At 40.7% G+C, this 144,179-nt stretch overlaps 1 protein-coding gene across 1 annotated transcript; it reads right to left on the bottom strand.

Annotated features, from left to right (window-relative positions):
• Positions 1-29,198: 29,198 nt before the first annotated feature.
• ERG (ETS transcription factor ERG) lies at positions 29,199-94,044 on the bottom strand. Its single transcript, XM_054389192.1, has 10 exons — positions 93,957-94,044; positions 63,165-63,382; positions 48,523-48,674; positions 45,237-45,440; positions 44,180-44,260; positions 41,991-42,062; positions 36,627-36,695; positions 36,206-36,262; positions 34,324-34,371; positions 29,199-31,538 (listed from the first exon to the last, which is right to left on the bottom strand). The coding sequence occupies exons 1-10, from the start codon at positions 93,972-93,974 to the stop codon at positions 31,018-31,020; spliced, it is 1,440 nt and encodes a 479-aa protein (XP_054245167.1). The 5' UTR covers positions 93,975-94,044; the 3' UTR covers positions 29,199-31,017.
• Between the last annotated feature and the right edge of the window lie 50,135 nt (positions 94,045-144,179).

Raw genomic sequence — 144,179 nt, forward strand, 5'->3', positions numbered from 1 at the left:
TTACTGAGTGATTTGAGTGGGTGATGGAATAACACACTAGAAGGAATTAAACTGCAAAAAACCTGAGGGGCTGGGCACTAAGTGGAAATATTCTAAATGTGAAGAGACCAAGCTCTAAATGTGGGCTTGGGTTACAGAAATAGAAGATTTGCTGCTAGGGATGCATTTCCAGTCCCACTCCCCAGTCAGTATGTGTCATGACACCAAACGTATGCACATAGTGATCTACAGTATAACTAATTCAGTTGCTGGCAAAACACATGGTACCCCAGATATGATTCAAAGTCCCTTGAAGTCACAAGCCCTTTCTATCGACTTCAAAGGACTCTGAATCCATGCTACTAGGGTGGCAAGTCAAGCTCACTGCTGGAACAAATGATAACAACTCCATGGAAGCCAATCTATCTCTGTTTGCCTGTGCCAACAGTGAATCTGGCCTATAAACACTGTTCTGCAGCGATGAGAGGCTGTGTAATTCGTTCAGTGTTTCACTAGGTAATTAAATCTGCATGGCCATCAGCACATCAGCCATGCTACATACCCAATTACATTTTGACTATATGAAATAGCTCTTTTCCACAATCATTTATTTAAATGATCCCTCTTTGTTGTTGTGGAAGCAGTCAGGGTGTGCTCACTTTACTTGTATAAAATGTGACAATCTTCAAAGCTTTCCTTTTCAAACAGTGGCAATGTAATAGAAATGATTATGAGTCTGGTTTTCATTTACTAGGGTGTTGGTAGAGGAGAAATGAAATCACACAACTTGTAAAAGAGAAGAGTGGAAACAGCTCTGGACGTTACTAGCTCTAGTAAATGTGGCACTAATGCTAAGCTGGCTCAAAGTTGGCCATTTTTAGTTCAGGCCTTTGAACTTGGAGGAGACTTTCAAAGCATTGCATTTCGCCTTCTCTTTACTAGAAGGTCTTGGTGATAAATTCCTTGCTCAGTGATTCATGCAATAAAGTCATGTAAAGACAACATTTATGATCGCAAGACCACATTGACAAAAACAATAAATAGGAGAGCACTATATAGGAACACCTGGTGTTTCTTTTCCATTCTGTTGTTTTATTTAAGACCACAGGCTGACTATTTGTTTTATTAGATTTGTTCATATTAGCAACCTGATCAATTACTATCATCTGTGGACTGTGGCAAATGAAACGCTGCACAGATTTCCATCCACTTTTGGCCAGTTGAATGAATAGCCCTAATCTAAGGGCCAGATGTCAAGTGGGGCATAGCTTTTTATGAACACTTAAAACATACTTGAAAAAAAAATATACATTACATGTTGGCAAGGGAAGGTAGTGAGTGTAATCAGGGCCCCGAAGCACTTACAAGACTCACGTTAATATTAGTCTGGGCAGGAGGAATTTTGTGGTAGTACTGAAAAACAGTACTTCCAGGGAAGAAAAGGAGCATAGCACCATTTCATTCTTGTTCATTTGCCCTTGCAAGCAGCACCAGTGACCAATGAGGATGAAAAATCCTATTAAAAACGCTAATTGCACTTACCTCCTTCTTCAGCTTGAAGATTTCTTCCCCTTTAGGCAGAGAGTAGTCCCATAAATAGTTAATCTGGCATTTGGCACATCTAAGGGATCTGTGGTGGAGGAAGGAACAAGTTTGTGATGTGTGGAAATCTCTGATAGCATAAATAAAAAGGTAGCCCAATTACTTTTCATAAACATCATCATCATCAGCTGCTAACAATTAAACAGCTGTAAAGACCTAAGCTAGCGTAATTAGGTTTAATTAATACAGAGCCGTTTATCAGAAAGAAATGATTCAGCCTGGCAATTTCTCACTCATGCCTTCATAAAGGGGAAGGTGCACACTCCAGCACGGCTTTGCATCACTTCCTCTGCTTCCCGTTGTTTGTGCAGGAGCAAGGCCTCAGTAGTATCCTGGGTATTGTACTGCTGGAACATGAGAATAATAAATGCTTATCTTTCAAAAGTGAAAACGCTTTCACAACTATTAAGAGTCTTCACACTTGCATTTGTAGCAATATCAGTCTATCCAGGAAAGGTTTTAGTTCTGGGAGGTTTATAATTCAATATAAAATCTGTTTCACATTTCGCTATGCATATTTCATCATGCAGGGAACCGTGCTGTCAGCATTTCTGTAGGCACCGATATGGACAATCTAGCATGAGGTAGGTTTTGTGTGCCAGTCACTTCTTCAGGGGTGGAAGTGTGGGAACAAATGGGCTAGGACAGTTCAAAAATTGTACCAAATGTGAAATTTAATTCAAATCATGCTCTTGAAGGTGGACATTTAATCTCCTGGAGTATTAGAATCATAGAATGATATGGGGTTGTAAGGGACCTCTGGAGATCATCAAGTCCAACCCCCCTGGTAATACAGGTACACCTAGATCAGTTTGCACAGGAATGCATCCAGACAGGTTTTGAAAGTCTCCAGAGAAGGAGACTCCACAACCTTTCTGGGCAGCCTGTTCCAGTGCTCTGTCACACTCGAAGTAAAGAAGTTTCTCTTTAAGTTCAAGTGAAACATCCTGTTTGTACCTATTGCCCCTTGTCTATCCCTGGCCACCACTGAAAAGAGCTCAGCACCATTCCCATGGCCTCAATCATTTAGATACTTATATGCATTTATAAGATCCCTTTTCAGTCTTCTTTTTTTCCAGGCTAAGCAATCCTAGGTCACAGAATCACAGAGTCACAGAATGTTAGAGGTTGGAAGGGACCTCCAGAGGCCATTGAGTCCAACCCCCCTGAGTTTTCACATGAGGATGGTATGAGAGACAGTATCAAAAGTCAAGGTCTCTCAGCCTTTTCTCATAAGACAGATATTCCAGTCTCTTAATCATCTTTATAGCCTCTGTTGTACCATTGTGCTCTCTCCAGTAGTTCCCTGTCCTTCTTGACTTGGGGAATCCAGAATTGGACAAAACAATCCAGATGCAGCCTCATGAGGGCAGAGTAAAGGGGAAGGAGAACCTCCCTCAACCTGCTCACCAGTCTTCTTAATGTACCCCAGAATACTGCTGGTCTTCTTGGCCTTGAAGGCATATTGCTGGCTCATGGTGAACTTGCCCACCAGCACTCTCAGGTCCTTCTTTGCAGAGCTCTCTTCTATCGGGTCAATCTTTAACCTATACTTGGATAGAAGTAGTAACATAATCCTGCCTGCAGTCTTCTGCTGGCTGATGTCACATGTGTGATGTAAGACCTACAAGGACATTTTGGTGGCACATATGTGCTCTTGCTGCTGGTCCCTCTATTTCATAACATAGTAATGGCATTAAACAGCCAGGCTGAGCCTTTGCTTTTTCATCCAAAATCAGTTTTCCACGAGTCTTATTATTTTACTCCAAGGGCAAGCATTACATCACACTGGCTTTGACAACAGCAGTAATCAGTTTTGGGGGTGAATGCAGCTCTCAGAAGCCTTTCTAACAGCAGTTTGATGAGACTGGCAAAGTCTCATTTGCTTAAGAAAAGCCCCCCAAGCACAGAGCAGCATTAGGAAATATTTTTCATGCCACTGACAAGTCAGTTGGAATTTCTAATCTGCAGCTTCCCCGCAGCTGCAGGCAACCCTCCAAAATGGGTCTGTCTTGAGGTATTTATAACGTGTCTGTCACCAGGGTAGCCAAGCACCACATGAAAACGCAGCAGCCAGGTTTGCAGCTGATGCAGCTTGTCATCATTTTGTCTCTCTCCCAGGTTCCCCACCCTGGCATGCTTCCCATGGCATTCACTCCAAAATACCTTGCTACAAACATTTTCTTCTCCAGCAGCTCTCTCATAGGAATGGTGGGCAAGGCTGGCACCTGCTGCCCTGCAGGATGGCATACCCCTCCACAAACAAAAGGTTTTAGATAGGGCTTTGATTTTTCTATTCAAGAGTTTGGAGTAGCATGCAACAAACTTCAGATGCTACAGCAAACAACCACATTTTGCTGAATAGTAGTTTCTCTAGCTCTATAAACTATTCCTGAATTAACTTGCAGTGTCTAAATCTACTGAACCTGCCAGGTGAATACTTTGCAAGATTAACAAGCCAGTGTAGAACACCGCATTTGGTCCTGCAAAGCCCTGAACTATTTTCCCCTCTAACATCTTTTCTGACTGTTTCTGAGGGTATTTAAACCTGAACTATCTAATAGTCCGATCAGCCATTTCCTTTTCATTTTGTTTGCAGTTTTCATCCCTTCCTTATGTTCTGTCCAATATTTACTTGTTGGAGAGTAATCTTATCTGCAAGATGAAGTTTCTGCTCTTCAAAGTAAATACGCAACTTGTACTGCTAGTAAATTCTCTGTAAAGTAGCTGATAAAGGAAAATGACTCCCAGGAAGTTCTGGTCTGATCCAGATCTACAGCCAAGGTAAAGACCTGGGGCTCTAGAAATCAACCAAGGAATTCAAACATTTGTGCTAACTGAAATATGTCTTAAACAGTTGCTAGGCAAACTCACCCAGGGCTTCCCAAACCACCACTGTATTTTGCACATGCTTGCATGACTTAAGTTTGACAGTTTTACAAAATATATTAGTAAAAACCCAAAAAAAAAAAAACCAGCACTTTAAGAGGCATTTAGGTTACAAACAGCTAAGAATTCACAGGGTAACAGGCATTCCTGGGCAGTGAAACAGCCCTGTGCCACCCAACCAGTCACTTAGCTCACCTAGTATGTGGCTCAGGAATAGGGACTTGCTGATCTTCCATGGCTGGGTAAGGTCTTGTGTGAGCCCCCAGAACAGGACAGTTTTTTGCCTACTTTGAAAAGTTTGCACCACCTCGGTAGGTGTTCACAGGTCAAATTCTCCTGGAGGCAGACAATCCAAAGGATGGGAGCATCACACATTTCTAACACTCCCTTTCTTTTCTCCTCCCTGTGGTTTCAAACCTGGAGAAAACAGGGCTGCTGTGGCCTAGCAGAAACCACTCTAGTGCTCCCTGCTAGTTCTGCTTCTTGCACATTTGCTGAACCCTGTAGTTAGAGAAGATTGCAGACATAGAGCCAGATTCTGCCATTGATTTCCCATGTTTTCCCTAGAGGGCAGTGTCTTTAACTTCCAAGGTACTACCCACAAAGCAAACAACTGCTTTCACTCATCTGCTCCTCAATAGCCATGTTTCCTGCTTGCTTTGCCCACACACCGCTCCACAGAGACTATCATAAACCATGGAAAATTCCAAAATTTGCCTTTGAAATTCCTGTGTGTTTTGAATGGGGAAGAGCCTGGGTCTGAATCCAGATTAAGTTTAGATTTTATTTGTGGCTCGTAGCTGACCCAGGACTAGAGTTCATATTCATAATTGAGGAGTGGAAAATTCATGGATTCATCTGATGGGTATTCTTACCAAAACAGCTGCTGTCATGGGATTTGGGACACACATGAAGCAGAACAGGACACAGAGCATCCCCTGATTTCCAGGGTATGCCCAGAAGATCTTGCAGTCAAGCCCTAAAACCAGACTACATGAGCTTTATGATTTCCTAATTCCTATGCTGAACAGTATCCACTGAAGCAGGTTTCCTTGTAGGGATCCTGGATATCTGAAAGATATTGTGACTTCTAGCCTCCACGTAGCACCCAGATAGTGGCTCGGACTGAGCTTTGTCCTTAGTGTAGCTGTGGAGGACTGCATTTCCACAGCAATGGCTTACAGAGGTGAGCAGGCTTGCTGCACTGTCCGGGGCACTGAGACTGAGCTAAGTGCCTGTGTCAGGTGGCAAATTTCTACCATAAATATACATCGCTGCTTACCATTTGACCCTGATCCTGGGCTTAATAGAGAATGCTCATGGTCTGTTTTTTATTCACTCCTGGGAGACCTCCTTCCCTAGCATCTTATACTATGTCTGAAAAGCACTCAAAAGAAAGATGGAGTCTCCAAACTACTGAGGGTGGCATCTCTCTTAGCGTGTAAAATAAACAAACTTTTTGGCAAGATCAACACAACCTGCCCACAGACCAGTACAGTGAGACGAAATATGCATCAGATTCTCCTAGCTGATAGGCTCCACCATCACTACAAACAAGTCTGCCTGCTCTTTTGTCAGGGCAGCACACAGCACCAGTTTCCTATTCATTCTATTGCTGATCCAAAAAAGGAAAAAAGCCAAACCTTTCACTTTTCCGCTGTTAAAGCATAAGCATTTTATTTGGAGACTCTGAGAACATAATTGTTTAAAGTCTTAAATGAGATTCCTGTGCTGCCAAAGATACCCATTCAGAAACCATGCATCAGGCCACTAGAGATCTTAAGACTGGTATAAACATCATGAGACCTTAAAACCCAAGAAAGCAGAGATTCTTTCTCTCTTGCTTTCTTGCTTTCTCTTGCTTTCCTGCTTTCTTGTTTTCTGTTTACCTCTTTCTCTCTTTCCTTCTCTCTTCTCTCTCCTTCTCTCCCCCTCCTATTTCTCTCACTCTCCACTTCTCTTTTCCTCCAGGATTAATACTTTACAGCTTTTCTCTGGACTATTGGGATTAGAGAAACTTGTTTTTCAGTGATATCACCACCTGACCCTAAACCAAGAATTTTTCAGAAAAACTCAAATACCAGGCCACTTTTAGTACCTGCTTGCACTGACCTGCCAGAGGAGCTCCACACAACTGGAAGAACTAGCAGTTTCCATTGGCACAGGATCTTAGCTGCATGCCATTTATTTAACTTCTTTTCGGTTCATATCTGGTGACAGCAATTCCATGTCTACTTTTATTACTGTTTATTGTCTGTATTAGAGTAAAACATAAAGGCCTGGGCCAAACTCGTGATATTTGTACATGTAATGAGAAACGGCCGTCAACCTCAGAAGCTGCAGTCTTAAAGGATAAGATGAACAAAGGGAGGAAGAAATGAGAGATTATCTTTCCCTCCCCCCTTCACAGACAGACACTGTGCAGCATGGTGAGATGGCATGACCTTCCCACACTATCTCAGGAAGTCCACAGCAGACCTCAACACTGAATCTAGACATTGATTTCCAGGAGATCATCTTACTCGCAAAGCCTTCCTTTCAACCAAAAGTCAAAAGAAATGAGAGCAATAACACTCAGACAGCAACATGTGGTGTCCCACCACCAGATAAGCTGTCATCAGGGTCCACTCTGCCTCACTCCACCCACTGCTGCCTGTCAAGTGGAGGCACTCTGGGCAGTCAGGGTTCCTCTCGGGTCAAGGGGTCCCTGCTTGGGTGGCACCAGGTGCCAAAGGGCATATTTCTGCAGCACAGACCCTAGCACATGAGCTGTGACCTGAGGGTGACTTCAGAACTTGTCCTGACACACAGCACAGGGAGGCACTGCTGGTGCTCATGTGCAGTGTGAACTGCGGTGCTTGGTCACCCCCACCCTCCCAAGGGCTCCGTCTGAGGCAATGACTGGCTGCTGGCTCTGAGGTGGCTCACTTGGCTCCAAGAGGAAAGACAAACATGAACAGCTTCACTTACTGTAGCATGACAGGAACAAAGGAACAAAGTACACTGTTCTTGAAAGTCAACACATTACAGAGAAATATCTCAGAGCTGGCAGGAATACTACTTTGATTAAAAAAAAAAAAAAAAAAAAAGGTGGTTTGCTGCTAAACTTCCTGTGTTTTAAAGAATCTGTCTGACCTTATCAGAACACAGACTGGGGATACTGAATTACCTTCCACATACCTGGAAAATTATCTAGTGTAAATACATTTTATGACTCCCAACTATATATTATTAGGTAATAAACCTAATGGCTTTATGAAGGTTATTAAAAGAACCCACATAAACTGTATCAGCATCCAAGGAATACTTATTGTATGTTTTGATATAAAAGATTCTGTGGAAAACAGACAGGGAAGTAACCAACTGTTTTTCTGGATAGGGGGATTTAAGGTTATATCAGAAGGTAGTAAGCAAGGCTGTTAGGTTCCGAGGTCTTTTCACCAGTGTATTGAAAATTAGAAACTGATAGGACCTGGAATCAAAAGGAGATTACAGAACTAAAACCTCTTTTCTAGTGGGAGGTAAGAGGATGCATAAGAACAAGCTATCAACAGGTTGGCTTTTGCAAAGGAAGAGGATAAAAGGGTCTCCCCAGGATCAGGAAAGGGTCAAGCCTTAGGAAGGAGCTACAATCAGGTTTTCTATTTTTTTCTTTCCTCCGAAGTGGATTTGATTTAAGTAAAAGTCATTGGTTCTGCAGATTGTGCCTGCTACTGAAGAGCATCATCACTGCCCTGGTGGGACTAAAATCAGAGCAACTGGCAGAAGTCCAACTGGCCACAGTGATGTGGGCAATGAAGAAAGTGCCCTGAACTGCAGATGACTGTGCCTGGGACACCTGGGACACCTGGTGGGACCTGGATGAACCCGGGGGCTGCCTTCTCGAGCACAAGGAAGGCTGGCAGTCAGGGAGTGGAAGAGGAGTTCAGAGAGCATGTGGATCACTCTGGGTCAGAGAGGCTGCTCGTTTGCTAACTCTGGCAGCAATGGGGCTGTACTGAAAAATGTTTCCTCTTCTGGGTGCATCCCATGGCCAAAGTGCACTCTCTGTCACCCTGTGCCCCAGCATGGACCAGCATCTGCCATGGCAGCTCTGGGGGCTGTGTCAACACCCATGGCTGTGCCTTGGCAGCTGCATGACTTCCTGGCCTTTTCTTCTCACCACCATCCCAGGCACAATCTGCTGCCATCATTGGTCCCATAGATCTGTGTCTTGAAAGAAGAGATGTTTGCTGTTTATTTTGGAAGGTTTTTAAGGTATTTACAACCACTTTTGTTATTGCAGATCCCACACAAAAGACAATCTGCCAGTTTTACTGTAATCCCTACTCAGGTATCTTTCCAGGACCAGTACTGATCTTGTAGGCTGCAAATGCAGGTTCCCTTCTTTCCCACTCTGCTCTCTCCCAAGTAAAATAAATTATTTACAACAGAATTTGTCTTTGTAGCATTGTTCAATTTAGTAAGAGGGCTCCTGTTTAAAGGCCAGATTATGCTGCTCTATGAATGTACTCCCTGGACTTTGATAATGTAATCTGTTTTTCCAGGGTAAACTGGCAGATACATGAAAAGCCTGTTTTGATTCTTCTAGAAAGGCTCCATAGAACTGGGTGTAGGCCAGCTGGTGGAGGACAACACATTTAGCATGCAGACAGGAAGAAAAGGCTCTCTAATCCAGAGCACTCTGTGCTTGCCTGCACACAGCTCCTGAATGAGCTGCCCACTGACTGTGCCAGCCAGTGGTTCAGCCTTATAACAGGGGTGTGAACACACAGGCTGCTCTTGTGAGCGCTTTTTCCTTTACTGAAGGTGGAAATTCTCAGATGGACAAGCTTCACAGGTGGTGCAGATCACACACCTTCCCAGGCTGAGCTCTGTGGGCACCACCACTGTGTCGTTTCACAGGTTTCAAGAGTAGGATGGTCCAGGAAAAAAATAAAAAATTAGTGCATCTGCATCAATTTTATGATGTCTCCTTGACAGAGGCTTTGTCATTCTAGTTCCCCATTCAGCAGGAGGGTAATTACATCCTACACACTCACTCTTTCACTTTTTTGTCTTCACAGAGCACTGTCATTTTCCAGAGGACCATTAGGTCAAATAAAGGTCCAGACTGCTGCCTGTCTTTTCATCAACATTTGCATTTTATTTAACAGATCTTTGAGGTGTCCCAATGCCAGATAAGCTTTGTTGTTCTTCAGACCAGATGGGAAGCTATAGGGAAGGAAAAGCACAATTTCTGACCCAATAGCAAAGCGGAGGGCAAAGGCAGGGCTGGTTGGCCAAGGGCAGCAGTTGGAAGAGTTTGCATCTCAACTGAAGCCCCTTGGGGCCTAATCTCCAGAACTATAGCACATTCATTTAGCCCACAGCTTCAGGGAGCTCCCAGATCCTCTGTCTGTTAAGTAATGCATGATGGTACCACTAATCAACACTTCTGTTCAACTCTCATTGTCTAGCAACTGCCATTCTTTTCTGACGTAACATTTGCACTTCCTTAGCTTTTGGCTTCCTCACTTACCATGAAGACCACAGCAAAACCTTAAAGCCATCAGCCCCTGAGAACACTGACTGCAAGAGAAAGCTGAGACAGCTCTGCTTTGCAATACCAGCTGCCACATACATGTCACAGGCATGAGACCAATATTTCTCATGTGCCTCAAGTTTTTAGGTGAAAGACTTTTCTACTGCAAGTAACTTCCCCTTATAAATTTAATTTTCTTTAATGTTCAGGAGGAAAGGTTGCTTTGGAAGCTGAGCCTGGATCATGACATCATATGCACATGGAAACTGTGGGCTACCTCAGCCCTTGTCACCCTCTACTACACACACACAGAGCAATGAGAACTTTTTCTTGAGTACATTCTAAAACCCCTGAAAGTACTAAATCAAAACACAACATTGCACAAGTAATTTCCCCTCAGGTAAAGAAATATCAAACAACATCCACCATATCTTAATAAGGTGATATAATGTTCTTCTGGAATCATGTACTTATCCTGAAAAGAAAAAAGGAGTAAGATAAAATAAACTCTAAACTGTGAATAATAGAATAGCCTGAACAGCACTGTTCACTAAACTCACAAAGCCTTTTCCATTAAACTGAGGTAGAGGATGGGTGACATGCACAGAGATGCACTTCTGGTGTGTAGTTTGTTTTTGGGTTTGTTTTTTTCCAGAGGGAAATCAAACCTTCAGTCAACAGGAAAAGCTAAGTAAGAGGGCTGCAGAGGGCATGGATGGGAAGCAAGTCACACACACACACACACAGAAAAACATGTAGTCTTTGAAGCAGAGGTTAAAATAAAAAAAACATCTCATGAGGCTTGTGACCCCCCTGAGACTCAGAGGAGTATGGGCACTGGCAGGACAGAGGGCTTGGGGATGATAGCTTCCTGCTCCGCCAAGGCAACAGGATGAGAGTCCCAGCACGGCCTCGTGCATGCCCTGTGCTCTGATAATGTCACTGCTCTAGCCTCTGAGCCCTCCCATTTCCTTCAGTGAATAAACACCTCTGCTTCCTCTTGATTCTCCCAACAGATATTTGGCCACCAATCTTCTCGATTTCCTCATGAGAGGTGAAGAAAATCTGGATTTTTCCCAGTTGCGCAAATCCTCCTGATTATAACCTTGGCATGCATCAAGAAATTATTTCCTCTTTCATCAGTAAAACCTTTGCACAAGTGTACCCTCATCAGTGACTAAATATAAGTCATTGGAGGACATTATTGCCATTTACCCCATTCACACTCTTGATGGCAATTCATTTTGGTTCACCTTGACTCCCCTTTTCCTTTCTTCTCCAAAAGATTTGGACATCAGAGATGTTATCAAGGCCTTTGCCATACCAAACCTTAAGTGCTACACCAGCAAAGCTGCTTTCACAGCAAAGGACAATTGTGATTATTTTTTGGAAGGTAAGCAAGGAAATAGTGGCAATCTGCTATTAGTAATCACTATAACTCATCAGCACCTCTCTTGTCTTCAGCTTAGCAGATCATGTAGTCCTTGTGTAAGGAAGTAGCTCATCATCTCGTTTTCCTCTCTTCCCAGGCAGTGACAGACATCTCAGCTAACTGTTGCTCTGTTTTCAGTGTCCTCACCTTTGGTATAGCACTCAGCCTTCAGGGATGTGACTTTACTATGACAACAGTGTAACCGGGTTAGGCACCTGCAGTTTTCTTTTTTGACCCCCCATCATGTTGCAGAGAGAGAAGGACTCCACTTTATGAATAGCAAGAACAGGATGCTGTGCAGTTTTTAGCCTTTTGTGTATTGAATCCATGCTCTGACAATGGCATGCTTCAGACCTAGAAGTCCCTCAGGAGGAAAACACACTGGAGGAAGCATTTCCTGCTGTGGGCAGTTGACAGCTGGTGTTGAAAAAGAGCTTCTCAAGTGATAGAGAGGAGGTTATTTTGAGGAAGTTTTGGTAACATTATTTTACTCTTCTTGTCAACAGCATTGATGGTTACCATAACGTAAATACAAACCGATCAAAGGGAAAAGATGATAGTAAGTTAAGGACCTCAGGTCAGTACGTGTGTTTCTCCATGCAAACACAGATATTTTCATTCAACTCTTTCATCCTCAGATAGGGCCAGCTGTCCCTCACCTGATAATCATGTATTCTGGGCAAGGATGAAGATGATGAGCACAGAGATACCCAAATAAATACTCATGCATATAATACCACACAACTGCTATGTCTCTGAAGAGCTGTGATAGTGGAGAGGTTACAGTAACAATGCAGAAGGAAGAGAACGGGGTGAAGTCAAACTATTTCAGTGATTCAGTCTCAACAGAGCAGAGATTTCATGGGCTACATGTTCTGCAAAGAGATAAGGACAAGTGGGAATGTAAGGGTCAAGATTCAGATGTTTCTGATATTCTGAAAAAAAAAAAAACAACAGGACCTTTTCAGTATGTGGTGGGAGTCTGAGAGGAAGAAACAAATAAGGAGTCAAAGAAACGCACCCGGTGAGCTCTGAGGCCAGCAGAATTGCAACAGCCAGGGTTCCAGAGGCCAGTCAGCTGGGAAACCTGACAGAGGTAGAAATACTTCTGCACAACGGTAACAAAATGTTTCACTAAGCTGAGCAAACCAAAAGGGCATGCATCTAGTGCAGTTACATATCCCTACCAGTCAGTAACTCTGCAAAGCCCCTGAACAGCTTAGACTGGCAGTAACATCACTTGGTTTTGGGGTAAGAAATTTGAAACAAAGTTGGTATAAATATGAAAAAAAAACCCTACTAAAACAAAACAAAACAACAATGAAAAAACCCCCAACCAACAACAACAACAACAACAAAAAAAAAAACACCCCAAACCAAACCAAACAAACAAAAAAAAAACAAACTCCAAAAAGAAGTTTGGACAATCATATAGTTTCCATAAGTGTAAGTAGATGAAACCATTCATTGAAAAGGTTTAAATCAGAAAAACACCTATTTTAATTGACCAAATGTTTTGATGAATTCCCATCAAATTCATTGAACTACTTCAACCCGCAAGGGCTGAGAAGAGGCTGGTTAATCAACAAAATATTTAACTTCTAGATTCTCAAACAGAAACACTTAGTTTTCCACTGAAATTGAGTGTCTTTATCCCAAATACATCTCTGTATAAAAGTATCTTTAAGACTAAAGGTAGGAAAGTCATTTAGGGCAGCTATAGTGTCTGGCATGTCACAGACCACATATTACAGAACAGCTGCAAAGTCTTCTTTTGTCTGTTCATCCCCTGGCATCGTGACTGTCATCACTTCTCATAGCTTCAGCTGACAGAATGAACTTGGTAACACAGATGAACTTGTCCTTTGTGTTGCTGCTTGGTCTCATCCATTACTAGTCCAGCATGTCCTTCATGTCAGACTACCATTCCTTATGTATATAATTTCTCCATATTGCTACTGCTGAAGCAAAGCTGGTTGCCTTTTCCCCTTTTCTTCATAACATTTCCTTTATTATAAAAGGTCTGTGCAGCCTTAGGGAGAAAGGGAAAACAAAACAAAAACAAACAAACAAGGCAGCAAGCTGAATGCTGAATGTTTACTTAACTATTGGTCAAGAGTTCCATGGGAATGCTGGCTGAAAGGAACGCTGTAAAGCATAATCCCTTCGACAAGAGTGCCAGAAAACCAAAGGGCAGGTGGCAGTTCTTGAACAATAGTCAATTACACTTTTTAGGCAAATATTTGCTCATGTGTTCAGACAATAATGTCTTGTGGAAATGTGTTTGCACAATGTCCTTGACAAAGGCTCGTCTATTAATCTGGACACAATCGTGTACAGCTCTGGAACAGTGTTTAACAGATGAACTTCTCTGTTCAAGCAACAACAAACATCCAACTCCGAACAAACAGTCACCCCAAATCACCTTCACATAGGGGGGAAAAAAATAGCCTCTTGAAGAGTATTTACTTTTAACCTATAAAAGTATCCAAAGCCTATACTGGCATCTGTGGCTCAGTTCCTACAGTTTCAGTGTGTTGCTAGTATAGCCTTGGTCTGGCCACTCAAGAATGGAGTTTCTTGCACTGTACCATGTCATGCCATCTCAAGTGGGCTTTGCCTAGGCTCAGTGCTGCTGAGATAGCAGTGATGCTGCATCTAAGCACACCTGTTGAGACCTTGGTAGGTATATGGTTTTGCTTGCTACCACAATGATCATTGATCATGCACACATGACTTACACCTGCCTCTTGCCTATGCTAGGGATTACTTTGAGAGGAACTGAGGATCATCCTTATTCCTCCTCAACATGAATGTGGCTAATAACTGAAGGAGGCGGCCCACCCATACTTCAGCAACTTCTTCTGAGGAGCCAGTGCTACTGATTCCAGCTCTCTCCTGGGGACATTAGAGACAGCAGAGTCCCATTTTCAGTCTGAAAAGGGGGCTTTGGGAGTTATATGATGTATGAGATTGTATCACTCTATTGCTAGTGCTTGTAGTCCTAAGCAAATAATAGTGATGCCAAATAGAGCCCAGACTTGGAAGTGTGGACTGCTTGAGGAGCGGTTGTGGGCTAGACCTACACAAAGATCAGTTAATTTTCTATATTTCTCTCTGGTTTTGGGGTGACAGCCAGAAGCATTTGGGAACTGTTTAGTCCTTTGGACTGTAAATACTCATTCACAGGTTGCTACTTTTCCCCTTTCCTGGTGAATTCCTTAACCCATACCAGTATTTTCTGAATGTTTTGGCTGAAAATGTTCCAGCCTCCACTTTGCACACCTCATCTTAATGGTGATTCAATATCCACGAGGTGTGTGAGTCACCTCAGGGATGTGGGATTGTTTTTCATTCTCTGGCTAATGTGTGGGCATTTATATAGGGGAGAACATAATATTTGCTGTAGACAGTAAAAGATCAACAAACACAGTATGGTAGAAATACACATTTGTGGTAAAGCTGATGAAAGTGACATTACTGTAGTTCTGCCTGAATGTTAATGAAAAATTAAGAACTTGTTCCCCTAGTGTCAAGTTCATTACAGGAGCAGCTAGATGAAATTGTGCAGCTTCTGCTAATGAAGGAGGTCAACCAAGATAAGCAAACAATCCCTTTTGACCTCAGAACTGAATTCAGGAGTCAGCAATCTAAACTTGCCATGTTTTTTCATGAGAAATATCCCTGAGGCAATTGTTTAGGCTTTGACCTTCTTGTTGAGTGATAAAAATTGTATTGCAGCATTCCTGACAGTGAAATCATGTTCATAACCATTTTATAGTGATCATTATCTGATACCTCTTTCCCTCCCAAAGCATATTATTTTCCTGCATCATTTTAACGTTTAATTTTCTAAAACAAAACAAAACAATCCCAAAACACACACACAAACCCTCTTTCATGTGCTAAAATAACTTTTTTTTCTCTGGGAAGCTAAGCTCAGGTTTACATCATGAGGACCACAGTAAGAGACATTTAAGGAACAACAGTTATGATGGATTATGCCAAAAGCCTTACTCAGTTTTTATAATGTGTCATGTTTTCTTCTTTTTCAGTTCTTCATGAGTTATAAAGGCACCTTTAGCACTATCATGATGTCCCAGTCTTGACCACTAATGCATATAATTGAAGAAGGGTATAATAAGTAAGTAATGAACACTGAGACAGACTTAAATTGCAGTCAGACTATTTCTTGGGCTAGTGGGGGAGTGACCAAAACTGCTGAAGATCCTCAAAACCACAGAGTTCAGCACAGGTCACTGGGATTTCATGTGTCTAATCCATGGTGTCATGATGGAAATCCTCCCAGAAGTCATTGTCCTGACCCTCAGTACACTGCCAGCATGTGTGCCAATGAAAAGAAAATCATATATTCAGAAGAGGGAAAAAAAAAAAAAAATCACACCCTGAAGAACCACACTCAATGGTTTCTGAAGAAGTAACTAAAACATATCCTCTGTTAATTACTCCTCTCCAGAAGACATACTTAACAACACGATTACAAAAATCAGGGCATATAGAAAGGCAAAAAAAGAATTCATTCCCCTGGGCCAAAAGCTGCTTTCAGTTACACCCAGGAAACCACATTAAAGCCTCCTGCCTGCGATGTGCCAAGCCATCCTGAAAGCAGCAGATCTCATTTGCTGCCATTGGCATCAGCGAGTGCAGCAGGCAGCCACGGCTCCCCATGGCAGCTTAGCACTTGCCGGATGAAATGCCGATGCCTTGTGATGGCAACACACCCTCATACGTGCCGATTTCTGCACTCCCAGCCAACCCTGCCAGGGTCAGCACGACCTGGACTCATGCTCATGGGCTGTAGGGAAACAGTCCCTGCAACAGGGCAGGGCACTAGTGGTTAGCCTCTGTCCTCTTGGGGATGATTAATTTTGGTAATTAGCTTTGCTTTTTCTGTAATTTCTGGGCAATGACGCTGCTAATGAAAGCAGGCGAAGGTGAAGCGGAACTGGAGTCAGGGTGAGCTGGCTGGCACAGCTGCAAAGAGCTGAGCACCTCTCTGCGTCCTGACCTGAAGCCACACGACCCCTTCAGAACCTGGCGCCTCTGCAGCAGAAGCTGGCAAACATTCACCGTCCTGACAAACTCCAGTACTGGCCTGAAGTGTGCGTCAACCAGGATTTCCGGCACAGAGGGGATTACTCTAACCCACTGCACCATCTAGTGTCAGGACATTTAAAAACACTGGGTTCCCCGTGCACACGCATTTTGTTCTGAAGGATGCTAAATACGTGCTCTTCACACAGTGCATTTCCACAATAAGGGTCTACTCTGTAGAGTCTTTTGTGTTGTTGGTGGTCTTTTCTTTGTTGTTGGTTGGTTGTGTTTGTTTTGTTCGGGGTCTTCTCAATTGACAAAAGGCAGCAAGCTGCTGCCCTCTAAAAGGACTTGGGCTGAATGTACTAACATGGAGCAGTCCTCTCCTTTGAGGCTGTGTTAACACTTTAACATTTCATTAGTACTCATTCTGTGATGGGTGCATGGCAATCTGTAGATGTCAGGACAGACTGGCTTCCTAGCTAAAGACATGAGTAGCAGAAGTGTACTACTAAGCACAAAAAAGGGGTTCAGCAATGAAATAAAAGAGACACATAAGAGGGACACAGATCATACTTTGAACTGGTAAAATATAGTGATGCTCAGGGACAGTATCATGCTCAATAGACACATTGAAGCTTATGTAGTTAGAAGAATATCTGCATTTCAAGGACCTTACTTTCCCCAGGTCTATCACGTGGGCTTTCCTGCTCAGGAGTAAGTACATTCTTCAAATTGATTTTCACACTTTTGTTTTTATTCATGCTTTAGATGCAGTAACATGTAGATGAAAAAAAAACCCAAATCTTTCTGTTTGCTAGCAGTGTAAATGATTGTATGCTAATCTCTGGTCCAATAGAAAATGGAAGCACGTGGGAATCAGACATCTAACTTTTGGAAGACACCAGCACATGCAAAGAAAAAGACCTTCTTGCAAGGTCACTGCTGAACTTGCTATTGCTAATGAACAGTATTTGCTTGGACTTTTGTGTGACCCCACTAGTCCTTGGAGGCTGCTGAACTGCCCTGGAACATGAGACACTTTGACAAGGCACTTGTCTTCATTTTTAAATGTACTGAAGCAGCACTTTCAGCCTTGGAGTTCTGCTGTTCTGTTTAGGAACTCATCATATGCAGGCTTTAAGATCTTTACGTTTACAGAGCTATGATTCTACAATTTTCTTTAGTGAAAAGAAAAATCTCAGCTATTCAGGTGATAGCTCTATTAGAAACATTAATGAATACAAAAAGTCTATTATCTGGAGATAAGGATTGTTTTTCAGGGAAAAAAAACTAAATCTATTGCTTCACTGACAAACAAAAAGCTTTCATCCATATATTATAAAAATTGCAAGGAAAGATAATCTCACCAGAAGTTATTTTCATTAGTTTTATTAATTCAATAATGAAGATATTTTTATAATTATCATTATGTAACAACATTTGTATTCAAAAAACCTTAGAACTGGTCCAAGTTACCAGATAGACTCTATCTTGTTTATGGGCTGTGTTGCTCAAATGAGAGAATAATTAACTTCTCAGTAAAAATCCTAATGAAGTCAATTTTGCTACAGCAAATAATGTCAGCATACAAGAAGATGCATCCCAGTATTGCAGATCTGTTTCTCTCATTGCCTTAAAAATAAGCCACAGGCGGTAGGGAAAGGGGAGGTGTTTCTGTCCTTCCAAAAGACATCCTCTCCTGCTACATAGTCTCAGCACTTGGCAACTCGTTTTTCACTCGGCTGTTCTTCCCAATAACCTAGAGCCCTGTTAGGGTCTGCCCTGGAGAGGTAGTGGAAGGGCCATTGCTTGGGTGTGGGGGGCAGCGAGGCACCGGCACCACTGTGGCATTCTTCACAGACGTAAATCTATCCAAGGTGCCGAATGGTTCACTTTTGGTGACGCCTACTGCCATCTTTTGGGGGAAGCAGGAATATGCCTTGATCGACAAAGATACCCTGATGCATTTGAGGAGAGCAGCTCTGGTTGCTCTGCTAACAGCACCTAGCTCCCAAGGGAGCAGGACGTCACTGGGGCTGATGTACCTACAGGGCAGGGCTGGAGGTGTAAGGTCTCTTGGGTTCATTAGTGCAGCAGCTTAAGGAAGCAAACTAGGTCTAGCTTTCATGAGCAGGACAGCATCCTGGCATGGGCAGGACAGCATCCTAGGATGGGCAGGACATTCATTCAACAGGGGCTGCAGGGGGCCCTGGCCAGAACTGCAGCAGAGAACTGTGCTGGGGGGCCACTTGTCCCTGGGGTGAGCACACTGTCACCCACACCCCAGGGACCTGACAAGAGGACAGGAAATGTGCAGGCTTTCCCCAGAAGAAGCAGTAAGATTGAATGTGTGGTGGAGACATACCAAATCCACCTGAACATGTTCCTGTGTGACCTCTGAGTCAATCTGCCTTGGCAGGGGTGAGAGGGAGGCAGTTGGACTCAATGACTGCCAGAGGTCCCTTCCAGCCTCTACCATTCTGTGATTCTGTGAGGCACGGCAGCAGTGTCAGTCAGGCTGAGGCAGCAGAGCAGGGATAGGAGTCTGTAGTACCTATCCAGCCTGCTCTGCTTTCATCTCCCACTCTCACACACCTCTGTCTCTCCTTCAGCTGACCTGGGGAGACCAGGCTCATGCTTACAGCCTAGTCCAGGATGGGGAAAGGAGCACAGCCCAGACTTTCAAACAGAAACTTCAGGGAGCATCTGAAATACAGAGAGCATCCAAAAATATCCTATGCCTTCAGTTCTTGCTGGCCACCCAGCTTTATCCCAGGAGGAAAGAGCAGGAAGAGGGCAGAGTGACTGCATATAACCTGTGTCACAAAACATGACCCTCAAAAAGTTGGCAAAACCCTGCAGAGCACTGGTGTGGGAATGATAAGATTATGGAGAGATTACTGGGGAGCACAGGGGGCATGGTAACTACACACACGTGTGCCCACATGCACATGCACGTACTCATGGCATCTGAGGGAAGTCCTGACCCATGCCTGAGGGTGCCCAGCACTTCCACAATTCAGGGGGAGTGGGGAACAGGGACAGTTGGGGTCACACAGGTCTGTTCAGCAGATCACTGCTTGCAAAGCCCCAGTGTCACAGACAGGTGCCCCAAGATGAGCAGAGAGATGATGAATTCTGGGGCTGCCAGCATGGTGATGGCAGTGGGTTTGGTCCCAGCCTGGCAGATTACCTTGTATACTGCTCTGCAGGAGCAAACCCAGAGGAGTCCTGGCTCAGTGGTCCAGCCTGGGCACACTGCCACAAGCAGCACACGGGTTTCAAATTCACTTACCAGTTCCTGTATTTATTTTTTTTAAAGGAGGTTTACTTTTTTTGCAGAAGAGAAAAAGAATGCCTGGTGCCTTACACACCCACAGTTCTGTGATCAACCTTGCCTGTAAGAAATTATCAGTGTCCAGCTGCCACTGGTCCCATGGTTTCTGGATCTCAAAGCCTGATCTAAGTGACAAGAGGAATTGCAGGAGTTGACTTAGGTAGTCACTGTAATATCAGGGAGGGTCAGCATGGAGACATGAAGTATTTCACAGTATCACAGTATCACAGCATATCAGAGGTTGGAAGGGACTTCAAGAAATCATCAGGTCCAACCCCCCTGCCAGAGCAGGATCACTTAGGGTAGTCCGCACAGGAATGCATTCAGGTGGGTTTTGAAAGTCTCTGGAGAAGGAGACTCCACAACCCCCCTGGGGAGCCTGTTCCAGTGCTCTGTCACCCTCACTGTAAAGAAATTTCTCCTCATGTTGAGGTGAGATCTTCTATGTTCTACTTTGAACCCATTGTTCCTTGTCTTATCACTGTGAACCACCCAAAAGAGCCTGGCCCCCTCCGCTTGACCCCCACCCCTCACATATTTATCGACATTGATCAGATCCCCTCTCAGTCTTCTCTCCAGACTAAATAGCCCCAGGGATCTCAGTCTCTCTTCACAGGGGAGATGCTCAAGTCCCCTAATCATCCTCGTGGATCTCCCTTGGATTCTCTCCAGCAGGTCTCTGTCTCTCTTGAACTGGGGAGCCCAAAACTGGACACGGTATTCCAGGTGTGGTCTCACCAGGGCAGAGTAGAGAGGTAGAAGAACTTCCCTCGACCTGCTGGACACACCTTTCTTGATACATCCCAGGATCCCATTGGCTCTCTTGGCCACAGAGCACATTGTTGTTCCATGGAGAACTTGCTGTCCACCAGCACTCCAAGGTCTCTATTTGCAGGCTAAGGCTTGTGTACATTCCTATACTTCAAAAGTCAGGAAAATTGTATCACTTCTAGAAAATATTCAGGCCACTTCTTTCTAGAGGAGGTGCAAAGGACTAAGCCTGAGTGTATCTAGGAACCTAATTATAAGTGTAATTGTACAAACCATGCAAAACCCAGCAGATATATAGAATCTCCTTCCTTAGAGGCATGTGAATTCTCCATATGGTTCACAGTGAACCACAACCCTGCTCAGATCACTTGGTCATCAGACAACATCACAAGCACCCAGACCTTCCTCTGCATCTCACATTATCATTCAGGGAACTCATTAGCACCTTCATAGTCTGCAAGAGTGCTTCTCCCAACAAACTCTGAGTAGCCTTGAAATTGATGCCTGCCCAGACACCTGTTGGACACTACCACCCTGAAGGCCATAAAAGGCTCAAGTAGCCCCAAAGAATGGGTTAGAAGATATATGGGCATTTTTTGTTGAGGGCAAGGAGACATAAGGCTGTGTTTCTGTCTGTGTGGCAGAGCTTGCTTGGGGAGAGGTCACATTTACATATCAACATGCAGGTGTCAGACAAAGACTGTAGACTTCATAGTCAAGGGTACTCAAACAAAACACCAAATTTACATCATTGTCCAGCTTCTTTTCTTTTCTTTTCAAAACCACCCCTAGCCCCATCACTGGGACATAAGGCTTTCAATCACAGTTTTGAAAATTGCTTTGTTGAACTATTTTTTAACAGTGACCATCTTGTATGGTGGCATTTTAGCCCCTGAGGGCTGCCTTTGCTGGAGGATGGTTCACTGGAGTTGCACTCAGCTTCAATTCCTTCCAAACAAGTGTGGCTTTCTTAAGCAAAGCACCAGGGAAGGATTTTTGGAACATCTGAGGGACACATATCCCATTGCAAATCTACCAGATTTGAGAGCCTAAGCTACTCTGGGTCTCTTGGAAACCCTATAATCAGTCAACTAACTTCACTTTGCCAGGTATTTTTACTAAATAAAGCTGCTCTACCTCTTCTCATTTCTCTACCTTTATGTTGTATTGTGCCAAAAGTTAAGAAAAAGGGCACCTTAGGCTCAAATGACTCTCTATAACATAATTATAATTACAGTTGATCCCAACAGACATTTTTGAGAAATAGATGACTTAGCCACAAACCAAACATCTCAGCTTTTAGCCAAAGTAGAAGTATGGAAAAGTAACTAGGAGCACCTACCCCGTCTTGGCTCAAGAGCTATTCTAGTAGTTACAGTGGAACATCAAAAATGTTGAAGTAGTGCTGGGTTTCCCTCCATACAGACTGCTGTGCCAAAACCTTTCACTGTGATCTGCATCTAGAAGGAAAAGGAGAGCATATTGGATTTGGCACTTAGCAGGAAACACACACTATATGCAGGAAACTTTACTGTACTTTCACATACAATTAAAATAACAAGAGTGAACAAAGCCATTTACAGAGTCCTAAGCCAGCATTTTATATGGCTTATGACAAAACAACAAAGATATATTGTCTGAGGCTTTCATACAGTCTGGAATGATTTATTTTATACTATCCATTTAGTATTGCAATGCATTTAATTGTTGAGGTAAGCGGTTAAAGAAATGAAAAATGCTGATTAGCTCATTTCGCATAGCACTCATCAGTGATTGGAACTGGGTATTACATTCCCAGTGCAAATTCCCAGCATTGGCAAGGCTATTTTACAGCTGTTCAGTGTGCAGGCTGCACTGCAATGAAGCTGTGACATGAAATGTTTGTGAAAATTGTAAAGAAATGTTAGCTGAAAATATACTGAAGTGCTAAGTGCAGAAAGATAAATCAAATACAGCATTTACAAACTCTACTGTCTCCTCAAATCAGGCAGTTTCAGCTGTTACTTTATCCCAGATGTGCTAACCTGCCTCCTCTTACCAAACTGTACATCACAGTTGCTCTTCAGCAATCTCCTTTGGCTCAAGTACTTTTTAATGAAACCTGTCCTTATCTTATTTTTAAGACTTTTTTTGGTTTTCTGGAACCTCTGAGTTCCCTAGGTTACATGGCTTCTTTTTCTCCTACTTTCACCTCTCTTCCTGTTAACTTCTTGATATCCAGTTGGCATTTCCTTCCCCATGTCCCTCAGATCAATTTTTCCACTTTTCATGACTATACAGGAAATAACCTCTTTAGGTATCTGCATGCACTCCCAGCCTCCCTGGCACCCCCTGACCAAATATGATATTCTTTTCCATAAGAGGGAGAGGAGATTGTCAACCTTCTTTATTGCTGCCTTCACACTGTCAGCCCATTTTGATGTTCTGGTTGGCTCTCTGTAGATGACTCAGATATGATGTCATGTCAACATCATCAAATCAAGTGCAACACTGAGCACCAAGTAATCCTTACAAGAATGTCTTAAAGGCCCACTTATATCCCCTTCCATACATTGCTAGTAAGGGGGCCCAGGTCATGACACTTTGCTACCCCCTCTGACAGCACTTCATTGCTCTTTCGCCTTCTTTGCCTCTTGATTTTGGCCTCCTTCTCCTGTTTTTCCTTCCCCTTTCCAAGCCCAGCTGACAACAGCTCTGTTATTTCCATGCACCCTTGGTTTTATGCCCCCTTTTCTGCCAACTCATCCACTTTAATCTTCCAGGAATAGCCAAGGTAGCAACCTTTATTTTCACACTTGTTTTGAGAATCGAGCCCTTGCTCTCCTCCAAAGACTGTGCACCACTTGCTTTAGTCCTAATTTTCTGTCTTTTGCTTGGAAACTCATGGTGAGAGGTTTAGAATTCAGAGGTACCTACAAATTTTCCATAGTTTTAACCAGCAGTCATTCAGGGTAGCAGCAGACACTTCAGTCCCTTGGGGACCCAGACTGTGAGCTATCTCTGTCAGAATATGAACCCATAGCAATGTCCTAGTACCTTCTATGTGTTTCACAGATTTAATCTCAGAGCATGTTAGAAGAAAACAACAATCCCACCCTCTCTCCTTGAGGAAAGCTGAAATGGAAAACGTTAAGTTAGTCTAGATAGAAAATACAGCCTCTTGCAGCATTTATTAGTCTTGTGCCTTTAAAGACAAAAGCACTTCAAAGCAACATCTGTTAGTCATGGCCTCTATTTACCATATCCAGCACCATATGATCCAAATTGTGACTGGGTCATCTGAATGCCATTCTCATCCCAGGAAACTGAAATATATTGATGCACCAGACTCCTTTTTCCAGGAATTAGACATCATGTGGTAATTTTTCAACCATAAGCCAGATTAATATTTTGACTTTCTCCTTTTTTCTCTTCCTTTGTATTTTAACTACAGAAATGCAGGTGAACAAAACCTCCTTTTTAATTTTCCTTTGTATTTTGATTACAGAAATTCAGGTGAACAAAACCTCCTTTTTAGTTTTCCTTCGTATTTTGACTACAGAAATGCAGGTTAACAAATTCTTCCTCAATCCACAATGGAAAAGGGACATTATTTAAAAATTTACTATTCCTGTGGTCAGTGCTGTTGCAGATGTACTGGAGAGCTTCACAAGCCCTTTAGTTCTTCTCTGGGAAGGTGCTCATTGAAGCCCTATATCATTCCTGGCAGTCTTGTGCTAGTATCTTCGGTGGCCAGGGGTCTGTGTGGCTGCTTTGCTGAAACAAAGTAGTAATTTTGCAAAAATACAGGCAAGAGTTGAGAAAAGGATGCAGCAAAATCTTAAAACTTGTTTTTCATATACTCTCAGGACTGCTCTGAAGCCTAAAAGGATGATGGAAATCATCTAGCCCAAGGGCCTGTGCCTTTTTTAAGAACCCTGTATTCATCTTCTGCAGAGCAGCTTTCAAGTCTCCAGTGGAGGAGAATGATGCCTTCATTATGAAGAAAATTGGAAATTTATAGGCACTTCATTTGGCAATATTACTCATGATTATCTAATATTAAGTGGCAACATGCTGCTGGGTGCTCTTTGGATGCACATTTTCTGCCTGAAGCAGCTTTGAGGCTGGCTGGCACACAAACGGAACAGAGCCAAAATAAACACTGTGCAGTTGGGTGAGATGAACTGGTGGAATTAGTGCTGCAAGCTCACAGCAACAGCTTAGAAAAACCCTTCTAGTTGGTGGAGAGACTTGAGGAAGGGATGTTTTTCAATTAGTGAGAAAAACCCCCAAACTGCTCCAAACAAAGAACATGGAAGTCCATTCAAAGCTGAAGAGGTGAAGGGTTTTTTAGCAGCCCAAGGGTGACTCTGCAGCCAAGCAAAGCTACAAGGACATTAGCTTCTTGACTGGGGAGTGTGGTGTGGTCTCCAGAGGGAAAGAGGTGGTAGTCAGAGGAGTCATAAATGGAAATGGTTTAGACAGCAGGAGACATCAGGTCTCCCATGTGCAGAGATGAAAAATAAAAAGGAAAAAAAAGGTCTATTAACGATTATCAGAGAAGAAGAGGGATGGATTTGTGAAGTGGAATATGTCTAAGCTTGGCTAACATCCAGTCAAAGTCAGTGTGATAACAAACTACAAATATTTAGAAAATCATAAACATTGAGGCAGGCTAGGAACTTTGGAGTGTGATGCACAGGGAGTATAATCACAAGAAATTGCAAAATACAGAAATAGCAGGAAAACAAAAAAAAAAAAAATCCCCTTTGACGATGAGATGTATTAGCCTCTGTGTTAAGGGAATGAGTGGTAATACCCTGGAGCTGAAACCTTTCCAAATGAGAAGGTGGATAAGGAAACATCAGTAAGTATACAATAGAAAATAATCCTGTAATAGTGAGGGGGGTTGGATGGGGTTTTCCAAGTAGACTTTCTTACTGCTTCTTCTAGAATTAAGCACAAAAAATAATCTGGTCTTAATTATCATACAGAATATATGTGGTCCAATATTCTGGTACATAACCTGAGAAACTTTCTGAGCTTTGATTCAAGAAGTCTTCACTGATTTAAAAGTGCACCTCCAGTCAATTGCTATCTAACCAGATTGGCTGTATTATTAAATATGTGCCTGTTTCAACTATGATGGCCATTACATTTTGAAACAATTTCCCACATTCCAGTTGGCCTAATATCACCATTAACCAGCTCACCAAGTAGTTCTCCTTTTCCAAGTAAGGCAATCACTGGGTCCTGCATATGATGTAGTCTTAGCTGTCAGTGCCCTGAGGGAGCAGCCACACAGGGGCAGCTGTAGAGCCAAAACACTTTGGAGGTTGCAGCTGAAGCAAAGAAAGAAGTAGTAAGCCAGGATAGCCTTCTGAGCAGCCTCACATGCTTCCTAAAAGTGGTGTGGCTTGCCCAGTATTCTTTTCCATGTCTTCTCTTGTGGAAATCCTAGTGTGACCCACTCTGTGTGGTCTGCACAGAGGTAAAGACATAACCAGAAAGTGAGAGGAAGGAGGGAGTGCATAGCCAAGAGCTTCATGCCTTGACCAGATGTGTGTATGTGCACTGCTCATTATGGAGGGACTGTCAGAGCTAACTATCCAAGGCAGAGGCTTTATGGGTTCCTTAGTCCTTACCTCCCTCAAGTGGTGGAGAGTGGCCTCTTCTGAACCCTAAGGGCTGTGAGCTCTTAGCTAAACTCTCATGAAGAAGGGCTTTCCAAACAGTCCAACACAGCAAGGGATGTGTCATCTCCAGTGAGGGAATCAAAAAAGAGGAAATACCTTTACCAAGAAAGCACAAGGAGTTCTGTTTTTTTCCACCAAGTGTTGCTGCCACATAACTGGGTTGCCTAATCCTCATGTAAAGGTTTGTCTTGCTGATGAGCACCAAAGCCTCAGCCAAATCCAAGGAACAGCCACACTCCACTGTAAGACTCTGTGTCAACACTTAATCTCCTTAGCATAGGTCCCAAAGGCAGGCAGGATCTACTGTGAAGATATTGGAAGACTCCTTCCACTGACCAGATAGGCAACTAACATTTGTGTGGCATCAGAATTGCCTCAGGAGTCATTTAAAATTCAGGTATGAGTTAACTGAATGGATGGATGAGGTGCCATTCTGACTTACCAGCCATATTCTCAGGGCCATTCCCCTGACATGACCAAAACTTGACAAGATGACACAGGAAAAGATCATGGGATCATTAAACATATAGTATGAGTAGTGGTATTTTTAATATGTTTTTTTAAATTGCATCTATAGTTAAACATTTATTTTAAAATGAGATCTTAGTTGGTGTAAGAAACAGCCTGTGCAAGAAGAATTTGCAAGAAAAAGTCTAAATCACTGATGATCCCTGTGTCTCTGTGGGCAGTTTCAAAAGCAATTGGCATTTGAGGGATTCTACATGGACTCTTCTGAACATGGAGAGCATGGGGAATGAAGAACTTCAGTACAGTTGGTTCTGTGTTGGCCTAACCTTAGTTAATTTTCCCTTAAGACTCACAATTCAAGTGTTGTAAAATGTATCCTTCAAAGGCAATTTTTACATACTCACTAAAACCTATTTAGTATCAGAGGAAATATCTTGACTGAGAACAGTGAAATTTGAACTCCCTGGTTTTACTTTCCAAAGTTTTCTCACCATTGCTTCCCATCTTATAGTGTAGTTTCTCAGAGAGAAGTGTATTTCTTGGTGAAAGATGAGCACACATGTCTATCTCTTAATCTTAGGAAAATATAAAGCTTCTGCTTACCAAGCAGTCCTCAGAGTGCTGGAATAAGGTATGAGACAATTGAGGTTAAAAGTTACTAACATGATGGACTTGTACAAATGTGGACTCATCAGTGCCACGCTGTCCGTGCATCTGGACACTTAAACAACAGAGATAGCACATTCAGCCAAGGTCTTAGGGTCTGGCTGAGCTTCACAGGAATGTCCCTTACAGTATGGATGCAGAGTGGCTCAGCTTCCCCAATAATTTTGGCTGTATTGGCCCCATCCCTTTTGTTATGGTCTGAAATGGGAACTAGCCCCTAAAACTCTGACCTTACTCCAGTCTTCACAGCTCCCAGCAGTAGGGTCAGATTCGGTAGCAGGCAGTAAGCAGCAAAGACACCACTGTGAGTCCACTGCCTGCTTTACCTCTGTCAGTGCCCTGGGACACTGGGCTGGTCCTCACCACTCATGAGGAAGACCCTGTGGTGCAGCTGCTGCCCCTGGGGTAGGAAAGCCCTACAAGAAGCAGAGCTACCTGTCCTAATGCAGTAACAGTAGGGTGTCTCCATCCTTCAGTTTCCTCTTCATCCTCAGGTTTTCTAAGGCTCCTGGAAAGCTGTGAGATGGTCCTGGAGAAAGGTGTAGCTCTAAGATGGTTATCCTGGACTGGTTCACCCACAGTTCACTCCCTATGGCCTACTGTAGGATTTTGCTCTTCATCTGCTTTGACTATATCCCTGTCCCAGGATTTGGACCCTTACTTTTAATACGAGGATATTGTTTACATTGTACATGATAGCAGCCAGGCAACAAAATCTGGAAATCCTGCAGGCAAATCTGTGAGCACTGGGGATGTTTCGAAGGCCTCAAGGCATGTCTTTGCCAATCTAAACAAGGACAGTTGTTTTAGCTGGACTTCTAAGTGTTTAATTAAAAGGTGGTTCAACTATACTCTTACCATTTTTTTTTAGCTGGAAGTACACATGAAGTAGATAGCAAGCATCTGTAGATATATTTCCACTGAAAGGCAAACTATTATTCTTACAGCCAGTATGTAGGTGTGCCTGCCCTAGCTTTCTAAAATAGCAAGTGACTAACCTTTTCCAAGAGTTCAGTTTTCCTAACCTTTCCATGAGTTTTTATTTTTTAAGAGATATAGATTTACAGTGCTTATTTCCCAAACCATCACAAGGCTCATGATGCCACTGCTCAGGTCTCCAACGTTAGTAATATAATCCTCTGCTTATAAACTGCCACCAAGACACCCAGTAACATGAACCTGGCAAGCAGACTCCCATTGCACAGCACCAATTAACACTCCACAAACAGATACGCAGAAGGTTTGCTATAAAACCTGAAACCACACCCATTTTGTCTGAAAAGGGGACAAAAGAACGGCAAAAAAAAGGGAGGTCTGAGCTGTCTGGGCCCTCTGCAGTAAATGCTGCCTGCTGTGGAGAGCCACTCAGAAATGTCAGTGCCAATTTTCCAGACCAGTTCTTCGTCTGGCGTTGCAAACAAATGGAGTCATGCCATTAGATACCAGATGCAGTTCTGGGGCCCAGGGTACAGTATGGGAAGCCTCTAAATCTAGGAGAGAAAGAAAACATCCTGCCCTTTGTAAAAAGCCAGGATGAACTGCAGTGACAAATTAACAGGCTACTGTACACTCCATCCTAAAGTGAGGAATAATGGAAGTTATTCATTATTCACTTTATTTACTAATAATGATACAGTATGTATTAATAGCGAGGGGGCACGGTAATTCAACATATGATTCGGTATGAAAATACATCTCAGGATGAGATTATGCTGCATGATCTGATGGTAACAAAAGATAATTTCAGGGTCTCAGAGGCCTCATTTAGAATTAATTTTCAGTCTTGGCCATCAAGCTGTCAACAAACTGGGTGTATTGCAATCTCTGGGCAAAAGAAGCTCAGGACAGGAATGGCAAGGCACTGTTTGAGAAGGGCTGCAAACATTTTAGCAGAACTGTCTGGGAAAGAAGATACACAGCACCTGTCCACTTTGAACTTTGGCTAAGCATTGTTATTTGGTCCTACACTTTTCTGCTTGCCAGATTTCACAAACCAAAGGTTTAAAAACAAAGTGCCTAGCATGTTTTAACGTGGTGAGGAGGAGAACCGATAGGCGTGTCAGGTACTAAAAACGCAAATGCGAATGCAAACTACAGTGTCAATCTGAACTGCCATGCTAGGCCAAGCTTATTTTTATTACATACATTCTGCATTCTAAGTACTAATATGTTCATAATGTAAACATTAAGCATACAGAGTTAAAATTCAAGGCCACAATATTTTGATTGTCCCTTTTTTTTGTGAGTGTGTGTGTGTGTGTGTGTGTCTCTTTGGTTGGCCGAGATCAACTCGTAGTGTATAAATGCATAAGTTATATAATAATTATATAAAAAGGAAAAAAAAATAACATTGACTTGCATACTTAATTCTGACAAACGCACAGCGTTCGCGACTCAATAAAGAAAAATTGGCGCCCACCTAACAAAAATACTTAGATGATTTCTGATTTTGGCAGTCAGGGGTTGTCTCTTGCTTTAACCAATAGAAAACAAACTCCCTTCACAATGATGAGGTTCTAACTGGTAACTTTTAAATATCAAACACAATTCCAGTTTTACGTTTTTCCTTTTTTTTTTTCTTTTTTTCTAAAGAGATGCATATTCCGATTTCTGAATTCTTCAGCTTTTCCCTTTTTGACTTTTTTCCACTACTATAAAAACAAGTCCTTTCTTCCTGTAATACTGGGAATGGTATGATACTGAGCAATATGTTTCACATGTCCTTTAAAGTGTTTCTTCATAGTCCCAACGCTATTAAGTGTTCAGTCTTTTCAGTCTCTACTGGTAAAGAAGTCCCTTTTTTTTCCCATTCTCATCACCTTCATCCTTCTCTTCCTCCTTTCTGCTTCCTCTGCCAGGTGCAGGTCTCTGATCTACAGTCATACACTTGCCATTCAGCACATTCTCATTTCCAATGTTTGGCTCAGGGTTCCTTTAATACTGTCAAGCAATCTGAAAGTCTGGGTTGTCTTCACAGTTTGAGTAGCTGATAACACTCTGATGAATGGAACACATTTGATTTTAACTAGAACAATGCTGTTATATTCCAAATCAGCTTCCATACTAAACCAGTCTCTTTTGTTGATATGCTTCTATTTTTAAAGTACAGGTAAGTTTATTCCTTTTTCTCCCCTTTTCCCCCCTCTTTTGTAATGATTCATATATTGTATGTTAGGTCACTATAGACTTATATTGCTGTTGTATAGTCCCAGTTTTGCACTAGCAAGGTATCAAACTTTACACATAAGCTTATCAACTTTTTAAGACCATTAGCTTTCATAGGTTTTCCTTATCATTTCATGCTTTCACCTACAATAGTCTATTGTTGTTTGGTCCACAGAGTCGATGCCCATATACATTACATTTCAGTATTCTGACACTTCTTGAATATCTCCTCTAAATCTCTACTACGAAGAGTCTTTCTGACATCCATGTTTTTATGTGTTTGTTTTGTTTGTGTGATTTTTTTTTTCTCCCAGCCAAACCTTCACTTGTCTCTTTAGGCACTTTTAATTCATGTACTCCAATAGAGTTCATTGCAATGCATCAGGGACTGTATCCCAGCGAGAAATGTCTTTGTTTGCTTTTCTCTGGTGTTTCTTTTTTTCCCCACTTAGTAGTAGGTGCCAAGATGAGAAGGCATATGAGCAGCTGGCAGCCTGGTATTGGGGTAGATTCCTCCAGTTGGTGAATTCCAGTATGGATTAGGGGCAGCGAAAAAGCTGGACGATGTTACGGGCAAAGCAGGAGGGTGAGGAGCTACAAAGTTCATCTTCTGAGGATGCGCATGGTAGGAGCTCATGTAGGGGAGGTCTGATGGGTATTTGTACATGGATGACTCTGGGGGGTGAGGCTGGAGAGCCTGAGCAATTCCGTGGAAATCAAATTTGTAGGCATAGCGCTTACCATGAACCTTAGTCATAATATTTTTATCATAGTAGTAGCGAAGCGCACGGCTGAGTTTGTCATAGTTCATGTTAGGCTTGCTTTTCCGCTCCCCCCAGCGCCGAGCCACTTCGTCGGGGTCAGTCATCTTGAACTCCCCATTGGTGCCCTCCCAGGTGATGCAGTTGGAGTTGGAGCTGTCTGAGAGGAGCTCCAGCAGGAATTGCCATAGCTGTATCTGACCACTCCCTGTGGAGGGAAATGAAATAAGAATGTGAGGACTAGTGACAACGTTCAGACATCAGTTCTTCCATGCTCTCACATAGGACCCTATTAGGAAATATTGCAATGTCGATTTGTACTTCTTACTCTTAACAAGTTTCCTTTCTCCCATTCCTGTCTCATGAATGAAATCCTAAAGAGCAGAGATAATGGTTAATGTGTCACATTTTCCCTCCTCTGGGTGGCAGAATGCCATTACATGGAGATTTACTAGTTACCTAATGCCTTTCAGTGTAGACAATTGATGGGGAAATAATACAGTGCTCATTTAGGAAACTAATCTCTAAAGTTCAGGACAAACAGCTTTCACTTGCGTAACATTTTGCTTGTTCTCACAGCATTATGTTGCAACTATATGTTCTCTGCTATGGAATAGGCCTGCACAAAATAGAGAAGTTTAGAGAAAGCTGGGCTCGTGCCAAACCATATCATCCATTTGCAGCATTTGGGGAAATGCAGAACGGAATCTTATTAGCTTGCTGTTGCACTGCATACAACCACAGGGCAAAACATTTGCAAGAACAGTGAAAAGGTCCATAATGTGCATTCTAGTCATGGTTCTGTGTCAAGTAAGTTTAAATGATTATTTAAGTTAAGACTTAAAATGTTTTTTTTGTTCTCACTTCACCGCCAATTTACTCTTTAAAATAAAACAGTCAGCTTTCAGTGTTGCAGAACTGTGCTGCACAGAGTTATAGGAACAAAATTTGACCATTTTAGGTGACTGTAAGTAGATTTCAAAGGGCCTTGCCACTGATACTTGTGTTAAAAGCTTAGCATTTCTTAATAAAGCAGCACTGAAATGGTGCAAAACACAGCTGAAGCAGCTTGCAAGGCAATCTCTTTCACAAGCACAATGTCAGCAGAATTTGCCAACCAGCTTATATGTGCTAACTTCTACATACATCTCTGACCAGGAATCAGTTTGGTTTCTTCCTCCCCCAACCCCGACCTCCCCCCCAAATATGTGGGTAGAATAAACAAGCTTTTCTTCAGAAAGTTATAGTAGCAAATTACAGTATCAGACTGGAGTAGCATGTGAAAGCTATTAGCAGTTTATACTTCAGTACAACTGAAACCCATACTCCTTTAAATTATATTTATCCAAGCTGCCCTTAATGAATTTCTTCTGTTCCATTAACATGCATTAAATAAACAAACAAACAAAAAAAATCCATGGTATGAGCAAAGGCATGCAAGTTTTAATACACGAAACATAACAAGAGGATTAGCCTTTGAAAATCAATAAACAGTTCAGCACTGGAGAAAACACAAATTTTTGAATAAGCAATCCAACATATGTTCCAATGTAAACACTTGCCTTCCAAATGTAATATATAGCCCTATGAAAATAAATGGTTGCTGTCAATTTCCTTTTAATGAGTGAGTAATTTCATCAATTTATAAACACACAAAACACGTTAAAGCACAGAGATGATGATGTGTAGGAATTCTATATCCAAACGTTAAAAAAAAGTATCCCAGTTCAGATCATGTTAGTGTCTTCCACAGTCATAAAGTCTGCCAAATGGATGCTTGGCCAAATTGTAAAATCCAGCCTTTCTGAACAAATTAAAGACAGGTATGCCCCTACTCCCTGTTAAGATCTATGTCACCTGGAAACCCGCTGCGCCTTAGGCCACTTGGAAAACCATATTCTTAATACTTATTTGCTTTCCTATGACACACAAAACTGTTTAGAAAGTAAGCTAATCTAGAACTGTGCTCAATGTCACTGGGGATAAAGTGAAGGGAAATGGAAATGTTGGCAATTTCATGCCTTGAAAAGCCATACAATAGTTGTAAGAAGCACAGGCGGTTGAGGAGGCTTGAACCTCCTCAACCCTTGTGGAACAAGGAACACTGTGCTCTGTGGCTGTTAAAGCAAAGGAAATAGGAAGTGGCACCTTCAGTGTCAATCCTTTGTGGCAGATTATGATGTTGATTATGGTGATGTATGGCCACAGTGTGTCCTGTGGACTCAGAGAAGCAACAGTGAAATCTGCACAGTTCACAATCAGTGTTATTAACTCACCAAGAAGGTTCCTTGTCTTTAGCTAAAATGTGCTACAAGCCCCTGTCCTCATTGTCACCTTCTTAAAGTGGGAGACCATTTTTAAAGTGTTTAACCCAATCTTTGCAAACAGATTATACTTGTCTTTTCCTTAAATATTGTTACTGGTTTGGGTTATTCATCACAATATTTCATATTTGTCAAGGTCAGTATGGATTTGTATCGTGGATTAACAGAATCTGGGAAAAATACAATGCAGATCAGTAAGAGATTTACACCTTTCTGGAGGGGTACCTGGAGGCCAGATGAGATATTTGATAGGCTTTAACAAAAAAAAACCATGTGTTTAGGAAGCTAAGTGAATTCCTATTGATATGAGGAGTTTAAATACCTATAATGAGGTATTTGGTTGACTGAATTATCTATCTCCTCTAGCATGATTTGAGTAACTCTACAGAGTAGTTTCCAATGAGTATCATGGGAAATAAGACACCTATATAGATCAATATGTAGACACCTACATTAAGATACTCGAGTTCACATCCTAATCTGTGACCTCAGGCCTACCCTTGTGTAATTTAGAAACAATCCTGCAACACATTGAGTATCACTTCCCACTGAGGTGTACTAAGAAGTGGTAAAATTGGACACACCACCTTGCAGGTATGGCCTTAAAGGTGAAATGTGTACACCAGCAGTGAAGAGAAACCCTCCTAAATCAGAAAAATCCTTTCTCACCTGGATTTGCAAGTCGGCTGCTCGTTGGTCCAAGAATCTGATATGGGTCTACAAAATTATGAAAGAAAAATTTAAAATCATGTAACAGTGATTTAAAATATTTTAGGGATTATTTTTTTAACCTTGTAAGAGCCAGTATGAACCACTTGATGGTACAGCAGTCCAGCAGTGGAGAAAGCAGCTCCTTTCTCTGCATTGCACTATTTACATTTTTTCCCTTAAAACTGGGTGTGCAAGCAAACAACTCCAAGGATAAAGATTTGCCTTTTGTATTGCATTAGTGTGCATGAGTGTATATTCGGACTCACTGCAAATTTGGCCAAGAAGTATTTAGATTTCTACGTGAATGAAGTATACATACATGCAGGAACCCTTTAGTACTATTTACCCTTGCAGCATGCCAGGGCCCACAGGGGCAGATGGGTGATGGGGTGAGAGTCCCCTCCACAAAGGACAGCAGCCTCTCCTCTTGCAAGGCCACATTTGCTGCACGCTGCTAACTCTTCCTATGCCAAATGAGCCTCCAGAAGAGGGCTGAGAGTGCACGGCTGAACCCAGGAAATGCGGCTGGGTTGATTAATCTTTGTCACTGGAGGCCAGTGAAGGATCCCCTATATTAACTTTGTAACTAGGGTTTTCAGAAGAACCTGTGTCTGCCACACAATGCCTGTAGCATCTCAATGTTTTCGTCAAGGGGTTCCCTCCAGAAACAAAAACTTCTTTTGGCCTGAATTGCAATACAACAGGAAAAAGGGAAAGCTATAACAGAAGTACAATTGCCAAAGCAATGGGCTGCAAGCACAGCCCAGAGCCCCTTACTGAACAGCTCTGTCACTGGGCTGCTTAGTCTCCAGACAGCTGCTCTCAAATAGCCGCCAGTTTTACAGCCAAAAAGATAATCAGGTTGCATTCCTTATACATTTAAATAATCTGTGCAGCTCACACACAACCATTAAAAGGTCCTAAGGACTTACATAAATAATCAGTGTATTGAGAGATGCTCATGGTTGGAAGGCCAGATTAGATAAAATGCTATTTGGGTAAAAAGCAGTGTAATAATTCCCAGGCAGCATTCATGTGAGTTAATGAGATGTGGTCATGTGCACAGCCTTTCTTAGCTATAACAAATACCAGAATAATGATTTGAAATCTGTGTGATAAAAACAGGCTCAGCGTCTTCTGAGCTAAGAAAATCCTCCAAAACCTCTTTTATTTCTTACTTCTATCCTGCTGCTTTTAACAAAAGCTATAACTGACTCAAAACCTCTCTAGTGCTTTCAAGCTACCTGTCCAAAACAGTTCAATTCACAATAAGGGATTAGGACCTAACCCATGGATTATCTGCTTTGAAAACACAAAGTGCACCCATTTTGTAAAACCTGTAGTCTACAAATTCATGAACTTCTACTTTCTCCTCAGTTTCACAATAGAGAGAGAACCCTTCTAATTTTACTGTTTAATTTCAGGAGCCCTGTTCAAATATGTAATCAATTTTCATTTCTTTGCTCATGTACATTTTCCAACTGCTATCACTTCAATTACTGTGGAGTAACTGGTCTTTTGACACCATTACCTTCCACCTCTGTACCTAAACTGCACACAGGGACTTTGTTTAAAATTTTTTTCACTTTGCAAGGTCATCAATGCCATTAAACATTATTAAGAGCAATTTTCGTTGGCCACGGGAGCCATCATCTCAAATCCAGCTGTAAAGCCAACTTATACACTTATGGGGATTTAGTGGTCACCAGCTGGAGTTCTCATTAGTGTTCTGAATGAGATGTTGCGGTTTGCTTCTGGTTTGTAAGTTATAGCTGTCCTTTTCACCATGCTCAACAAACTCCATCACCCCCAGGCATAATTCAAACAAAATGACACCCACCTAACTGAGGACGTTGGTCTTCTGTTTTGGGAACTGTTGAAGATGATGGCTGAGTAGCTGAAAATGGAAAAAATCACATAGTTATTTTTCCAGCTTGGAAGTTCGTCACCAACCTGTGACAGATCACAGGCCTGAGATTCCTGCTGCTCCCTATTCCATGATGTCCACAATAGGATTTAGCTTCATAAGACTGTATGGTCATGGACTTGATGAAGCCTGAGTTCAAGGAAGGATGTGGGTGCTCCACTGACTCCACCCAATACGGCCTATACACAGCTAACATGCTTCCAAGCCAAGGCACAGGTAGAAATCCTACAGAGCTGATTGCTCAGGCAGCTTCTATCAGTTCATTTCTGAGTCTATCCAGGATATCACACATATGCATTAGGCTCACAGGCTACACATATGCAGATGCTTTTACCTTTTGACTGAGGACTGGGGTGAGTGTGACTTGTCCAAGCTGATCGTCTGGCTTGCTCATATGGCAAATCTGCAAAGGAAAAATACACTGATTTGTGCAGATATAGCATAAAGTGTTTATCCTCATAAGGGGATTATACTCCTTGTTTACACCTTTACCATCTTCATTGTCTCTAACAAACATTGCCCTCTGCGCTGCTCTTCAGAGGTGCCTATTCTTGTGAGTTGTCTGAACTGCATTGAAATAGGTGGTACAAATACTCTATAAATTCCATCATTTTGAAAGGCTCAGAGCACTCCCTTTGGTCCCTTTCCTCAGCCCAGGATACCAAGAATGACACACATTGCACATCATGGACAATTTATGCTAGAGTCTTGAAGGAAAAGTCTTCCAAGATGTCCAAGATGTACCATTCCCTCCTGATCTCAACATGCAATAGTATTTTCTTTTCAGAATATAGACTTCAGATGATCTAATGTGCCATTCTTTGATAGTCTGTTGTTATCATGCTTTAATTAAACCTTAAAGACAGTTTGAATTGAGTTTAGTTTGCTTTTCTAGCACCTGGTCATAGGCAGAAATACGTGAGACAACAAAGTCTTGGTTTTGTCTGTTGGGCATTCCTCTAGTCCACTGTTTTGTGCTTGTGCTTGCATTAGCTCTCATTGCCATCACACATTTTCTTGTGCTCTCCCCATGCTATTATCCCATCATCCTCTGATGTACCCTCTGGTCTCACTTTTGTCATTCAGAATCCAGCCTTTTGGGGTAACTGATTGCTGCACTTTGCCAATCTCACTCGTTTCTCTTCTACTAATCATTTCAAATTATTAACAATTCCTTTTCCTTTCCTTTCCACACCCCAGTATCTTCACAGATCTTTAGAAATACAATGTGAAAACAGTGAACTTGCTTACATGTTAAACACACACACACACACATATATATATTTATGCATATTACATTTCTTCCAAAAAGTGGATAGCTTTTTTTCCTGCTTCTTGGGACAAATTCCTTAACTTTATATATTTAAATGTTTGTTTATCTCTTCTTTCATTTACTCATTACTTTTATTCAGTCAAATTCTTTAGCATATAGAATTTAAGAAATTAAAATACAAAAGCTTTCTTCATAAAGTATATGTGTAAGTTTAAATGTTTGCTTTACCCTTTGAAATCTTTTTGCAATTGCCTGTCCTTTTCTATGGCTGGCTTTAACCCGTTAGCTAAAATTGCTGCCAAAATCAGAGACTTCTGCAGACTGTCCAGGATCTCAGGAAGGTAGCACTACCCACACAGGTGAACTACACTGGTATGGACTATTATATTCTTAACAGTGTTTGTGCTTTATTTTAGAAATTATGTTCAGAAATGAAACCACTTAGGAAATAAAGAAACAGTCACAAACTGGCTCTGAGCAAAATAGATACATTTCTGCCTGTTTCCAAACAGCAGAAGTACTGAATGGAAATAAAATGTAATGTGAAATTCACAACCAAATTGCCTTTAATTTACTTAGTCTGTTTGGTTTAGGGGGAAAACTGGCACTGCCAGCACCGTTGTCTCCCCACATCCCACACTTCAAAAACTACAGGACTCTGGTCATGTTTCCAGGGGGTTTGCATCCTGTCTGTGTAGGGTGGGGACAGGGCTCAGCTTTGGCTGCTTGTGATGTATCTTGTCCACTTCTGCCTTGCTTGGCCAGTTCTCTACTTCCATGACAGCCTGTTTTTTTCCTTCCAGTTCTTTCATTCCCTGCCCAGAAAGACTACATACACATAGGGATGAAACATCACATAGAAGTTACGTGCTTGTCGTTAGGCTCCACAATTTCGCCTGTCCTGTTACGTCCTGTCCTGTCTCCTCCTCTCTTCTCTTCTCCTCTCCCTATCGTATTTGAGGCTTTCCAAATTACCAGAAAGAGAGGGATGCATGATACTTTGTGCTTGTTTTCAGCAGCACTTGTAGCCTTGAAGTACATTTGGTAGGAATCTACTACTGTGAGAAAACTGTTTCGCCTTTTAACTCAACACATCGTAAGATGTGTTTCTGACTACGCCCTCTCCAGTAAAAGAAAAATCCAGTTATCAGCCTTTCTTGAAATAGCACAAAATTCCACCTTCATTCCTAGTTCAGTATTGTGCCTTGATAAACATGTTGCTATCCCAGATAAGCAGATCTGTTCTTATTCATGAGACATTAGTACAACATGTCCTTATCGTGGGCAGATCTTTGATAGGAATGCTCCTGTTTGATGAGACATGTGGACAAACCCATATTAGGTTTTCCTGTGCTCCTGATGGCTTCATTGTATTACTTTCAGCTTGCTGAAACCTCATGTTCCTTTGTAAAGGTGGCTGAAGAAATACGTCTTTGTCATTGCAGTTTATTACAAGTCCTGCTCATTTCCTGTTTTCTATTGTAGTGCCTTAACAATGGCAATGCTTAATTGCTTTCTCCAGAATTGCACCCCAAGATTTGGCCAATTCCCATTTTTTTATTATTTATTTCCCCCCCCATCAATTTTGACCTTTTTCATGTCATCAAGTGATTGTCCCCAGGCTCTGCTATTGCTCTTACATTAAGGGTGCTTTGTTATGGAAAAGCTTCTTTGCAGTCTGGTTGAAATGTGACCTTTAACTACAACGAAAGCCACAGAATAAGACAACAAAAGGTTTCTTGAGAGAAAGCCAAATTCCTGGGAAAAAAAATTCTTCATTTCTGACTTAAAATTATGACTTTAAACATGTTTGTGAATTTTAAAATTCTAAAAGATAAAATAATATTTTCAAAATCATATGAGAGCTTGTTGTAGGAAATGTTAAGATACAACAGATTACACATAAGAATAGATGCTCTATATTCAAGCTACAGCTCCCACAAGTAATTGTGCAAACAAAGGAAGACGTTATCATAAGGAATTTTGGTTTTTAAGTTCCATTGTAAATATAATTTAGATTGAAATGCTGAAATTAACGGGTTCACCGTGTCTGATATGTGGCTTTTTAAGAAGCATTTACTTCAGAGAAAATCAATATGTAATTTTTCCATTACAAGTGAGGATGAAAGGAATATTGAGAATGTAGAATTTCTCATAGGGTGAAAGAAATCCAGTTTTTGTTCAAGTCCAGAGGAAACATACCCATAAAATAGTATTCTTTCACACCAGACTCATTCTAGCCTTTGTCTGCAATCCTCTCAATAGGCATGGTTATTCCCTGCAGGATATGCAAGTCTTATGTTACGTGTTCGTTTTTGTTGGAAATTCCTGAACAGTTTTGGGCATCCAGTTTTACACTGCATAGCTGGCAGTTGTTTCTACAGCTATGCTTTGTCGTCCTATCCATATTCATATCCACATTCCTCTGTGCCATTCAAAGCTTCTGGGTGCTACTAAAACCTGTGACCATGAGAGCCAAGATCTGCTTTAACGTTTCAAGAAAATGCCTAATTTTTTTCTTTTCTTCTAAACTCTTTCTTCTAACATTAAGACTAAGCAGGCACTGTGTGTCACTCTTTGTTTTGATGATTATATCATGTTTCCTCATGCCCAGATTCTGAGTTGAACAGTTTCGAACTTTTATATCTTTCAACATGATGAAAGATTTTCCATATTCTCAGGAATTGCTTAAAGTGCCTTCTATTCTGCAAATAGCCTCTTGGATATGGGATGATTCACACAGCTTTCTGTAAAAGGCCACACTGCTGATTTTTTAATGGCACAGTCAGATTTCCCACACGAGCCTCTACTGTGATACTTCATTCATTTATTATTTTTTCCCAGTTTGGCCAACAAGTACAGCAGCAGCTTTCATTGTGCCATAAATAAAGAAGCCTACAACAAATTCAATTTTTCATGAGCTAAGAGAGTTATTTTGAAATCAGTCAGATATGCAAACAACTTGTGTTCTATACTGCGTTTATCAACTTGTATTTTCAGGTCTTAACATACTGCCAGTTCATTTCTGTCTCTCAAGTCTTCTGGGCACCTGCACAGGAATAATTTACAGGAATCTCTGGGTTTAAGTGATAATAAAATCACAGTTATCTCTTAAGTTTTATATCAAATCTTTTTGTGTCCTTTTCCCAGTTTTTAAATGACTTATAGATCAGGGTAGAGAATGGTAAAGCACCCATGACTTAAGATGACCATTAGCTAGTCTGGTAACAGGTTATTTGTGGAGTTCTTGAGTTGTTTCTTGTCATATGCTGATTTCACTTTTATTGTAAGGAGTTGTGGGGCACTTCAGTAAATGTCATATGAAAGTCAAATGCCAAATGTAGGCATTGGACCAGTAGTTTCCTTTTTATTCACTATTATAGACAAAATAATCTAGCAAGAGTTTGTTTTCTTAGAAACTGAGCAGGGCAGACCTAATCACACAGTGGCCTGGTAGCTGTTTCCTATTTATCTTTTCAATTATCAATTCTTAAGTCTCTAGACATGCATACATATATTTATGTAAGTGTATATAAAGTAGTTACTTGCATGTACTGTCTTGGATTGTACCCTAGAACACTGATAAAAGAGAGAGTATTTGCTATCCAGCTTCCCCTCTGTTTTTAATGAGAGAATGTATCCTTCCACAAGAGCTCAGTCAATTCAAGTGTATGGCCCTTCAGAACACTGGATGTATGCCTGTGGCTCAGTAAGGGATTTCTTTAAATTTTGATTTTGTATTATTGCTACAACTCCTTTTGATGTCCCACAGTACTTTGCACATATGACTACAAAAGCTAATGTGCAGGTTAGGGTGTTTTCCAGCATCTCCAGTGGTGAAGGGTGATATACACATATATATATATATATATGTATAAAAATTTAGTTTCACAGCAATGCCCTTGTCTTCTTTAATTGTTCCCTTTAGCCTTTCGAAAACCAGCACATCCACAATACTTTTCATGGCATTATAAAATGGCCTCATTTTATAGACAGCTGAAGCACATTGAAAAGTGATTGCATTTGGACAATGCAACAGGTCTAGTGAATAGAGCTGAAGTTTTTTGATTCGCTGGTCTTTTGAGATGTGCAGAAGAAACAGACATAGTAAATTGTTCTATTTAATCATCTCACTCTACACAATACTATATAGCCAAACATACATAGAATAGATATATGTGTGTGGGTATATATGTACATATATATATATACATATATATATATATATACACATATACATATAAATATATATACATATAAATATATATCTATCTGTATATCTATATATATACTAAAAAAATGTGTGTGTCTTCAAAATATAGCCTGACATTTATAAAAAGAGAGTTGAAGGTGAAAAAGAATGAGATACTTCAAGAGATGAAATGAGTAAGATCACAGCATATAAAAGGTGATCATTGTTCATACCTGGCCTGGTTGTAATTCTTTGTGTTGCTTCTGGATAAACTGATGTATTTGGAAAAATAAAAGTGGCACCTCCTAAAGAGAAAGAAGACATAATATCTAAAGATTCATTTTCACAATCCCTAAGGCCACTGGTATTTTCCCTTTTGTCATATGTCTGAATGAAGACTATAAGTAATCAATTTGTATCTTAGAAGTTAATGCTGATAGCTGTTGCACCTGTGTAAATCCATCCAATTACTGCATAAAAGTCTGTGCAAAATCTATATTAAGGGAGGAGACAGTCAAATTCAGCAAATTCCTTCAACCTTCACCACAGTCACCTTCACAAGGGCAAGTGTTTTCCTATCTTTTGAAATAAAACTTTGCCTTCCCTTCCTTAGTCCATGCACTTCCCGAACAGGTTCTTACTTTCAAGGGAGACTCTGAAGGCCTGAGCCAAAACCTATTGGTGCCTGTGGGAATCTTCTCACAGACTTTGGTCAGCTTTGGGTCAGACCCTTATAAATCTAATTCTCTTCACAGAATAAAAATAAATAAATATTGAGCTTGACACAGAAAATGGTATCTCACTTATCTCAGGTTCTGAAACTGCTCCAACTAAACTACATCAGTATACTTCTAATGACCATCTGTAGGACCATTAAAAGGGTCACAAGGGTTTATGTAATTACTGCTGACATCAAGAACAACTTGTTTCTAACTATTTGGGGTCCTTTGAAAATCCCACTCCAAAACTGTCATGTCAGCAGAACCACTAATTTTCCCTAAGCTAGTGATCAGCATATTATTCACACTCCCAATGACAGACATTGAGACAATCTCATTTTGGTGACATTAATTTCAAAATATCATTGTCAGTGCACACACATAGAAAAAGATAACACATAGAACTTCTGAACAACACTTGGATAACTGTATGTGGACACTGCTTAGCAAATTAGAATCTGGAAAGCCAGAGATGAAGGCGGCCAAGTCTATCTGTTTTTAGAAAGGGCATAAGGCTTATTCCAAACCCTATCAAAGCCAGTGGGAAAATTTTGTTGCTTTTGGTGGGGTTTGTAACAAGCCTGTAGCCCACAATAGGACTTTATGGCCAGTGGCAAACACCTGATCTCAGACAGAGATCTTCTAATCTAGCTAACTTTGCTAGAAGCTCACTGCTATTTACAACAGTGGCACTGCAATCCAAGGTGGGTTTTTTGTTTGTTTGGCTTCATTTTTTTCTTTGCTTTTGTGGTTTGTTTGTTCAATTTTTAGGTTTTTTTTTTTGTTTGGTTTGGTTCGTTGGGATTTTTTTTGCCTTATCCTTTGTATTATCTTTTTCATTTTTTATAAAGAATTGTTATTTCTGGTCACTGTAGGTAACTAATACCCTCAGGCATGATCATGCAATATTCCAAATATCTTAAATCAGTATGTATACTGACACTATACATACAATTCCATGTCATCCTCTGTTGCACAACTGTTAGAGCTAGATAAAATATATTCTGAATTATTTCATAAATATTTTAAGTCATGTCCTGTAAGACAGATGTTTTTGAGGCATGTATTGTTCTCCTGCCTACACTCAGTAATTTTCTGGGCTGAATCATTAGAAGGATGAAAAAAAGGTCATTTTACATTCAGATCAGACTTAGTGGAGATGACAACATCAAACGTAGTGGGGTTTCCAGCTCAAGTCCCATATAGTTGACAAATGTGATGAGCTAACTGCCTAAAGAGAGTGTTGTTTTTTTTCTCTATTATACAATATACACTGCATGGCAGGGGAGAGCGTTCTCATTCATTAGAGCTTACAGCACTTTGCCAAGCGCTGAAGCACTTTTGAGCTCCACCAACCTTCTAGGGATGTGTGGAGTAGATCTGACAGTACAACGAGACAGAATAAGAAAAAAAGTCCTCAGAGACACAGGCCCCGAGACTGAAGTTATTCATACGTCAGGGATCCCATTCTCTTGTAGGACACAAGAAATTACCAGCAAGGAAACCGTTTGTGCACTATGTGGCCCCGTGTGATCTCACCTTTTTTCTGTGTGTCTGTGCATAAAACTCACACAGAGAGCAAGGAGAGGATACACTAGTCTCCTTTCTGATTTACCATCTCCATTTTAAGCAAGCAACCCGTAAAAAGGAATCCTGTGCTTTTAGAAGATGACCTATAGCAATGGGAGCAGTGCCAGCATTACCTGTGTTTCTAGCATGCATTAACCGTGGAGAGTTTTGTAAGGCCTTATCAACATCATCTGAAGTCAAATGTGGAAGAGGAGCTACAAAACAAAACAAAAAGCAACACCAAAATGAAAAAAAAAAAATTGTGAATTACCTTTTTTTTTTAAAACCATATTTTCCCCTGACAGGATTGTTTGAATGCAAGTCTACTGACAGTCAGTTTCAGCCTGCAGCTTGGAGGGAAGCATGTGTGGCATAGCTTAAAGTAGGGCATTCGTTTATGCAACATTATGAACGCAAAATATTTCTGACTGATTATTGACAATGTGCGTGTGGAGAAGACTGCACCGCACTGGTGTTGCAATGCTTGCTGGTTTTTTCTTTAAAAATCATGTTCACTTTAACTTCTCAAAACTGAGGCAAACCTGCGAAACTTCCTTAAGCTTTGATGAAAACCCTTAAACCAAGAATTCACTAGTCCCTTCTTTCCCTTTGAAATGCTAGCTATGCACTACTGTTTCTACTATTTCAGGGACTGTTTCCTTTTTTTTTTTCTTTTCCCATGAATTTACAGAACTTTTATTCAATTCAGTGAAATATTCCTGATTCAATTCAGAGCAAACTGCTGTCAGTCCTTACAATCATGCCTGGAATTTGCTTTATGAATCAATGTTTGCACTCTTATTTAGCATTCTCATCATTAAAACAAAAAGAAATGAGTATGTGACCAGAAAAAACATTAGCACTGAGTCCCACGTGATTTTCTTCCTACAGGATGTGGATGAATACACTGGGTTTCAATTTGATTTTTCTCTGAGATGGAAATGTAGAAATATTCCCTAATTAATTTTTTTTTCTCAAAGAACATGAGTGAAAGCCAACTGAAATTATTTGGAATCTTTTAATCAAACTCAAAAGGCTTTGAATCAGACTCCCCACAATGTTCTTAGGAATAGCAACATTCACAGCAAATGTTTGAAAACCCAGCTGAGTGTATCCACACCATTAAATCTACAATTCTACCAACCACCAATTGATTGTAGCCATTACCATAAGGACAGAAAACAAGCTTACTCTCTCTGAGGTAGTGTAGGTGCGACAGGAGGATATCTGCATTATAGCTTGGAGTGAGCCTCTGGAAGTCATCTTTAGTCATTTTGCACAGCTCCTTCCCATCGATGTTCTGGAACAACAAGATGTCCACATCCGGGAGTCCGTACTCCTTCACCGCCCACTCCAGCCATTGGCGTACGTGGTCTGTGCTCCATAACGTAGGATCTGGTGGTATCACAAAGTATAAAATCAGGCAGAGAGGGGAGAGTGCTGATGCGCTGCACCAGTAACATAAATGCAGACCACACCAACCTGAAAACACCTTAATCTGCTTACTGACTGCTGGAGATAAGTGAGGAATTAGTCTGGCCTGTTGATTGCAAAGGAGAATAACTACCTCTGGAAAAAAAAATTAGGGAAGACCTGTAAAGTCTGACTATTCACAATAAACCCTCTGTTGTTGAGCTCCTTCTCCAAATATTTTTTGTTCTTGCTACTTTTATGCACTATTATCCACAGATTAACATAGCATCCTGTCCTCATGCTGATGATGTTCCTTAGGGAAGTCTTTAAGAGAACCCACTAGCAGCACTGAGACTTGTATCTGAGCCATTTTCAAAGCTGTCTGCTGAATTTGTATCTTGATATTCAGGTGAAATTTCCACTCAGGTCAGAAGTACTGTTTCTTGGGCATAGGCTAAGGAAGCCCTCACAAATTTGGCTAGTTATTTCATAAACTACAGTGGATCATGTTAAAATATTCTGCACCTCCTTTCCTAGACTGCTCTGTTGCATTGGTTTACATTGTTATACCTGCATGGGTTTTCACTTAACTTCCTGAAGGACTGCCAAACCATCTGGGGAAAAAACCAAGAACTAGTCCAGACTAACAGAACATAAAGACCAAATACCTTGTGTTTTTGAATGAATCACTGATTTTAACCTAAATTTCTACCTTGCCCTTTTCTATTTTGCTCTTTTATCTCCTTTTCTATTTTTCTTTCATTCTCCCTTTTCCTATTCTTGAGTTACAGCAAGCACCCATCAACGTGAATCATTGAATGGTTTGGGCTGGACTGGACATTAGACATTTATCTAGTTCCAACTCCCTTGGCATGGGCAGGGACACCTTCTGCTACACCAGGTTGCTTAATGCCCCATCCAACCTGGCCTTGAACACTTCCAGGGAGAGGGCATCCACAACTTCCCTGGGCAACCTGTTCCAGTATCTCACCACTCTCATTGTAAAGAATTTCTTCCTAATATCTAGTCTAAATCTACCCTCTTCCAGTGTAAAGCCCTTATCCTACCACCACAAGCCTTTGCAAAAAGTTCCTCCCCAGCTTTCTTGTAGGCCCTCATCAAGTACTGGAAGGTTGCTATAAAGTCTCCCCAGAGCCTTCTCTTCTTCCTAAGCCCATAATGGAAGACAGCTTCTTTTTTTGCAGATAAAAGATTAAAGCCAAGTGGAAACCAACTCCTTGAGAGTTTGTGCCTTCCAAACTAAATGACTCTGATTTTACGATATCCTAAAGACTGAGAATGGAGTACACAGAGGTCAGACTTGGATGACAGTCTAACAGCTTTGCTATGGCTTAACTTCAGTGCTACTTCCTCTCTTCTGACTATTGTTTGGACTGGTCTGAAAGAGGGTGGAACACTTTCCATAGGCTAGAAACTATTCAGTCTTTCATACTCTTGCTACCCTGCAACACTTCACCCATTTAGTCCCTTCCCCTTTCTGATGCTTCTCTCAGTATTTTAAGCCCTTGCAAGTCAGAATATTTAATCTTCTGGAGCCTCAGAGGGCTTCTCTGCTCTTGAAAGTGCACTAAAATCTCCCTTAAGTGAATCCCTCCACGTGGTATGAAATACAAAACAAATTAGAGGGACGCAAGTCTGGTGGCAAACTGAGGGTCTGGATGAGACTGACCACACCTACTGCAGAGAACTCCCAACTACATTCAGTTTGGCTTCAAGTAAACAAACACCAGGAAGTTTACCAAAACATTTTGATTATGTGTATAATTTTTGAATGCTCCTTATTTAGTATAACTAGAAAGCTACACAGCTGAAAATTTTGCTTTTTTCATTCCTAAGCGCTGCCACATAAGCTGCACATTGCCTATGCAGTAGTCAAATAAATCCAACTGATTTTTAGCTATACATTTCTTCTAGGGACCTCAAAATAGCAAGGCTATGACTGTGACCATCTTGTTCCTTGCATGTCACTCAAATCCACCTGAAAAACACACCTCCAGGAATACACTGAGAAAAGATCTTGCTGAGCTAACCATGCTAAGGGTTACTAAAATCTTAAAAAAAATTACAAACATCAGGAAGATAAATATTTAAGAAGAGCATTCAAATGTCATGGATTTCTGTGTGGTCTGCTTCCAGCTAGCAGGACTGTGCATCACTCTTTTGTCTTCAGAACAGAACTGTCAATATCATTGCAGAGGGTACTGCAACATACTTGTCCGCACGTATCTTGACAAATAACTGAAATAATCACAGCTTGCAAAATTGGCCACAGTTAGTACTCTTGCATGCCTTAGCAACTGAAAAACTGTAAGAATATTAAGCAACATAGCAGTAGCAGAAATGTTTCATATAGGCACATCTCTACTGGAGAGGAACTGGTAGAAAAACATTCCCTTCTGTGTGCAGTTTGCAGGTGTAGTGTCTATGCTGTGTATAGCCAGTGGTTTATGAACATCTATATATGTCATGATGATCTAATATTAATTAGCCATTGGCATGCTAATTATTTTACAAACTGAGGCAACAAACTTTCCAGCAGAGGTTTGTCTGGAGGACAAGGCAGAGAGGATTTAATACCTTCCTGTTCAGTTAGCTGCTGGATCCCCAAACCAAGCTTGACAAGACTATTGTGTTTTTAGCATGCTGAAGGCATTTGGTACATGCAAGGATATCATGTGGTACAGTGATCTTTTTTCCCTCCCACACATTCTGCACCCAGCTAGTCCATGGTCTTAGGAAATGGAAGCAGCTCTTCATTTTGACCACTTCAGGGTGAAACACTTCAAAAGGAGTGAGAGAAGTCAGATATGATCTGAGTGCCTATATTCAGGCAGCTCTGCTGCTGAAATAGGGAGAAAAAGTTGAGGCAGAAGCTTCACTATAATATTTCTCAGCTTGTTCTCTTAATAACCATGGGAAAATACTGCTCTTTTCTTCCTGATCACATGTATCACGTTGCCACTTTTTCTCCAAATCTTCTTAAATAATGTTAGCAAACTTAGGGGCAATTTTTTGCTTGAAATTTTTGAAGAGAGGGTCTAACCTGCTGGTACAATGACTCTTCGTTCATTTGTAGTCATATTTGGGGGTGGAACGTGCTTCTCTTCCATGTAGTTTCCATAGTTCATCCCAACATTGTCTGAGCTGCTAACCATTTTCCCTCCTTTTGCCACGCTGCAGTCATCAGGAGAATTCCTAGACAGAGAAGAGAGGTGTGCTTCTATTATTATTCCAATCTCTACTAATATCCTCAAAGAATCACACTGAATGAAACTGAAAAAAGCACTCAATCACTAAGGCTGGGCTGCCACTGGAAAACTCAGTATCTGCCACTCACTGACTTTGCTGATTCCTTCAGCCACCTCAGAAAAAAAAAAAAACTAGCCTCAGTGGACTGTATTTTTATCTTCAAAGGATCACAGGCTCTTATATTGCTTCAAACATATAAACACTAACGATTTCTTTCCAGAGACTGTGATGTAATGGAGGCTTGGTTCATGGGCTTGCTGAGCCTGATGGTTCCAAGTAGCTGCATTTCTCTCTCCAAACACCCCACAGACAACTCAGCAAATACAAAGATGCACTTCATGCAGATTTGCTGAGGGAAAACTATTATTACTTGCAGGAGGCTTGTCCGAAGCCTGGACAGCTTCCCATCTGTACTGTTGTCATTGTTCCATAAGGACCACGCTCAGTTGCACTTTTTCATGCAGTGTAGACACACTTCTATGTATGGCTTACAGAAAAGGAACATTTGCCAAAGCCATGATTCAAAATACCACACACATGACTGGAAAAACTTTTCAGCTCCTGACTAGCACAGTCTCCATGGTACTATAGTCAAGAAATGGAAAACTGCAGAGGATCTGGAACCAGACACCTCTTTAATTTTGGCTTTGCTTTTTGAATAGAGTCTTTAGGTTTAACATCCCACAGGGGGTTCCCTAATGGCATTTTAATTGCATCACAGTTTTCCTTCTGGCAGACACAAGACATATTTGTCCCTTAATTTAATGTCTACAATGTGTTTCATCAGAGAGAAAAATTGTTACAAAAATCAAAATAAAGAACAGAGCCACGGGGAATACCTATAAATGTAAAAAGGCCGTTTGAGAAGGGAAGGAAGGTGTTAGGTTGGATTTTGGTTTCTTTAGTGACACTATATTGCTAACAAGCTTTCTTTTAGTTCTGCCATTTAACCCCTGAAACTGTGCTATGGTCTTACTAAACAAGCAGGAAGTCAGGTTGTGACACTTCATTTGAGTTCCTTACAACTAATTTGCAGTCCAGAGAACCAAGACACCATCCAAGACTCAGTCTCCTGCAAGCACATTTCAGCATCTTTCCCCTGAAGTCTGTTTCACCCAAAGCCTTTTGCTCTCCCCAGCTCAAAATTCCCAGCTCTTGCAAGTGCTGGGCATCAATGTCACTGCAAGCCCAACGCTGGTAGGAATATAGATGTTTTCCCAAGAAGAGTTTTGCTGTTGTTTGAGGACAAAAGAGGAAAACAAATATACAGTTGGATCACTGTCTGCTCAACATATATCAAAAGGATGTGGCAGAAATTTCATCCAGTGCCCAAGTGATTCAGGCCATTGGGTCAGGAATTAATGCAGTTACAATTCTCAGACATGTTCTAAAAAATAACTAGCACTTGGTAAACTGAAAAGGTAGTATACATCTTAAATACTAAAAGTACATTTTAAGTATATCAGCTTTTTCTATGCAGTGTAACTACTAATTTTACTACTCTGTGTTAATTAAAAAAAAAAAACCTGCTGATGCTTTCAATTTAAAAATAAAATATATCACAGAAACCATTCAATGGGTACTGTCACCTTCATTAGGAGAAGGAACAGGGCCTTGAATGTTGCCTGGGAAATGTTGGCTTCACCTATCTTTTTTCAGATATAGAATATCTTGGGTGCCACGTAACACATTACATAAGAAACCTGCCTTCTCTAAATGTCCTACAAAGGCTTTGTCAGCCACAGGACTGAATAATAATCACAAAGTAAGATACAGGCAGCACATGGTCTTGCTTGTCATTAAATGGTGGTGAAATTAGCTTTTGCTCTTAGATCCAGAATACTTGGGCATTATTCTCTCAGTTTTAACTTTTCTATCCCACTGCATAGCTCTAAATATAATTCTGGAATGCCGTTTACTTCTGCCTAAACAGAGCTATGCAAAACAAAGTAACTTTTTCTTTCAGAAGTAAACATGTTGAAAAAGAGCTTTTGTGATGATTGCTTGTGACTAAAATGTTTATCTTAACAAATACAAATGGCATATATGCATAAGTGAGTCTACACACTAAATCACATCTACTTGCAAACATGATCCAACTCCTGCTCTTATATCTGTGCAGTTGCCCATCCTGACTCCCAAGGCCACTTAGGTTACAAAGACAAAAGAAAGAACCATTTCGCCCATTCACTGACTTTTTAGGTTTGTTTTGGGAAGACAGACTGCTAGCAGCATCCTTTGGCCTAACTGGCACAGCTACTTTATTGTGGTTTTCTGTGAAAGGGAGCTTAGGGTACAGCTCTTTTTTGCTGCCATGTGAAATATCACATCACTATTAGCCCACACTACTTCTATGGGCAATCATGTATTAAAACAGTCTTGTAAACACTGAACAGTACATAATGTGCAAGATCCTGTAGTAGCACACAGCTTTTGGCAACCTGACAGGGCTTCTGAGCTGGTTTTTTGATCTGAATATAAACAGATGGGGGTGGGGAAGAAGACCATAAGTAAGTCATAACTTTTCATTAAAATCCAGAAGCAGATGGCCAAGGGTTTTGTCCCATTAGGTTACTGGGTGGACAAGCAAATCAGTATATATTCTAAGATCATGTTTAACTTCAAGCACATAAGCAGCAGCATGGGAGCTGAAAGGTCTACTGAAGTACCTCAAACTGAGCATGTGCTTGTGCATACAACTGAACCAAGTCTTAATTCAAATGGCTGGAATGGATTTCTACGGTATATGAAAACAAAACTGAAAATGCAAGCAGACGGTAGAAAATGGTATTTTTAGTGTCCAGAACAAGAGAGTGATTGTCTGCACAACCTTTTTTTCTTTTTTTTTTTTTTTCTTTAAAACTTTCTGTGAGTCTGCTTTATTTCTGAACCACCAGGGGAGCAGGAGCAGTGGAAAAGCAGCTTTCAGAACGTGTGCCCAGTGTAAAGGGTGCAGCTTTGCAGTGATTCATCCTTAGCTGCAGGTCTGAAATGAAACACAAGATGTTTTTCTTCATAGCTGCATGTTATTTTTACCCTTTGCAAACACACTCTGTTACACCTGGAACTTAAAAATAAATAAATAAATAAATAAAATTATAAATAAATAGGAAAGACTACAGATATGCAACCCCAGAGCACTTTGTTCAGTCCTGAGCTGATTCAGGTCTGATTGCTGATAAATATCTGTTGAGGAAAGTATTTCTCCATAGGTCTTTAAACCTTAGAATCAAGCTGATTTGATAGCTAAATTTAAGCACCCTCTCCTACTGAAAGGGATGGGAGTTTTGCCAGCCATTGACTATGATGAAAACAGATATAAGTTCATAAATAAATGTATGGATAGAAGTTCATAAATAAGTGTATGAAACAAAATTAAGTGTATGAAGCACATTTTTACCTCTGCACTATGCTATTATTTTTCCTGATGTGACATAAAACACCTATGTTGTGTTAAAATGCAAAGCACTGATTAGGAGTCAGCAAAACCTTACCTGATCTCTTTGACATTCCTATAATATAAACCCCTCTGTTTAATATTTCTGAATTACAGAGGGAAATATATAAGAAAAATTGTATTCTCCAAATATCTACTTATCTTAACAAGTTTATTTAATAACCACACCTTGGACAGCTTTCTTACAAAGGCTACTTAGAGAAAAAGAGTCTCAAGAGATAGAGCATTGTACAGATATCTTTGAAGAGTTTTTCATGCATGATTCCCATCCAGCCCATGGCTGGTCAGGTCAGAGGATATGCTGAGCTACCAAGATATTTTATTCTGTAAGGCTCTGGTGAACAAACCATGACACTGGCCTACAGGATACAGATTTCTCACCTCACTTTGCCCATTTCATATTGCCAATGACAAGAGAAAGAGGGGAATGGTGCCATCAGGGATGGGAAAACCCCTCTCTGTCCTTATGTACAAGGGGTAGAGCTCTGCAATGCCAGCTCTCTTAGAGTCAAAATAGGCAAATCGTATGTCTAGCCAAAATCACATCATATAAAGGTCAGCTCATACTAAGTGCATTGCAAAGAATGTTCAGGCTCGTCTCCATTCACTGCAACAGCTCAAGCTGTAGTGAATTTGGTCAGTGCTTCCTTCCTGTAAAATGGTTTGACACTGAAAAAGTGGCACATGACGAAAAACCACAGAACTTTCCTCAGATATCCAGCTTTAAGGTACACTGCTGTTTCGTACAGCACACCTGATGTGCTTTAGTCCACAGCATCTATTCAAAGGGTTACACAGCTGAAGCCCTGAACTTTCTTCCTTGCCCCTCTCTACACCTCTTTCTCTTCATGAATGAGTAGGATTCACAACTGCTGAGACCTGCTGCATTTGTGACATGACAAGAGGGGTCCCACAGATTCCTCTTTGGGTTCCCCTTTGGCAGCAATCACTGGGGACAGCTTGATTCTCCCTGGTGAAGAGTTTGCGATTCCCAGCCACTGGAGCAGGAGTGTGATTGCTCTAGCAGCTTTACAGAGCCCCAGGGGCTGCTCCCCTGGCAACAGTGGTGATCCCTGTGGGTGCTACATAAAACTGAAAAGTGCTTTCAGTGGTGATATCATAGGCCCCAACACTTGCTTTGACAGTTTGGTTTTCAACACTCATTGCCCAGCTGCACAGCTGAAGGTGACTATCTGGCTTATTCTGTGCATACACCAGGCCACGCTCTGCAAGTGCACTAAGCTCTCTGCTCCTGTGCAGGTACCTGCCCTTAAATGTGCTGCATGAGTACCATCACACTTAAGGTGCTAAAAGGAGAGCAGAGGTTTTATTTTACCTTCCAAAGCTTCTTGTGAAAGCAATGCAAAATTCCTTGCAGAGGACTCCAGCATAACAGAGCCATTAAAATGTCAGAAAATGCACACAGCCAACATACCCCTGGAGTGCTCAGACAGGCTCTCACACAACTGCTTAGTGAACCGGGCTGGGGAGCTGCTTCCCCAGAAAGTACACAAAAAAGTAAATAAATGGGTGGGTTACTCAGTGCTTAGCTATAACCTGATACTCCACCACCCACACAGGGGAGCTGTGTAAGGGCAATGCTCAGCCACAGGAAAGAGCCAGGGTGGCAGTGAGCTGCCAAGGTCTATGGAAGGGAGGGAAGCCCCTTGGGACCTGTGCTGGCAGCTAAAGCTGGCTTAAGGTGATGCTGAAGTCATGGTGACAGTCTGTTTATCTTTGCCATGAGGTGAGTATTAAAAGCAGTCCAAAGGCAAGGCAAGAGAAGGCAAAGTAAAGGAAAAAAAAAGAAAAGAAAAAAAAAGGAAAAAATATAAAGGAAAATAAAAAGAAAAGAAAAGAAAAGAAAAAAGAAAAGAAAAGAAAAGAAAAGAAAAGAAAAGAAAAGAAAAGAAAAGAAAAGAAAAGAAAAGAAAAGAAAAGAAAAGAAAAGAAAAGAAAAGAAAAGAAAAGAAAAGAAAAGAAAAGAAAAGAAAAGAGAAAAGAAAAGAAAAGAAAGGAAAAAAGAAAAGAAAAGAAAAGAAAAGAAAAGAAAAGAAAAGAAAAGAAAAGAAAAGAAAAGAAAAGAAAAGAAAAGAAAAGAAAAGAAAAGAAAAGAAAAGAAAAGAAAAGAAAAGAAAAGAAAAGAAAAGAAAAGAAAAGAGAAAAGAAAAGAAAAGAGAAAAGAAAAGAAAAGAAAGGAAAAAAGAAAAGAAAAGAAAAGAAAAGAAAAGAAAAGAAAAGAAAAGAAAGAAAAGAAAAGAAAAGAAAAGAAAACAAAAGAAAAGAAAAGAAAAGAAAAGAAAAGAAAAGAAAAGAAAAGAAAACAAAAGAAAAGAAAAGAAAAGAAAAGAAAAGAAAAGAAAAGAAAAGAAAAGAAAAGAAAAGAAAAAAGAAAAAAGAAAAGAAAACAAAAAAGAAAAAAAAATACAAAACTGAAGTCTTCATTGGGCACCGCTCCATGTGAGACAAATGAAGGGGTAATAAAAATGGTTTTCAACAGCCACAACAGACATGGGGCAGCCCCATGATTGCACATCCCTACAGCATCAAAAACAGGGGCAGGAACTACCATATGGGGTACCCTGGGCTCTAGGTCCTCAGGGTTGCATGGGACCTGCCCAGGGGTTGCTCAGAAAAGCCCTGATGTGACAGGTAGAGGTGCCTTGGGTTGCTTCCTCCAGCAAAAGAAGAAAGCAAACATCTCATGCCAACACAAGCAACACTGTTGGCTTTCTGTAAGGAAAGCAGAAAATGCTTTTTTATTGCGTTGTGCACGAGCAGCCATTCATTTTCAATCAAACAGTAATTTTTGTTATTTGAAGCAATCTTTTTTTCCCCACTTTTTTTCTTTTTCTTTTCCTCTTTTGCTTAACTTTCCATGGCTATCTTGCAGTTTACAGCTGCTTCAAGCCTTAAGGCCATCATGGCAAATTAAGGCAGTCAGCGTCTGGCTCACTAGAGGCCAGTCAAGCTATAAATATTACCAGCCTGGCTCTTTGTGCTCACAGTGTGGGGAAACAGCTGGTTTAAGTTTGACTGCACGTTGTCATTTCTCCATTAGTGCAAACACTTCAATATTTCTTATGTGTGAGGTTGGAGTGAAGAAAGGGAAAGAAGGGAAGGGGGTCACTAAAAGCCAAAGCTAAGGAATGATGTTCTGTATATACATAATTTACAATTAGATTGCTGCCTGGGAGAAGGCTGAAGTCTGACTTGGTGATAGCTAGGCCAAAGCCACAACAACTTCCCAGTTGGCCTATAACTTTCAGGATCTATTTTCTCTTGTTTTTCTTTTATTATTTTTATAGAAATTCTATTATAATGGTAATGGATTACATTTCTCAAGTTTTATTTCATTTCAAGAGCTTGTAAGACTGTTGGATTTGTGGTTTCATAAAATATGAAATACTGGGAGACAGAGCACTTCCCAAACCACATATGCCTTCTTTTGTGGGCAAGGATCATGCAGGAAGTTAGCAAAGAAGAGCATCCTAGGCAAAACCAGAAGTAGTATCTTGTAAGGAAATTGTAATTCCCATTGTCTGCTGATTTTTGTGATTAGCATTATAGGGCTGTGAAGCTGATTGGTGTGCAATGGCAAAGCCAATGATTAGTCACTTTCCTTTTTCATACTCACCTTCTGCTTTGTCTTAAAGTGCTATTCCCCAACTTTAACCACTGAACACCACCATCAATATGTCCCTGCTCAAAATACGAAACACCTACTAATGAGGAGGAAGAGAAGAAGACTTATCTCCAAAAGTGCTGGGTCAGAGACAACCTACCTACTGACAGTGTATGTGTTGTGCCAGACCAGGGGACCACCACAACCACTGGCTCTAAATGCTCTAGACTCAATAAATGCTGCACTGGAAATAAAGCAGTAATGATAGAAATAGTCACAAATAATGACAGTGGTCATAACTCTTGTGGGGTCCTATGCCGCTATTTGAAGACTAATTTTATGTTTCACTGCCCATATTGAGGCTTTTGGTTGCTCAGCACTTTTGAAATTCTGGCTGTCCTCATCTCCCTCTTAAACTCCTGAAGCTAAGCATACCATTTAAGCATCAGTAGTCAATCCAAAATGCAACCATGCCAGTCATGAATTAACGTATCACCCCAGCATGAAAAGCTTTCTTAGCTAGCACCTACCAGCCCTGCATCCCCCAAAATGCTGCAATAAAGTAGCTGTCATAGTGGTGAGCTGGGTTTATTTTTTCTCCTTGGCAACATGTTTGCCTCAAGGACACAGTCAAATCATGTGCACACATACACACTAATGTTAAACTGGTGGCTTTTCAGAGCAAAGAGGAACTTCTTGTAGTAGTCATACATAAAACCCTACATGGAGAAGATCCTGAATTTGCACTTATTCCAGTTTGGTAGGCAACTCCTCCACCAGCCACCCAGTGAGTGAGAAAAATGATTATCAGTCTGAGATACTAACATCATGTCTTTTTACCTAAAACTGTTCATTTACAGAGGCAGCTCCAATAAATGTATGAGGGAAGTCATTAAGACAGATCTTCCAGCTTTGCTGTGGACTGATGTGGGGGTTGACTCAAGCCCCGTTGGAGGCAGTGGAGAGAGTCCCATTGGCTGCCATAGGGTTTGGACCACACTTGTTTAGTCTGAGCTGCGGTTTACCAAGAATACCAGGGCTGCCTACTGGTGGTACAACACCAGATGTGGAAGGGATGGCACTGAGCCTCAGCCACAGGGATGTGGTCCAGCAATGGAAAAAGCTATGCCCTTGAAAAACAAGTGATGTCAGGGTGATTACTGCAGACTAACTCTGGTTCTTCACATGTTGGAAGCAAGCAAGGTGTGTAGATGCTCTAACTAGATCCACCAGTATTATACCAAAGACTGGAGGAAAATGCAGAGTTACTTTAACTAGCTTAAAGCACATCAGCCTGTAGCTTAGGAGCATGATGGTACTCTGTGGGGCAGCAATACAGAGCTCCATATAGATGAATACACCCTGCTTAGTGGCTGGGCACATCAGCTGGCATATGACTATACTGTGCAAGGTACCTCAAGTGCTACCCACTCAAAATACATTGGCTTTACAGCACAAAATTGTTTCCACTTAGAAGACTTTCCACCAAAGGGAAAATAATAATAGAAACAAACCAAAATGCAAACAAACAACCAAAACCACAAACAAAACCTCAAACACAAATAAACAAACAACAAAACCCAACAACCTGAGGTCACTTTGCACTCTAAAAATTTCTCCTGTGCATCACATGAACACAGAGGCTCTTTGATGAAAATTTAGAACAGTAGCATGGAAAGAATGGTATTCCCCAAAAGAGCCAGCAGAAAAGATATATTAAGTGGTAATTTCATTCTCAAGTGGTTTTCAAGCAACAACTGGTAGCACTTAAATCAACATTTTACACATGATTAAATCTTAATGACAACTAATTATTTCTGATGTTTCTTTAAAACTTCTGAATCAGCCAAGCTAACTTTAGAAATGCTTTTTCAATGAAATCATCTTACTGCTTACAGCAAGTGAAAATTATCTGTGGCCTGAATAAGACTCACTGTTCCACTTTAGCCTCCCTTGGAAAGATGGATTGCCTACCAGTCAATGCAGTTCTTCCAAGCTACCTTTGTATAGTCCCACCCATGGGCATGATGGAGTCTCAGTGAGCGATCCATAGACTCAAATGTTGTTTAAGCAGCAGCTAGGGCCTCCTGGGAGCATTTTCACAGAAGTGAATTCCACCCTAAATGCATAACTTGAGTTGCATTCATACTTTGTAATAGAACTGCTCATACTTAATTTGATAAAATATGTAAAGGACAATAAACAGAAAAGTAAGTAACAGTCTGACATATGCAATCTTCAGATTTATATTATAGTGCCTTACTATAACAGGGTGAATCTTTTGGTCTTACTCAAGAGCAATAAATAGCCCAAAATTATATTATTATTACTTTCAGGTGAAAGATTTGACTATACAGCGGCACAAAACTTCTCATTTGATTTATGTATCTGGAAGAAATATAATGGCTGTGCCAAGAAAACGCATTTGAAAAAACTCAATTTGATACTGCCTATGCCAATCTGCATTATATATGTAACAACAGCAAGGTACATGACAGCTTTAATTTAAATTTTTCTTGCTTTATTTAATTTAAGATAGGCCCTTAGGCTATATTTTCTGGAGCTGTGCAGCAGGGTTTAGCTTTAAAAATACTGCTATTGTTTAACAAAACCGCATAACTAATCCCTCTGCAACACACTGAAAAAAAGACTCAAACCTTTAATTTCATTCTAGTGTTACTTCTTAAGTATTCACAGGAATGCCAATTCTGAGACTGTTATATTTTGAGATTTAATGAAGGGCAATTACAGCCAAAGTATATCTGGAGAAAGACCTAGCTGAGTGACTTCGTTTCTTCTTTCAGTGGGTACTTAATTGTTGATGTGTAAAGGGTTCAGTATGCTCCTAAAATTTTATACCCCCCTTAAAGGTGACAGAATATATGGCCTGGAAGCAGTCTAACACAGTGAGAAGGGAGAGGTGGACAGTAAAATACTGTAATGCTAACTATTCTCTGGTTACCACTTTGAGGGGTCAGGCACCATGTTTGCATCCTCTTTACACCACATTATTCAATCCCAGGCTCCCACATAGGAAGGAGACTACAGAGGATACTCTGGAGATCCTAGAAGTAGCACTTCTGTGCCTCTGCATTGTGGCTGAGGTACTTTAGACTCCTTTGGGACAGATTTAAAATGCAGATTTAAAAATGGGTGTAAACAGAGCAAGTACAGTTTTACTGAAAATGAAAAGCAGGTCCAAGCTCTCTAGCTACTGCATGTGTTAATTCTTAACATATGAAGCATTATTAAGAACTGAGCATTTCATTTAAGGAAAGAAATCTATGGACTGCAACTGAGCAGGGTGGGGAAGGAATCTGCAGAGAAGGAATTACACACTAACCTACAGAGTGACAGGGCACCACTAATCTGCACAAACAAAGCATGGTCAATGTTCTGTATGTGATGAATAGCAGATAATCTGTCAGGAAAGCAGTGAAACACCAACATTCAAAAGGCAAAGGCCTAGTAGGACTTGAGGAAGGAACAAATGGTTTTCAGATTTGTAGGAGATGTATCTATGCAATCATATGGTCAGTATTAATCAGTATCATATCAGAATATTTGATACAAATATTTAGGAATAATTTGTTACTGATACATAATTTCATTTTATGCAAGGTTTGAGTGATACAAACTTTTTCCTACAGCTGACATGGATATCACACATTAGGAAGTGTTCAAATTCCTGAAATGTAATAACATATGTATGTAATTTGGGAAAAAAAGAAATATTTTTAAAATTCTGCCAATCTTTTTTGACAGTCTGTAATTGTTTTATTTTGTTTTGTTTATTTTTCAGCATGACATGTCTCAGAAATTTCAGTGAAGTATGAATTTTCCTTGTTTTATCCAGGTGGCAACTCTGCATTTCTCTGTTAATAGGGGAGGCTAATTAGATTAATGAATGAAACTCTGCCTCCAATGCTGTGTGATATTTTTAATTAAAAATAGAAATAACTACATTTCTTCCCATTATATTCTCAGCCAAAATGTGCTCTTTAGAAAACCAGCATTCTGTTCAAAAACATTTTTTTGTGTTGAGAGCACTAGCTTGTACAGTCTCTTCCAGCAGCATGGCCCATGTGCCAGCTCACACACATTGGAAAAGAACAGCCACTGATCAGCTGTTCATTTTCTAAGGATGGCCACATTAAGCACTTTTGAGTGATGCTACCCAGAATAAAATTAAGAGCTTAGTCTTCATGTGCTGCTCAGTGGATTTGCACTAAAATCCAAGTGATGAAGTAGGTAGACCTAATGCTTTTTTTTTTTTTTTTTTTTTTTTTTTTTTTTTTTTTGAGAAGAGGAACATAGAATTGCTTCTTTTCATCTCTTTACTTCTGTAATGGTGGCAATGGTGGTCAGCATGGTGCAAAAGTTTGTGACTGGCGTTCTAGATGCCTTGGTAACTCCTGAGTGTGACATCTTTAAAACAATTAACAGTTCTGCTGGAAAAGTAGAAATCAAAATTATGCCTCATGACTAATCAAGAAAAAAAAAAGATTTAAAGACAATTCCTCAATGCTCAGGTTACACATGCTTCAGAAAGCATATGCTTATTCCAGTAGTAACAGTGCAGATCGTGTGCACAGCTAGTGCAGAGATCAGGCTACCCTTGAAGGAAAAGCAATTAGCTCTCTTTGAAAAGTCCAACTCAGACAGTCTAAATCAGTAGCCAGTTCCTGCCCTTTGATAGTGCAGATAGCCCAAGTACCACCCCAAGCAGTTCAGTGCATGCACACACTAATAGAAGATAGCATAGAGGAAGGAGAAATGAGAGGCGTTATGAAGATACGTCCAAATAGCCTCTTTAATTCAGGGCTTCTGAATGCTTACTGATCCCTGGAAAGTATTTTGAGTTCATACATATAAGGTGAACACACTTTAGACTGGAGTGATAGAGACAAGCTCCCCACCCAGAGTTCATGCCTTTGGCCAGTCAGGCTGGCAGGTGGGCAACAACACTTGAACTGCAAGTTCAGGAGAGAGGCAGGAGCCTAACTCCAGCCCTGCAGCTAGGATGCTCTCCTCTGCTGGCTGTGCTGTGGCTCTCCACTCCCCGGGCTGCTTCTCTTTTGATCCAGTAATAGCACAAACCTCAGGAGAGAAGCACAGGCACTATGCTCAGGATCTCTCCCAGCTGCACACCCAAAAAGACATCCATCCACAACACCACTTTCAGGCCTCTCTGGATAGGGTTCATCTACCTTCCTTCATCTGCAATAGCAGAGATGCTTCTGGGTGCCTGGCCCTCCCTGGACCAAGCCAGCCCCTACAGAAGTCAGGGCCTTTAGCTCCTGGATATGTCTGTGGTCCCAGATCACAGTTCCTTCCAGTTTCTACTGGTTTAGGGCATGCTTGTGTGTTTCAGTATATTTTCTACACTGTGCTCTCACTCAGAGGCTATACAGTTTTGGCTGGAGACCCAATTTAGCCAATCTGACTATGAGCCCACATTTTGGTCTTGCTAAGGGTCCTAACCTCCTAAATTAGAGTACAATCCTTACCAGAGGTGCTGACAGGGATTAGAAAGGACAAGGCTTCAGCTAATAAAAGATGCTATTACTGCCTGTGGTTTTGCCCTTAAACCATCACAGCAAGAGCCAAATACCTGCGATTCTCAAACAGGATAGTTACATATTTCAGGAATCCAAGACAGCAAATTCAGGATTCTCTGAATGACCAACAATTCCAAATGATTTGTATCATCTAGAGTCTTCCTTAAGATCTGGAAGCATGTTTCAATATGAACCTATGTATGACTGACTTTACTTATAATAACATTTCAAACATAGTAACATTACAAATTATCACTAATCTCGATAACAATTAACAGTAATTACCTTATGTTTTTTACACTGTAACCAGTTCTCTTATGAAAATGTCAGCACAAATACTTAGAGGTAATTTTAAGAAGCAGGTGAAAATGCTTTTGAAACAATACTCCATTTGTGATTATATCTGTGCATTTTCTTAGCACAAAAAAGAAAAAACACTTCACTGAAATTGGTTGTGAATAAATTCTGAATAAGCAGGCTTACCAGAAGACTTCCACTAATCTCTTGCATGCACAGTTCACTGATTATTTGTATCTATCTCAAATTTTTGACTATTCACTGGGCATTCTTATTTGACTTCAGCACGATTTTCATTTTTGCCAGTGAAAAATGTAGGTGTGACAAGTTGCCAAACTACTTTGCTCTGCTTGTGGTGCTCATCACAACAGTACACCAAGTCTGAACAGTAAGCACAGTGCCCAGAGTTGAGATTTTTCTAAACAACTGATGTTGGGAGATGGGATTAGTAGGCAGGTGTTTGAGAGAGAGATGCAAACACCAGTCTTCATGACTACGTCACCAACAACCATGAGTGACCGATTCCCTGGACCTCTGCCCTTCATCAGCACCAAAGGAAAACTGTTTTGACAGTCAGGCATTTTAAACAGGAAAGCACTTTGTTTGGATAATTTCCTTAAAAAAAAAAAGAAAAAAGAAAAGTGTCATTGTGCTTTATCAGATGGAAAAAATCCCAGAGTGCTCCTATGACTGGGAGAGCTACCAGCCAGTATCCACAAATCCACTGCATTACTCTTTCAGCTTAATTGATGCTATTCTCCTTCATAGTGACATTCACAGGAAAAGTCCCAAGACAACAATTAATGCACTGACATGCTATGCATACTGCCTGTTGAGCTGAGTACTTTCTTTTCATGTTCCCTTCTACTCCCCTGCTTGCCTCCACAACTACACTGTTTCTACAGTGTGAGCTCTTCTTAAATCCAATTCAGCATGCTTTTTGGCAGTATGTTTAGAGTAAATATAAAAGTAAGGATCGACAGTTCACTTGCTTTGCCATTACAAGAATTTAATTCCTGTGCTTTTCTGTTTGGTTATATTTAGAGCAAAGGCAATTGCCCAAAATACTGTATTTTGACAACATCCATTCAGTGTTAGATCATATATGCCACATCCTTAGATGGATCAATGGGGCTACCCCAGACTACATCAAACTCATAAATTGCTAGCTTGAATATATGTTCTCTCACCTAGCACGCAATGTAAGTTCACGTCCAGAACATCACACCCAAAGGAAACACAGAAAGGTACTGCACAAGTGCAAGAGAAGACTGTGCCTATAGCATGATTTGAGACCCTTTGGAACACCTGAAGGGGGCTGGCAGGTGTGACCTACGATGTATGGGACATCTGTAGGCTTCTGTGACAGCAGCTGGTGGGCGGGTGGGATATAGTGAAGCAGCTAAAATGATGCTAGATTGACAGATTTAGACAACTGAGCTATAATCATCACAAGAAAAAGTGCACTTGAGCCACATTAACGCTGGCCTGATTACCTTGACCCATTAACCTGGTTTGGGTTACACTCCATCTTGATGGTGACTCTGGCTGGAGGCTGCGATAACCAGTCTTGCTGGGGAACACGTGGACTCATCTTTGAGGTCTGCCCATATTCACTGGAGGAGGAGGCCGTCATTTCTGTCTTTGGAAGGTGGGGTGACCCGTAGGCACACTCAAACAATGACTGGTCTTCACTAACCACTGACAACGCTTCCTGCGAACCAGAGAAGAGAAGTCAGCATGACCATGTTTCAGAGCAGGTATACCCCAAGGATATCCCCCCAGGATAAAAAAATGCTTGTCCATCTCAAGAGAAGACAAGCAGCCAGTCATTTGCTTAAATGCTCATTACTTTTTAGGCACACCTCTCAATAGAGGTGAGAACTTAGGATGCAAGACAGGCCACCAGTATATGGTGAGAGGAGAACCTTGCCCCTGGGAAGACCCTTCCCAGCAGCTGCTGAGAAGATGCACAAACACATGCTATCAAACACTGAGAAATAGTGGCCAGGAGTTAGGAGGGAAGAGAGGGTAGGACAGCGCAGCAAAGCTCAGGACTGGAATCCCAGGTAGGGATGTGGAGGGCTAGATCCACTGGGGGCGTAAGCAAGCTGCCATCGCTGCTTTAACTTCCCTTGCAAGGAGTGACCAAAAGCCAGGCCTTGCTGACTCACTGGGAGCTCCTCTTCCTTCCTCTGGGACCCAGTCCAAGTCCCTTCTGGACAGGGAGCCAACACAGTTAGGCACAGGCACCCTGCTCTTTCTGCTAGCATGCCTGCCACCAGCCTTGAGATGACACTAATGCCCACCAACCACCAACCCTTCCCAGCAGGCTGCCTGGCTGCGCATCCTGCTCTTGTGCTGCAGGAATGGCTTCCACAGTCACTTTCCTTTGCTGTGGCAGCACTGAGGTTATGGTCCTTGAGGGTGACAGGGCTCACCAGGCACCTCAATGGTAGGATGACTGACATCAAGCTGGCTGATGAGGGAGTGAAGTCCACCCTCTCTCCCCACCATTATGCATTGGCATTGGCACCAAATCCTTCCCTATGTTATCTGCAGATGAGTCATGGTGGTGCTTGGGCCTTGCCTGGGCAGGCAACATGCTGCTAAAGAGACCTATCCTGCCTGAGTTGAGACTACCCAGCCATGGGAGACAGTCTAGGCTCCCACTGTCCTGCTAGCTCCCAGTGCAGCACAGGCTTGGCGGGGGGCACCTCTCCAAATGCAGCCTTCCAAAGGAAAGTCCCCCGTTACCAAGGGCTACTTAAGGTGAACACAAGGCAGAAGGGTGTAAATGGACAGTAACACAACACCCTCCTCCCACCCTGGCACTATGGCTCTGCCATGAAACAAAATGGAGCAGGAATACAGACTACCACCTCCTTCTCTGCCATGTGGCCCCCGCCAGCAGCGAGTCCCAGCACTAGGTTGGTGGAGAAGGCTCAACAAGCAGCACACCAGATGACCACAGCCGTGGAGGTGGCCAGCTGGCAACAGCCAAAGGCAAGGGGGCCAAGATGGGGGTGTGGAGAGGGTGTCTGAGCCAGATTTGGGGCAGGGTGCTCCATGAGCAACTGCACCCTTGTGAGGCAGCGTGTGTGCACCCACGCTGCTGCCAGCCCTGCGGCTGATGGCTGACAATAAACTGTGTGGCCCTGTCAACAGAGGAGGACACAGTGGAGAGGACAGAGAGAAAAGGGACAGAAGTCCAGGAAACCAGCTGGCTGCCTGCAAGCTCCTGCCTTCCCCAGCTGCTGGAAGAAGGCTTTGCACAAGCTCCAGCAATCACATGCTGTCCTAAAAATCAGCTGTTGTATTTATTCATTTTAAGTGGGTATACATTTATCATCCTTTGTATTTGCCTGGTTTGTGAGGCCTCAGGGTGCACTTTGTTAATATTCAAAGTCTTCTCTGAAACCACAAGGACTAGAACACCACTTTCCTCTTATTGCTTCTCATGAAAATTGAAATCATCCCTTAATCTCTGGATTTGAGGAATGTGATCTCAAGTAGCCGCCCAAATGGCATGACAGAATCACTGACACAAACGCTTCCCAGCAGAGGCCAGGATCCAGAATTCAGACAGTGATCTGCACCATTTCAGGACTGCTTTTCAGATGTCATTTCAGTGCAAAGGTCACTGCAGGCTATCACCATTAGTATTAACTGCACAATTAGCACCCTTGCTTTGCACACTCTTCTGACAACCTGTCCCCAGCTACTGAACTGCTGCCTCTTGGGTCTCTTGAGGTGTGAACATGCTTTTGTAAGACAGAAGAGATGTCAGAATAATGTTTTTCCTTTATGCCATGCCTCTTAGACTCCTGTGGATCACTGGCCTGATTAAAAACTGCTGTGATGGTGGTCTGAAGCTTTTCTGATGAACCATTTCTGCGAAAGCCTGCAGATGGCTCTTGGTTCTCAAGGAGGTGTGGGTCTGATTGTTGATCTCTTGTTCCCCCAAAGACTGTTCACTGGCTACACTGTTCTGAGAGTCAGCAGCAGACTTGATGTGCTTGAATAGTAAAGTAGCAGGGATCATACCACGAGAAGTAAAGAAAGAAAGTGTTACACTGGATGGAAAACAAAAAGTTCTCAACAGTCCATAGGAGTTTTAATGAAAAACAGGGGGGGGGATGATAAATAAATATATATGTGTGTATATATATACACACACACACACACATACATGCCCACAGCCCAACCAGGCAATCACAATGCATCCCATGCCTGAGACTATTTACTGCACAGTTCCCTCTTTTCTACCCTACTGTAGATCTAATACATGAGCCAAAAAACATGTAATGAATTTTGGAAGAGCAAGCTCCAGTAGACCAGTAAATACATGGAAGTGTGAGTTATATAGGAGAACGCTGATAAAAGACTGTGAATACACCAGACAATTATTTTGCTCTGTTAATCATTTACTAACAGATATTTTCAAAACAGGCATCACACACTATATAATAAATACTTCTCATCCACCCTCACGCAAGTGAAACAAAGCAAATTTATTCTGGTTCCTAGGAAACTTGACTCCACCTAATGAAAGTTAAACCATTAACACTCAGGGTTGAATATAAATGTAAACAAAAAATTGTGGCTTTGCTATTTATTGGCATTACTAATTACAGTAAATACTGCTGGCACTATGGATGCCTATTATGTGGCACAAAGAGGGAAAGTGAATGTATTTTAGCTTCCTAAGGAGGACAGAAAATGCTGGAAATACGAGCCAAATTAATGAACGTTGTGTGAATAACTAAAAGATTATGGCAAAACCAAGATAAACATAAATGAACCCAAGAGACAGACTCATACTTCTCATTTCAGGAAAGAATGCCTAGTTACTAAGGGACAAAAAAGGTTCAACTTGCTAGCTACAGTTTTGCTCAGATTTAATAGCAAACACTCATCTGCACTCCGTCCTGCTAGTTAACAGCTAGTGCATGCTGAATTGTCTGTAAAGGCTCTGTAGGAATTACTGAGTTTCTGCCAACTTTGCACACTGTTGGGTTGGACCTTATGTGGAAGTACTCTACAATAAATGGTATCTCTGACATTTTACTGAGAGCCCTCACTGTCTTGAAGGGGACATGTATCACCCCTCCCTTGAGCACATTACAAAAGCTGAACTGGCCATCTAAGCTTCTGCATAGTTTTGAGGAGTCAGCATAACTACAGAAAATAGTCTAAACTACAATTAGCCTTACTTCCTCTTTAACTATCTTTTCTCTCCTCTTGCACACAAGCGAGATTAAGGTTTTGGTTTGGGAAACATGGAATCTGCATTTAACATCTGTTCTGCTATTCCTTCTGTCAGCCAGGACTCAGGCTGTCCTCTCTCCTTCAAACGTAGCCAGGACCATTGATGTCCATTTGCCAGAAATCACTACAGGTGATACATGTGGTTCTTATAGGAAAAACTTTTCTGTAACACATTAGTGGGAATTGTGTGTCCATGGTTGGCAACTGCTGCTTGCCTTCCTCTCAGTGATCTTAAAAGGTGATCTGGCCCAGGCTTTACTGAATCCACTGACCTTGCAAGACATAGTGATGCTGAAAATCAGAGCTCATACAATCTGACATGACCCCATATGAAACTCACACTGTGGGAAATAGCATCAAAAATATGGAGAATTTCTCAACTATACAAGAATGACTGGTAACAGGCATAATTTGATGTCCCAAAACCTGATAGAAAAAGGTCCTTCAACTGCTCCTTGCATGCATCGTTTCATCTTGTATTTCATTGATTTCTGTTTACTAATTAAAGCCTTCAAAGCATAGGTCTACATAAGCTGTGAAAGGAGGGCTATAACAGCAAACTGTTGTACTGAACAGCTGACAGAAAGCCATATGGGTATTTCCTTCTTAAATACAGGGATTTAAAAAAATGTGCTTTCTGCTGTAATTCTAAATACAAGTTCCTGGACAAAATGTAATATAAAAATTGTCAGCATTCACCATCATGAAAAATAGCTGCATGGTCTGGTCACATATAAATGTAGACAAAACTATTAATATTGACAATGTTTGGCCAGTTCTGTTTCTAGTAAATATTTTTTATTACTCCTTAGATGTTAATCTTTTTATCTTATTCATATTAACGCTCTTTCTTGAGAAGTTTGGCAATTGCAAGTAGTAAGTAGGAGAAAGTGAGGTAAAAAATAATAAATATTATAAAACAGATGCATTATAAGGCTCCTTTAAATCTTGGCAAGTTTTGTACCTCTGTGGTGATAATTTTAGTAGTAGATATGTCATCTTCCTGGATTTTGCATAACAATAACATATTATCATGACATCTCAGAAGTGAAGCGTTTCATTTCTAGTAAACAGTGTCTTGAATAATGCAACATGAAGCAAGCAACGCATACTGCTTACAGTGGCAGGTGACAAAGGTCTTTCCTGCAAGTCTAAGAAGTAGGTCTCTTGGTAATATGATCTGAAGTTCATACTGGACACAGATACTCTTTATTTCATCTTCCTTTCTCCACATATTTCCTCTCATGCCATCACCATCAAGACAAAAAACTGTGTTCCTTCATTTAGCTCGTTTGTACTATGCAAAACCCAGCTTCTCACTGGAACTTTCCTTATTAATGATCAAAGAACAAAATGTCTTCTCTATTTGGTTTTGACTTCTATTTCACTCATAAGCTTAAAAAAAAATACCAAAAAACAACAGACTGACAAATCTGTAGAACAATAGGTTCAGCAACGCCTTTAAAGCAGGCATAAAGTCATCAGGACAAAGGTATTTACTTAATCAAATGCAAGATTACTTGGCCTAGAAACATGAAGTTACAGGAAATGTGACTGAAGTAGTTCCCATCATGAGAAGTATATGCAAGCTGACCTGTCCTTTGTATGCAATGTCAGGAACTAAGGACAAAGACATTTTTTCCTAAAGTTTGATCAAACTTAAGAAATGGTTAGAGAAGACAATAAAGTGTGCAGTTGTCTAGCATAATTTGATTGTGCTAAGAGTTACTGAGGAAAGAATACTGCAAAAGAATTTTAAAAGACTTTGTAAGACACTCTAACCTGGTGATGTTTTTTCTCATGTTAATTCTGATTAGGGAACATGCTGGCTTGTGTGTGAAAGGCATTTGTATGCTGTCCCTCCATGTTATCCAGCTTTCACTTTGGACTTGACATAATTTCTATTCATTTGCACAGCAATTTAACTGAATCATGCTTCTAAACAGCACACTCATTGTATGTGTGTGGATATATGTATGTCTCAAAATATTCACCTCTGTTTTCTTTCCTTTCTTCAAATATTTTTGTTTTATTGCTTAAACAGAAAAAGTTTAGTAGATCTTTTTTTTTTATTCCTATAAGTTCTCCAAAAACTATCAAGTGATTTGCTGCTTAAAAAAAAAAAAATAAAATCTTTGAAGGACTTTGAAAGTCGAGAGCTTACTAGACAGCTCTGCCAAAATTCTAGCAGACAATAGCATACCAGTATGCCACAAAACAGTAAGACACCAGGCAAGAACTACACATAAAGAAGAGGATCTATGAGGAGACACAAATAAAGCAACAACCCTCACTGCATGTTGAGCAATGCTGCAGACAGTAAAATGCATTTATTCTTGTGGAATTGTCTTGTGGAGTCAGCACTCCAACACTGCTAAGAGGACCTGTTACCCTTGACTATGAGTGATCTGCAATAACATTGCAGTTGAGAACTTTTAATTAGCTTTGGAATCTATCACTGCATTTATACAATCTATTATTTAACACCAATTTGATGATATTTCTTCTCATTAATGTAAACAGCTTTTACTTCTTCTCAAATCTGGTTTCACAATAACATATTCTAAGTACAAGCTTAGACCTCCACACAGCCACATTTCATGCAGACATAGGCTGTTTCCTATCACTTGTTGGATGTCTACAGCTGGTCAGAAAAATTAAGTCATATTGGGACTTATTTTCATTTTAAATTAGAAAAAAAAAAGCTGGTATATGAAAACTTTCACCAAGACATTTGTTAAAAGGGTGAATTGCAATGCACTGGCATGTGTTTTGCAGATGTTAGAACATCTTAATAAATAGTTGTATTTGGAGAGGACCTGCATTTTCTGAGGGAAGACTGTTCTCATTAAGACCATGCAATTAGCCCTATTAAGTTTTTTTGAACTCAGTATCCTGTGTATACCTGATAACTTTTCTTACTGAAGTTTTGGGAAATTGCATTACACAGAATTATACCTAAAAGCCAGAGCAAGTGAAAGTGTGCAAGCATATAGTATGCACACCTTGATATAGCTGCTTCAGACTTCACCAAGTCACTCTTCTCACTTGCTACTTTTCTTCCTATTTTTCTTCAGATTGCATCTTCTGATGCTCTAGGAAGCTTGTTTATCTGGATTGAAAGCCTAATTTCAAACAGGCCAGGAATGTCATTTCCACACTGGAACAGAAAGCACATGTGAGGCTGGACACCAGAACCTTGTAGAGCAGCGGGCAGTCTTCCAGCCTGCAACTCCACTCTGCTCTGCTCTCCACATCTGCAACAGGCATCACTGCACAATAAAGCAAGCTGTGGTTGAACTGCTTCAAGAGCTTCTAGTCTGAATTTGCAGTTCTGCTTCAAAGCCAAGTCTTTGAGCCTTGAATTCATCGCATCCAGCAACAATCAGTGGAACAACAGACAAATGATCAATGCTTTTAGCCTTGCTATTGCTTCTTAATCATGATGCTCTGACAAACTCTCTTTTGCCCATTTGCAAAAGAACTTGTTTTGCAAGATATTTGGTATGGTGTGTGGAACATACTGAAAAAGGTTACTACTTAAAATGCAGTCACCTGAGTCAGGAATTACAGCACACATCTGGAATATCTTTTCCTACTAAATCTCTGAGTCTTGGATTCATTAGATCAGACAAAAATCCACATATTATATTCATGAGAGAGTTCAGGAACAACAAAAAGCCTTGGCAAGTACAAGATAGGAAAGACAGATGTTGTCCTCACCTCCACCCATGAGAATCCTTTTGCCAGCTCAGCTAACATCTTCCACCTATTTGCAAAGAGCACTTGGATAGTCTGTGTTAATCCAAACACAGGCCCAGTGCTGCACTTACCTGGTATCTTCACCTCTTGCTGAGAAAAATACAAAGGATGTTTGGAAGCAAACGAGAGCCACTGCTGCAGTCCCACTTGAAAAAATGAGTAATAAAGCATCCACAAAAATGATGTTATGAAATTGCTAGAATAATTTCTGGGAAACAACAGCACATGTTTAAGATATTCTCTTTGTGTAAGTCATTCTCCCAGTTTCACTAGGACTAGTAATGTGAACAGAAGCCTCATGGTAAAGCCCAAAGGTTTAATATTTTGGTTCTTTATCAACAAGTACAGAAACATTATAAATTCAACTGCTGACTGTGGTGTTTTATCGTAATTTCTAACACATAGACTGTCAGTCCTGAAATGTAAGCAAACCCTATTTTTGCCCAAGGTATGTTTGACACCTCCTTCCATCACAGACTAATATATATAGCACAAAGAATTCAAGTTCAGGTCAACAAGTGCTTCATAAAGTAAGAAAACATCACCATTTCACTATTTCAGATGGGGAAACTTTGGTAAGAACTACTAAAAATGGGTCTTATTTTAGAAGATGTATCTCTCTCATGCAGACTCCATGCTGTATTTAGGACTACCCTGCATCTCACACACTAAAATTATCCCACTGAGTAGAGCTGATGAACCACTAACTTCCAGAGACCAGTAAGCATCCATGAGCATCTCATTTAAAGAGCTGCCATTTCGCAATCCATTTCTTCATCTGCAGTCTTCAGAGTCTGACAGTAAAACACAAATGAACAATTTAACCTCAAGAGTTAATAAATAGAAATAAGAAACTCCTTTATACATGTCACATGCCCTGCACACTACCAAAGCAATGCAGTGGACTTGATCAAATGCAGTGAGGAAAGCCTCCATCCTGCATCTATCTGCTTCAGTGCATGTTCAACTTCAAGAGGGATATGCTTGGAAGCAACTCTGCCCATGCACAACTACTGAAGAACTGCATCAGGCTCCTGAATGAAAATGGACCTCAAAATTCACAACTGCTTCAAAATGTCTGGAGAATAGAGCAGATAATCTAGTCCTACACAGTGATGTGTCTGGTTCTATTTTTCCTTCTGCAGGAAGAGAGCACTGGCAAACCACCTAAAGGCTGAGGCAACACCAAGTTTTACCTACTGCACCAGCAGCTCAGTGAAAAGGGTTAGATGGCGGGAGCAGCACAATGATCAGTTGGGCTCAGAATGCATATTCCTGGCTGATTATGTCAACCTTAATTCATCAGTGCTAAAAAACAATGCAATTGTATCCTGCAGATTGTATATTGTATACGCATTTTAAAAGAAACTGTAGCTTTGTATGCTTATTTTAGGACTTCCATTCATATAAAGACCTGTAACACTGAAGTTTGAATGAACTGTTTTTTCAGTCAATACAATAGGCTTTTCTTCCTTTTCATCTTGACAGTATTGTACTTTGAAAGCTTGAAGGTTTTTCCTCCTTCATGCTGGGCTGTTAACTTCTAGGTCATCAAAATGCCTAGAAAACTGGGAAAACTTGGATATTAAAGCTCCTTTTCATTTCTGCCCGAGCCCACAGCTAGCCTGTTGCTTGACTTTATCAACCTGATGGAGCAGCCAAACTTCTACTGTGTTAAAAAAATATAAACATCTTTTTTCAGCAATCTTTCAAGAAAAGATTTATTTCACAAGACAGGTGGCTGGTTTGAAAAGCGGCCTGCAGCCCAAACAGAAGGGGTCTGAGGTCGCATGGCACACCTGCTTTGAACTTTTGCTAATAGATGAAAATAATATTGGGAAAGAGTCTTGGAATTAAAACAGCTTCCCAACCCAAAACGTCAGTGATATTAGACATGTGCAATCCTATCCCTTCCATATTTCCTTTTTGGCATCATGGGTAGCCCCAGAAGTTTGAATGTGATGTCTTCAATTATTACTATGTGTTTAAGTTGGTCATCTGTCCATAACTAAAGGCTTAGCTTGAACCAGTAACTGCCATGATACACTGGTTTTGGACACCTTATTGAGAAAATTCTTAAAATAAAGATCAGAGTATACAGAATCATAGAATTATACCATACAGATTTTTTTCTCTGCCTTATTCAAAAGATTTGTCCAGTGTTATCAGAAGAAGGTAACATTTTCACCTCTTTTCCCTATCATTTGGTTAAAACAAGATTATATATTACTTGTATATTAAGTGTAATATTTGTTAACTGCTGTGAGTTGACCCATCATGTATGTATTTGTATATGTAATTATAGATGTCCATTTTATATATGCACTTAAGTATCTGTATACACACACATTTTGAGATCATTTCATCCTCAATCTCCAAACAAATTTTAAAGTAAAAATAATTCAGACACTAAAATACTTTTCTGTAAGGCATGCTATGTACCAAAGATAAACTCACCAGCAAAGTGAAGGCAAAGGTATAGGAAGGAATAAAGAGACCTTTACAACCACTGCATTGATGAAAGAATTAAATACATGTGCTAAAACTCAAAAGAGCATTCAAATCAGTTTCCTTTTCAATGAACCTTTATTTTTATGAATGTCTAACAGCATTGGGGAAATAACACTTGGATGATGGCCATGAACTGAACTCCTAGGTGACCCATCACTTCCCCGTAGTCCCTCTGCGTGTGGCGTCCGTGCACGTGCGCACATATCTATGCAAGGGTCACTCGCTGTCTGGTTGGAAAGACTGCAGTTAGGAGGGATTTTAGCTCCAATGTAATATTACCTACCCCACAGAAATCATAGGAAAACAAAAAGGTGTCCACTGGGCATGTTACACATTAAATCTGGCTGGTGCTCTCAAACCAGCAGCCAGGCATGGCAATCACTCTAAGGCAGAGGGGAGGGGGTACTGTTCTCAGGCATCTGCAGAGCTGCTTTCCTGCAGCTCAGCTTCCTCCTCAGGGACCCCTAGAGCTGGAAATGTTTTTGCCTTAATGCATCAGGCTGACAATGTCTCAGATACTGCCCTATGTTCACCTTCATACACATTTAAAACTCTCACCTACCATTTAGAGAATACTTACCACATCCAACATTTATTAAAGTAATTTCCTTGCTTGTTAGCTTTTGCAAACAAAAAGCTTAAGCTATCTTTATTTGTATGGATGTTTTCATTTACTTCCAAATGTATTTTTCTCAATGTTTTTACTGACTTCTCTGCATTAGATAATGAATTAAAATGCAATTTGCTATTGCTTTTAAAAAACTCTGTACTTTAAGAGTGCTTTCCATTTTTGCACAACAGGAAGTCTTTTGTTTTCACTATTCTTGCTTCCTCTTCCTCAGCCGCCTTTTATTCTGGATCTTCCAAGCACACATTGAATATATACACATACAGTATTATGTGCTTCTCATGGTATTCCCCATTTTATGAGCATCTGGAATATTGTTCAGATGGGTAATCTTCCGAAAGTCAGAATGAGCTCTCCAAGTATGCCCATGGTGTACATAAAATATGACTTCCTGTCATGATAACCTTTACAGTGTATAGCCTTACATACTTTCCTATAATTGTTTATAACTAATATCTTGATTCATACTTCAGCACATGTTATTTTTGTTATTTGCCACAAAACATGACTAATGAAACTAATACAGGGTCTAAAGTCACAGTATTAATTTCTTTCTTCATATGCAAGGATTAACACAGGAGAGTGCTTAGTCAAACAGCAATAAAGTTAAGCACATGCTTACGTTTAAGTAAATTTAAACTGCTCTGCTGAACCACAATAAAGTAAGGATATTGTTGGTTTAGCTCAAACATTAACTATGAGATAAATCAAAGAGATTGGTATGCGTTTTGATATATTGCTGTTAGAGAGCTAGCAAAGCCAAGAGATCAGAAAAAGAAAAAAGTTTCATACCTATGACTGACAAAGGTTGGAGTGAACAGTCTTGGTTTGCCCCCGAACAGAACAGAACAGAACATTCACAAGGAATCCTTGCATGCACCAAAACCAAAACTCCAATTACACTTGTAGTTTCGCTTTTAAACTGGATTCTCATTAGCTAATTTAATCAATGTCTTTCTAAACTGAATTGCCAATTCAAAACCACAAAATGTAAGTCATTACTGCCAAAGTTTTTAATCTTTTTTATTCCCCCTTTACCTCCCCCTCCGTCCCTAATTAGGAGAACTATTTCACAAATTCAACTTTTATCTTTATTGTGCAACTTGTGGCTCTGCAACCATGTTTTCTGATGAATCTCATATGTAGTAGAAACAGGTAACAGGTTGTGGCCCATTTTTAATTGTACATGTAAAGAATAAAAGGAAATGTAGGGGGTGGTATCTTTGATGTTGTGACAAGAAAAATCTTACAATTTTTCCATATAGCAGTTACGCTTCTGAACTGTTGATTACCAACTCTTACTAAAATCATGGCCTGCAGCTCTGATATTGACAGTATTTTCCAATGACACCAACATTAGCTCCAGAAGGACAAAAACGGTGGTAACCTGATGCCAGTGATGAGAAGCAAACTAAGAAGGTCAATGCAAATGAAGACAATCTCAAGTACAAAACCCTGAGACATTTACTGCAGCAACAGAAACTATTAAGATGCATTTCCGCATTCCTCACCATTAAGGCAAAGGGTCTAATGAACATTACCATACGAAAGGAGGATGTGTGGATGCAAAGCTTAAGATACACAGACATAAAATATTTTTATTTACATTTCTTCGGACTGTACTGGAAAAATGATCCCAAAAATGTCTTTATGTACTGTACACTATGCCTTCAAACATACAGAAGAGGTATGTGAGCTGCTTCTCTTTTATTGTTTCCCCAAACATACCCATTTCCTACAAGCTGCTCCCATATCTTTTGTGCCACATGCACCTTCCCAGAAAAACAGCAGGAAAACAAAGTGTGAACTCAAAACAAGCTATTTCCACATAACAATGTGCCATACCAAGTTGAGAGAGAGAATTAGAAGAAGGAGATCTGGGGAGGAGGGAGAGAAACTGTTTTGATGCTGCCAAGGGACTTAAAGAAAAAAATGAAGGAGGAACCCTTAAAAGTCACAGAGAGGAAGAATTGTGTAACTGTAAATATGCAACAGGCAAGCTGCCAGCCAACTATTTCAAAGGATTTGAGGTTTCAAAATCATCGAGAAGGCTAACTGATTTGCACTCTGGGTTCTGAGCTTCCAGGAACACCTTTGTATGTCTGACAGCCAGAAACTACCATATCTTTTTATAGACTACTCAAGCCATACTTGGTCATAATTTCAAGTTGAATCAGTAAGGAATGTAAACAGACACCATTTATGCTTCTCTGCAATCTAATAAAATGAAAGCATGGACTAAATAAAGCAAAATGATACACGTCGTTCTGTAAGAAGGGAAAGCCAGGAGATCATGCTGTTTAGTTCCTGGCTGACCTGAGCAACCTCCAAAGTTCCTGGTATTCAGTAAACCAAGAAAACCCATACACTAAACTCCCATAGGTATAATGCACACCATTCATTGAGACACATGCGATTAAAGTCAGTGATAAATGTCACCACGCCATTTTAAAATCTTCCTGTGTTTGGCTTGTCAAGGATGTAAAAGCAGAAAGAAGGAATAAAAGTAAATTATTTGAGCCTTGCTGTCCATGAAAAGTATGCAGGTAAGACAGAAATATTTGTAAAATCAGCACAACTGCTGGAATGTTTTTTCCCCAAATCAAGAATCTGACGAGCTTTAAAATCTTCAAGCAGGGAGACACTGCTTTTGCAGTATAAAAATATGGCTAATTTCTTTTCTTTCTGTTGACAAAAGATGAAAAAACACGGACTTGCAGTCACTTGCAATTAAAGCCCGACAGTCCAAAACACACCATGAAAGGCGTACTCCACAGAGAAGAAGTTACAGGGCAACACTCATGTCATGTTGTGCTGACTTCCTGTGCACTTTTAAACTGACATAGTACTGCAGCAAAAAGGACCTACCACAGTAGAATTTACAAATCATTAATGTTATCCAGTGCTACACAGAAGACAGAAATGATGGAGTCTGCTATCTTGGGCACGGAACTAAGGCAAAGAAAGCAGTAGACAGACCTCACAGATGATTGAAGCTAACATAGATGGGAGGCAAGTTGAGGGAAACAAAGCACAAGTGCATAGTGTGACTATGACAGTTGTGCCTGACATTTTTCATTTGAATGAACACTGAAGGCAGTAAAAAATGAAATGCTACTATGCATGGCAGGCAAGAAGTGGACTGTAGGTGAATAGAAAAGACACAGGAAGGGGAAGGAAAAGCAAAGAGCTAATCAGCATAGTCTGGAGCAAAATCAGCTAAAACCACACAAACAACTCATCCCTGTCTGGGCTCCTTCTGCATCTGCTTTCTCTGGCTCTGCTCTAGCTGATCTACTTCTCTGTGTCAACATCATGGTGGTGAGGATGAAACTGGAGGGATTTCTCCACTTTCAGATGCCCTTTGACTGCCCAAGTCTCTCCCTGGACCTCACTGTGAAGAACATGTGGAAGCAAATGCAATGTGCAATACTGAAGGTGTCTTCCCCTCCTGAAATCCGGTATCAGCCCCAATCCCTTCCTGCTATAGATACCGTTGCAGAGTGTGGGGGAATATCCCTGAAGACCCCTGCTGGGTTAAATTTCCTAATGCTACGATATGTCCCACCAAGGACAAGATGGCTCTCACTCCTAATGTGCAGAGTTCTCCTCCCCTACTGCAATGTTGGGGCTTGATAATGTCAGAGGCTGCCAACAGCTGAGGTGAGCCAAAGGCAACAGTAAGCCAACAAGAGCACTTGACATGAGAGCAGGAGGGTGGGCTTTTACGTTTTATTTTTCCATCTGAAAGCTTGACAGGCTGAAGATTGGAATTTGAACAAGGAAAGCCTTAGAGTTTTCTTAATATATCATTCAATTCACCTGGAACACATCCAATTAATGAAGTTTTTGTAGCTGTGGGCGTTCGATACATTTGCAAATAATTACAATGCACATAGAGACGTTGGTGCCCAGCCTCAAGTATCCAAGTTTGAACTAGGCATCTGTTTAAAGCATGAATTTCTCAAGAGTCTAATTTTACCAAACCAAATCTATCACTCAATATGAACTAATTTTGCTCCATCAGAGTTAATAGAAACACATAGTTGGTTTTACTAAGAGAATGTTGACTCTTCTGAACATCTTTTAAATATATAAAAGCTTACTTAGAAGATACTACCAGTAAGACTGACATCTAAACCAGACCTTTAGAAACCAGCTATTTTGTGAGAATATGAAAAAAAATCTAAGGCTTCAGGGAGATTTTTGCTTCCTCATGTTGAGTATTTCATCACTGACCAGGCATGTTTTAAAGCTGTTTATTACTTTCTGAAGCTTCAGACTTCAGTCATGACTGTGGAGAAATATCTTAAGCTCCTGACACATCTTCTTGTATTTTATTTTTTCTACAAGTAGGCTTATGTCGAGTACACTAAACATTAAATTAATCACATGCAATTTTCTTTCTTCATCAGTTATTTGAAAATTCAGTTATTTATGCAGTTTTCAAAATCTGGGGTTTCTGTGTCTATATTTCTCACAAAATCTCTGAGGATATTGTACTAACTCCTAAAATGTTTCATGTGTCAGTGAAATCATCAATTCTTGCAATGAAAGCTATACTACTCATTTTAAAACCTGGTAGCTAAGAATTTTTCATTCCACACTGATCTTTTATATGAGTACTACTGATATTAACTAGACCTATCTGTAAACAGGAGCTAACAGATCTCTATTTATAGATATTTCTCAAAGCAACAGAACAACTTGGGCATTAACTGAGCTTTGTGCAACCTAGGAAATTTTAGCAGTTGAGTAGGATAATGTCCCATTTCATGCCAGATTAAAAATGCAGAGAGGTTACTCATGACATCAGTTCTGTGGTAGACAGAAAAGCTCTGAAAATCACAGTGAAAGTGTCTCAGATGGGAACCTGAAAAAGAGCAGGTGTTTCTGAAAATAAATAGTGATTTTTTTTTTCAAGTCATACTGTGGACGTGTGGACATAAGTGAAAAGCCTCCCCTCTGGTCCTCTGTCCCAGTCATTAGCCTTCAGATTATGCATGCACAACACTCACTGTGATTTGCTGATACTACAAAATGGGTTTATAACACAGGAATTAAAAAAAAGGCAAAAATGCCCTGTACTTAGCCAGCAATAACAGGAGTAAATTAGCAAGCTACCGATAATACAAATATGAAGGGTTTGGAAGGTTTTTTTACCTCCTTTATTTTCATTATTCAGAGGGAATGATTTTCTCACAAACACTTCAACAAGACCTAAATTTGTAGAGTCAGGGGAACTATGTCTCTAGTCAAAAGGAGTGTAAGATGTTTGTGTGAAGATGCAGGAGAGTACAAAACCAGTTCAGAAACATGTATTTAGAAGCTGAGGGCAACTAAGGATTACACAAAGCAAAGCAATTGAAATCTGAGTGAAAATGAAAACAGTGGAAGTTATGAAGTTGTTGTAAAGGAGATCGGAAATCTAGGGTAGGAGAGAATATGGATGATTGAAAAAATAGGCTGAAGCCTCTAAGAGTGGAGGATTCTGCTAGTGGCTGAAGCACTGGGAAGGCATGGAGTGCAACAAAGCCAGAGAAACTGAGAAAATCAGAAGCAATGAGATAACGTTCATGAGGTCTTTGGTGTGCTGAAGATATACACAGTGGTTACAATTTATATGACAGACTATCCACTGCTTAGCATTCTAAGACTTCAACATCTAGAAATGACTGAGGTATTTTTTCTGGAGCAGTGCACAAAAATAAAAAATACTCATTTTAGTTCAGAGATATGCTTTTACGCTTGATAAGCAAACTCACAGGCTCTAGGAAACTTAATCAGAAAGAAATAGTAAAAGAGAAAGAAGAAAAAAATATATATAGAATCATAAAATGGTTTGGGTTGGAAGGGACCTCCAAAGGTCATCTAGTCCAACCCCTTCTAGATTAAGCAGGGGCATCCTCAACTAGATCAGGTTGCCCAGAGCCCTGTGAAGCCTCACTTCGAATATCTCCAAGGACGGGGCCCCAACCACCTCCTCAGGTCAGGGAATTGCATGCCTCTATTGTGAGCTTCTTCCGTCACCTAAAAGAAGATAGAATCAGCATTTGGTATTTAGTGGACATGTTGGGTTACAGACTGGAATAGAATGGAGAGATATTAATACATTTATACTACAGCAAACACAGAAGATATAACTTAGAAAAACACACTGGCTGGTAAAGTAAGTATTTTATGCCAGCTCTGCTGGGGCTCTTTAGCAGTAGGATAAACCTGGGAATTACAGTGAAGTTTCTTTCTGAGCCAGTTAAGTTTACAAATACAAAATACAAACACATGAAGCTCTGATATGTTCTGCTAAACCTTTTGCTAAATGACCTGCCCCATAAACAAGATGTGTGATAAGGAGAATGTATTCACATGAATGAACCTCCTGGTGTACTATTTCTACAGTTAGAACCACCACAGGCATCACAACCCCTTAAGCAGAGAGACAACTCTCTAAGTGCAACACAGGTAGGCAACAACTTGCCTGGAAAGTAAGGTATTTCCTTCTAGCAGAGTGCAGCACATCCATTCCAGCAGTGGTTATGTCCCAGAGGATGGCAGTGGCTTTTGCACATCATCTGCTACACTGCAGCTGAAGGGTGCAATAGAGTTCTCTGCTTCAGCCCAGTCACAGTTAATAAAAGAATCTTTGTATGAAAATGTCTTCTACAACTGCCTGCTGTTCTGTAAAACCAAATGCAACTTTTTCCTTCATTTCAGGCTTTGGATTCCCTGTGCATTTGCCTAATGTACAGGGAAAATCAGGGAATTTTGGTGGTGTTTCATGTAGGACTTCTTTGCTTGCAAACCAAGACTTTATTTAGAAGTTTGGGGCTCTGTTCTCCTCTGCTTGGCCATATTCTCATTTATTTACACAAGGCTGGTGTAAGTGTCTGTATCATTTACAAGACTGTGAATGGTCTCCGAAGTACTGGAGATTACAGTTTCACAGAATCACAGAATGTTAAGGGCTGGAAGGGAGCTCAAGAGATCACCCAGTCCAAGCCCCCTGCCAGAGCATGATCACCTATACCAGATCATACAGAAACATACCCAGGTAGGTTTTGAATATCTCCAGAGAGAGAGACTCCACAACCCCCCGGGGCAGCCTGTTCCAGTGTTCTGTCACCCTCAGTGAAAAAATTTTACCTCATGTTTACATGGAACTTCCTATGCCTCAACTTCCACCCATTGCCACTTGTTCTATCATTGGGCATTACCGACAAGAGCCTGGCTCCATCCTCTTGGCACTCACCCTTTACACATTTATAAACATTAATGAGGTCACCCTTGAGTCTCCTCCTCTCCAAACTAAAGAGACCCAGCTCTCTCACTCTCTCCTTGTACAGTTTGTATTCACCAACTCCTAGTGTCACTTATATCCTGAGCTGGTAGTTCAAAAAAGTCTAAAACTTTGTCCTCCTTAGGATACTTCATGATTCAAAGTACTTCCTTGACAGACCTCATTTTGTCACCTTTCACTTTGTTTTTTTCAGCACGGACTGGCATTGATTATTATTGCTTGTTGCTTAGGCGGTAGTTTGTAATTTTGAAAGACATCCCATCATTCCTGATTCTGCACAGCATCTAGTTTTAGTGTCATTATCAAGCTTAGAATTTTCATTTTGAGCATCACCCAATCCTATGTACTTTATCTTACCTAACTAAGCTTCAAAAAAGAGTTAATTCTGAGTATTTACAAAGCTTCCTTTTTGACAACAGCAGTTGCCAGCTTTTGTGGTCTTACTGACCTTAGGTTCCTTTGGACCTAAATTCTAGGGTCAGCTGAAAACCTCAAGCAGTTTTTATTCCAGCTAAAAAAATGTGAAAGCTAAGGTAAAGAGGCAGGTAAGATTAACCATATATATATATATATATATATATATATAAAATCCCATGAAATTCTGTCATTTTTAAGCTTATGTCATCATCTCATGAATTATGAATTCTGAATATTTTTACTGACAGAAATTGTAACATTCATTATTGACACCTTAACTGCAGTGTCATAGAATCACAGAATGGATTGGGTTGGAAGGGACCTCCAAAGGTCACCTAGTCCAACCTCCCTACAGTGAGCAGGCACATCCTCCATTAAATCAGGTTGCCCAGAGCCCTTAATCTGCAAGGATGGGGCCTCAACTACCGCCCCAGGCAACCTGTTCCATTATTCCACTATCCTTATGGTAAAGAACTTCCTCCTAGCATCCAACCTAAACCTATTCTCATCTGATTTAAAACCATTGCCTCCTGTTCTATAACTACAGGCCTTTATAAACAGTCCCTTTCCAGCCTTCATGTGGGCCCCCTTCAGGTACTGGAAGACTGCTATTAGGTCTCCCTATGTCTCTTGTCCAGGCTGAACAATTCCAGCTTCCTCAGCCTGTCCTCATAGGAAAGGTGTTCCAGTCCCCTGATCATTTTCGTGGCCTTCTTCTGAACCTGCTCCATCAAGTCCATGTCCTTGTCACTGCAATCTACCTCCACCTTGAAACTTTCATGCAGAACATTTCTTAACATGTTAACTCATCTTATTCAACATTCTGAATTTCTCTGAGTCCTCCTCAGAAGGAACAGAAGAGCATCTAGGAAAACAATGCCTTGGGGCTCCCAGACACCCCACAAAACACTAACCTTTCTCAAACGACATACCAGTCTCCTTAATTAATTGATTCTACTTTCACAAAAGCCTTCATGCCCCCTAAATGGCAATATTTGGAGAGAAAATTGCTACTGAGACATATAGAGATGAATCATCTTTATTAGCAACATTACAAACTTTTTTTTTTTTTAATAAGCTGAAGCTTTTGTCAGCTACTATATAGAAAACACATTTCTCCAATAGATTAGAATTCTAACTTTGTATCTTTACAGCTTCAGGAATAAGATACCTGATGGCAAGAACCTATCTGAATCCCATCTTAAAAAGTAGAAACATGACCAGAAATGTTTGACTCATTATTTTTGTTAACTGAAAAGTGCACCTTAAAATTTCAGGTTATTGAGCATTTGCCTGCATCAGACCCTTAGACAAGGTCCTCATTTTGTGTGAGATCTAACCTCTGCACACAGGACAAGGTCAGGGTCTAAGTGGTACCAACGCCACATGCAACCCCTGAAGAAATAGGTAAGCAATGTCCAGGTGGTGTGTATAGTTCTGCAGGGTCTCTGGTCTGTGCTGAGTTCAGCCTTGTTACAGAAAGTGTTCAGTTTCTAAGTCAGGCCTCAGAAATAGAAAGTATTTAAAAGCAATGTATTTTGGGTCTACCTCACCTCCTAGCTTTTAAGGCTTAAGGGTGCATTCATTAGTGCCAGAGAGTCTTTTGTCAATGAAAAGTGAAAACAGCAATTGTTCACATAATTTAAGAACCAGCCCTTTAAAAAAAAAAAAAATATCCCAAGACTCCTGATAAAAATTGTGAGAGTTGGCAAGAATTGCGTATACCAAGAAGAAGCTGAGACTGAGAGAGATTGAGGCCAAGCAGAACCTCTATGAAAGGGGAAAACAGTACTATGAAGGCCTAAACTTGAAACATACTTGAAACTGAATGTGGTCTGTTCTGGATTCTAAAAGGTTAGATGAAGTATGTGATGAAGATGTGGAGAAAAAAGGTGAATATGAAGACAGCTAAGATTTACCTTACCATTCATGCTAACTGGAAAGAATTCAGGCACCATTGCAGAGAAAATTCATGCAGAATGAGTTAGAAGGCAATCATTTGCACATACTTTTCATAGATTTTGGGTTACTTTAATGAACTTATATTTAAATATATTTTTCAGAAGTGGTGTGGTAGCTGTCAACACACTTGCCCACCAAGGAGTTTGACAAGTAGGAGTTCATTGCTATCCTATTTTGAATGTGAGAAGACAAAAGGCAGAAGCACAGCATTGAGTATCCATAGTTAGCAGCAGTATTTTATCTGAAAGCATGCCATTGATACCCATAAAAATAAAAACCTAACACAACAAATAAAAGGTCTGAACAGCTTAAAAGGGAACAGCTACGACCCTGCAAAATAAAAACAGTGTGTTTCTTACACATTAAAGGTAAAATATAGGAATTTTGAAAAACTGTAGTTGTCTGGCATTTCAGCTGGTTAAAACTACAGATAGGGAAGAAAGTACAAGAAAGAAGAGGACACCAAATTGATGTACTGTGTGACTGACTCTCTTCAACCTTCAGTTACATTATTTTAGTAAAGATAGACTTCTAGGAAAAAAGAGAACTAACCACTTTCAATTTTCCTTACTTTTTCTAGAAAGGTAGTATTGACAAGTAGGTTGGTTTTGGGTTGGTTTTTCTTTTCACATCAGTGAAAGCATCTAAGTGGCATAACAACACTGCCAATTGTGAGCAGTCCATCTTCAAATGTTCCTTCAAAGGCTTACTGACAACCTAACCTTAGGGATCCTTTTGGCTTTTTATTTTTAACCTGGTCCATTTAAAGACTTCTTACTGAACGTGCCTCCTTTGGCATAACGCACCAATGATTTAGTTGGAATTGTAAAGATTTATGATGCACTTTTCCTATCTTATTTGAACAGTGATGGATTCCATTTACTTCAATTTTTTTGGCTTTGAATGCATACTCCTGAAGAGTATGATATCCAGAGGTTACATTCATGTCTATCTTTCATTTCAGCTTTATAACCGTATTGAGTACATTTCCTTAAAACCTGGGGATTCTAAATTAAAAAAAAAAAAAATTTTCATCTCATGAGTATTTAAAAAGTAACTATGAATTAACCAGTAAGGTCATTAGACTACTTTGGTGATTAAAAGAAAATGAAAGAAGAATCACAGAATCAGCAAGGTTGGAAAAGACCTCAAGGATCATCAAAGTCCAACCTGTCACCCAAGACCTCATGACTACTAAAAACCATGTCACCAAGTGCCACGTCCAATCTCTTCTTGAACACCTCCAAAATAAGACATTTTCAGAAGCTTGTAGATAGGCCTTTTCTTACAGAAACAATTTTTTATATGATTTGTTTATTTAGCTAAAAGTTTATAAAACATAGATTAAGGATAAAGAGTTTCAATAAAAACCTTCACTGAAACATTTACAGGAGATTAACTGTTTCATGGCCAATATTCCATCCTGATTCAAAGTTCACTGAAGTCAATGGAGAGACTCAGCACCACTGACAGGATAATGTTAATCCAAAGCCAGGACAGGAAGCCCTAAGGAAACGTAAGAGCTACCCTGTTTGCTGCCTTCAATATTTGTTTAGTGTTTTGGAATTTACTGACTAAAGTGGCACATAAGAAACTTGGCAGCCAGAGACTTTTGCCAAGTTATGTTATTTTGGATGTATCAGAACTCCTGAAAAAAACCCAAATTCTAGGAAGACTTTTGTGATCATGCCATAGCCTCCTTGAACTCACTGCATGCAACTGTTCAGGACAACCCTGGACTGGCAGATCTGCTGCAATCTTGGCTAATAAGGCAATATTATGATAAGAATATGATGTGTTCTTGCTTTACATCCATTTTATATCTCTGTAGCCCACTGGATATAATTGATCCGGTTCTGATTTATTCCAGATTACAGAAATAGGAAAATTCAACAGGTTTACTGAAGAGGCCAAGACAAAACTCCCAAAGTTTTACTTTCTTCAAGTGTCCAACATGATATATTTCCTCTTGATGAGAAGAAAATAACAAGCATTAACTGAAGTGGCCACATCTATCATTTAATTGACTGCACAGAAGCATAGTCCCAGGTCCCACAATTTCACGAGTGGCTATTTTGTTGACCAAAATTTTCCAGAAAAATATACCTTCAGATAAAAAGTATACTTTAGTTCTACATGTAGAAGAAAGCAGGCATCAAAAACAAGCCTATGGATGATTTGGCTGGAGCTCACATTCATTAAGAGGGTTAATACAAATGTTCCTGATTGTTTCTGTTGTTTATGAATCTCGACCTTCAGAACAGCACTGAAATGTGCTGTCTCCTAAAGATGTTCCTTACCGATATGACACACACTTTGTATTGTTTTACTGTACACAAGCATTAATATCCCAGAGGTAACCCACCCTTCTTTTAACGGCTGGTGACAGGTCCAATGGCTGAGTAAAAATCAGTTGAAGGAAAGGGAAGTCTTGTCGGAAATGAGATTAATCTTGTAACGAGTGTTCAGCCCTGATAACCCATCTGTGCAGAGAACTGCTTTAACTGGAGAGCAATTAACCTTCACCTGACAAGCTCTGTCTAACTGTTATAAACAACATTAAAGGCACAGGATCCCACTCTTTTTTATCCCGTTGACACAGACTAAACAATCAGATTCTGAATTCCATGAAAATGGCACACATAACCGTGCCTTGGATGACAAATCGCAGGAAAATTTTTTAAAGGCAGTGGCTGTATGGAAATAATGTGAAAAATGTCTCTGGCCACCACTTTAGTGAGTTGATCTGATTAGTGAAAAGCAACAATTTTGAGCACTTCCGAGGGAATACCTTACGCATGAGGGAAGCTAATGTGAGTACAACAAAGACTAACAATAATAAAAAGGTATGTGAGTAGATAAGAGCTGCCTAGCCACATCCCAAGAATGCTGCTTTCAGGAGACAGCGTGTATTTCCCCAATATCCCTGTGAACCCAAAGCCAAGGGGCAACTTCCTAGAGCTTCTTCACCCATAGTCTTGTTTAAATTACTCGCCAAAACTAGCTTCAACTTACAGAATCCATCTGTGGTAACTAGACTTTTGGGTCAGGTCTCCACAAGCCTGGCTCTTCTGTGTGACCGCTGGTGCTCCATGCAATGAGTTCCCCACAGTCTATGGAGGGGGTCTGTAAATCCAACCTCATATTCCCAGCCTGTTAGACTACAATACAAAATTAAATAACTTCTTTTCCCATAGTGGTGTGAGGAGATAACTGAACATGGGTCTGTTCTTCAAAGATGAGAAAGAGTGATGTCCATGAAGCCACAATAACAAAGGACTACTCAGCTCTATGGGGAAAGGCCAAGATATCAATCTCAGTCATGGTGGCAGAAACCTGGAATGATTCCAAGCAAATCATTGGCAAAACTGCACAAAATTCAGGCTGAACTCTTGAATAACTTGGGTGAAAGCCTGGCTCCAGTCAAGCCATTGGCCAAATACTCTTGATTCTGGCCCAATTTCACTTCAGGTTTCATAAATCCTCATTCATTCTATTCATGTGCCTGAAAGCAATTATCCTAAAGTTACAATTAGCAGTGGAGGTTTTCTGTCTTTGTTTACTTTTCTTTTGCTCTAGGTTTCCCAGTTGTTTTTTTTTTGTTGTTGTTGTTGTTGTTGTTGCTGTTTTTTTTTTTTTTACCTTAGCAGAAATTCAAACATACATGTCAGTCATGGTTTTATTTATCTGTATAGGGAGGCAAAATTTCTGTTTCAGTCATTTGTGTTGAATATATATATGTCACTGTGGATTGCAAGAGATGGCTGTTGACTCTTTAATATCTCCAGAACAGAAGTCTGCCTTAAGAGCTGGGAAGAAAACATTTTATTTGGTGATGCATACATTTTATTTGGTGATGCATACAAATAAGGAAAGGATACAGGCAACAATGAGTTGGAGGGAGGTTGCTTGTTCATCATGAGACAGAATGACAACGTATTTTGAAGCATCCTAATCTGCAGTATTGAAAAGTGCAGGGTCATTTTTCCTACCACTATAGAGAAACCCCCTGATGTTTCATAGGCCAGTATAACAGCACTGGATTTAATTTTTGACATGAACAGATGAGTTGTACTGTGGCTTAAATGCTTACTAGTAACCTTTATATCAACCAAGAAAGGCTTAGATCTTCTCAGTGAATTAGATATTAACAGATAGGAAGTTCGTATTGAAAGCATTTCCTGTATTGGTAGTCCCTGATTTTGGCAACTTATCTGGGTAGGAAATGAATGCAGGAAGTATCTGTCTGCAAACTCTTTATCATCAAGGTAATTGCTGTGGCAGCATTTTACTGTTTATCAAGGTAATAAACACATCGTCTAAAAAAAGATGTTTTTCAACTCTAAAGAATGAGGTTTAAAAAAAATCTTACAGGCTAGCAGCACAGTTATGCAAAGTCTTCCACGTAGAATTAACATGCTGCTACTTGTTGCTCTCAGCGCTTCTGTAATTAGGGGTTTGTCAAACCAAACATTTCCAGCCTCCTGTGGCTTTTTTTTCCCTGGTTCTAGCAATGTTTCTTTGTATCTTGCTCTCTCATCTCTCTTAAGTCAGGTAAGCCATTTTCAAGAGTTCTCCCACTTCCCGTGAAGAGTTATTCACCACCCCTTCCTGCAGGTATTTGCATATACCCAGTTCTTGTAATTTGTTGTTGTGTTTCCTTCCCTAGGCACTGCTTAACCTGGCAACACATATGTTTAACTAATCAAGTCAGACATTCCCTTAGCATGAAACAGTTCCACCAACCTAGTCACACCAGTTGAGATGTTAACAATCTGTGCACTGCAGGTGAAGGGAAACATTATTATCATATGCATTCTTTCCACTCATTAATTTCTAAAAACCAACTATTCCTAAAGCCTGGTCCGCTGTAAGTGGATGCTCACTTGATGTGTCCTTCAGCCTAGCCTTAAAAAATTGCTATTACTTATGAATTTTTTTAACCTATTAAGGTTCACTTATCTTTTTATCCCAGTAATTGTAACTTTATTCATTTTACTTTTAAATAAATTCATGATAATTACCAGAATGATTAATCCCTGGTTTGTACAGGGTGGTTATTAAAAAACACTACTAATATTATATGTTTATTACACACTAATATTCCTTTCCTAAAAACAATGTCTCATCTTTCTAATACAGTGAGTATGTGCATAGCTAAAATCAGCAACCCAGTACCTAAGGATATCTCCAAAAAAGAGAGAGATAATTTCCTTGGGATAAAGGTTTGCAACCAGATTTCCTGACACTTCTCTCTCCATTTGCTGTGATGAGCTGCTTAGAGGATTATACAGCCCTTCTTTTAGGGGGGGGTGTGGTGTGTGGGGTGTGTGGGTGTGGGTGGGTGTGAAAATAAATTGAAGAACACAGCACTACCCAACCTCAGGCAGGCTTGGTTACAACATTTAAATAACTCCTGCAATCACAAAGACACATTAATCCTTTAAGGAAAGTATTAATACCTTTTGCATATAAGTGCTTTGAAGTTCCTCTATCATTGTCAACATTTCTTCTATAATACAGAACTATATATTAAGGATAGCAAGACTAGAAGAACACATGTCATTTTGCCCAACCATTGACCTTTCATTACTGACAATGCAAAAATCTGCTATTTCTCTACTGTATAATTATCTATCAAAAGTGTTGGGGTTTTTTTAATTATTAATGAGGAATCTGAATAGAAAGCACACTGTAGTGAATGAAAAGATTTTTGTTAGCCTGACAAGGTTTGGCACTGCATGTGAAACACTCCACTGTGTCACCTTCGTTAATATTGATAATACAAGTGGTACAAACCCAGTTTTTCTTTTTATTTTCTCCACTTTGCTGATTTTCAAAATAACTCTGATGGCTTGATTCAGAGACTTGCATTATGAAGCCTACTTCTTTTTAAGTGAACAGCATTATATATTTGTATTGGATTACAAACTGTTACTTGGGAAGTAAACATCTTCTTTTGGCATTCATATTTCTCAAGACTACTGTATTTATCTTTCAACAAGCCATTCTCCACAAGCACTTGGGGTTTTTTTGAAATATCTCTGAAAGGCTTTTTGTAACTCATGGAACTTGCTGAAAAACAATTTGATAAGAGATAACATAGTTCTTGTTAACAAAAAACAAACAAACAAACCAATTCAGACAGTCAAACACATGCATTTTCCAACTGTTGTTCAATTCTACAAAGAAAAATCCTTACATTAGACTTTGTTTCTAGCACATGTAGCCACAAACTGGATTGAGTTAAATGACAGCTGACTAAAAGCAAAAGAAACTAACATGAAAATCCCCCAAGTATCTTCTTCTATACTTATATGACTATTTTTCCTTACAATTTGTATTCAAGTCAGAAATACTATTTTACCTGGAAATAATTATAGGTCTGATTCTACTGTATTTATTGGAACAAAATCTTCATGCAAGTGGTGGAAACTTTGAATTAAGGAGTGCAAGATCAGGTTAAACGGTTCAAGCGACTCCTGCTGTTCTTGCTTCTGATTCATCAGAGCATTCAGGTGTATGCCTAGCTGTAAGAGGGTTGTGTCCTAACACCAAAGTCAACAGAAGTATTTACAGGCTTAAAGTTAAATATACTAATTGATCATTTGCTAACTGAGATGAGAACAAAAAGAGAATAATCTTTATACTTTTTTTTAAAGCAAGGAACAGAAGTACAAATTACTGTATTAGTTCTGTGGGATTCAGTGCAGATGCAGTCCTCTAAACAAAGACTTAAGCATTTCCATATGTCAAGAACAGATTTTTTTTTTTTGTATTTTTTTACTGTCTCCAGCTTTCCTTGGCTTTAGAAGTATTTGAGTGAGTACTCAGATTTTCTAAAAGAAAGTGAGAGGAAAGGAATACATTAGAGAGAAGCACAGACTAAGATTCCTCACCAAAGAAAAATCTTGCCACTGCTTTAATCAGTATATCCACACTCTTTCAAGCCTTAGAAACCACAAAGATTCTCCTGTCCCTTATCAAACTTTTTCTCCCAGGAATCATAACTTCCCTGTGAACAGCACATTAGAAACCAATAGTGAAAAGTGGTATGTGTATATTGAGAAATAAATTAAAGAGTAAAAGAATATCCACCAGTATGAGGAGTAAGTCATTGTAAAGTTAAGACTGAAGAGCTTTTCTAAGTATAGCTGAATTGTCAGGCAGGGAGAGAAATATAACAGGGTTTGGTACATGACAGAGAAGTAGAATTCTAATTGTATTTTTTTATTTGATGTTCTTTTCTCCACTACAGGATAATAGGGGAGGGGAATTTATCTTCAGGACAAGTATTTTTGCTTCATCCTGAGGTAACAAATAACTTTTGCTCATTCTATTCAAACCAAAACAAAACAGACTGATGCCTAATTCAGAAGCCTTTGATATTTTCTAAAATTGTATTTACAGTAACTAGTGGGATGGTTATAATTAGAAGTGCTAATTTGATAGTCTTCAGCTTCAGTGCTCTGCACTGCTGTGCTACTGCACATATCTGTCAGATACTATTTGTGCCAGAAGGAAACACGTCAGCTTATCTCTGAAATCCTGACTTTCAGGAGATTTTCTCCAATTGCAAAAAAACCCAACATTTTATCCTTCAAATGCCAAATAACACACCATTGAGGTTAGCCACATGTATGCTCCAGGTATGAGGAAGTGAGTGCATTAGAAACATCAGCCCCCTGACTGCGTAACAAAACCGAAATCCTGGCTTTGGAGACGCACACCTTCTCCCACCACCCTCCTCTCTGCAGCTGCTTATGCTACACAGTACGAGATGGACCTGCTTGCAGGCAGAGGGAGAGGTCCCTGGTCTGATCAAGGGTGGCTGCTTTTACAGCATAAGGTCAGAATTAATGTAAGCCACCCATGTGAAAGCCTAGAAAAAAGGCATTGCTGCGTCCTCCTCCTTAGGAGAAACCTTCCGCCATGGCACTTTCTCTGTCGTGGAGGAGAAGGGGAAGGGGGCAGCAGAAGGAGGGGCAGGGGACAAGAAGAAACGTATCTCCCAGTAAAGCCACGACTGTGACGTCAAACCCAGTGCCAGAAAACTTACACAAATGCTTGCCTTTGTAGATACCAATTAATACCAGTTAAGCCAGCCTGATTTCTCATGAGTCCTGAGCGTCCCAGGGGGACTGTCTGCCAGTTTGTGATGGGAACAGGGTGAATCAGACAGCCTTACTGGAAAGCCACCTTTGCGTGTGTCTACATTTAGAGCAATTCCTACCCAGTTACGAACAAATAAAAAGCCATTCATAACCCAGTTTTGACATCTACCAACTCCACAGCTTCCATAAAGAAAAGAGGGAATTCCCAGCACACAGACTCCAGAAGAGACTCTCTGCCTTTCTTTCCCCTTGCATTCATATAGCTAGGCTACCTGTTGCTAGCAGACAACACGGGCCATTATACCGAAACTGGAAAAAACAATCTGCTAAACACAATTGTTTAGCAAAAGCACAAACACTCATTTGCCCTTCAGTGGGAATTTCTCTCTTTCAGAAACTGCTCAGTTAAATGACTTTATGTACTCAGAATAGGAAGAGGAATCTCTTTGGACTGGCTTAGATTCATGTCAGAGTACATTTCCTGCACCTACGGCACAAAGCACCTGAAATTTCTTTCAATTTTACATTTTTCACTTGCATAAATAAAATCCTTGCTTCAGTATATAAGGCCTTTCTAACACCCTGGGCACCAAAATCCTCAATGTTTTGGAGTACCTATTTCCCCCTGCAAGTACATTTCTTCACTCAGGAGGATTTGTTGACTTCATTGCACTACCTGGCTGTAAAATACACAGATGCCCCTTGTAACTTCTGTAGATACAAGGTGAAAGTAAAATAATGAAAAAGAGATACTGTTTACAATTGTTTACCTTATTATTGTAAGTCAGCCCATACAAAACATCAAAATAACCTAGCCAAAACCAGTAAGAGCTCAAACTGCATACAACATCTGATCTCACTACTGCCTTTTTTGAAAAAGGATTTCCCATTAACATTAATAGTACATTCTGGTTAACAGATGCAAAACCTAGTGTTACTACCTCAGCACAAAGCCCTTATTTTAGCAATGCAAAACATAACTCCCTGAACCTCAGGATTTTCATAGAGCGCCTGTCACGTCCTGTGTGCTCTGAAATGCGCAGCAAAACCAAAGGGAATTCAGGAGTCATTTAGTATATAATAGATACAGGCCAGAAATACAGATCTTTGTCTCTACAGATGACCTCTTGAAAGCAGCAGTGATTACAAAAAACAGATTTTTTTTTAAGAGAGTCTTTTTAATGGCAATGCCTTCAGACAAGACTTTCAGATTTCAGAAACAATAACAAAAAGCATGAAATGATCTTTAAAATGTAAACATCTAAGCAGAAGTTACTGAGAAATCATACTGCAGCTCCACTAAGCTAATGGCCAGGCACCACAGCTATTCCATATCTCCTACTAAATCTCTGGTATAATTAGAAAAGTAAAGAAATACACAATATCACAAAGAAAGCAAATACCTTGATCCCCAAGCTGATAATACAACGCCGCAGAATCCTCACTGTGCATGCTGCTATGTTCTTTATGTAAAATTAGTTTCACTATCACAAAGCCTTTACAGTTATACTTCTGCAATTAATCACAGCTATTGCTGTATCTGCAACTGCTCTCTATTACAACACACAGAGAAGCAAAAACTAGACAGACAAATACATTTATTCAGCTCTCTAAGTGGCACAACCTGAAAAATTCAGCAAAGCCGTTCTTAAACAAAAAAACAAACCAAAACAAAACCCCAAGGACAACAAACCATGCACTGAGATCAATTTATAAGCCAGTAAGGGAATTTTATTGTCCAAAAAATTAAAACAAAAAAGAACACACCCACACGATCTTGCCGCCACCCTCAAAATAACATTCAGAAAGGTTCTGAGCATAAGGATAAGAGTTTCTAGAAGAGCACATAATTAACACCTGCATGAGAGAGAAACAAGAGCCGGTGCCTCTCGTTCCCACTTGTGTCCCCATCAACAAGAGAAACATTTAAAGGTATCCAAAAGGTTAGCGCTCTCAGGACCCCTTTTTTTCCTTCCAGTGCACACCCTCTCCCCTTACGGCAGTCCGCAAACACATCCAAGTTGTCAGAATGATACCTACAAGAAATTTCAGAAGCTCTCATAAAAGGGCTTCGCATATGCAATCCACAGCACTGAACAGTGAGAATTTAAAAAACCCAATTTTTTTTCCGAGTTTGAAGTTTTTAAGCCTTGCGGATGGTTGGAGTAGGAAAAAGGAAATTTACTAGGCAGTACAAAGGAAATCTTGTTGTCCTCTATTGTGGCAGTGGGGGTGTTGCCCAATTCTAACTTATCTAGGTTGATAAAGGAAACCAAAGAACACGCCACTGAAAAAAATTCCAGCAAAAAAGGTACCCCTTTCTTACCTTAATAGTGCTTGCCATAATGTGATCAAGATTATTGATCGCTAATAATTGCTAATAATAATTATTGCTTCGCTCTGACCAGAAAGAAGTTTTGATGAGGTTGTTTAGAGCGGATGAGATTGTGCTAACTCTGGGAAATGAAGTCAGCCAATGGCAGGAAGAGGTTTCTATTGGTCCTGGCCACTGCAGCTCAAAGAAACAGGATATTTGGGAGTGAAGAGATAAGAGTCCTAAAACAATGTTGTTTTTCTTGATGATATGTGACTAAATTTTTTTTAATTTTTTTTTTTTTTTTTACAAAAAAGTCAATTGCCTGTGACTGCCTGGGCAGGTGTGATCTGATGTGCAGCAAGTGTGACATGCCACTTTGAGGCAGGATGCAGATGTCAGATGAAATGGGCCAAATTCGACACTAGTTTCATGCAGTCTATTCACTAGGGAATTGCTGATTCAGGGCCCAAGCCAGACGTGGTATAAGCGGGTGTAGCTCCAAATATGTTAATAAAGTCTAGTCCCACTTACACCACATCCATATTTGTCCATTAACTTCATTCCTGGATTCTTGAGCTATAGACACTTTCTAGCTTATCTGATAGCATCACTTTTTTCTTTTTTCTTTTTTTTCCTTAGAGAAGAAGCAAGTTGATTAAGACAATAAATTCTTTTTGATGTCTTTTTCTTACGGAGAAGGGAAGTCACAGAAAGACATACATTTCAACAGCAAATGCCTAGATGCCATAAACAGGCTTACATTTTCCACACTCTTCCATTACTTTGCAGTTCTATCCATGCATAAAAATGAGATGGTTTCACTAAGCAAGTCCCTTCCCAGTTGGAGTGCGATAGTAATTTTTTTTATTCAGTGCTATATTTTTATTCATCCTTTTCTATCACTTGGCACTCAGACTGCACCCCAAAATTACCATCTGTGCAAACAAAATACTGTCCCTTGCCCCAGACCCTTGCTTAGGAGCACTAAACTTACAAAAAAAAAATTTAGAAGTCCATATGTAAAGAGCCACTCAGGATTCAGTACTAGCACAACCCTCTTGCCCTGACGACTCACAACATTGTATGTCTTTTGTAACAGACATCATTGCTGGTATCAGGATATTCTGAGCTAGAAGAGAAAAGCTTGAAAATATGACCCTCAAAAATTGAAAGAAAAGCAAAAGAAGTCAGAATCTATTAATTTTCCAATAACTTGGTAATTTTTAAGAGTCAGTCCTACTGTAACCAGTTTATGGTTTCCCAGTGCTTTCTATAACAACATCAAACCATGGACATGATGCTTGAAAGCACTGCAGCACCAGATAGATAGTTCCTGCTGTAATAAGGTCCTGCCCTCTGACCAAGGACTCTGGTATGATAAAAAGAAGAGACAGTGATGGCTTGTCATAGCATTGTTTAGTAGAAGCTGATGACCTCATCCCCTCGCAATGCTTTCCTCTCCTGCTCCTTAGGAGAAGAAAAGAAAATTACAGTGGTATTCTGTAAGTGGTGATGACTGCTGTCATTCAGCAAGCATTTTTTCCAGATGGTACACAATGACAGCAGTAAGTCCCTGTTCACTCTTTCCCCCCTGTCCTGACCTGAAGAAGGTGAAACATGGCTGTGTACTTCTTCAGAGATATGTCCTGAGTACCCTGAACTGCTGCAGGCTTAGCCCTTGGGTCATTTGTCCTGCAAGCCTTGCTCCATCTCACCCAAGACAGGGCAGAGGTAAGGCTTGTCCACCCAACCCTGCTCATGGGAATGACTCTGCCACCCACCAGGTCCCAGGAAATCCCATTTCTACGCGCTCCATGGGGACCACAGAGCTGGAAATCCCTGGACATAATGAAGTGACACAGCACCAGTGTAATTGGGATCTGGTAGAGTTACCCCCAGGAAGACCCTGTTTTAATTTTGGTGGTGGGTCACACAGATGAGCCTATCTCAAATAGTCTCCAGGTGCCTCATATGCCTGAATGTTCCATCAGTCAAAGTGTCTGAGCAAACCTCTGGCTGAGTCCAGATTCTGATGGAGAACCCTGCTTTTCCTCTCTGTTCTGGCTCTTGAAGTGCAGCAGGGTCAATTCCCTGTACAATTTTAGCCTGATTTTATAGTTCACTTTAAGGAGCTCTGTTTTCATCCACTGTAAAGATGACTTCTGGTTTCTTCAGAGTAATTGAGAGCCAACACTGCCATGCAGTAGTTTATATTCTTGTTTCACAAAGAAATCCAGTGTTGCACTGATGAATACGTTCTTGCAGTCTGCATCCACTGAATTACTTTGCTTCTGCAGAGTAGGTAACTGCTGGTAACTTTCCTATTTTCATTACAAACAGTATGAAAAGAAAGCAATTTACAGTTAATTGTATTTCATGGGGATGTTGATTTCCTCCCTTTTCATCTCCAAACAATGAACAAGACAGGCAAAAGATTACAACCTTTTTCTTGAAATTTCAAAGCATTGTACAATGTTTCAGTTGGGTGACTTCCACCACAGTTAAGCCTACGATATTTTGGTTTTGGTTTTGTGCTTTTTTTTTTCTCCAGTATATTGAGAGGATTGAAGTATCAGTTTCTCCTCTCCAGTGGATGGGATCTAACAAATTCATTCACAAGCAGGTTTTAATAATGAGTCCTCTCCAGCCTACCTCCACATAGACAGGTCCTCTTGACTTATATAGGGGTTTTGGACATATAATGTGGGCAGTATCAGACTTTTCTGAGCTCTATTATTATTATGAGTTTTACAGAACCCACAGCCTGGTAAGAATTTTGCTGTCTTAAACTGGCACACATTCTATGCCAAAGAATTCGTTGAAGTTTATTTGACTTTCAAACTAATACCCACAGGCAGATTTCTGAGGGCTTCTGCTTATGTTGATCCTATTGCCAGAGAGAGCCTTGGTATTGTAAAGAAAGGAAAATAATGGGTTATCAAATAACCATCACCCAGTTGCAAAAGAAAAATAGTAGTACAAACACTGCTACTATTTTTCTCCTTTCTGCATTTCGCTAAGGTTGAATAGGAAGAAAAGATTTTTGTTATTTTAGGCAACGATGTGCTATTGTCTGAAATAATGTTGTGTGAGTTTGAAAAAATGCAGCTTGGTCAATGAACAGAATGAAAACATAAAATTGTATCAAAAATCCACACAAGTCATCTAACACTCCTTTCCCCCCTTTCTCTCTCAGGCTTGTCATCTTAATTTGTCAGGGCTCCTTTCTGTTGGAATTTGCTTCTACATTCAAGCCTGCATCTAGAAACCACAGAGCCAGAAAACACTACCACATGTGTTAACATTAGACATGTGCGTAAATTTCTTGATCAGAACAGGGGTTTTGCACATGCTTTGGAATTACAGCTGTGCTTAAGTTCTTTCCTGAATACAGATAGGCTTTAAGTGCCTTCTATACCTTTAGGATTACAGAGCTCTCTCTTTAGAGAAGAGTTTTCAAAACCGGAGGTGAAAGATCTGATCTAACCCTGCTTAAACCAAATAGGGCCCTGTGCAGACCTAAAGATTTGGTCCAACCATGCCAAAGAAGTGATTAGATTAGATCCTAAGAAAAAGATGATGAATTTCCCGAGGAAAAAGTTATTTTGCTTGTTGCATCCTTTCTAGGGTATACTAGACATATGTTCAATATGCATGTACTCACCTAAGCACATGTAAAATATTTCCAAAGAGACCATTTCTCATGCTGCTTGAAACACCACCACCAACTCTAAAAAACAATCCTGAGTTCAGATTATTTTCATATTATATCTGCTAGGGAATTAGGATGAAGGGAAAGGGAGAGGAAGAGACAGAGAGAGAGGAAGAAGGAAAGGAGAAAAATTGAGCTCTATTCTTCTTATTAACATTAGAGGAATAGAGGAGGTTCTTCTCTAGGTAGAAACAGACTACAAAATAAATTCAGGAAAATAACAGAAGTTCATGGCACATGAGAATACACCTGTAAAGGTCTTAGTCCCCTCAAAACAATGTAGTATTTTGCTTAAACATAACTCCAAACATCAGTTTGTCCATACTCAGCTTAGTGTGTGAGGGCAAAAGACTCTCCTACCAAGCTGTCCGCAAGCCCTTCAGCTGTATGTCTTCCCTTTAATTGGAGAGCATTCAGCTGGCTCTGAAGAAAATGTCAGTAGATCTGCTCACAGAGGGAGGGAAATTTTCCCCTCACAACAAAGCAAGCTCTCACAAATAGCCTTTTAGCAGAACAACCAGGGGTGCTCAGAAGAAAGGAGTTTCACAAGGTGCTTGAGGTCCAGGAGCTCAGGTGCTGCACTCTCATGCATCGTTCCCAGGACTGTTAGGCATTCAGGGCTGATGAAAGCCCACATCCTCCTCCCAAATCTGAGTGGGTTTAATGCAGCACCAGGTCTGAGGGCACAGGACAAGCTTTGCCCTGGGAAAAATGGGGTCCCATTCTGGTGTGGGCTCATGCCCATAGACCCATGGCTGGAAATGTGGAGGCCAGCTGTGGGAGGATGGTTTCTGAGCGAAGTGGAGCATTTGCTTCAGCTAAACTCCATTTACTATGTCCCAGCAAGCAGTCTGTTCAAGGCCATGTAATTAATACTAATTATCACTACCTGGCCACTGGGGCAACAGAGCACGCACCTCACAAAAGGCGCCCTTTCCTACAGCATTGTTCCCAAGCTCTTGTGCCTCTCATTTCCTTTACTACTGTGTCTTGCACCGCAGTGGAGGGAGCAGGAACATGCCCTCATCCCTTCGGCGTTCCCCTGGTTGGCGCTGAGCGCCCGGAGCGGCCCTGGGAGCTGTGGGCAGCGCGGCACCAGCGGTCACTAGAGGGTGCTCCATGCCCCGTAAAAAGGAGAGCTGCTGGCTCGCCTGGCTACATTGTTTCCTCCAACACCACACGATGAACAGCTCTTCCCGAAGCCAGAAACTACTTCTTCTAATAAAGAGAAACAGATAAAAGAGACTTCTTCCTGCTGTAGTGGCATCCACTGTCGCGTTACGACTCAGGGCTGGTTACGACTTAAACGTCTTCCCATTCCCTCATCTTTGCTTCCTGTCGATCACCCCACACACTGCCTTCAGCTGCTCTAACCCCATTCAGCCAATTAGTCCCTTCACATCTTCCCCTCAGTCCCATCTTTCTTCTTGTCATAGCAATGAATTCACTTCAGTTGCTCATACCACTGAAGAGGTGGGAGAGAGCCTGATTTTTGAGGCAACAACTTTACTTCATGGAACAACCAGCAATCAACAATGGGTTGTTTTCCAAGGGACAAAGGTCAAAAAGGACAAAAATCAAATGCTGGAATTTTTCAAAATGAAAGTCAAGGTAGTTCAATTATTGACTCTGAGTCCCTATGACACAAGCTATTTAAATGTCTATCAGCCTAAATATTTTTAGTGACTACACCACTGTCTGTCCATCTTTTCTGTTCCGATTGTCTTTGGAGACCAGACACAGTTTCTACATAAAAAAGAACAAAAACCCCCAAACAACAAAAAAAACCAGCACAGAAGTGAGAGCTGAAATGGGAGCTACGTTTACATGAATTACATTGACAGTCACTGTTATATTGATACTGAAGTTATTTGCAAAAGTCAAAAAGTACCTCATAATAGGGAAATGTTGACACACTTGTTTGCAGACGAGGAATTGAATCACTATCTGCTGGGATTCCGTTCATCAGGCTTCAGCAGTTTTAAATGTAGGTGTCAAGACTAAGCTAGTACTCCAAGATATTTTCTGCAGGCCACTATCTGCAGTCCCCTATCCCCTAACTATCACAGTCTCACAGTACATCAGAGGTTGGAAGGGACCTCAAGAGATCACTAGGTCCAACCCCCCTGCCAGAGCAGGATCACTTAAGGGTAGTCCACACAGGAATGCATCCAGGTGGGTTTTGAAAGTCTCCAGAGAAAAAGACTCCACAATCCCCCTGGGGAGCCTGTTCCACTGCTCTGTCACCCTCACTGTAAAGAAGTTTCTCCTCATGTTGAGGTGAAATCTTCATCATGTTATTGAGACTCACCTACAACAGTCACTTAAGAGGTGAAATGTATCATACCTTTAAAGTACTATTCTCTCTCTATCTCCATTACCTACAAAGGAAACCTGTATGAATACCTGAGACACACAGCTTTTGGATAATTGTGTATGTGAGATGAATCTCACCTAAACTTTACTTTTAGTCTTCCTTAACTTTCCCATCTCCAAAATGTTAGCAGTTGTGCCACCAAATGTTAAAGAAGCACTCTCTGGATTAATAATTACAGTGTGTTGAAAACTTGAGCTGAAAGTTGCCACTGACATAAAAGCTATTTGGTTTATGTTGGATGCTAATTTAAAGTTGGTCAAGTGACAATGACACCACAGGACACACACAGATTTTAAAAAAAAATCCAGAAGATAAAAACAAACAAACAAACAAAACCCAAACCAAAATGCATCAAAAAAGCAACTTTTCTGCAATGAAAAAAAGAACTAACTGTGAGGGCAAAGGCCAACATTTTTCAGCACTTTCTTCCAACTGTTTTAGGTAATTTTAACTGAGTCACACAAATTTGAACTGGTCATTACAGAACACTTCTTCAAGGACCTACCATCCATAGATTGATGGGCAATGCACACAGCAAGTATGTCTGGCATATTGGATTTCTACACCATATTAAGTGAGGCTGCTTCAAGAATTTCATCAAGAATGGAACCTATTAAAGTGTCTCTCACACTCTTCTGGCTTTTATAGCATGCTTTGGAGGACTACATGCTCTTTTTTTCCCTCCATGACCAGGAAGTCTACAGAAAATGCTTTCAACTGTTTTATTTGACCTTTCACCTCTGGGCTTTGGCTAATCTGCAAATTTGAATAGGAGGTATAGCTGCACTTCTTTTTTTTTTTTCCTCTAAGTAACTAGCTGAATTCCTTAAAGGAACAGACACGCGTCTAAAATTGGGACTCCTTCGGCATTGTACTTTGTTAGTGGCTGTGAACAAGAAACAGATGTGAAATATCTGTGTTTGAAACTTAGTGACCCAGAAAGACCAGGACTAATCCAGATCACTCTTAATAACTGAAATCTGCCACCCTTTGACCATGCTGAAATACATGCACACACCCAGGAATATCCACACCCCCACCTCAGCAGACAGACACAAATAGAAACCCTCAGAATTTTCATCTATCTTTATGACTATTATGAACTCAGACGTAGTTCAGATAATACAGATTTCCCACTGATCTTTTTCCCCAGCATCAATCAGCCTCCTTCCATTTAGACAGCTGTCTTCCACCAAAGGCAAATTCCTCAGCAGTGGGGATGAAAGGAAATGTAATAGAAACAATAGACATACAAATAAAACTTTGGTCTACTCAGCTTGTCTCAATTGGTGCCAGGTATCTCACAGAATAAACAGTTAAATCTGAAATAATTGCCCTGTCCATAGGAGGAACCTATTGCCTACTGCCACCCTCACCTGTAGGTGACAGGGAACAGTTAGAAGAGCAATGAGGTGAGGGCTGATGGAGCAATGCACTAATTATGACTACTCTTCTTTGTCAAAAATTATGAAGGAGAAATTCAGGTTGCTGGAGACGCCAGTTCCATCTCAAACACTAAATGCATGCTACATAAATATACAGTAAAAGTAAACTATTTCCACTGCACCGGTAACTTGCTTTTCTTTTATATTCTTTTATTTCTTTTTTTCTGTCTAGGACATTCACATTGCCCTTTTAAATACTGAAAATATGAAAACAATCATCACTGAAAAATTATTTTTCAGTAAGATTAAAATATATAGAAAATAAGCCCTTGGGAGAGTGTGACAGTACATCTTCAAGGAATAATCCCAAGGCTAGGTTTTGTAGTCCAAACAGTGTAAGATTCACACATTTCTGTAATACTCTAGTATTTCTGGCTCTCTCTAGGACCCAGTAATGCCACATGCCTTGTATTTTGCCACAATTTTAAAAAATCACTGTTTCCAACACTGGTCTATCTTGAATCTCAGCTGCACAATTAAACTAAAAATATTTATCATCTTTTTGAAGAGCAGAGTAAATATGTGAGAGGAAATAATAACCAAAATTGACTGCAGCTTTCTTGGGCCTTTCCGAAGAGCAGAGTCTAGGTCTCAAATCACAGTATGATGATGTGCTACAAATAGCTCACTCATTTCTCTAGCAGTGAAATGCCTCATTCCTCTCGTCTGTTAGATCCCATGTCTGGGAGCCTTACCCTCTGTTTGCAGTGGTGTTCATGCAGGATCTTTTGGGTAAGAAAAAGGGATTTGGTTTGGGAACTAGGTGATCCCAGGAACTGCATTGACAACTCTCTACCTTTGCATTATTCAAAGCAGTTTGTAAAATAAACTTTTACTACCAGAATGAAAAATGCCTGTGAATTCTTCTAAAAAGTAACTGCATGACTTGGATCTGCAAAGCTTGCTGACAAAATATTGAGTATTTCTAACACTCAAGAAAAGCCATGTTGATGAAGTCCCACCGCATCTGATTTCTGTATGACCACATTTCTAAAGCCCAATATATTGAGAAAGACATTTCCAACAACATACAAGGAAATGAGATTATTATCATAGAAGTACTACAGTGAAATCAAAGTACTTGGCAATGATAAATGAAAATATTTTATTTTCTCTTGAGGACTAAACACAGTGGCAAGGAAAGAGAGAAAGGAGTTCTCAGTTACTTTAATGGATAAAAACTGTGGGCATAAAATGCTTATCACTTTGGGGGAAAAAAAAGCACTGAATTTCCAATATAATCCTAACTCAGAGATTTTACAGAAGTTGAGTTTGTCATCATCACCACAATCTTTTTATCCATATCTAAATTACTTTATAGGTTACTCCGTGTTTTTAGAAAAATAAAGACTATGCCTTGCTTCCACCAATCCAGATGACAAAACTTCTTTTGCTTCAGTGGGGCTAAGGCTTCAACCCATTCAGAATTACACAAAATTACACATTATCATAGCTTCCTGCAAACTGGAAATTCTGAGTTTAAAAGGGGTTTAAGTATGTCATGTTACAGGACAGAAAGAGTACTCTCCAATAATAAAAAATGAGCAAAAGTGGAAACAGGGAAGGAACCAATCATTGAAAGGATTTGACAGAATTTAATGAATGATTTAAGGCCCAGGAAAAAATTCCTAAAGCTTTCTCCTACTATGAAAGGCTTGCCAGACATGTGTGAAAAACTTGCTAAAACATGTGTGTTGAATTACCCTGGTGGCCTGTTACTTTCCTAACAATCATTTGCAATTAGCTGGGATCCAGTAAAACAGAAATTAAGTTTTGTATCCAGCATTAGTTCCATAGAATGGGGCACTTATTCTAAAAGGATCTGTGTTTTGGGCCCAGCCTTAGAAGATACCAAAGTTTTCCAACACATGACACAACTCCATGGAGCTTCTACTTCTTCAACTCTATCATCTCAAAAGACTGCATCGAATGAAAAATAAATGTTTAAACTATCCCTTCTTCTGTTGGGCTGAATCAGACTTGATCTCACTTTAGAATTAGCCCAGTATTTCCCCCAATATACTGTGACTGGTCTACAGAAGTACTTTGTTAAAACATTTCTGTCTAAAGTGTTCTTGCATTTCTCAAAAAGGAGCTGTGATATTAAGGCAGTTTGGTTTCCTTTGCACCTTTGCCCCTTAATCCTTCCTCCCTACTTCCAAGGACTCCCCTGCTCTCTCTTGTCTACCACAGAAGCTGTGAAAGAGTAAGGGTGCTGCAGCCAGAGTCCATGCAGGTGCCTATGTGCCTGGCAGTTGCAGCCAAATGCAATGCAAAATGCACCCAGTGTGGCACATGCTCCTCCTGCCTTTTCCTTGGTGGGTACATTCTCTCCCCAGTGAGCTACAAAACCTCATGGAAAGAGCATTATCTTTGAGGTCTTGACTTCACCACTGAGTAGGCAGAGAGCTCTGTCTCTTTATGAAACATAGATGGGGTTTACCTGAGGGAAGCTTGTGCCATATTGTCCTTCCAGTTAAATCTCTCCCTACACTGAACAGCTACATTGACAGAGGGTTGATATTTTCACTCATAAAGTTGTAACCAGTATCCCATACACAATCCTATTTTAACAACCAAGAAAATCAAGCTGAAAATTTTATTTGGCTTGTAAATGGCAAAGTGCTTACAAATAGAGGGGACAACTAATGTTTTTCATGTCAGTGCATTTTTTTTAATGATCTGGCATTAATAATAAAAAAAAAAGAAGATAAAATGGAAAAGAAAAGGGAATGGAAAAGGGAATAAGAAGGGGAAAGTAGGAAATTCTCCTTAGACATCAGAGTAACCAAGATTTATATTTTCTTTAAGTACTAATATTTCATAGCTTTTCAGTTCTTAAGTTTAATAAAGGACACTCCTGGTACCTATGGTGTTGTCACTTAGCAACCATAACTGTTGGATTTTTTTTTTTACCATCTCATATTGATTTTGAAAATAACACCAGAGGTGTGAACTTGAATCTCTGTGCAGACTTATCTTTACACAACTGAACACTACATCCTCACTGTCTTCAATAAAAAATACATAAAATGTAAGAAACAAATTTATGGATTTCTGCAGGCTTAGGACTTTGTTCCTTTAATTTTTACTTTTTCTGAGAAGTTTCATTCAGCTGTAACTGAGTCTCTATTTATGCCTTTGCATACTGTAGGCACAAATGTGAAGCCAATGATTTGCTCGCCCAATGTAGATCACTCAACTGCAGGAATTCCCAGTGTAATTCAGAGTTATAGGAGATCTAAACAGCAGGTGAAAAAAACTACAGATAGTTTTCAGAAAACCTGAACTTCTCTAGCCTGTCTTGGAGAACAAGTCTTCAGCAGATGTCTTTTAGATATAATATTGATTACCAAAAATGTAGACAAATGCCATCTGAAAAACAGTCCTGTGTAGATGGATTGACCTGCCTACCCTGTGCTGCTGACAGTAATATTAGTGCCAGTACTTCTCATAAGAAGTTACTCAGCATATCAACCAAATTTGCCAACTAGCCACAGGCATTTGCAACAGCCAGGTAGTTTAACACCCAAGCACTCAACAACAGTCCTTGTTCCACTCCACAGCCAAACTGCAGTTCAAATTTTGCAATGGCCTTTTACCAGATGCATCACTTCCATCACTGTTCGGTGAAACTGTTTATGGCCAATGCAGTTATTTGCCAAAGAATGTGGTTCTGGGACAGCTGAAGCCATTTGCTAGTTCAGGACTTGTTGAGTAGTTTTGGTCTGAATAAAAATCACAGCAGGCTTTGAAAATATTGGGCATTCTCCTGAGTAGGTATTTTAAGTGGTTTCAACACTTCATTTTCAAGGCACTTGTCTTGAAAAAGAAAGAAAGGAAGCACGTGATTCTCATGTTTTCAAGAAGGGAAAGCCCCTCTCCTTTCTCCACAGTAGTCCAGCACATGCCCAGGAACAGCACTCAAATCACCTCTATCCTTCACCTGTCCAGACAGCAGTTTCATCATTCACACACTCACTCCCCAGCTCAGCCTCTCACTTGCTCTTTAAGTGTCCTGTGTGAAGTGGGACAGAAGGAATTAGGAGCAACCTAAGTACAACACTTGATCAGATGCTTTCCTAGATCAGGACTTTCAATCATAAACTCCTCCTGGGTCCTGAACAATATCATCCCCAGATGTGGGGGTTGGAGAAGCTCTCTTTGTCATTGAAGTAACACACAAGAATGTTACAAAAGAACACATTCCAAGTTATGTTTGTGTAGGCTTTGTTCAAGCCAAGTATATGCAGAATCAAGGTTGTGTATTTACCAGTATTACAAGTATGATCAAAGCAAGTCCATGGAGGTATTTCCATCCACACAGTTCTTTCCGTAAGGAAAGAATTTGGAAAGTATTGTTTGACACAGAACTATATAATTGCAGCATCAACAATTATAGTAAACAGTTCTAATCAACTGCCAAGAAGTGGGATATTTTTCTGGCTTGTGCTTCTAACAGAAAACGAAGAAATGCAAAAGTTACAGCAAGTCTGATGTCACTAAACTGTCATTCTAGAAACTGTCTTTTGAAACAAAACAAAAAAACCCTGGGGAAAAAAAAGTGAAACAAAACAAAAGAAAACAAAAAGATACATATTAGTTCAAGTAAGGTTGGAAAACAAGCAGATTGCTTTCACAAGCTTCCTGTATCAAACGACATAACTTTGTACACTATGAATAGCCAGATTCATGCATGGTAATTTATGTATTGATTTTAAAGACTGTGCAAAAGAAGTCAAAACAGTTGACTTTTCAATTACAATGATGATTTTAGTGTGTTCAGCTCTTAAAAAATATTCAGCTGCTATGAGTGAATTTTCATTTGAAGGGCTTTCTCCCTCAGGCTAATTTTTTTATTGTGGCTTGGTTGGGGTTTTTCCTACCTTTTTTTTTTTTTATTATAAGAACGCTTGCTATTTTCAAACTGGAACACCTACATATTAAAATAAATCTCATGCATTAAAGTACTTTATGGAAACTATATATGTAAATTCTTGCTCTAATTATTATGCTACTTTGAGCTTTGATTGCATTCATTACATGGTGATTCCCTGGGCAAGACATGGAAAGAACCCAGCCTCCCCAAACATTTAGAATGTACTAAGGAAATGCAAAGAATACATAAGAGAATCACAGAATCACTACAGTTGAAAAAGACCTTTAACATCATCAGGTCCAACCATTATCTAATTCTACCAGGGTCAGTACTATGCCATATCCTTGAGCACCATATTTAGACGGCTTGTAAATACATGCAGAGATAGCAATCCAACGACTTGCCTGGGTGGCCTGTTCCAGTCTTTGGTAACCCTCTTGATACAGAAGTTTTTCCTAACGTTTAACTTAAACCTCCCCCAGCATAACTTCATGTCATTTCCTCTTGTTCTATCAGTTGTGACTTGTGAGAAGAGACTAACATCCACCTCTCTACAGCCTCCTTTCAGGTAGTGGTATAGAGCGATAAGGTCTCCCCTCATCCTCCTTTTCTCCATATTAAATACCCCTAGCTCCCTCATCTGCTCCACATAAAACTTATTCTCAAGAGCATTCACCAGCTTCATTGCCCTCCTCAGGACATGCTCCAGCACCTCAGTGTCTCTCTCATACTGCAGCACCCAAAACGGAACTCAGCACTCAAGGTGCGGCCTCACCAGTGCCAGGTACAGCAGGACAATCACCTCTCTAGTCCTGTCCACCACACAGTTTCTGATAGACACCATCATGTTGTTGGTCTTCTTGGCCACCCAGGCACACTGCTGGCTCATGTTCATCCAACTGTTGATCAACATTCAGCACTTTGCAGCCACTCAGTCCCAAGCCTGTACCATTGCATGGGGTTGTTGTGCCCCAAGTGCAGGACTTGGCACTTGGCCTTGTTGAAGCCCATATGATTGGCCTCAGCTCATTGATCTAGCCTATCTAGGCCCCTCTGAAAAACCTACCTACCCTCCAGCAGATCAACATTCTCATCTAACTTGGTGTCTTTGCACATTTAGTGAGGGTGCTCTCAATCTCCACATGAAGATCATTGATAAAGATATTAAACAGGAGTAGCCCCAGTACTGAGCCCTGGGGAACACCACTTGTGACTGTCCACCAATTGGATTAACTCCATTCAGTACTACTCTCTGGGCTCAGCCATCCAGCCAGTGTTTGATCTGGCAGAGTGTACACCCATCCAGGCCTAGGGCAGCCTGTTTTTTCATGTGGATGCTGTGAGGAACAGTATCAAAGGGCTTTACTGAAGACCAAGTGAACAACACCCACAGCCTTTCCCTCATGTACCAAGAGGGTCACTTCTAAATGCTGTGTTATGGCACTCAAGATGATTTCTTCCATGACCTTTCCTGGAACTGGTATCAGTGTGATGAGTCTGTAGTTCCCCAGATGATGGGGAGCTACAGACAAACATTAGGGTGACAAACATCTCTATGTACTGAATAAATGAGGCTAAGTAAAGCAGACCATGAGTGAACAGAGAGTAGTTTTGGAGAAGAAATACAAATATGTAACAGGGATATCATGCTCACATTTAGAGGAAAAGTGAACAATACATCCCGTAAATACAATTCTGAGCCACGTGAAACATTTGCAAATTTGAATTAAATTTCATGAGTTCCCTTGGAGTATTAAAAAAAAAAAGTGAGAAAATTATGAAATGTCAGAACAGTGTACAACATTTCTAAACCAATTGTTTGGTATATACTCAGAGAGCTGGGTCTCATTTATGAAAATGCACCACAGGCAGGAATAAATGGTGCATAGCTCCCATATTACGTTTATATGGTAGTGTGCTATGTATTTGCCCTGTATTTCTTCCCTTTTCAAAGTTTTCAGTGTGTTGCCTGTCCAAGAAAGAAGTCATATGAATGCATGTTCCTCTTGCCTTCTTACCCTCTCTTTGTTTTGTTGTATTTGTGTTTTATCATCTTGTGTGTATTTCTTGAGTCTTGGAGGTTTTGGTCTTCACCTGACAATGTCCACTTTCAAAATGCTAGTACACAAGTCCGGTCTGTATTCACAAAGGGGCTTATCTGCATGCAATTAAGCAACAGAAGTCACACCTGCCTGTTATGTGTGAGCAATTGGGTAGGTCTCTTACTTGTACAAACATATGACTTTGAAGCTTTCCACATAAATGCTCTTGCAGCACAAGCAGCTGACCAACGATATCAAAGAAGCAGATTGAAAGTGAAGGAAACTTGTGGTTTCTTTATGACTCTGAGATGAATTCTTTCACCAGATTAACCACTTCTGAAAGCATGTCTAACATTCTCAAGGGACAGCCAGGATCTACACTAAGGCAATGCATGCAGAGTCTGCATGCAGGAGAACATCTTTATTCAGCTATGGCATATAAATCTAGGCTTCAGTTTAAGCACATGCCTAAATCCCATTAAACTTGATGAAACTTAAATTGATCCTCAAAGTTAAGCATATTCTTAGACAATTTCCTGAATTCAAGGTCAGCAGGCAAATGTAGGTAGAGGTACAGGTTGCTACTCATAAATGCAGAAAGTAGTGGCAGCCAAAAAAACTCAGATGGAGAGCTAGTAGAATTATTATCAAGAAAGTTTCTAGAAAACCAGAAAGAATACCTAAGTAAGGAGGACTAGAAGGCAAGCAGTCTCCTACCCAGTCACAAATGACATTGCAGCACATGGCATTAAAAGAGCAGAAGTGAAACGCACCATGTTGCCACAAGGAGACTCAGGGGAAATACTTGATCACACCCATCAATCAGTTGCTGCTTATTGTCCCTTTCACCTCTCAGCAGAGATAAAAGGGCTGTCATGCTGCAGGCTGCATCCCAGGCTGTGCTGAGAATACCATCTCTGAGTTACAGCAGAGGGCCTTGATAAAAATAAGATACATCTCTGCTTCATAAAAGCCAGGCTTATAAATGAGAATTTTTTGATGAAACATACTTGAAACTGACACAAGCTTGGATACTCTCCCACACTTATGGAACAGAAAATCAGGTAATCAAATGCATGTAAGTCAGGAGGAAAATAGCCTTTCCAAACTCCAGCCATACCAAATCTGGTGAGCAATGATAGAGTCATAAACTCAGAAAGGCAAGTGGAAAAAAAAATCACCAAAAATTGTCTGGACATGAAAACAGTCATTGGATACGGAGTAGGCTATTTTGGCATCACAATGAAATAAACTTACAATTTTTGGAAGCTGTTTTCTGTTTGGTTGTGCTAGAGAAGCTATGCTGATCATGCTAAACCATAGCACTAATTCTTGATAAGAAAAGTTCCTATTTGTAACACTTTCAGTTAAGTGTGACTCTATTTAACTAGTTGATCAGGGCCCTGTGCTTTCCATGTGTGACAGCAGCTGAAAGAACCAGTCTTGAGTGTTGCTGTCATGCTCTAGATTCAGACTTTTCCTAAATTGGAGTGGGATTTTAATGGCTTTGTGAGGACTGACCATAATTCTGAGTTCAATCCTATGGTCTGCAAAACCTGCCTTACTTGATGGATCTAGACCCCCTTGGTTCTGTCCCAGTGGTATACTCCAGCATGCTGCAGAGGATGATTGCATGGAGATTTCAGAAAAGCTACCACAGGCTAAGGGTGAGAGAAGGGCACTTGGCCACTACTTCTGTGTTCCAGAGCAGCAGAACTATTATAATGGTAATAATATTGGTTAGCATTTCTGTTAGCAATTTTCATACTGTCTGAATAGAAGAGGATATTTTCTCTTGTAAGGATAAATCAAACTTCTGCCACTTTTACACCTTGGATAATTTTGCTGTCTCCTGTGAGAGAGACACAGGCAACAGCAAAATTGCTCACCATCTTTTTAGAAGTGCAGCACAATATAACATGATGGAAAAGAGATGGGAGAAACGTTGTTAGAATGTTGTTTCCTTAACTGATTTTATCAGAAATGCTTTAAATCACTTAATTCACTTTAAAGTGATTTAAATCACTTTAAATTATGTAAAGCATATTAGGAAAAACAGTGGTATTGTGGGAATGAAAAACAGTAGACTCTGGTTTAGAAACTATGTAGTAAGGACTTGTTTTCTGTTCTAAAATAATCTTTGCATTAGCAGCATAGAGCCAGACCAGCAAATCCTGATCAGGTCACTTATAGTGCATCTGACATGACCAGGCCAAAAAAAAAAAAAAAAAAAAAATTCTTGCCTAAAGGGGTCACTGAAGATTTCTTTTGCTGTAGAAGGCAATTTGGATTGCCTTCCAAAAAGACAGAGAAATCAGTATCGACCCCAGACAGCACAAGAAAAAATCCTAAGAGACCATTTCAGGCTGCATGAAGGCTGTCTGTAGGTTGTCCCATACCCAAGTGAAAAGGACACATCAGGCTGCCCAGGTGAGGAGAAAAGTGAGCTTTTCCCTCTATTAGCTATGCACAGTAGCAATTGAGCCTGTGCCTTTCAGTGAAATTTATGCTGGCTTTATAGCACGCTTAATGTAATAATAAGCAGCCTAATATCACACAAGCTGTTGGGTCTCCTTGTAGGACTCAACTTTCATTAGCATCAGCTGCTGGGGAGGATGTTACATGTTGTTCTTAACTTCAGTGGGTTCCCAGAGCTCTACTGCATGGCATAATAATAAAATACAAAGATATTTGCCAGGATAAGATGACACCATTTTTCACTAAGTTGAATGAATACATCAAATGATTTTTAAGAAACGATCACACTCATTTTTCTCCGTATCAGCAGAAGTCTGCAGTTTGTCAAGTGGGAAGAGATGCAATTAGCTGAGGGGAAACAAATACTACCACCTTTTGAAGAAGTAAAACAAAGGGTGAGCACAATAAAGACCAAGATTCCAAGAGTAAACAGTACCCAGCAGTCTCCTCTGGCAAGGAATGGAAATTGGTGGTTAGCAAGCCATTTGGGGAGGTAATCATGGAAATCACTAAATTTATTTGAAAGGATTTGCTAACAGGAAAGTATATTTCTGTGCTGGCACAAGGATATGAAAAAGTTAGGGCAAAGTTAATGGAGGAGAGCTTAGAGTAAATATTTTGAAGAAAACACTCTTTGGAGGAGATAGCTTTTTGTATTACAATCTCCATTCCATTCAACCTCCAGGAAAGGTCATTGATTTAATCAAAAGCTTTTTTTCCTTTGGTTAGACTCCCAAATGTACATACCATCAAGATCTGGTGCACAGAAATAATTTGAAGCAAATCTTCTAAAAAAGGTTTTGAAGATGCTTGCCAGTAGAACATTGTGCCTCACAGCTATAATATCAGAGAAAGCCATTCAATTTAAATTAATATATTTGGCCAGACAGCTATATTAAAATTCTTGTTGTTTTTTCTGTTATAATGGTAGCCTGTGGTATGACTAGCCCTCTTCAAAAATCTGTATAGTTATTGCCTTTCTCTTGCCTAGGGTGCATCATATGTTTTTGATTTTGATGAGCTGCATTGCACTACCTCATTAAAACAAACACTTATGCAAAACAAAAGGCTGTGTATCACAGCACAGGGTATGTAAGCCAGCTTTGAAGACTCTAAAGTTGCAAAAGGCTGTTTCAAAGGAGAACTTCCGTCGACTCAGCTACACTTGTGTTTAACATTTGTGGATGATGTCAGACACGTTCCATACTTATTAAGCCCCTGCAAACCAGGAGCTTTCAAATGCAGTACTAGCTGCAGCTGTACAGTATGCAAGTGCAGGGCTCACTTGCTCACAGAAAGGACAGGTAGGACTTCCTCCCCGTGTGCACATCTTCTCGCAGGCAGACAAAGCGGTGGCCATACCCTGAAGATATATAGCTCGGTGTGCTGAGCCAGCACTGCTGGACAGCTCCATTTCTCCTCTAAGGACACCCACCCAACCAAGCACAAACCCTCTCTCCTCCCCAAGGCTTCTTCACCTTCTGCAGGTCGTCTCCTCTTTGAGTGAGACAGCATTTCAAAAGCACGTTTTGAGGAAATCAGAAGGACTGTAATCTGTATGGGGTTTGTTTGTTCTTTTATTTTGTTTTTGGTTGGTTGGGTTTTTTTGTGGATTTTGTTGGGGTTTTTTTTCTGGTTAATTTTCATTGATTGCTTCCAGCTGAGATTCTTTGTTTGCTTTTAAAAATGTCTGGTTCCCTCCCACTGGAAAGGGGCACTCACATAAGGGGAACTTCAGATAAATAGCTTATATGCAGACATCACTGATGTCTGAAGTGAGGTGAAATGAAGCCTACCAAAAACCTGAGATATGTGACTTTGCTGTGTACACACGTTTTTGGTGGCTTGTTTAAAATATCTCAAGTGCCGAGGTTAGTATTTTTCATCCAAATCTCTCAATCTGTTTACAAGGCAAATTACATCATTGCTACTACTAGCTTAATAAAGTTTACATCAGCTAGATTTTGGAAGGTCATCAAGATGTTATAGATTCTCAGTGATTATCATGAGTTTGTATAACATATTCCTTGAGCTAATGCTTTTTCATTACGTGTCAGAATATTTAGATTAATGCAGGCATTGATGCAAATATTTGCATACTTTAAAAAATGTTCACCATTTGGCATTTTTTACACTCCACAAGCTGATTTGAATCACTTAGCTTTGAGATTCAATAACCACTGCTAGTAAAAGTGCAGTAGGATTTTCTACAAGCTCCCTTAAAATGTAGTACTATTAGTTACTGTAATTATAACTCAATACAGAAATTACCAGGCTTTGTGCTATATAAACCTTCTAAAATAACTCTTGCTAATTCATATATTCTACAGTTGTTAAAAAAAAAAATCGCGTATTTTTAGTTTTCCATGTGGCACATTCTGAAGTCACTGACATGAAATTACAACAAGACTGTGCTGCTTTGAAAGCTTAGGCTATTAGTGGTTTTCCACCATGTATTTATTTGTGAAAGTTCTGCACTGTAGGATGACTTCAGTGAATGACAATTGAGCACTGCCAGATTTGTTTCTGGCCCTGTAGTTTAGATAGTTTTGATTATCCATTCAGAAAATGTACTACAGGAAATGCAGGGAGTAAAATGGTCCTGAAGTTCAAGTATAGGTTTTTAAATCCACACAGTGAAACCATAGCTTGTGAGCAAGGACTGAATGTATCAAGGCAATTTGTGAATTACTTCCAAGGGCATACAAATGTTCAGAAAATATTCCTATGCTCATGGACAACTATAGCAAAAAAAAAAAAAAAAGTACTTACAATCTGAATTGTTTATTAGAAAATATTCAAGCATTTTGCCTTATGAAGGACCCTACTCATCACTTTATCTTGTCATCACTCACTGGATGGCTCTCCTGTCTCCTGGGTTTAATACCTTAATCCAGGTATTTTTTTCAACAGACTAATTATGCTTATAAGTGAGTATTTAATTTCCTTTTACAAAACCAGAAGCTTCTAAAAATACGTGCCTTTTTCTAGCATTGAAGTCTGCCAAAATAAAATAGCAAAGTGACCCATCTCATAACCAATAAATACTATGCATACAGCTTAAAAAAAACCCCAACAACTAAATGTTAAGGGCTAAATACTGTCTCTATTGAAGCCAGGGAAGTTTTCTCACTGTCTTTCTTGGAGCCTGTACTTCATCCTAGCAACTATGAACAATTTTCATATTTGACAGGGAACAATTTCAAGTGATAAATAGAAGCCAAGATGCATGTTTGTGTGAGCGGGACAAGGTTTAAAAACAGCCTCACTGTTGAAAGTTAACTTCTTCTGACAGTTTTGAGATTTTTTTACCCACCAGGCTAAGTCTGAGTGAAACATTTCTGCTTAGGCTAGCTACCTGAAAGCTCTAGGATAGTCAGATTGGCACCCTCTGAAAAAAAGTGGACTCCCTCTGGAGTCGTCTTGTAACACATTAAGTTCAGGTTGACCAGATAAAAAAGAATTATGAGGGCAACCAGCCTACGTAACCAACCTTCACTCAAAAAATTAAGTTATTTCTATTTATGTGCCTACATATAGGTTGAAGATCTAGTTTCATGTAGGAAAAAATGCCTTACAGGAGTCTGAAGAAAAATTTACATCACAAAATATCAATTTTTTCCTCATTTCCTATCAGTAGAAACTTCACTGTGATGCAGTTTGAGAGAGGAGAAGCTTTTATAAGTTAGGCAGCTTCTCCCAGGAAAAACATTTTTTACTACAGATTGATCTGGGTGCAGGATCCTCTGATCCAGAATGGGACAGCCCTGTCTCAGCACTGATGTTTCCATGCTGTCCTGCAACTGGACCGTTATGTGCCCAGCTCCACTTCTGCACATCATCTCTCTGTGCCCAAGACGACGGCCTTTGGATTTAAATGTGTTTGGTCAGAGGTGGCATTGGGATGGTTGTCCTGGGTTGTGGCCACACACCAGGCTCCCTTGTGAGTGTGTGGAGATGATGGTTGGACTTGATGATCCCAAGGGTCTTTTCCAACCTGAATGACTGTGATTCTAGGATGTATACATGGGTCATATCACATCATCTCCCCTGCTTCCTACCTCGGGTAGGCACAGGCTTGGCAGCCTCTCCAGGGTTATCTATATTCTGCTTTTTCTCATTTTGTGGTTACATCCCAAAAAGTATGATGAGCACAGGATCACAGGATGTTAGGGGTTGGAAGAGACCTCCAGAGACCATTGAGTCCAACTCCCCTGCCAGAGCAGGACCATAGAATCCAGCATGGGTCACACAAGATGAGTCAGTGTACAACAAAGCAGACTGGAAGCATCACATTGCATTGCATGTGGCTCTTTTCTTATATGGTATGTCACCATATCTAGATTAAGAATTATTCAGTTATATTTCTCTTATTTCCTTGATAGGTTTCCACTGTAATTCTTATGTATTACTTCGATTTTATTCCATTCAGAGCGCAGAATTCCTCAAAGCATAACATTTTGTATTGCTTTTCTCAGTGTGTTTAGTGATAGATAGCTTAAAAATGGCAATATTCATATACTCACGGTCCCTTTTAAATGATTTATCTTTATTTTGCTGCTTAAGAAACACCCCAACCCTAAAGGTATTTCTTAGGGAGATTTGTTTTCAAGTGCAAATATACAGCTTGGACGCTGAAACGTTTTAATGCTTCAGAGTAATGCAGCCAACATGTTATTTGAAAATGGGTCACTGATTTGCTACCTCAGAGTGAAAATCATTAAAAATGGTTGTTGGCATAAATGAAAGTTATGTCATTTCAGATTCCTTCCTTTCTTTTTAGCATCTCTCCTTCCAAAAAAAAAAAAAAAAAAAAAAAGGGTTCTCATTCTCCTGTCAGTGAAATATTTCAAGGAACTTCCTCACAGCTTTCCTCTGCAAAAGGGAGGAAGATGATGTGCCTAGGTTATGCCTATATGTAGGAAGCTCTCTCACACCCAAGTCAGGCTTTATCCAAAATTTTTTGCCTGTCACAAAGGAAAAAATAGTGTCAAGGCACAGCCATATGCAGAGCAAGACAAGTAGAAGAGATGCTACCCCAAGTCCAGACTGTTAGATTATCTGTCTCTGGAAAGACTTTTCCTGTGTCTGCCCTGACAAAAACAGTAACACTAACAGCGCTGGTATTACAGCCAGCACTTCCAAAATTGCCTTCTCATTAAAGTCTCTCTCATTTAATATAATATAAATGCTATATATTTAAGCCATATGAAAGTATGTAACTGTAGAGCTAGACGTTATCTGAATTTCATCCAGCAGCATGGCAGCCTGGTTTGCTCATCAGGGTCACCAGCAGCATACAGTAAAGTATCTGAAATTAGAAGCCCACTGTCCAGTTTCCTGGGAAAAATGCTGTCAGACACACACTCTCTTCCACACAACTCCACCCATTATGTCACAGTCCTCATTTTTATTGTATTTTTCAGAAAACCCCAGCTGATGCCATGAGAAGTCCTGCATTACCAGATGCCAATGCCAATATAGGAAGGACATGGAACTAATGGAAAGGGTCCAGAGGAGGGCCGTGAAAACAACCATCTCTGCTACGAAGACAGGCTGAGGGAGCTGGCAGTCTTCAGCCTGGAGAAAAGAAGGTTCCAAGGAGACCTAATAGCAGCCTTCTAGTATCTGAAGGATGGGGAGAGACTGTTTACAGGGCCTGTGGTGACAGGATGAGGGGCAATGGCTTCAAACTAGAGAAGGACAGATTTAGATTGGATATCAGGAAGAAGTTCTTCACTATGAGGGTGGTGGAACACTGGAACAGGTTGCCCAGAGAGGTGGTTGAGGCCCCTTCCGTGGAGATATTCGAGGTGAGGCTCGACGAGGCCCTGGGCAGCCTGACCTAGTTGGGGATGTCCCTGCTGACTGCGGCGAGGTCGGACTAGACGACCTTTGGAGGTCCCTTCCAGCCTGGACCATTCTATGGTTCTATGCTAGGGTTCACAGGAATCTTGTCTTGCAGAGACTCTAGTTCAGGTATGTACTTACAAGATCATGAAAATTTTCACATCTTCAAGAAAAAAAAAAACAACAACATTATTTTGGAGCTGCTATTTCATTTCTTGAGTGTGAGGTTTTCCTCCGACATGGAGCTGCATTTGCAAGGGCAGTGCATGCCAGGCCAACTCTGACTCAAGCAAACTCTTTTGACTGCATGGGGAAAAGAATTTCCTTTAAAAAACTTTCACAGGGATAATCTCTACTTTTATTCATTTTAAGTGATGGAGGAAAGCTATGGTTTCTTGCTGTAGGCATCTGAGATGCCTTGCATTTTTACTTGAGGAATTTTACCTGGTGCTTGGTTTTAACTTATGCATTCACCTTGCTGCTTTTTGCCTGTGTTAATTAATTTACCTTCATAACAGAGACATGAAGTAGGAAAATACTGCTGCCTCATTTATGGTTGGTGAGATGCTATCTCCCCACTGCAGAGCAGAAGACTGAAATGGAGGGACACCTCATGCCATGCACCCAACTGATAGAGCTGCTGAATCTGTCTGAAGATCACCAAAGAGAGGCCACCCCCATCGTTACTTCTACCTGGTGTTGACTAGAAGAACAAGCCAAGAATAAGGATATTTTTACTTCCCATCGTCCTGAAATGAGCAGGGTACAATGCCTACACTGACAACAGCTTATTGCTCTGCAAAAGGATTGGAGAAATCAGGGAGCAGCATTGGAAATATCTAGGGAGGGACAATGCTGTTGTCACCTCTGGACAACATTGGACACTTCCTCTGACAGCTGCTTCAAGATTTGCAAAGCAGGAAATCAGACACCAGTGACTTTTGTATAATCAAGACTTTACCATGGGTAGAAATCATGGCAACTCTGCAGACATCAGTGAACCCAGACTGTTAATTTAGTTCTGCCGAGGACCTGGCCTTCTGTGACCAACAACAGCAATAATCTTTGACATTTTGCAAAATGGTCCCAGTTTTCAGAAGTACTACAGACTCTGCTTACAACTGAATAATTGCCATGTTTTATCTCAGCACTGGCTCCACTTCAATGATGAGTAAAGTGACTCCTATAAAAATTGTTTGCAAATCACTCAGGGATTCCTTCACGATAAAAGCTGCAGTTATTCACCATATGGTGCAAATAGCTGGGAATGCTGTGCCTCCTTGTCAGAAAATGCTCAAATCAGCAAGAGGCACAGGGATCCTAGCTAAGAATGATAACATCAACATGGGTAATATGGTTACATTAAAATACGTTGAGCCTATTTTAAATCAGTCTCATTCTGGGGCAAGGAAGGAATAAATATTAGTAGGTATTTAATTTTTAGGCAGAGCCTAGCAAACAGAAAGCATTAAAGCAAAATATTTCACCAAACTCCTAAAGAGATAAGACTAAGTATGCTTTTAAATTATGTGTAATCCTGCACATGTTGGTGAAAGCAAAATTAACATTGTACAAAAGTGAGTTACAAAACTTTAGGAAGTTGCAGTCTCAGCAGGCCATGAACCATTTTTGCCCTTCTACCCCCCACAGAAACCATATGTGAATTTTTTAAAATTTTTTAATCCCTGCACCTCTTTAACTGGGTACTAAAACTAACCAGGATAACAGTTTCAAACATATTTGGTAGGTTTTTTTTTTCATCTGATCCATTGTTGTAAACTTGACATGTGAATTATTTTAAAAGTTTAAGGACATTCTTCAAAGCCTGTGAATGCACCTTTCTACTACAGAATCAAGAAGCAGCAATGTATGCAAATCCTTTATTGAGAACATCTTTACGTTACCTTAGATGCTCAAAAGTTTGACACCTAGACTAAAAAAAAAAAACTATTTTAAAGTGGATTATGCTTCTGGATATGCCTCTACTTCCATCAGCTCCAAAGACATGTTTAGCTTTCAGATAAGTAAAGTTAGGTGAGATGAATCTTGACCCCAGTGACATGAAGTAATGAAGATGTGTCATGTAAGTCAGAGGGGGGGTTCACAGACCTTCTACACTACCTGCAAAACACATGGTATTGGGCAGCCAGTCTCAGCCACATCAGCTGCCTGATCTGAGGGAACTCAAAGTGCAGTGGGATCTCACTGACATAAGTGAGAACAGGACTTGGCACCCCCTGCGTGAAGTGACACTAATGGAAACTCTGAAGGAAGTATGTGGCAACTGCTTTATGTCATTTCCCAAGTAAAGATATATCTGGGAGAATGGGAGAGCTGAGGAAACTGTAAATAGGAATTGGGTCATCCACATTACTATTTTAAACCCAGCTCAGCTCAGGAACAACCAGAAGCTGTCACCAGCAGACAGGTGGGTTTTTTTTAGTGGTGGTTTTAATCTAGGTTCCCAAAAACAAGACGTTGACCACACCTCAGGTTACACCCATGCATGGCTATTAACCCTGGCAGTGTCCTCTGGAAAAGAGGCGGCTTCCTAGAGGGACAGAGGCCGAGCTATTTTTTTATCTTGCAAGTACATGTTTGAAGCTATGCCTGAAGACACTAAGGTAACAAGAAAGATGCTCACCTGGCTTCCTGCTGCTCCATACCATTCTTCCAGGCAAAAGGGGCTGCCTGTCATCAGGACCACAGACCCTTCCCATGCCCAAACCTCATGCAAACGCAGACATGATGCCTGAGTAGACACTTCACAAAACATCTTGCATGGGCCACAGATAACCTTGATGTTTGCCAAAAGCCTTAATTTCAAGGGCACCATTTGACAATATGGCATGTGGCCTTTTGTTTTACAGTCTTAGAACAAATAGAACCATAGAATCAGTCAGGGTTAGAAGGGACCACAAGGATCATCTAGTTCCAAACCCCCTGCCATGGGCAGGGACATCTCACACTAGATCAGGCTGGCCAGAGCCTCATCCAGCCTAGCCTTAAACACCTCCAGGTATGGGGCCCCAACCACCTCCCTGGACAACTCATTCCAGGTTCTCACCACTCATGGTGAAGAACTTCTTCCTCACATCCAGTCTGGATCTCCCCACTTCCAGCTTTATTCCATTCCCCCTAGTCCTATCACTACCTGATAGCCTAAAAAGTTCCTCCCCAGCTTTTTTGTAGGCCCCCTTCAGATACTGGAAGGCCACAATGAGATTCCTTTGGTCAGGGGGCAGTTGTGGTGTGGGCTTCTGCTATGTCACTCAGCACCAACTCTTCTGTGTTTCTTTTTCAAAATCTATTCCTCTGTTCTTAAAACTGCTGAACTTCCTTCACTTTTCTTAATGCAAGTTGAAAAATGAACATTTTTATACTGCAAGAGACTGCAAATATAAGCCAACTAAAAACACTTTACATAGGTTTCTCAAAAAAACACAGATACCAAACTCCATACAAAAGCCAACAGCAGCAGCACTAAGAAGGATTCTGTGGAGAAGCAGTACCAGAACATACATTTATCCTGCATCCACCCCAATCTCCATAAGTTCAGTCATAAGCACAGAGGCCCATCGTAGCAGCTACAACAGCTGATTATGGTATTAATTACCATCACTGCCATTAATCAGCCACTACACCATGTGGATCACTGATTGGTCCAGACAGAATAAAGTGTACCAGAAGCTCAGGACTTTCTACAAAGCAAAATTAGGAAAGACATCAAAGAGGAACAGTTGTCTTAGGATGCTGGCCTGTATCTTGACATAAATTAGAAAGTGATAAGCACAGAGTAGGAGATCAGTTTTCAGCATAGAAGAAGATTAATGTAGTATGTCTCAGAAGCAGCATTCAGTATATTTAACTCCCAGGACAGTTATTCAATGACACTTATTTTTTCCTACCTACACTACTTTTTCATACGTATTTTCATATGGATTTGCCATAGCACAATGCCTTCTACTTGGATTGGTGAAACTTTCCATTTCCTTCATCTTCTCTTGAATAACCTAAAAAAAAAAATACATGAACATGCATATCATCTCCAATCTGATCAGGGCCTCACTTCCTGTTTTCTAGCTCATTACTAAATGTATCTGGCATTAAACAATGCCAGATACACAAATGCAGTTTGAAATACCTTGCAGTTGATCTTAGGTGCCAGGCTGGAAACTGAATCTTTACTATCATTTTATTATTTTCTATTTCTTAGCCAAGTTTAATGGGTGACAAATGTCACATTTCCCCTTGATAAGAAAGTTCCTTGAGCTTGCTTTTTTTTTTTTTTTTATTACATATTCCACTTTTTTGTGTATTCTAAAAATTTATGGTACAACAAAGAGGGTTTTCCTTTGGAAAATACATCCCACTTTGTCTCTTTCATATCATTGATGTAGGAGGTGTATTTCTAACTTTGCCACTGTTTATTATTGAGACTAGTTAGGTGTTATTTTTGCCCTGCAGTAAGGCTTGGAGGCCCTTCCCAGCACCACTCTCATGTTTGTTTTTAAAAGTAAGTACAAAGACTGTCACTCCTAAACTCTCTGCTTCCCCTGAGTCCCTACATTTCTGTTGTGAGCAGCTCAAGCACTTCATTCTTCAGGCCTTTCACAACTCCTGGATTAATACCATCAGGTCTGGGTAACTTTTTGCTATTTAATTTATCAGTTTGTTCCAGCACCTCGTCTGTTGATCCTGGCAGTGGAAGCAAAATGCTTTAAGGGCGCCTCTAAAGCAGATATCTAAAGCAAGTCACACACACATCCCTAAAAAATCCTCAATCCAGCAGCCAGAACAGATTACAGCCTGGTTCATGAACACAAGCCATACCAAACCAAAAAGGGGATTCAAATAAGTCAGGTCTTTCTGCTGCTGAACGTATAGTACCACGTCAAACATCTTTATAATTAGGCACAATCCTTTTTTTTTTTTAATTCAAATGGCAAGCAATCAAATGTTGTACTCAGCTAAGGTGGGTGGTGGTCTGGTCCCAGATCTGTGTGTATATGCAAGCATGGCACAAGTACTGCAGTTGCTGTCTTGAGGACAATATGCCATGGGTGAAAGTGAAGCTAAGCCACAGCATAAATGAACACTTGGTGACGTGATTACCATCACTGTATGGGTATCATTCCAAAAGTGCCTACCTCAGATAACACCACAGGGTGCTGGGCTTGGTGCAGCAATGACTATCGAGCTCCTGCATGTGGGCAGAACAACTGGCCACACACACACCACCTTTTTGCCCAAAAAACGTGTCAGGAAAAGCAAACTGAGGAACTGGCTGCACTTGGGCACTTCTCTGTTTACACGAAGACCAAGAACAGCCTGGAGACAGAGGAAGCAGCAGGGGCTGACCTGCTGGCAGCCCCCTCACCCTTCTCCTCCACCCCAGCGTTATTAGGGCTGCAATGGAATCCATGTGTGATCGCCGGCTGGCCCACATGTGTGCTGTGCTTCCCCTGCTCCCAGCCCTGCTGGGGCTGGAGTTTTAAATGACAGCATTATATTTATATATCTGCTGCCAGAGGCCTGCAAAGGCTTTGCTAATTCTGGACACCTGCAGGGTCCGTGAAGTAGGCAGCCAGCCGGCACCAGAGCAAGAGGCAGCTCTATGGATGACAAGTGTTGGGAGCAAGGAAAAGCAGTGCCAGCCTCCAGGACACGAGCACCGGGAGCACAGTACGCTGTGCTCTTCATTTGTTTCACAGCACACCCTGGTATTTTTCAAGACCAGACTCAAACCTCATTAATTTTAGGGTTTGTTTGAGTTAGCCATGGCTGCGTGAACAAGTCCTCGCTCCCACTGTGAGAGGCTGCAGGTCATGCTCTGGAGGGGAAGAGCACAGGCAGAACCCAGTGACAACTCCTAGGCCACACAAAAACTCTGGGTTTTGGCTCCCTTCCACCTTGACTGCATTAAACCAAACATGGCCAAACAAAGGTGGGGGAGTATCAAGTCTGTGCTGAATCAAACAAACAAAAATGCTTTCTCCAAAGATTGCCTGATAGACTTAATATGACTGGGTTTGGGGGACTATCTATCATTTTCATTTTGCATTAATATGAATCATATAATCCCTTGATCCCAAGAAGGCACTGAGGAGACTCAGTCAAGCCTCCAGAAGGGATGTGCTCCTTGGAAGGTTGGCAGATGATTTAATTTTGTTAGCAAATTTGACAGTGCCATAGGAATTTTCCAAAATCAAAGAGCCCTTTCATAGGCTTCTCTACTCAATACTCAATCCAGTGTCTAAGAATAACATTCAACCCTCATTAATTAATGATATCAGTCCGAATAATGTCAGATTGCCTCAGAGACCTTGCCGGGATGGATGAATCACACTCTGCTGGCTCCAAGGCTCTCCCTCTGACAAAGTGCAGTGTGTGATGATGGGCAGCTTTGCCTGGAAAGTTCTCGCCCATAGAGCTCCAGCAGCTCTCAGTCTAACTCTGTCTGAAGTGTGCACTCAATGCTAGAGCAGGCTGCAAAGTTAGTGGGTTCCTGAGATAACACTTGGCTCCTTGAAGGCCTGCAGGGCAGGAGCAGGCTGCCACAGACCCCATCCTTCCCTCTCCCAGGGCAAGGGGGGCGATGTTGAATCCAAATAGCGCAGCTCCCAAGCAGGATGAGCTAGCAAGCCATCAGCATCATGCCAGCCTGCCTATGCTGTGGGCAGCACCAAAGCTGGGCTTAGCTTGGTTCTTTCTGCTGGGCACTCAGAGCTATACTCTGGCTGTATTAGGAAGGAAAACACTTTTCTTCACCCCAGTTAGGTGGTGCTACAGCTTCCTATATATGTGTAACAGATGGAAGAATGAACTTCTGTTGTCCACTAACTTTTGAGATTCACAGCAAAGTCAAGATCATATCCAATGGTGAAATGCCACAATGAATTCTACATCCACGAGTCTATCTTTTACCAAAATTACAAACCAAGATTTCTCACAAGACCTACTCAGCTGATACTATTCCACCACAGGAAAAGATACACCAGCTGTCTCCATAAATGTACAATTTTATTCAAGACACAATAATGTATGAAAACATCCAGACTGCGGTAAAGTGCACTGTACTAATATTGATATCAAATTTTCTTGCTTCTAGTTGCACCATAGTCACAAATCCACTCTTTAAGTTTTCATGCATTCACATTCTGCTTTGAGCAACAGCAATAGCTGAAAGCAGTGACTCCTTATCAGTCACGAGTGTGAGGTTTAGCATAATTTGCATATCACCATCTTTTTTATGTAAATGTTGCATTCCTGAGGCCTCATGAAAAATTTACAGGCAAGAACAACAACCACGTTAACACATTCAAATAAATGTTTATGCACAGATGCTCTCTCTTTACCCCCGTGATGATAATGGCTGGTCAGGCATGCACATCATCTTCTGCCACTGCACCCCAATTTCCCATTGCCAGGCATGGGTGAGATCAGCAGAGGACTGAGCTGAGCTCAACGTAAACACAAGCTCAACAGAAATACACATGTGGCATTCGTTGTGGGATCCTGGTCACAGAGGCAAAGTGTCAAAAGAGACAAAGCTGGGACTTGTCTTTTTGTGCAGTGTTTGTTTACACACAGGTTATGCTCAGTAACGTGAAGCCATCAGTTTCAAATTACAAATATACCATAAATGCCATAAGTGACTTCTTTTTCTGCTGTGCCTCAGAAAGTAAATTTGGAATTTAAAACAACAACAACAAAAAAAACTTATTTGATGCTGATGTATTCTGATTGCCACTGCAAATATACATGATTTCATTATGCATAAGCACCATTTCGGTATGACAGCCACAGCTTCAAAGGGTTTGATGCTGATGGATGAGGCCTTGAGGAAGGCACATCAAACTTTGGAACCCCCTCCACAAACAATTTTCACTTCAGTAGGACTGGTGTGAGAATAATTTTAACATGCTGTTTAATGCATCTTGGTTCTAAAAGCGACTGACAAGTTTCACACACGTACATTTGTGTATGGAAGAGACACTGCCAAATAAGCCTGTAAAAAGCATTAAATCTAGACTTCATTATTTTACTCAAGCATTCTGAAAAATTACACTAGTGATTGCATTTGAAAAATCTGGTAATGTTAATTTCACCACTGAAATATGATTTCTTTTAAAAGCCTTTTCCTTCGTGGTCCCTGACACAGGATCCACCCCAACATCTGGATAACAGGATCCAGGCTGACAGACTAATGCACATGTGGAGGAGCGTGTCTGCTGCTTTGCTGTTTCCCAGGACAGACGCATTGTCTCCCTCCCCTTCTCCCTGTCCCCTCTTTTCTTTCCTATTTTTTTTGTTTGTTTTTGGTTTTGTTTTTTTCCCCTTTCTTTTTCTTCCTTTAATAAGACTGCACATGCCTTCCAGTTCTCTGCTGTGAATGTGACCAGTATGCGATATTACCTTGCATCGACACAGAACGTCTGGCTTAGGTGATACCAAGCGGTCACTGCCCTGGCTTTGAATGCTTGCTAGGTTATTAACCAGCACATCTGGCTCTCTCCCTAGGAGGGTGAGCTCTGCAGTGCCCCAGGAATTTCTTTCATACACCACTTTTATTAGCTTTTCAAAAGAATACGGATAACTACTGCAAAGGAAGACTTAGGTCATTCGCAAGCATATTGGTCCCCAACCCATTTACAGTGTTTAAAATGTAACAGAAACTCATTATTTGATTTTCAGAATTAATCTTTCCTTGTTTCAGCCCAGTCCTATTTTTCTTGCATTTGAACTCTCTGCTTATACTGAAATAATTGCTGTTGATTTGTGATAAACAGAACTAAAGAAAACATTCCAGAATGACACAAAGGTAGTTTAGATATAAAGTTTCCAAAATACTAATTTCCAGTTCTACATTTCCACAGGAGAGAAGGGGGAAAAAAAGTGTTTCAGGCTTAATAAAAAATAAAAAAAAAAAAAGTGAATGTGTTGCTCCAGAGAGCTAATCCATCTCCTTTGCCCACACATGGAAGTTACACAGGACAAAAAGTTTGAATGCAAGAGTTATATTACTATAATTTCCCATCTGGACGTCACTATTTCTGTAATGTCAGAGTGGCCTTTTCTGGTTTTGTTTATGTCACTTCCGAAGCAGTTTAAGACAACTGGGAAAACTACTTTTGTTTTCTTACTGAAAAAAGATCCATGTGGGGGAGTTACAGAGGTAGCTCTACAGGGCTTTCCTTCTACCTGCCTAGTAAAGTTCAGTGCTCCTGACCAAAGTTCTTCCAAAGCAAGCTTGGCACAAAACTGCCTGCCCACCTACCTACCAACCCACTGTGGAAATCCACATTCCCAGAAATAACCTTCCTCTTAGCGCATCACCTGCAACTCCTCAGCACACTTGAAGTGCAGCTATTACAGAAAAGGAAAGAAAGAAAAAAAAGAAAGGAGACCAGTTTGCTGTACCTGCTAATCAATCTCTTTTGAAGCCATGTGAGGCCAGATTTTCAGAAGCTGTCAGCACTCAACAGCTTCCATTGTTCCAAGTGGGAATTGTTTGGCACTCACAGCTTTTGAAGGGCCGGTGTTTCACGTAGGTGTCTAAATGGGAGCTCTGCTCTCCGCTAACCTTTTGCAATTGCTTTTGGCTAGGCTGATTATCCAGAAATATCACATTGCAAAGAGGAAAACGTAAGCACTCACAGCAAGCATATTTTAAAACTATGCATAAATAACCCATACTCTTCCAGCCAGGAAAAAGAAACAACATTCTGTGATTTCCCTAACCAAGCGGGACAGCCAGGCAAAAAGTTCACAAACTTCAGTAAATTCACACAACGAAAACAAAAACAAAACAAAGACTCTTAATTATGTAAATGAAAACAGTGAATGTTTTGAAGCATGCTGCAGTCTTACTTGGAGATTTCTGCCAAACAGAACAAGAAGTTAAGTCCATCAGATAAAATCTTGAGTTATTTAGATCAGTATCAAAACAAAAGGGATGTCTAGTCAAAACTCTAAACCATAAATTCTAGTATCAATTAAATTACAGCTGACAGAATATAAAGATCTTCTCACCTCCTCAGGTCTGAATCTTCTCAAAAACTCACCTTGGCAGCATTAGACTTGGCATTATTCAGCCAGCTTCAGACTTAAAAACGACCACAACTCATTTGGTCCACTAAAGCTTATGGAAATCTTTAAAGTGTTTTTTGTTGCGCTTGCCTATAAATTGCATTGTCTTCTCAAGGCTTCCTGCCTTGCAAACAGAGGCACTAACACAGAGATTCAACTGAGATTGTTTTCCCCCTCTTCTGCTGCTTTTATTTAACACACACACTCTCTCTCTCAAAAAAAAAAAAAAGGAACTGGTAGAAGCTCCTTACAGGAGTTGGAAGAGGACATCTGCAGGCAATTTAACATGAGGGTTTGTTTCTGTGTCAGCTGGCAACCCTTGGATAACTCTGTCATGTAACTTATATGCTAAAACATGATGTAGGACAACCAGTCAGATGGGTAAATATGGCAGCACATCAGTTTTATTTGATTAAGATTTATACTTTTTCAAAGGGAGCAGCCCTGCCATAAACTATGAAAATAAATACAACCCTGTGGCTGAGAGAACGACTCACCTTGCTGTGCCCTGAACAGCACTGACCTTCATCAAACCCACCTTCCACTACAGCCCATGACACCTTCTCCCTTTCAATGAAATTCAAAGAGCAACAGAAAACATGTTTTTTTCAAATGAGGAGAGGAATGTCTCCACTCCTTTGGTGAGGAGCCATTCCTCACAGCAGCCCTCTCTTGATTCAGTCAGGATCCACCTTATCCTCTTTTGCAGGCAATGCCAGCAGAATGCAGAAGGGCTCATGCAAGCATAAGGCCAAGCCTGAAATTTGTGCCTCAGTTCGCTGATTCCTGCTGGTTTCAAAAGGCTGCTCAGGAACACTGACTGGTATCTAAAAAGAGCTCTGGAGAAAACCCAGCTTACAAAGTTCCCTCACTCCATGTGTTTAACTTCCTTCCAATTAGAGGAATCTGGTCAAGTGAGGAAGTGAGGAATGCTCATCCATTCTGGTTCCACTTCTGCTCTTGCATCAGATCTTATGCATCTTGACATTTATAGCCACGCGTTTGAACTGAGGCACTGATTAGATTCAATTGCTAAAATCACCTTCCTCCTGTTTTCCCTTTGTGTCCATGCTTTGGTTTGAATTATTAGCAATTTAAAAATCAATCTTGCAGTTAAATGTTTAATGATATAATTGGTTCTGTTGCCTAAATTTGTTTAGTTCGTGCTTTATTAGCACATAATAACTGAAAGTATATTTTCATCTGTCTGAGTTAATAATGTCTATGTGATGGCTCATGCTTCATTAGCTAACTGGCTGCAGCTCTGGGACAACTTGGAGAGAATTGGAAAGATTTTCTGAAACTGTAACTAAGGAGGAGGTGGCTTCCTTTAGTTTCTTTAACTGAATGAATTCGAATTCTCAGTTGGCTTCCACTTCAAGTTCTAAAATTTTTTATTCATTTTGAGTTCATTCTGAGGGCCTCTTAGTATAAATGCTGGGCAGGGAAGCTCTGCTGTCCCAGGCCTGGCCATGTGTTCCAGCTGGGTCCATACTGTGCAGCATGCTGTGCTCTGCAGCATTTGTCTTCATATCTTCTCTGTGGAGGGGTACTACAGGAAAGCCATATACGTCTGCTCACCTACAGAGATTCCTTTGGAAAAAAGCTTGGAGCTGGGATGAAAGCAGCTTAGCTTACATCCTGCTTACAAGGCAGCAAAGTGTGTCCCCCAAGTGTCTTCAGACATCACCTGTGCAAATCTGTGCCCTGCCTTGACATCTAGACTGTGATGTGGGACATGGCCGCTCCTGTGCAGCCTGCCATCCATTCTCTGCTTTCTAAAGCATTATTACGCTTGTGTAAAATGTCATCTTGATGTGATTATTTTCCTTTTGGATTTGAAGCTAGTTTGTTTGGAACACACTTGGGTGTATCCCTAGTTCTGTGTTACATATTGAGGATATGCCATGTAAGATGGGATTCAGTCCATCCAACAAAGAGCCACCTGTAAGTTACCCTGTGCATGGCACAAGTATTCTAGAGCCTCTGTGTAAACAGTGGAAAGACAAAAGCACTTCCCATGGAAAATCCACTTGTTCCTACTTAGTTCTCTCCCCATTCCAGAAAATGCTTAGACTAAATACCAACCAAAAGCAGCTAAAGTTAGGTGAGTGTCCTGTCCAGCACATCTTCAGGCTCCCCTGGATCACTTGCAATTTTGAAGTTATCCCATCTGACCTTTATTTTTTCACCCCTGGAGGGCACAAAACAAGTGTTACTGTACACCACGCCAGGCCCTGCGACAGCGCGGAAAACAAAAACACAGAAGTAAAAAGGGTCACATGTTTGAGAACAAAGCTCCCTTTCCTATTTTCCTCTGTTCTTAGGGGCAGTGGCAACAACATTTGGTGCATTTTCAGATTTCTGATGCTATGAGATCACTGTTGATTTAAGCCAGCATACTGTAATAGGGTCCTTCTGACACCTATGTGAGAGAAGTGCAGGCAATGCTCAGTCCAAGGGCTGGCCACGCTGGACTCAGGGTTTCTTATGTTTGTAGGATTCCTCCCACATTATTCACTGTCCTGATATCTGCCAGGTTTCTGGGTTCTTGGAAAATCTCTATATATGACCAAGGCATGGACAAATAATTATATCAGCTCATCCTGGAAGACTCACCGCATACCACATATTTATCTACCTCCTTTTGAGCACTACGTTGCTGAATTTGAAATGGCAGGTTGCAGAGTCCTATCAAACCCTTGCTGCTCTGCCAGGAGGCGATAATGACTGCCAGCAAGTTTATCTTTGATCCAAGGTAATCACAAGCCAAACACTCTTTTTAGGTCTCAGCAGAGAAAGAAACTGGTCCCTTTTGTGTCAGCAAAAATCCACACCAGAAGCAATAGAAGTACTGGCTAAGGCACGTAGGGGATGTACTACATTTAAATACAGCAAACTCACCCACATTAGTTGGGTTTAAAGGTGCTGTAAATCTGGATTATAACATTTGAGTTCTTCAGTTTATTACATAGTAAAAAGCTGTATTTCTGAGCAGGACCTGATAGTGAAGGGAGCACATTGTCTACAGTGTGCCTGTTAGGTATGGGCTTACTGGCAAAACAGACAGGGGAACTTAGGGGGACAGCAGTGGTCCCTTCATCCTTTCTGTTCTTCAATGGCAAAAAGGGTAGGATGCACATTTTCAATTAAAAAAAAAAAAAGAAAGAAAAAAAAAAGGCACCAAGAATACACCTATGGCATAGAATCAGTTTCTCTTTCTAATGAAGCATTCCTGGAAATACCTAAATACTAGTTACTTGCTTGAGCCAAAGAAGAAAGATGTTTCACAGCAAGAATTTGAATTAGCTTGGGAAAGAACACTGAGAATCTCAAAATAATGCGCAAAGGCTTATGGCAAATGATAAAACAGCCAGTAGGTGGAAAGTATCTAATCAAATGCCCATAACTGTTTATGAGGTAACGTCTGTATTAATAAAAAAAAAAAAAAAAAGAGAGATTAAATAGCACATCAGCAAAAGATATTACACCCTAAAGTCAACTTTGGGACATCAACAGGACTGCTGAAATAGTTCAAAAGAGTCTTGAGATTAGCATATGGGTAGGAAATAATGAAGTTAAGACACCAGGTTTAAGGGGTTGCTTGTCAGTGTAAGTATGCAATGTGAGATCCAAATGATGGGAGGAAGGGAAGAAAGAGGGAGGAAGATGATTGAGAAAGAGATTCATATTTTAGCACAATATGCTGAGGAAACACATCACCAAGCCTAAGGGAAGCATCTTGCCCTGTGGGCTGCAGAAGCAACAGCCCTTGGAGTACACCTTCCAGATCTAGGAGGTGTTACCAGAGGAATAACAACGTGGTGATTCACAAAGCAACAAGTATAGCTGATAACAGGGCTGGATGCAGCTGCAGTGGTGATGGGGGGAAGGATGCCTGCCCCTCATCACCTGAAATGGACTGTGACCAGAACTAATGAGGACAGGATGTGGGATGCTTGGCAACCTTCCCTGAGCTCTCCCTATAAATCTCTCTCTTTAAGAAGGTGAGGAGGAGCAAAAGCAGTGTGAAATTAGAGGAGTTCGGATCTATAGAGAGCAGATACACAAAGGTTGGTCAAAGAGGGAAGCGGGGTGGCTGCATATGAGGAAATGCTCCATGATAATGAGTCATGGGGAATAATCTCTCAAGAAAGGTTAAAGATGACCCATTGCTTGGGATATTTGCAGCCAGATCAAAGTAAAATGCAAATCCAACGTACATTAGAGAGTAATCTATGACTCACTGGGAGATAATGTCTGCATTTGCACCATATGTATGCATAAGGACAGTTCTCTGTAGGTGGTTTCTGTAACCACTTGTCAAGGATGGACGATCTCTTGGAGTCCCAAGGCTGCCTCTTGGAGTCCCAAGGCTGCCCAAGCACCATGCTGGTGGAAGCATTTCTTGCACCCCTCTCTTCAGTAGCTCTCACGGTGGCTACAGGCAAAAGCACAGCCTCACAAGCATGAAATATTTGGGCTAGTGGAGTTGATGTCCCCATCTGCTGAGATGGCCAGCACCTAAGAAGGAGACTCCCAACTACTTTGAAAGTGGGCTTGAGGAGAGAATTAAAGGCAGCAAAACAAGCCTGTGATTTGGGAGCTCTCCATTCTACTCCAAGGTCTAAAGAGGAAAAAGGGGAAGAATCTTTTTTCCTAGTTTTCCCAAACCCTTTTTGTCCCCATTTTGTCCTTATTTCAGTCTGTCTTATTTGCCCTTCCCAACTTCTTTTAACTTCTCCTCACATTCATCCTGCCACTCTGGCTCTAGTTTCGATGACCATCCACTTCACGATTTCTGCTGACCAGCAGTAGAACTGACCAGATTTTTAACCCTCTGTCAGACTGAAGAAATGAGATTTGAACACATCTCACTCCCCATAACAAAGAGCTAGTGTAAAGCATATATATCAGGCAGACCATTGAAAATACATTTGGTACTCTTTAGTTTGCTCTTTCCTGCTTAAGAAAAAGATAATTTTTGTTTAAAATTGGCCTCACTTAAGGAATTATCCATGCCATTAGTCCCCAGAACAATAGAGATTAAAGTCTCTAGACCATCCTCTATCAAAATAGCATACTTTTCTTTGAACATGTCGTCATTAACACTGGTTTCCATCTGGCTGTTGGCAGTAACCTTGGATTTGCTCTGAATTGCTGAAAATTCATCAATTACAGTACACAGAAGCTATTATCTCTCTTTTCCTTTAGCAAGGAGGTATTTTCTCAGGCAGAGTTGAAGGGAAAAAAGAAACGACTCTGTGGCAATCATTTGGTTGCAATCCAGAAGTCAAAACTTCTGAGAAGTAAATCACAACTTCTAGCTTTCAAATACAGTAGTGATTCTGGCATTATTACAGCTAACTGATGTCTGCTGAGAGAGGATGGAAATAGCACACCAGACTTTAAGCCTGACACTTTAGGGGCTCAGTGAATGAGTGCTGATGTGGAGGAGTGTCACCCACATTCATGATAAAGTCAGTTCCTTTATTTTACGAGAACCCAGAGTAAACCATGGCTATTGTTCAAACATGATTTAGCAACTGTGATCCAGCTAGCATAATTAGGAAGAAGCACAGTGAAACTGAAACTAGTGTTACCCTGTCAGTACAAAGGCAGGGGAAGAGCTCTTAAAAGTTTTGCCAGAATAATGAATTAAGTAGACAGCGAGGGGTAAGCAAAGGGGACGGGACTTACATCTACTCAGCAACGGCAGCTTCAGGGACTGCTGATACTGATGCTTTTTCACATCTGTCACTGAGGGACATTTGTAATCCACGAGAAGAGAGCCTGCATGCAGCAGTTACGCTGGAGCAGCTGTCAGGCAGCAAGTTTGCAGCCCAGATAACCCACAGTAGCTTGTTCACCTCTATGCGCTGGGGCCAAAGGCACCATCTCACAGCTTGATGCCATTGCAGGCCATACATCCATGGGGTCATCACTGACTCATATCTGTGGGAGGTTTCTCACTAGCCAACAACTATCAGGAGCCATTATTCCAGATTTTTTTGGAGGGGATAGGAGTATGTTATCAAATTGACTGCAGTGGTGACATGCTATGTGATACAGTAGTATTACATACTCCATATGGATGGCCTGCTCAACTATGCTGCAATGTGTCTGTCACTGGCTGACTCCATATGTGACTTTGGGCAAAGCTCATTGTATCATTGGCTCAGATTTCCATGCTCTCACTCTTAGCTGAGCTGCCCAAGTATCATTTTAGAAGCAACGAAAGAAGTGCTCTAGCAAGGTAAAGAATCCAGAGAGACTAGGCTCCTAGCTTAGTCAAGACCTTAAAAAGAGTTGGGAGGAAAAGCCTGGCTTTATCCTCCTTATCCTAAAGGACAATAGTAATTCTGTCCTCCTTACTCTCTTGTCTCTCTTGCCCATTCAGGCTGAGACTGTATTGTGCATACAAAACTTCCAGCATAATGAGTTCTTGGATCTCATTTAGAGACTCTACAATCCCAGGAAAAATCAGACCCAGAATATGCTCCTTGATGAGTAATACCAATTAAAAACTATCAGATCTAACCAAAGCACAACAAAGTAGGTACATCTAGTAGCATCTCTACAATTTGAAATCCGACATACTCTTTGGCCATCAAAGGAGTTTGGGGATCAGGTTTTGTAATAATTCCAATGACAATATGGAATGCTAGGCATGGAAGTGAGTGTGTGCTGCCTGATTCGTAGCCTAGGCACATAAATGCTAAATTCAGGAGCAATTTTCAGTAACAGATATAATTTTTCTATTTACTCTGAAAAAACAGCTTCATTTTCATCATAATATTAAGTAATTTAGATTATTAGACATATTCAGAGTCAACAACCTCTAGTTATGTCCACAGAAGAAATAAGGTTGTACAGACACAGACCATCTGGATTTGTCTCAAAGTGTTTGATGCCCTTTGAGAAGTTTTAGCTGAGCTGATTTTGTCTCAAAATGTCTGATGCCCTCTGAGAATTTTTATTAAAAATGTCCTCTTTGATTACACTATCTGGGATGTAAAGTGTCCCTGGTTTTCAAATTCTGTTAGGCAAAAAACAGCTACACAGTCCACAAGCACCTCATCAGCTGCTGCCATTCACTTGTCTCTTCAGTCATTGCAAAATCACTACCAAGGAACAGAAAAATTGGGCCACCTATATATACATAGTCCAAATTTTCCACCAGCATAAATCAGCCTTAATTCAATGAAAACTCCACCCATTTATCCCAGGTTAGGCTCCATTCCTGATAAATACAGTAATTTATATACCTACAAGCTATAGCCTGGACTGTTCCTCTCCTTTTGAGGGTCAAAGGAATAGTGCTAACTCACTTTTTCCTGACAATTAGTTTCACAAAATCCCCTTGCAGAGATGGCATAGCTAATTAAAGTCAAGCAAGCATTTAGTTTTTACAAATGAGGCTGTTGAAAGAAGAATTTAACCCTTAAAAAGAAAGTTTTATTGAAAGATCAATATTCACAAAGCATACATCACTGAAAACAAACCATGCAAATTTCAAGTAGCATTTTCACAGCGTTTCTGTGACTGCTCTTATAAGAACTATGGATCACAAAATCACAGAATCACATGGGCTGGAAGGGACCTCAAAAGATCATCTAGTCCAACTCCTCTGACAGAGCAGGATCATCTATACCAGATCACACAGGAACTCATCCGGGTGGGTTTTGAATGTCTCCAGAGGGGGAGACTCCACAACCCCCCTGGGCAGCCTGTTCCAGTGTTCTGTCACCCTCACAGTGAAAATGTTCTTCCTGATGTTTCCATAGAACTTCTTATGCCTCAACTTCCACCCATTGCCCCTTGTCCTGTCATTGGACATCACATGGATAATCCCAGAGGGAAAACAGAACAACAAAAAAAATCACATCAGATTGTGTATACCTGACAGTTAGTCTTGCCCATACAAAGCAGAAACACAGACACTGACTGCTTGAAAACATCTCTAACCTTTCCTTTGGTTGGGTGAGATAAAACTCAAAACAAACAACAATCAAGTTGCTTGATACCAGCCTAAGCAACTACATCCAAATGACAAACTATCCAAAGGAAACTAGTTCAGACTGACAAACAAAGGCTCAGCTTCTTAGTGAAAACTGTATGCAGCGCATTCATGACACATCTAGTTCAGAAAGGCAGCAAAAATGCTGCACTTTCTAGAAGTGATCCTTACTGTACCTATCTAGAAGAAGAGATCTACTTTTGTTGTCTTTGTAAACTTCTGTTGCTGACAGAAAGACCTTCATGCCCTGACAGTAGATAGAGACAAAAAAAAATCCTTCATTTTATGTTTAACATCAGAAAATGTATAGCATCCAATTAAAGTAACAGCTCCTTTCAGTGGCATGGGCAGGGTGAGGGCAGCCAGCTGCAGAGACCTGCCTACAAACTTCTCTCCAGTGAGCAGACTTATTAGAGAAAACTTATTCTGGAGGAGTGAGAGAATACACAAACCTTGATATAAACATGAGTGCCTTGTACCCAAGCCTTTTCAACTACCAAAAAATGCCCAGATGACTGTCAAAAATAATTTCTTCATGCTAATTAGGGATACTGGACAGCAAGAAATGATTCGTCCTGTTTTAAGTCAAATAAGCTCTTATTTCTTAACAGTTGCCACTAATCCAAACTAAAGATACTATTTTAAGCCTATAGCAATAGCAAACATTATTAAACTAGGGTCCTGATCCCACAAACCACTGGGCACATGCTCAGCTTTATTATTGTAAATAGTTTTACTTATTTCAGCCCTCTCACAGGCACTAAACATGTGTGGAACTGCTCAAGGATCAGGGTCAAAACTCCCCATTTTTTACTGAACTGGAAATGAAAGTCTGGACATATGCCTCCTTTTTCTTTCCTTTATGTTTGGGCAACAGAGAAGGCTGTGATTCATGTGAATCTATGCACTAGGGAACTACAGGAACACCATGCTTCATCCAAGCTGAAAAATGTAAAGCTTTAGTAGCTATGGAATTAAGCTGCCCAAACAAGACGAGGACACACACATTAAGACTTTCAAAACATTCACAACATTGGACAGGTTCTGCCTGGGCACTGGATTCTTACTCTCAGGATTTCCCATTCAGGAATGGAGTACAAGAGTTGTGATATTGGTTACAACTTCTCCTGGTATCAGGGAAAGGCAGATTTTTAAAGAGCATGCATAAAAACTCACATAATCATGACAATAAAGTCATCTTTTCTGATAAAAAAAAAAAAACACCAAGATGTCTCTGAATATTCATACTGCCATAGTCATTGATCTTTTGGATTAATTCCTTCTGCACATGTTCAGGCAGAAAAAATAATCTTAACATCAGTCAAGGTTTAGTAATTTGGACACTTCCTAGAAAGTGATCTTCAAAACTACATCTCTAAATGTTCATGAATGAGGCTGTGTCTGCTTAGTCAATATAATAAAAGAAACAATGCCATGTGATTTGCCTGACAAATTACAGTTAACAAAACCATAACAAGGATGGCCACAATGAACCACATTTGTCCCTTCCACCTTATGACAGCGATGAAAGAGAAAAGACCATCACACCAAACAGTCTTTCCCATGTCCCATGCTCTGTACTTTCTTGTGGATTATTTTAAAGACTGTAGTTACATCCATTTTTAAAGTCTAAATGAACAGAGCATCCCAGACAGCTTTCTGGAGAATGTGTTTAGACCAAAGCAGACCCTAATGACATAAACAGAAATGTGAAGGATTTTATGTCTAGTTGGCTAGCTTTCCTATCCCAAACACAGTACTATTTGCCTTCCTCATACACTTTTTCAATGTAACAGCAGCTTCTGCATGCTGTTCTGCTGAAAACAGGCTCCTGCAGGTTCTCTTGAACATGAAATTACAAGAGATTTTTATGCTGCTGTCTTTTACCTGCTGTAATAAGATGCATACATACCCAGCCTTGCCCTCTCAAAGTCTGACTCCCATGGTTAATAAAACCTGCTTCAGATGTTTTTGGCAGAAAGAATGAAACTGAGTTCTTCTTACTGTTATTTCTGGTACTGAGGACACTTACTCACAAAGTACTAAAATTTTTGGATTCTTACTGGTTGAAATCCAGGTGATGAGACATGTTGAGGCAAGCCTGCTTATGGTGGGGTTGTTTTTCTGCTCTTCCTATAAAAACAACTGAAGACCAGAAGGCTGTGAAAGTGATACGTTTTGGAAAACTTGGAGATGGATGGGACAAGCTCTCACACTACTGCCAACCTTTCTAGTATCTAAACACAATCCAAAAAAAGCTGTAGGGAGGTATACAGAAAGCTTCTTTCATTCCCTGCCTTTTAACAGGAAAAGCAAGTTGTTTAAAATGGTATTTCATTTTTATTCAGTTAAAAATAAGTGGACAAATGAAGCTTTTCTATAGAAAGCTGCTGACTGGTATATAGCAGTTGACTGAGAAGGAACTCCATTGAAGACTTGATGGAAAATGTAACTTCAAGGAAAGACAGAAAGACAAACAAGACAGAAAGAATAAAAGCAAACTTTTCATTTACACTCTGCTTAGCACAGCTGATCTATTCCTTTGATTACAGCAATCTTATTACACTAGCAGTATTTCCAGGCAGCAAAATCCATGTGAATGATAATCATGCAATTTCACCACACTATTTGTATATAAGGATCAGCAGGCTTTTCCCACCTAAGACACTGCTATACAAGTGTCTTTTTGTTTTGCAAAAGAGAATTACTGTTCCTCTACAGAAGCAGTCAGGAAACCATTTCCAAACAAAACCTCTAGATGATGAAATAGTGAGGCAGAAATAGTGTGCCTCAAACCAGTCAGTTTGTGAAGCTCAGATGCTGCTGTTTATGTGCAATGCCCTAAAACATCTTAGGAACACATCAACAGCTAAGCCTGCTCAGTCTAGCAGATTCTCTAATCATCAGTGAGGAAGCTTATGAAAGACACAGTAACAACAGCAATGGTAATAATAATGGTAACAAGTAGAAACAGTACTATAGCTTTTGAAATACAGCAAAACAATGTTCATTAAGGCAACAGCACATTTCAATGTCTTTACTCCTATGACATATGTAAAACCATGCACTGAATCTTTTCACTGTGATGTTTCTGTGGCTTTGATGTTTTGCACTATGCTCTTTTTCTCTCTCCAGTTGAACTAAATGTTTGCCACTGGCTTGTGTAGAGCAAAACTGGGGCCATATGAATTCAGTATTTTTCAAGCAGTTGTATTTTATCAAGTGTATCAAATACTAAAGGAGGATCAAGAGGTTTTAATCTTGGAAAAAATTATACTCAAAACATCCACATACTTCAGAGCACATCAACACAAGCCTCAGTAACAAAGGCTGCAGGACTGACTCACACAATATATAAATATCAAGGAATAAAAGAGCCAGTGTGTGCAGTAGCACAATTTATAAACATGCAAGAAAACCTGCAGTATGTACACATATTCTTTAATTTTATCACTCTCAAAACATCTGAGCACTCACAGTAAACAGGAAACTAACCTTGATGTGAGCTGCTGGATCTGGGACAGTCTGAATCATGTCCTTTAACAGGCCAACGTGTTTACCAGGAGCTCAGATCCCAAGGCAGCTGCATAACCAAAGAAACAAAAAAAGTCATACGATTGTGTTTTAGAAGTTTATTTCAGTAGAAATTTCCTATCTTTTTATAGACTGATAAGCACCTTTCCTTCCCCAGACCTCCTCATGGAAAACTGGTCTTTATCTGTAATGCACAATTTTCCCAGAATAAGAACTCCAGCACAGTCCCATTATTCACGCAAGATACCAGGGATTTCCACAATCCCTTCTTCCCAATTTAGATGCATACTGCAGGACTAGGACAGACCTGGAGCTGATTAATACAACTATCATTTCACTGAAGTTGTGCTCATTTACAAGATCTTCAAAGCTGGTTTAGTCATTCAATTATCAGCACTTCAGAGCATGGATGTTCTAGGATCCCTTATCCATGTCTAGTAATAAAGTACAGAGGAGCTGGGGCAGGTGAGGTGCAGGGGGATGGAGGAACATTAAAACAATGTAAAATAATAAAAATGTATAACGTAAATGATGCGAAGCAGTGCTCAGCAACCAGAACAAGAACATCAAATAACTGCTAATAAATTTGGATTGATAAATCAGGAAACTAGAAAACATAAGAAAAAAGAAGGAACATGAATGTGATTTAAAGTAATCTGTTCTTTTCTCCATTCTCCCTAAAAGCCAGGAAATTCTTATTTCTCATGCAAGAGGTTTCCTGAACTTTTTTCATCTTTTAAAGCAGCAAGGCACCATTAGAAAAAAAAACAAAAACAAACACTTCTTCCTCAGCATTGGCCTTATTTCATTATCTGTTCTCACATCTACACTAACTTACAATCATCTATTCTCACATCTACACTAACTTGCAAACCAAACTGCAGTCAGCTTTTACCTATTTACTGAGGAGACATGTTGACAGACTGACTAACACTGGGTTGCAGCTTGCCCCAGAAACAGTCCTCATGATGTAGGGGAACCATTTATAATCTGTGGCACTACGTGGTGCAATTAGAGGTATCATCACTTAGATCTTGGTACATTTCCCTCTTGCTACTTACAGGAGCCAGCTTTGTCCCTCCTTAGATCCCTGAAAAGGATGTGCCTAATTCAATGGCCTGTTAGAGAAATCCCAACACAAGCCAAATTCCCATTTTGCACACTTTCCTCAGATATCTGTGGATGATCAAATGGGATACTGATGTCATGGTTTCAAGTGAAGATTTTCTTTCCACAGAACTTTATGATCTTCAAAAGCAGCAGACACTTGTTTTGGTAAAAGCAAACTTTCAACAACAACCTTGCTCAGATTTAAGTCATACAGAAACACTGACAGAACTGACAAGCCTTTCAGTTCCCTTCCCTAGTAAATTCACAGCCACCACATTATTCACTGGATTTATGGGATTTGTATTTTAAGCTTTCGAAACATCACGCACAGAGTCTGGAAACTACTACATTTTATTTAAACTGAATAGAAAAATATTTTGAACCCTGTGCTAGATTATGTTCTCACACTGTGCATACTTTCATCACTGTGTTGCCATAACGGTACCTCATCCCCAGCAAAAGAAGACTACCCAGGGCAGGTACCTCATTGATGTTTATTTCGGTCTCTCTAACGTTTTTGCTCAGCCTGCAAGTATGCACTGTGCCTCTCATCCCTACCCAAGTATTTTACTTGGTTAAGCCAGTTTCCAGAAGGGAGGCAGGTTTGAATATAATTTGGGAACCAATTTACTACACCTAGACCAAGAGAAGGGACTCACATGCTCCTTATAGAACTGGGTGCTTTCACCCCTCTATTTTCCCTGGAAATCCTCCCTGCCCTGGAGCCTGTCCCCTGCCCAGGACCAACTGCATGCTATCTCACATTGTGGTGGAGATGGAGCATACAGACCCCCAGCCCACCCAGCCTACTACAGCTCAGAGAGCTTCTGAGCTGGAAATGTCTGACAGCAGTGCAGGGATTTCTGCCTCTCCTGAGTTCTTGCCACCTGAGTAGTCTGCCCAAGAGAAGCAGGATTTTGCACCTAGGAAGCATGTGTTGATCTCAAGAGGTGAGGACTCCATTCCAGAAATGCCCCATGTCTTTCAGAGTTCAGATTTGTTTGAAGTAACTGGAGTTTAAGAGAAGTTGTTTGAACTATGCCAGGCCCATTCACATCTTTTCCCCAAGAGAACAGATTCTTTATAGAAGAAAAGGTGATAGAGAACATTTTCAATCCAGTTACCAACTCTACACCACATGATGTGGGAATCAAAGACAAGCAAAGGTTAGCTAATATGAGTTGGAAAGATGCAAATGCAACTGCCCTGGCCATTTAACTTTTCACCTCTATTGCTGTGTAGTGGTGGTCCTGAAAGGGGCAATACTGCTGTGAAGTCTACCTTTGGCAACATATTCTTCTTTCTCACATAGATATTCATTTATAGACACCCTAAAGTGGGACACGCCCTAGTTTGCAAAAGGTACAACTTTGTCTTTTTACTTCTGAAAATTGTTGTTAAAAAAGCTGTGACATTATTCCTTTCTTTTTCCAAACAGAAAGGTAATTCTAATTATTTCAGCTCCACCTTTACCGGGTGGAATTGGAAGCTTCCAGACATCTGGCACTAACTCGCTGAACCACATGGTATCTATTGCCAGAAGTTTTTCCACCCCCACCACAAATTTAATACTGGTCATGTTTGTGCTTGACATTCTGTCACAGGGTCTGCACGTGGCTGTACATTTTGTTCTGCATCACCTGGCTAGCATGACTCTAATAAACGAGTCAGAATGACACCCAAGTCTCCTTTAGGGAGACATCTCTTGTCAGAAAACCGAAACAAAGAAATCGTATCACAAGCTGAAAGTTAAGAGCTTGCTTAAGTGCCTTGTCAATTTCAGGTTTAACCCCCAGAAGTAGCCTCAGAGCAGGTCTTCTTATAGTTCACAGAGTTCTGAGGCAAGACTACCTTTCACTAATCTTCCTTTAGCAGTACAGGTCCCTGTGGCATGCCACCTCTCAGGGAGTCAAGAGAGCAGAGAGACAGCATCAGCCCTTCTGGCAGCAATCAAGGGATGGACCCTGCAGCTTCTGTTGGCCAGACACAAGTCCATCATATGCTCAAAACGGAAAAGGGCCCTGCCGCATAACAGGAAGCCTTCCCACCACATGAAACAAATAATCACTCATCAGGTCAATGCAGCCAGTGGGACCACGTGCATCTGGTCACCCAGCCGAAGTACAGAGCTGCTGTGAGGCCATGATGCAGCATGGTCAGGGAAGCAATGGCTTCCCAGCAGAGCTGGAGTGCATATGCACTCCCACTCACAACCAGCACGCACCCACCAAATGAAAAGATGTTGTATTTCAGTTATATATGGGTGACAGAGCATGTACTGAGCATGCCCTGAGGACCCTGGGAAAGAAGGCACCAGACAACAGGCAGGAAACTGCTGGGACAGTAGACCAGGCTCACATGCCCTGCCCACGTCTCCAAGAAAAGAGGGTAGCTGGCATCAGGCTGTGGACAGCACTAAAGACTCATGACAGGATCTGGCTTTTGGCACATCCATCCCCCTGATGCATCCAAAGCATTGCAGAACAACAGCGGTTGTGAAAAGTGGCAACGCTGCTCATGAGATGGGAGATACAAATTCCCTCCTGATGTTCAGGGCAGATTAAGGCACCAAGACAAAACTGCGATACTGTATGAACCCAGCCAGACCTGGGTATGCCTGTGGCACCCCACACAGGACGACACAGAGAAGCTGGGGAGTCTCCTGTCCTTGTGCACACGTGTGCACACCAGCCGTGTTTTGGGAGTTATGTAAATGCAACGAAGGGTCACAGATTTACCTACAGCTCTAGAATTCACCAGATGTGATTACATTGTTTTCCCTTTTTATAGTCATATAAAAAAAGATTAGACTTCTTAATGTACACACATACTGCCAAATTACTGAGAAGGTGAACATCCCTTCTATATAGTGGCTCTCATACATTTCACATTCACATCCCCTTGCAGACAGGAATATGTCTGTTTTCCATAATTTGTCATGATATGCTCACCTGAAAAAAGCATCAGGTGTCCAAGTGGAGGCCAGTGACAAGTGGAGTCCCTCAGGGATCAGTCCTGGGAACAGTCTTGTTTAACATCTTTGTTGGTGACATGGACAGTGACATTGAGTGCACCCTCAGCAAATTTGATGACAACACCAAGCTGTGTGGTGCAGCAGACACGCTGGAGGGAAGGGATCCATCCAGAGGGACCTTGACAGATTAGAGAGGTGGGCCCATGACAACCTCATGAAGATCAACAAGACCAAGTGCCAAGGTCCTGCATCTAGGTCAGGGCAATCCCAAACACCAATATAGGCTGGGCAGTGACTGGCTTGAGAGCAGCCCTGAAGAAAAGGACTTGGGGGTGCTGGTGGATGAGAAGCTCAACATGAGCCACCAGTGTGCACTTGCAGCCCAGAAAGCCAATCACATCCTGGGCTGCATCAAGAAAAGTGTGGCCAGCAGGTCGAGGGAGGAGATTCTCCCCCTGTATTCCACTCCAGAGAGGCCCCACCTGGAGTACTGCGTCCAGTTTTGGAGCCCCTATGACAAGAAGGATATGGATGTGCTGGAACATGTCCTGAGAAGGGTCACAAGGATGATCAGAGGGCTGGAGCACCTCTCCTATGGAGACAGACTGAGAGAGTTGGGGCTATTCAGTCTGGAGAAGAGAAGGCTCCGAGAAGACCTTACTGTAGCCTTCCAGTATCTGAAGGGGGCCTACACAAAAGCTGGTGGGGAACTTTTTAGGGTGTCAGGTTAGGACTAGGGGGAAAGGAGCAAAATTAGAAATTGGTAGATTCAGACTGGATGTTAGAAAGAAATTCTTCACCATGAGGGTGGTGAGACACTGGAACAGGTTGCCCAGGCAGGTAGTAGAAGCCCCATCCCTGGAAGTTTTTAAGGTCAGGCTGGATGTGGCTCTGAGCAATCTGATCTAGTGTGAGGTGTCCCTGCCCATGGCAGGAGGGTTGGAACTAGATGATCTTTGAGGTCCCTTCCAACCCTAACAATTCTAGAATTCTATGATTCTATACACACCACACTAAAGCACTGGAAGAAAGCATGTGGGAGATCAGCACAACTGATAGAAAAAACCTTGAGGCCAAACTCCCAGCAAGTGATAGCCACAGAGAGCAGAGCTTGGCTGCAGTAAATTCAGAAATACAGTCCACACTGATCTTCTGCCAGAGGTGAATGTGGCCCAAAGTACGTATCTGCAAAGGGAATAATATTCAAAATACAACCACAGTGTGTATCCAGCATCAGACAATGAAGGGCTGCTTAACCAACAGCAAATGAGATGTCAGAATTGCTGGGCCAGATTCCTGGTGCAGTGAAAGCAAGGATGATATTAAACAGTTACTCAAGCACAGGCTGTGCAGGAGGAAGCAGCACCAAAGCTCTGCCTTCCAGACAGCAGCTCGCTCCCAAGAGCCCTGTACCACACTGCTGCAGGGACAGCAAGAGCTTCATAAATGTGTCAGTGTCAGACAGCACAAAAAGCTATGAATGGCACACAGCATTGCAGATTTGCACACACACACACAGACACATACTCCAGAACGATGAATAATACAGAGTGGCATTGCACCGGATTTCTACCAGCATCACTTCAGGATGTTTACCATTACTCACAGGAGGTGAATCCCAAAACAGTTATGCAGACTATCCCAAGTGAGAGCCAGCAGGACTTCCAGACTCCCTCACACTGTCATGCAACTGTACTTGTCACATATTTTATAAGAACT

Source organism: Indicator indicator, chromosome 1 (assembly GCF_027791375.1).
Source record: "Indicator indicator isolate 239-I01 chromosome 1, UM_Iind_1.1, whole genome shotgun sequence".
NCBI lineage: Eukaryota > Metazoa > Chordata > Aves > Piciformes > Indicatoridae > Indicator > Indicator indicator.

What these genes read in the sequence shown, in the direction of transcription:
- ERG (XM_054389192.1), bottom strand. An exon ending in AACCAGGTTAATGGGTCAAG is followed by an intron (nt 48,675 to 63,164) that starts GTAATCAGGCCA and finishes TTCTCTGTCTAG; the next exon opens with GAATTCTCCTGATGACTGCA. An exon ending in CCCCAGTCCTCAGTCAAAAG is followed by an intron (nt 36,263 to 36,626) that starts GTAAAAGCATCT and finishes TTCCATTTTCAG; the next exon opens with CTACTCAGCCATCATCTTCA.